This window comes from Phyllobates terribilis, unplaced genomic scaffold, assembly GCF_046119375.1.
Source record: "Phyllobates terribilis strain yellow unplaced genomic scaffold, ASM4611937v1 Scaffold_3__8_contigs__length_932513732, whole genome shotgun sequence".
Taxonomy (NCBI): domain Eukaryota; kingdom Metazoa; phylum Chordata; class Amphibia; order Anura; family Dendrobatidae; genus Phyllobates; species Phyllobates terribilis.
In genome coordinates this window covers 686679225-686823403 of record NW_027362763.1, presented here as the reverse complement: position 1 = coordinate 686823403, position 144179 = coordinate 686679225, and the positions used below count along the sequence as shown (strand labels likewise).

Sequence of the window (144179 nt, the reverse complement as noted above, 5' to 3'; positions counted from 1 at the left end):
AAAGAGTTCGTGACGCCACCTGTGGCTTCTGGTGAGGATCACTAGCGCTGCGCAGTCCACTGAGGCTGATGATAAGGCAGCTTGATGATATTGCTCTCCACAGGTAGAGCTGGGCCTCAGGGCAGTATAGGAACGGGGATGCGGGACAGAGAGACTCCGCCGGGCCAGAGCAAGAACAGGGACGGACACAATAGTCACTTCAGTACCTTTTACTGGTGGAATTGCAGGCACTCCCCAGAGCACTGTAGGGTGAAGGGTGTATGTCCGGATCCTCCACAATGAGCAGGTTTTGGGCCTCCTGGTTCTGGCTTCTGCGTAGTAAGTTTCTGACCTGCCTGGAGCTAGGTCTAACTTTGTCTCTGTCCTGCGCTGGCTGACCTTGTGGTAGGGCCTTCTCTTGGAGTGCACGCTTCCGACTTACGGGGCCTAAGTGTCTCCTGGCTCTGGTACGTATCAGCACTTTAGCGATCCTGGGACCTGTAGTTCTCCAGGGATTCCGGTTTATCTTACTGGGTCGTGGAGATCCCGGCAAGCTTCGGAACCGGTGTCCGGTAACTTCTTCTTAGGGGTGAGCTAGTAAGGCTCCTCTGCCCCCTATGAGCTAACTCTCTACTCGTCGCCTTCGGCCTACTCAGACCCTCAATAGGCTACTCACACAAACGGCAGCGTGCCGCGGTTCACCGATCTTATGGCGCCGGCACACCTACAGCTCACCTCACTGAGCTACACCGAGTCTTGATCTGGATAAGCTCCACTGCAGGGTAGGATGCAGGAGCTGAAACAGGCTTTTGTCCTCTGAGGTAACACGTCTCAGACTGCACTGGACTCACTGCTAAACCAGAATCGACTAGCTCACACAGACTGTAGTCTCAAGACTGGATTTATCAACAGACTGACTGCTGCCTGGCCCCACCTTCCCTTTTATATCTCCCTAAGGAGCTCCCTCTGGTGGTCTGAGGTGGAAGGTGGAGGTGTGTGAATGGTTATGGGGGCCTCTTGTGGAAGAATCCTTCAATACACCCTTCTGGGTCTGTGATGCCAAGCACAGCTGGGTTCACATTCCCCCCTAGTTAAACTCAGCACTCCCGGGCTGAAGTACATTTTATAACAACAAAACATTAGTAAACATAAGCAATACTTGAACATTCTTCCCTTTATGGGAGGCACGAATCTTAAATGTTACTTAACCAAACAATTACGGAGTGTCCTCAGAAACCAAGGCTCCTGTGGTGAGGTTCCCATACAGGATGTCCATCTCACAAGGTAGAGTACTTTGGTGGTTTTGAGGGACCTGTCCTAAACCCTCTATGTAGGCCCTGGGGTGGCTGCAGGGCATGAAGATCCAGAGTTAGACCTCCACACATGCCACTCCAGACAGGTTTTTCTTCTGAGGTCACCTGAAAGGGGCACTCCAGAGAGCGCAATTATATACAATAGAGAGTTTTTGGGCTGCACACAGTCCTCAGCCACGTAGTTCATTGTTCAAATAAAGAAATTAATAGGAAAAAGCACAAATTAATAAGCATGCATAACAATAAACAATTATGCAGTACATTACAATTTAACATACAATACCCCAGGGGTAACTATCCACATTCTCTGAAATTTTGCTACTTTAATCAGTGTACCTAGCAGGAGGTTTACCTCTTGTGCTGCGTACTGATCTGCAAAGTGCTGTGGCTAATGGAGTGTCAGTATCTGTATCCTCAGTTACTCTACCAGTTCTACGTGTAACCATGCTGTAAAACTGCCTTAACCTCTCTCTTGGACTGGCAAGTCTACCATTGGCCGGGCCCACTTGCTCCGCTCCTGCCGGGGATCCTTCATCCGGGGATGCTTCTTGAGCTGGCTCTTCTGCAGCACTTACAGGTACAACTTGCTGTTGAGGGTTCTCTGGCTGTTCATAGAATTGGAGTACTGGAATGATTACTGCACCTCCGATCTGAGGCCAACCCGCTGGGAAGTCTCCAAGGTCAGTGTGTATCACTGTTTCTTTAGGTTCTTCATGGGTTGTGAAAGACACTTCATCTTGGGGTTTCAGTAGATGTGGACACAATTTTAGATGGTCCCTAGACACTGTAGCAGATGTTTTTCCTCCATCACGACTGATGATACAGGTCTTCTTGTTGTCAAATTTTGATGGTAACACAATGTAGGGGTCTTTTTCCCATTGGTCGTCGAGTTTGTGGTTGCGTCTTTTTCTTTTAAGTACTGTTTCACCAGGTGTGAAAGGTTCTGCGGGTGCGTTTTTGTTGTAGTGAATTTCCTGTTTTTCTCTCACCCGAGTAAGACTATCCTTTACACAAGCTTGTACCCTTCTGTACTGCTCTTGTCTGATGGTGTCCCAGTCCTCAGTGGTCATATCAGCTTCAGGCTCCACAACACCGAGCTCCAGATCCATGGGCAGCTTTCCTGGCCTTGCCCGCATGAGATATGCCGGAGTGCAGTTGGTGGAACTGACTGGTATATGATTATACAGATCCACTAAGTCAGGTAGTAGGTCTGGCCACTGGTTTCTCTCTTCAAGTGGTATGGTCTTCAGTAGATCGATGATGATGTTGTTCATCTTTTCACAGAGACCGTTTGTTTGTGGGTGGTACGGTGTAGTTCTTATCTTTTTACACCCGTAGAGATGGCAGAACTCTTTGAACAATTCAGCCTCAAAGGCCGGGCCTTGGTCAGTCAGTACCTGCTCAGAGTATCCATGGGGTCTGCAGAAGTACGCTTGGAACGTCTTTGCTGCTGTCTCTGCTGTCAGATCTTTGACAGGGGCGACCACCAGGAAACGTGAGTAATGATCCACCATAGTCAGAGCATAGGAGTACCCTGACCTGCTGGGGGACAGCTTGACATGGTCCAGGGCCACGATCTCCAGAGGTCGAGTCGTCTTGATGGGTTGCAGGCAGGGTCGGTCTGGGCTGGCGGGATACCGGGAAATTTCCCGGTGGGCCCCACCCCTGCTGCAGAGTAGAGGGGGGAGAAGAGAACAAAAAAAAATCCTGCGGTTTTAAGGGGCACGGGCCCTTTAAAAGCGCAGGCACAGTGTATGCAGGGACGCGCGCACGCAGCGTTCATTACCTGAACCACCGCGGCGCACGTCCCAGTGAAGCAGCTGAAGCTGCGTGTCTCCCTTCGCCGGCCGGCGTATGACGTCATCGTCATGCGCCTGCTGTGAAGGAGGCGCGCAACTCAGGAGAAGGAGGACACCGCACGGGATCGCAGGAAGGTAAGAGGTGTGTGTGTGTGTGTGTGTGTAATGGTCTGGACACACAAGGCGGGGGCCAGCAGGACACACAAGGGGGGGCCCAGCTGGACAGACCCACAAGGGGGGGGCCCAGCTGGACAGACACACAAGGGGGGGCCCAGCTGGACAGACACACAAGGGGGGGCCAAGTTGGACAGACACACAAGGGGGGGGCCCAGCTGGACAGACACACAAGGGGGGGCCCAGCTGGACAGACACACAAGGGGGGGCCCAGCTGGACAGACACACAAGGGGGGGCCAAGTTGGACAGACACACAAGGGGGGGGCCCAGCTGGACAGACACACAAGGGGGGGCCCAGCTGGACAGACACACAAGGGGGGGCCCAGCTGGACAGACACACAAGGGGGGGCCCAGCTGGACAGACACACAAGGGGGGGCCCAGCTGGACAGACACACAAGGGGGGGCCCAGCTGGACAGACACACAAGGGGGGGCCCAGCTGGACAGACACACAAGGGGGGGCCCAGCTGGACGGACACACGAGGGGGGGCCCAGCTGGACGGACACACGAGGGGGGCCCAGCTGGACGGACACACGAGGAGGGGCCCAGCTGGACACACGAGGGGGGGCCCAGCTGGACACACGAGGGGGGGCCCAGCTGGACACACGAGGGGGGGCCAAGCTGGACACACGAGGGGGGAACCCTGGCTGGACACGCAAGGGGGGGAGCCTTGGCTGGACACGCAAGGGGGGAGCCCTGGCTGGACACGCAAGGGAGGGGAGCCCTGGCTGGACACACAAGGGGGAGCCCTGGCAGGACACACAAGGGGGAACCAAGGTGGACCCAGGCAAAGGGGGGTGGGCAGGATGGGTATATGGGGGGCAGGCTGGACACATGGAGGCCAGGATGGATATATGGGGGGGCAGGATGGATATATGGGGGGGCAGGATGGATATATGGGGGGGAAAGATGGATATATGGAGGCCAGGATGGATATATGGGGGGGGCAAGCTGGACTTATGGAGGCCAGGATGGATATATGGGTGGGGGGCAGGCTGAACACATGGAGGCCAGGATGGATATATGGGGGGGGGCTAGGATGAATATGTGGGGGGGCGGGCTCGATACACATGGGCTAGCATAAATATATGGAGGGGCACGCTGGATATATGGGGGGTGTCAGGATGGATATATGCAGGGGGTAAGGGCAGTATGGATATATGAGGGGAGAGGCTGGACACATGGAGGCCAGGATGAATATGTAGAGGGCAGGCTGGACACATGGAGGATATATGGGGGCGCAGGCTGGAAACATGGAGGCAAGGATGGATATGTGGGGGGGCAGACTGGCACATGGGGGGGCTAGGATGGGTATATGGGAGGGGGCAGGCTCGATACACATGTGCTAGGATAAATATATGGAGGGGTCACACTAGACAAATGGTGGCCAGAAGGGACATATGGGGGTGCCTGGCTAGACAAGGGACTTAATTACTGTTTGGGAGCCAGATTGAGGAACATACTTTATTAGTTTATGGTGACCAGTGGGGAACATTATTACTTTAGATTCCAATTATTATTACATTATTACTTCTGTAATATAATTTACTTTTTAGGAAATTGTTTTCCATGGGATGGGACAAAAGAGAGGTCCTGTTACTGTGCAGGACGGCACTATGTTGCTTTTTTTCTTCAACTGGTGTAGTGTAGAGGTCGGGGGGGGGGGGAAGTGGGAATATTCTCTAGAAGAGATAAGTTATTAATAACTGTGTGTTATTTTCTGCAGAGATGATTGATGGCTGTCTGTGCCAGATGAAGAAGAAAAGCGAAGATGAAGGACTTCACCTAGAGACATCACTGGTGAGTCAGTGTATTACATGTACACTTACACTACACACGTGGTCAAAATTGTTGGTACTCCTCGTTTAATGAAAGAAAAACCCACAATGGTCACAGAAATAACTTCAATATGATAAATTACAAATTTTTGAAAATGAAGAGATGAAGGTCAGACATTGATTTTCTGCTTCCACAGAATTTAAAAAAAAATTAACCTCATGAAATCGGCCTGGACAGAAATGATGGTTCTTCTTCTTAACTTAATATTTTGTTGAACCTTTTGAGGCAATCACTGCAATCAAACGATTCCTGTAACTGTCAATGAGACTTCTGCGCCTCTCGACAGGTATTTTGGCCGACTCCTCATGAGCAAACTGCTCCAGTTGTCTCGTGTTTGAAGGTTGCCTTTTCCAGAATGTTTCAGCTCTTTCCAAAGATGCTCCATAGGATTTAGGTCAGGGCTTATAGAAGCCACTTCAGAATAGTCCAATGTTTTCCTCTTAGCCATTCTTGGGTGTTTTTAGCTGTGTGTTTTGGGTCATTATCCTGTTGCTAGACCTGCGACTGAGACCAAGCTTTCTGACACTGGGCAGCACATTTCTCTCTAGAATCCCTTGATAGTCTTGAGATTTCATTGTACCCTGCACAGATTCAAGACACCCTGTGCCAGGTGCAGCAAAGCAGCCCCAGAACATAACAGAGCCTCCACCATGTTTCACAGTAGGGACAGTGTTCTTTTCTTAATATGCTTCATTTTTCCATCTGTGAACATAGAGCTGATGTGCCTTGCCAAAAACTTCAATTTTTGTCTCATCTGTCCATAGTACATTCTCCCAGAAGCTTTGTGGCTTGTCAACATGTAGTTTGGCAAATTCCAGTCTGGCTTTTTTACTATTTTTTTTTTCAACAATGGTGTTCTCCTTGGTCGTCTTACATGAAGTTCACTTTGGATCAAACAACGGTGGATAGTACGATCTGACACTGATGTTCCTTGAGCTTGAAGTTCACCTTTAATCTCTTTAGAAGTTATTCTGGGCTCTTTTGTTACCATTCATATTATCCGTCTCTTTGATTTGTCATCAATTTTCCTCCTGCACCCACGTCCAGGGAGGTTGGCTACAGTCCCATGGATCTTAAATTTCTGAATAATATGTGCACCTGTAGTCACAGAAACATCAAGCTGCTTGGAGATGGTCTTATAACCTTTACCTTTTAACATGCTTTTCTATTATTTTCTTTCTAATCTCCTGAGACAGCTCTTTCCTTTGCTTCTTCTGGTCCATGTTGAGTGTGGTACACACCATGTCACCAAACAACACAGTGAGTATCTGTAGCCCTATATACAAGCACAGTGAGTATCTGTAGCCCTATATACAAGCACAGTGAGTATCTGTAACCCTATATACAGGCACAGTGAATATCTGTAACCCTATATACAGGCACAGTGAGTATCTGTAACTCTATATACAGGCACAGTGAGTATCTGTAACCCTATATACAGGCACAGTGAGTATCTGTAGCCCTATATACAGGCACAGTGAGTATCTGCAGCCCTATATATAGCACAATGAGTATCTGTAGCCCTATATACAGGCCCACTGACTGATTACAAGATTGTAGACACCTGTGATGCTAATTAGTGGACACAACTTTATTTAACATGTCCCTTTTGTCACATTATTTTCAGGGGTACCATCATTTCTGTCCAGGCCGATTTCATGAGTTTAATTTTTTTTTTAAATTCAGTGGAAGCAGAAAAGCAATGTCTGACTTTCATTTGTTCATTTTCATAGATTTTTAATTTATTATTACTTTTGTCAGATTCAAGTTATTTCTGTGACCATTGTGGGTTTTTCTTTCATTAAACGAGGGGTACCAACAATTCTGACCACGTGTGTGTATATAGTATATACAGAACTCCTGTGTATGTCACTGGTGATCACTATATTATGTATACACTATATACAGAGCTTCTGTGTATAATGTCACTTGTGACCACTGTATTACCTGTGCACTATATACAGAGCTCCAGTGTATAATGTCACTGGTGATCACTGTATTACCTGTACACTGACACTATATACAGAGCTCCTGTGTATAATGTCACTGGTGATCCCTGTATTACCTGTACACTATACACTATATACAGAGCTCCTGTGTATAATGTCACTGGTGACCACTGTATTACCTGTACACTATATACAGAGCTCCTGTATATAATGTCACTGGTGACCACTGTATTATCTGTACACTATATACAGAGCTCCTGTGTATAATGTCACTGGTGACCACTGTATTACCTGTGCAATATATACAGAGCTCCTGTGTATAATGTCACTGGTGACCACTGTATTACCTGTACACTATATACAGAGCTCCTGTGTATAATGTCACTGGTGACCACTGTATTATCTGTACACTATATACAGAGCTCCTGTGTATAATGTCACTGGTGACCACTGTATTACCTGTGCACTATACACTATGTACAGAGCTCCTGTGTATAATGTCACTGGTGACCACTGTATTACCTGTACACTATATACAGAGCTCCTGTGTATAATGTCACTGGTGACCACTGTAATACCTGTACACTAAATACAGAGCTCCAGTGTATAATGTCACTGGTGATCACTGTATTACCTGTACACTGACACTCTATACAGAGCTCCTGTGTATAATGTCACTGGTGAACCCTGTATTACCTGTACACTGACACTATATACTGAGCTCCAGTGTATAATGTCACTGGTGGTCACTGTATTACCTGTACACTGTACACTATATACAGAGCTCCTGTGTATAATGTCACTGGTGATCCCTGTATTACCTGTACACTGACACTATATACAGAGCTCCTGTGTATAATGTCACTGGTGATCCCTGTATTACCTGTACACTGACACTATATACAGAGCTCCTGTGTATAATGTCACTGGTGGTAATAACAGTGTTGTTAGTATTGTGGTTTGTATTCATGATCAGTATTGTAGTATTTGGTCACTTTGGGGTGGTAATATGTGGTCTGGTCATGGTGTGGCCGTATTTGTTCCTTGTATGTAGTATTATTCGGTCACTATGTGGTGGTAATATGTGATCTAGTCATGGTGTGGTGATATTTGTCTCTTTTGTATGTGGTATTATTGGTGTTGATATAGTGAACTGTGTTGTGTATGGCAGTCATTTTGTTCTTGCTGATATTAACTAGGAAAAGATTTTTTTCCATTAGGCCACAGCCCCACCATCAGTATTCGGTCAGTATTTTTTCTCAGGAGTAGCTGCCAAAACCAGGAGTGGGTGATAAATACAGAATTGGTGACTTGTTTCTATTATACCTTTTCTCTGATTGTTCCTCACCTGGTTTTGGCTCCCACTCCTGAGAAAAAATACTGACCAAATACTGATAGTAGAGCCGCAGCCTTAGAGATTAAATACTTGGACCAGAGCGGCAGAGATGCACTTACAGGGGTTCTCTGGTGAAAACAAGTAATCACCTCTCCACAGGATCAGTGATGATATTGATTGGTGGGGGTCTGACTGCTGGGACACAATCGGCAGAATGTGGAGCTTTTCTCCCCATTAGACTGGAGCGGCATGTGAGATGCGACCACTCATCCAGTCATTCCCTCAGTGACTGTGAGCGCTGCTCTTTTTTGGAAGCTGCATTTTAAAATGGGGATAAGTGTCCTGTCAGGGATGAAACTTCCCCATTCTTCTGATAGGCGCGTTTTCCAATGTTCGGACCCAAACGATCAATAAGTGATCACCGATCCTGTGGATCCCATGGATCGGTGATAACTTGTTTTAACCAAAGAAGCCCTTTAATGCAAACTACCGTAATTGTACATCCCAGTTATAGTGGTGCACAGTAGATGTGCAGGAGCCGCCAGTCAATGCTCCACTATAACAGGGATAGCGGATAACAGATATTTGCATATGGCTGTAGGTGGGCCCCTAGAGTCAGTTCTCCCTGTGGGCCCCAGACACCCCAGTCCGACCCTGGTTGCAGGGGTGCCTTTTGGCTGCTGAAGTCTTTTCTTCTTAAGGTGCAGGGTCCACAGTCCCGGCACCACCTCTCAATAGAGCTGCGCATTCCTACCCAGTAGAATCGACACTTCAGCAGGGTCTCTAGCTTTTTCCAGCCAAAGTGCCCCGCCTGATCGTAGTAAGCTTCTAATACCATCTGGATGTCTGTCTTAGGGACTACTATCTGCCATACCATCTCATGAGTTCTTGGATTGACGTACCTCCGGCACAGCTTCTCACGGTAGATAAACAGCCGGCTCCTCTCATTCCACAGCTGCTTTGCTTGGAGAGATGCATCTTTCTCCAGGGAGGCACCTTCTTGGGTTATCAGCTGTTTGATGCGGCTTACAACCGGGTCGCTGTCCTGGGTCTCTTTCCAGCTGTGGTGAGGCAGGGGGTTTAACGTCTTTCCACGCTGCTTGTTGGAAACTCTCTGCTCATGGATCATCCCATTCCGGTGAAAGGCAGGTAGCTCAATCTCTTCCAAGTCATCCACCTCTTCCTCCGTGTCTGACTGGTGAGGCATCCTAGACAGGGCATCGGCGTTGGCGTTCTTGCGGCCCGCCCGGTATTTGATTGTAAATTGGTAGTTTGACAGCCGAGCCATCCATCGTTGTTCCAGAGCCCCCAACTTAGCTGTTTCAAGATGGGTCAAGGGGTTGTTATCAGTAAAGGCAGTGAACTTGCTGGAGGCCAGATAGTGCTTGAACCTTTCTGTGATGGCCCAGACCAAGGCCAGGAACTCCAACTTGAAGCTGCTATAGTTCTCTGGGTTCCTCTCAGTCGGGCGGAGCTTCTTGCTTGCATATGCGATGACTTTCTCTTGCCCATTCTGCTTCGGACTCAAGACAGCTTCCAGGCCTTCGTTGCTGGCATCCGTATACAGCAGGAACGGTTGGCTGTAGTCAGGGTAGGCTAAGATCTCGTCACCTGTCAGGATCTCCTTCATCTCCTGAAATGATTCAGCCTGTTCTCTACCCCAGTGAAATGGAGGGTTTTTGCCTTTGGGGGACTGCCCTACCAGGAGGTCTTGCAGAGGAGCTGCATTTTTAGTGTAGTCCTTTACGAACCTCCGGTAGTATCCTACTAGTCCCAAGAACTGACGCACCTCCTTAAGGTTCTTTGGCTCCGGCCACTTCTGGATGGCTGTGACTTTCTCCGGGTCTGGTGCTACCCCTTCCGGACTGACAATGTGCCCCAGGTACTGTACTTTCTTCTTGAGCAGGTGGCACTTTGAGGGTTTTAACTTCATCCCGTACCGGGACAATGACTCAAATACCTCTGCCAGATGTTTCAGGTGGTCCCTCGTACGTTCTGGAGTACACAATTACGTCATCCAGATAAAGTAACACAGTCTCAAAATTGCGGTGTCCCAGGCAACACTCCATCAGTCTTTGGAACGTTCCGGGGGCATTGCAGAGTCCAAACGGCATGCTATTGAACTCGCAGAGTCCCATCGGGGTGGTGAAGGCCGTCTTCTCCCGATCCTCCTCAGCCACAGCGACCTGCCAGTAACCACTAGTGAGGTCAAGGGTAGAAAAGTAATTTGCAGACTTCAAGGCAGCTAGGGACTCCTCTATGCGTGGTAAAGGGTATGCATCCTTATGTGTAATGCGATTTACTTGACGGTAATCTACACACATTCTCATGCTCCCGTCCTTTTTCCTAACCAGCACTAGTGGAGCCGCCCAGGGACTACAACTATCCCTTATTACTCCCGCCTTCCTCATGTCATGCAGCATTTCTTTTGCCTTCTGGTAGTGAGCTGGGGGTATAGGCCTATAACGTTCTTTAATTGGGGAATGGTTGCCTGTGGGGATATGATGTTGAACCCCCTTAATCCTCCCGAAGTCTAGTGGATGTTTACTAAACACCTGCGAGTATTCTTGAACCACCCTGTTTTTGATGGGCAGGAGTGGTGTCTGTCCCAATATGGAGCTGTTGACACCAGTCCTCCACCTGGGTTGCAGGGTCATTATCCTCCACTTCTTCTAGTGAAGTTAAGGACTCCGCCTCATGGATAAAGTTGTTGTTGACAGCATGTAACTTAGCAACAGTGGCATAACGTGGCAGTTTAACCTCATCTTCCCCTATGTTAAGAAGACGGACAGGCACCCTCCCATTTCGTACATCTACCACTCCCCTGGCAGTTAAGAGCGTGGGTCTATGCTCAGAGCAAAGGGGTTCTACTACCGCCTGGTAGCTCTGTCCTCTAAGACCTATGGCAGCTCTACACCAGATGAGCATTTCACTCATTGGGGGAACGACAATGGGGATAGGGTCTGTTACCCTCACGTTACCGATTTCACCATCTGTTAACTTGACTTGCTGTTGATACATCAGGACGCGGATCTCCCTCTGCAGCGCCCTCCTCTGTCTTGGTCTGGCAGTGTCGGCGATCTGTTGGAGTAAGAACACAACCTCTCCCAAACAGTTACCAACAACATTAGTGCCTAGTTCCATATAGGGGTTGCTGTCATCAGGGTTAGTCTCCACTACAATAAGTCCCTGGTCTTTCAGCTCCACTCTCCCCACCGTTACAGTCACATTCTTAACCCCGATTAGGTTAAGGGGGAGTCCATTTGAAGCATATACAGACAGATTTGGAGCTGGCGGACGTAGGTCGTCCATGGACCAGAATCTCTTGTAGAGGACTTCAGGCATGATGGTTACCTGAGATCCTGTGTCCAGCAGGGCATGCGTCGGGATCCCGTCCAGTACAATGGACAGGAAAGGTCTTCCTCCGACGAACCTGTTGTACCAGTCTGATGGGCCTGGTGAATCTACTCCTGGGTGGCGGCCCTCGGACCAAGGGTTTTCTCGTTTAAAGGACACTTCTGGACGAGGTGTCCGGTCTTGCGACAGCGGTAGCAGATAGGTTCCCTTGGTGGACGGCGTTGGTCACTGGTCCTCGGCGAGGGTGGTGTTGGCCTTCTCCTCCTCCGCATCCAGGGGACATCCTCAGGGCTGTCGGCTAGCAGGATTTTCCCTCCTTCCTCAGGCTCCGTCCGCAGCTGCAGAGCACTCAGCACAGTGGTCAGGGTTTTGCTCAGCTGACGCACCTCAGAGCGCAAACTGTCCAGTTCTTTAGGGGACGTTGCTGGAACTTTAGCTTCAGCAGTCACTGGGGAAAAGGTAGGTGTAGCAGGCTCTGGGGTAACCCCACCCTGGTAACGTTGGACGGTATTTGTTTCCAGGGGCTGCAGTCCTTTTATAGCCATGTCGTTGAGATTGTCAAAGGTGGCATCTGGATGATCCAGGGACCACCAACGCACAGTCCTGCTCTCCTCTGGAGACCTCAGTCCCCGGACAAACTGTTCCTTCAGCATTCGGTTCTCATTCTCAAAGCTGGTCGGACTAACCTGGTTCAGAGCCCGCAGGGCCCCTTGGAGACGCCAGGCATAGTCCCGAACATTGTCCTCTGGTTGTTGGGAGCAGCTGTAGAACCTCATCCGGAGGTCCGCCTCAGTAAGGTCCTCAAAGACAGTCTGTAGTTTTTGAAATATCGCGGACACTGTCTCCCGGTCTGCGGCCGACCATGTTTTCACTTCGCGTTCCGCAGCACCGGTCAGTTGTCCTAATACAACGGCAGCTCTTTGTTTGCCGGTCATAGAGTACATGTCTAAGATACCACATATCTTCCGTTTAAATCCAGACAGGGTATCTGGTTTGCCGTTGTACTGGGGGAGCCACTTTGCTCCAGGGATGTAAGGTAAAGTCATAGGAATAACGGGTGTTTACGGCGCTGCTGGTGGAGCGGCGGCTCCGGCCTGCCCATTATCAGGTGCGGGCTGAGCTTCAGGGACGTTGATCGGTAGGCCGGCGTTCTGCTGCTCGACGGATATCTTAGCGCCCCCCCTAGTTAACCGTGGCTTACCTTCTGGTTTTCTTCCGGTAGGCGGCAGCTCCGCTGGTGACGGTTGCCTTCAGGACCTTGCGTCGCTTGCGTCCTACGTCAGAGCGTTCAGCGACGCTCCGTACAGGACCTGGCACTTCCTGAGTTGACGTCAAGGCGTGGGGGCGTGTCCGGGACTTCGCGCTCTTTTGCAGGTACGCCCCTTATTTTCCCGCGGTTGCGCCCTTCTTCTCGCTCAACGGCCCAACAATGGCGGCTATCTTCACCACAACTTTACGTACACAGTTCAAAATAAAGGCGCACAGTACCCGGTGGCAACGGGCAAAACACTTTGTTGATGCAGCGGGCACGCAATCCTGTTCGTGACGCCAGGAAAGAGATGACTGTCTAGCCCAGGGGAATGATGGGGGATGACTCGGTACCCGGGCCTTTAGCCTGGCCTTTAGGGATGTCGCGGTGGTCGGCTCCCGGGCCCGTACCCTGGGCCTCTCTTTTAAAAACGGGTTCATATTTGTATAGTTTATAATAGAAAGAGTTCGTGACGCCACCTGTGGCTTCTGGTGAGGATCACCAGCGCTGTGCAGTCCACTGAGGCTGATGATAAGGCAGCTTGATGGTATTGCTCTCAACAGGTAGAGCTGGGCCTCAGGGCAGTATAGGAACGGGGATGCGGGACAGAGAGACAACGCCGGGCCAGAGCAAGAACAGGGACGGACACAATAGTCACTTCAGTACCTTTTACTGGTGGAATTGCAGGCACTCCCCAGAGCACTGTAGGGTGAAGGGTGTATGTCCGGATCCTCCCCAATGAGCAGGTTTTGGGCCTCCTGGTTCTGGCTTCTGCGTAGTAAGTTTCTGACCTGCCTGGAGCTAGGCCTAACTTTGTCTCTGTCCTGCGCTGGCTGACCTTGTGGTAGGGCCTTCTCTTGGAGTGCACGCTCCCGACTTACGGGGCCTAAGTGTCTCCTGGCTCTGGTACGTATCAGCACTTTAGCGATCCTGGGACCTGTAGTTCTCCAGGGATTCCGGTTTATCTTACTGGGTCGTGGAGATCCCGGCAAGCTTCGGAACCGGTGTCCGGTAACTTCTTCTTAGGGGTGAGCTAGTAAGGCTCCTCTGCCCCCTATGAGCTAACTCTCTACTCGTCGCCTTCGGCCTACTCAGACCCTCAATAGGCTACTCATACAAACGGCAGCGTGCCGCGGTTCACCGATCTTATGGCGCCGGCACACCTACAGCTCACCTCACTGAGCTACACCGAGTCTTGATCTGGATAAGCTACACTGCAGGGTAGGATGCAGGAGCTGAAACAGGCTTTTGTCCTCTGAGGTAACACGTCTCAGACTGCACTGGACTCACTGCTAAACCAGAATCGACTAGCTCACACAGACTGTAGTCTCAAGACTGGATTTATCAACAGACTGACTGCTGCCTGGCCCCACCTTCCCTTTTATATCTCCCTAAGGAGCTCCCTCTGGTGGTCTGAGGTGGAAGGTGGAGGTGTGTGAATGGTTATGGGGGCCTCTTGTGGAGGAATCCTTCAATACACCCTTCTGGGTCTGTGATGCCAAGCACAGCTGGGCTTCACATGAGCAGGTAAGTGCAAATCTGGATGCTGGTGATGCGGCTGATGTGATTTATCTGGATTTTGCAAAGGCATTTGATACTGTACCACATAACAGCCTTATACTGAAGCTACAGAAGCCGGGACTAGGGAAACTATATGCAGATGGGTAAGGATGGAACTTGCTAAAAGTCCGGAAACAAAGAGTCGTCCTAAATGGTACATTCTCTAAATGGGATACAGTCAGCAGAAGAACGATGCCTCAGAGGGGATCTCATTTACCTGTATAAATATATGTGTGGTCAGTACAAAGGCCTAGCACATGACTTATTTCTTCCAAAGACCAAACCAAGGACCAAGGGGCACTCATTATGGGTGGAGGAAAGGCGATTCCGGCAGCTAAAGAGGAAAGGGTTTACAGTCAGACTGTGAAATACCCGACCACAAGAGGTAGTGATGGCCGACACTATAACAGATGTTATTAAAGGTCTGGATGATTTCCTTGATACACATAAAATTGTGGGGTATAGATAATTTAGTGACAAAAAATATATAATTGGTGGAGAAAGGTTTAACTTGATAGACCTAAGTCTTTTTTCAACCTACGTAACTATGCAATAGTGAGTGCAGCTCCGGAATAAAATACAGGATCTGACTCATTCTCAGGACATGATGAGTAATGTTTTTGTGGGTTTTCTCACACAATCCAAAAACATAAAGATAGGGAATTTATATTGTGAGACCCAAGGGGGACAGTGATAATAATGTCTTTAAAAAGCTATGGAATATTATGGCACTATAAAAGAGAGCATAGTAAGTATTAATAAATGAACAAGAAATGCACCCAACTAGATCAGTTGATGTAAATCTTTCGGAATAATGTATCTGTGTAAGATTGGGTCTGGTATTGTGGATTATCTTCAGTGGTGTGAATGGTTTTGAGTTACTGCACACAACTTGTAGGCAGATGTGCTGTTTTTGGAAGAAGAAGACAATTTTTTATAGTTCTAATTTTAATCCGGTACAGCTATTTTATTGCAATCATCTCAGGAAGGTTGCACCAAAATTATGTCCTGTGAATCCATATTCATTCAGGACAGTTCTGATGAGTGTGTGATTACATAAGATCCATGGACAGGTTCATAAGAGGTAAAGCGATAATGATTTACGACTGGCATATTAGATGATCACAAGTGTTTACTCCAAAATTAGGCCCTGAGCACTAAAAGCATAAAAGCGCCAAACAATCCATATGTTAATAGTCATTAAATATTTTGGAAATAGAGAAAAAAAACAGTCTTATCATGTGTAGTCAGTATATTTACTACCAGGTCTCTACAAATACAGGGAAACCTGCCAGCCTGTGGGAAAATGGTGAACTTTCAGAAGAATTTTCAAACAAGTTAAAGCAATTGTAATAGCATCCAAACTTTATTAGTAACATATTAAAATCATAGTGCAACCATAAAGGAAAATATGAAAAATTGAGCCTAAACATTTCATAACACATTTCCATTCCATCATCTCCTGCCTGGACTGCTGCAACATCTTCCTCTGTGGCCATCAAAGTAACAATCTAGTTGTGCATAAATAAGGCCGGTTTCACACGTCCGTATATTTCCGGTACCGGAGAAATCCATGTCCCGTGTGTCCGTGTGTCGCATCAGGAGCACACGTACCGGCGCTTGGGAATCAGCGCTACAGTTAGCGCTGTTCCCATCTGCCGAGTATTGAATGCTGCCCTCATCATTGTCCCCTGTCACCAGCAGGGACAATGAGGAAAGTAGTAGTGTCTACTTCTGCAGTGTCCACCTGTAAAAATAAGAATAAAATAAAAAATCCACCTGTCATAAGTGTCCCCCGCTGTAATCAATGCGACTGATCATTAGAGGAGCCAGGTAGAATGAGCCGCTGCAGTGACGGGGCCTGGAGCTGCGCTCAGTGAGTGCCAGGACACCGCTCCTGAGCTCAACGGAGGTCTTGGGCCCGCTCGCTACAGCGGCTCATTCAACATCGCTCCTCAGCTGATCGGTCACATGGATTACAGCGGTGGACACTTAGGACAGGTGAGTATAAGGACTATTTATTTTATTCTTATTTTTACAGTTGGACATTGCAGGAGCAGACACTACTACCCTCATCATTGTTCCTGCTGATGCTGATCGCAGCTCCGGCAGGGAACCATAATGAGGGCAGCGTTCAGCACCCAGCGCTTGGGAACAGCGCTAACTGTACACTGATTCCCAGGTGCCAGTACGTGTCACACAGATGGAATCTGTGTGCGGTACGTGTTTACACGGACCCATTGACTTGAGTGGATCCATGTGATCCGTGCTGTTGTCCAAAAACAGACATGTCATCGTGTGGAACACACGGACACACGGTCTGTGGAAATACACTGACATGTGCACAGACCCATAGATTTGAATGGGTCTATGTGTGTCAGTGTTTCCAGTACGTGTGGAAACTGTCACCACACATACCGGACACAGGGACGATTGAAAGAGCCCTAACTCTGCTACCCGAATAATCCACCCCTGACCTCACTACTCCTCCACCTCTGCCCTCCACAAATCCCTTCGTTGACTTCTAACTCCCCAATGAATCCATTTCAAACTACTGACAGGGCCGTCCATCATCTGTCTCCTAAATAGATCTCCAAACGAATCTCCCGAAACCTTTGCACACGTAACCTCCGGTCCTCACAAGACCTCCTTCTCTCCTCTGGTCTCGGACATTCCTCATCGAATCACCTCCGAGTTTTTTCCTGAGCATCCCCCATTCTTTGGAATTCAGTGTCTCAAGACGTTCGATTGTCAAGTACATTTGGAACCTTCAAATACAACCTGAAAACTCATTTATTCAGAAATGCCTACAGCCTGTCAACTCATAAACACCTGAGCTACTGCAACCCGCCGACCTTCTATCTTCTTCACCAATACCCTTTTGATTGTAAGTAGAGATGAGCGGTGTTCGACTAGAACTGTTCGCCAATCTCAAATTCGAGCTGTTTTGGGCGGTGTTCGAGTTGTTCGACGAACCCGAACGATTTGCAAAAAATTCGGCTGTTCGAGGTTATGTTCGATAACTGTTCGTGCACCAAAAGCGTGTCCTGCATGTCTGGCGCTATTTAGAGCACCAATCATGCAGGGATTGTCTGCCACTCACTGTAATGCCACAGCTATGGTGGTTGTGGCATTACAGTGATTGCCCAAATCGATGGGAACAGTGCCAACAGTGAAACATGAAAAGCCGGCAATTCAGCAGCGGCATACACCTGTACCCGACAATTTAGAACCGAAAGAATAGAGCTTCACACATAGATTAGATAGATATAAACATGTCAGCCACATATATACGAAGTACAGTGAAAGTGCTGCTTACTGTACTTGTCATTTAGCGTAAAGGATTTATCAAAAAAAATAATAGTGTTTTCGTGCACCGTCTCTTTAAAAAAGCCGGCCGGCAATTCAGCAGCGGTACCCGACAATTTATAACAGACAGAATAGAGCTTCACACATAGATTAGATAGATAGAAACATGTCAGTCACATATATATGAAGTACAGTGATAGTGTTGGTTACTGTACTTGTCATTTAGTATTAAAATAAAGGATTTATTATTAAAAAAATTGGCGTGGGGTTCCCCTTAATTTTAGGCTCTAGCGGAGGTTAAGCAGATGGCTGGGGCAGATGTTTGAAGCCTGGGAAGGGGGTAATACCCACGGAGCTTCCCAGGCTACTAATATCAGCCCCCAGCTGAATACATAGCCTTTACTAGCTATTAAAATGGGGGACCCCCCAAAAAAAATGACGTGGGGTCCCCCCTAATTTTATAGCTAGCAAAGGCTAGGCAGACAGCTGGGGGCTGATATTAATAGCCCAGGAAGGGAGCCATGAATATTGGCCCCCTCCCAGGCTAGAAACACCAGCCGTCAGCCGCCCCAGAAATGGCGCATTCATAGGATGCGCCAATTCTGGCACTTAGCCTCGCTCTTCCACGCTGCCCTGGTGCGGTGGCAGGGGGTAATAGGGTTGGGGTTGATGTCAGCTTATAATGCCAGCTGACATCAAGCCCAGGTTAGTAATGGAGAGGCGTCTATAAGACACCCCCATTACTAACCCCATAGTCAAAGTTAAAAAAAAACACAAACACCCAGAATAAAGTCCTTTAATTGAAATAAAGACACAATCCTTTATTGTTCTAAATTAAACCATACTTACCGTCACGCCCATTCCAGCTGAAGCCAACGATCTCCTGCAATAAAAGAAAAATAATAAAGCAACCTCATCCTTACCTTTCCATGGTTCCCACGACAGCTTCAGCTCTGCTACATCGAGATGACAGGCTGGACGCAGCAGAACGCTGCCATCCAGCCTCTCATCCCGCAGACACTGAGAAGCGCAGGCTTGCTTGCGCTGCTCAGCGTCTCTCTGTGACGACATCCAGATGAGCCGAGTTCATGTCCAATGAACTCGGCTCACCTCATGCACGTCACTGACAGCGTGGGAAAATTCTCACGCTGAAGCGGTGAGTGCAGGAGAATTCTCCCACGCTGTCAGTGACGTGCATAAGGTGAGCTCATGTCCAATGAACTCAGCTCACCTCCTGCACGTCACTGACAGCGTGGGAGAATTCTCCTGCACTCAGCGCTTCAGCGTGAGAATTCTCCCACGCTGAAGCGCTGAGTGCAGGAGAATTTTCCCACGCTGTCAGTGACGTGCATAAGGTGAGCTCATGTCCAATGAACTCAGCTCACCTCCTGCACGTCACTGACAGCGTGGGAGAATTCTCCTGCACTCAGCGCTTCAGTGTGAGAATTCTCCCACGCTGAAGCGCTGAGTGCAGGAGAATTTTCCCACGCTGTCAGTGACGTGCATGAGGTGAGCCGAGTTCATTGGACATTAACTCGGCTCATCTGGATGCCCTCACAGAGAGACACTGTGGAGCGCAAGCAAGCCTGCGCTTCTCAGTGTCTGCGGGATGACAGGCTAGATGGCAGCGTTCTGCTGCGGTCCAGCCTGTCATCTCGATGTAGCAGAGCTGAAGCTGTCATGGGAACCATGGAAAGGTAAGGATGATGTTGCTTTATTATTTTTCTTTTATTTCAGGAGATCGTTGGCTTCAGCTGGAATGGGCGTGATGGTAAGTATGGTTTAATTTAGAACAATAAAGAATTGTGTGTTTATTTCAATTAAAGGACTTTTTTCTGGGTGTTGTGTTTTTTTTAAATACTTTACTAGAAATTCATGGTGGTCATGTCTAATATTGGCGTGACCCCATGAATTTCGGGCTTAGGGCCAGCTGATAATGCCAAGCTGGCCCTAACCCCTTTATTACCCAGTGAGCCACCGCATCAGGGCCCTGGATGAGTTGGGTACAGCGCCAGAAGATGGCGCTTCTATGAACGCGCCATTTTCCGGGGTGGCTGCAGACTGCAATTTGCAGCGGGGGTGGCCCAGAAAGCTTGGGCCTCCCTGCGCTGCGGATTCCAGCCCCCAGCTGCCTAGTTGTACCTGGCTGGACACAAAAACAGGGCGAAGCCCTACGTCAATTTTCTTTAAATTATTTCATGAAATAATTAAGAAAAAAAGGGCTTCCCTATATTGTTGTGTCCGGCCAGGTACAAATAGGCAGCTGGTGGTTGGGGGCAGCCCGTTCCTGCCTGCTGTACCTGGCTGGACACAAATATAGTGCGAAGCCCCACGTCAATTTTTTTTAAATTATTTCATGAATTTCCTGAAATAATTTAAAAAAACTGAAGTGGGGCTTCTCACTATATTTGTGTCCAGCCAGGTACAGCAGGCAGGAACGGGCTGCCCCCATCCACCAGCTGCCTATTTGTACCTGGCCGGACACAACAATATAGGGAAGCCCTTTTTTTCTTAATTATTTCATGAATTTCATGAAATAATTAAAAAAAATTGAAGTGGGGCTTCGCACTATATTTGTGTCCAGCCAGGTACAGCAGGCAGGAACGGGCTGCCCCCATCCACCAGCTGCCTATTTGTACCTGGCCGGACACAACAATATAGGGAAGCCCTTTTTTTCTTAATTATTTCATGAATTTCATGAAATAATTAAAAAAAATTGAAGTGGGGCTTCGCACTATATTTGTGTCCAGCCAGGTACAGCAGGCAGGAACGGGCTGCCCCCAACCACCAGCTGCCTATTTGTACCTGGCCGGACACAACAATATAGGGAAGGCCTTTTTTTCTTAATTATTTCATGAATTTCATGAAATAATTAAAAAAAAAGTACGTGGGGCTTCGCCCTATTTTTGTGTCCAGCCAGGTACAACTAGGCAGCTGGGGGCTGGAATCTGCAGCGCAGGGAGGCCCAAGCTTTCTGGGCCCCCCCCCCGCTACAAATTGCAGTCCGCAGCCACCCCGGAAAATGGCGCGTTCATAGAAGCGCCATCTTCTGGCGCTGTACCCAACTCATCCAGGGCCCTTGTGCGGTGGCTCACTGGGTAATAAAGGGGTTAGGGCCAGCTTGGTATTATCAGCTGGCCCCAAGCCCAAAATTCATGGGGTCACGCCAGTATTAGACATGACCGCCATGAATTTCTAGTAAAGTATTTAAAAAAAACACAACACCCAGAATAAAGTCCTTTAATTGAAATAAAGACACAATTCTTTATTGTTCTAAATTAAACCATACTTACCATCACACCCATTCCAGCTGAAGCCAACGATCTCCTGCAATAAAAGAAAAATAATAAACCAACCTCATCCTTACCTTTCCATGGTTCCCACGACAGCTTCAGCTCTGCTACATCGAGATGACTGGCTGGACCGCAGCAGAACGCTGCCATCCACTCTGTCATCCCGCAGACACTGAGAAGCGCAGGCATGCTTGCGCTCCTCACTGTCTCGCTGTGACGGCATCCAGATGAGCCGAGGTCATGTCCAATGAACTCGGCTCACCTCATGCACGTCACTGACAGCGTGGGAAAATTCTCCTGCAATCAGCGCTTCAGCGTGAGAATTTTCCCACGCTGTCAGTGACGTGCATGAGGTGAGCCAAGTTCATTGGACATGAACTCGGCTCATCTGGATGTCGTCACAGAGAGACGCTGAGCAGCGCAAGCAAGCCTGCGCTTCTCAGTGTCTGCGGGATGACAGGCTGGATGGCAGCGTTCTGCTGCGGTCGAGCCTGTCATCTCGATGTAGCAGAGCTGAAGCTGTCGTGGGAACCATGGAAAGGTAAGGATGAGGTTGCTTTATTATTTTTCTTTTATTGCAGGAGATCGTTGGCTTCAGCTGGAATGGGCGTGATGGTAAGTATGGTTTAATTTAGAACAATAAAGGATTGTGTCTTTATTTCAATTAAAGGACTTTATTCTGGGTGTTTGTGTTTTTTTTAACTTTGACTATGGGGTTAGTAATGGGGGTGTCTTATAGACGCCTCTCCATTACTAACCTGGGCTTGATGTCAGCTGGCATTATAAGCTGACATCAACCCCAACCCTATTACCCCCTGCCACCGCACCAGGGCAGCGTGGAAGAGCGAGGCTAAGTGCCAGAATTGGCGCATCCTATGAATGCGCCATTTCTGGGGCGGCTGACGGCTGATGTTTCTAGCCTGGGAGGGGGCCAATATTCATGGCTCCCTTCCTGGGTTATTAATATCAGCCCCCAGCTGTCTGCCTAGCCTTTGCTAGCTATTAAATTAGGGGGACCCCACGTCATTTTTTTGGGGGGGTCCCCCATTTTAATAGCTAGTAAAGGCTATGTATTCAGCTGGGGGCTGATATTAGTAGCCTGGGAAGCTCCGTGGGTATTACCCCCTTCCCAGGCTTCAAACATCTGCCCCAGCCGTCTGCTTAACCTCCGCTAGAGCCTAAAATTAAGGGGAACCCCACGCCAATTTTTTTAATAATAAATCCTTTATTTTAATACTAAATGACAAGTACAGTAACCAACACTATCACTGTACTTCATATATATGTGACTGACATGTTTCTATCTATCTAATCTATGTGTGATGCTCTATTCTTTCTGTTCTAAATTGTCGGGTACCGCTGCTGAATTGCCGGCCGGCTTTTTTAAAGAGACAGTGCATGAAAACACTATTATTTTTTTAAATAAATCCTTTACACTAAATGACAAGTACAGTAAGCAACACTATCACTGTACTTATTATATATGTGACTGACATGTTTCTATCTATCTAATCTATGTGTGAAGCTCTATTCTTTCTGTTCTAAATTGTCGGGTACAGATGCTGAATTGCCGGCCGGCTTTTTTAAAGAGACGGTGCATGAAAACACTAATATTTTTTTTAATAAATCCTTTACACTAAATGACAAGTGCAGTAACCAACACTGTCACTGTGCTTCTTATATGTGTGACTGACATGTTTCTATCTATCTAATCTATGTGTGATGCTCTATTCCTTCTTGTCTAAATTGTCGGGTACCGGTGTATGCCGCTGCTGAATTTGCCGGCCGGCTTTTTTAAAGAGAGTGTCTTCTGAGCAGTTTGTCAGCTTTTGGACACCTTTGCAGGTGTTTTCTATGTGTTTCTATGTGTTTTTGTTTGCCTGCCATTGGTTTTAACGGTGTTCGACGGTGTTCTAAGGTGTTCGACTAACAGTTCGACGAACAGTTCCTCGAACATCCCGGTGTTCGACGAACCGAACCCGAACACTACGGGGGTGGCTCAACACTAATTGTAAGTCCATGAGGACAGGTTTCTCTCCCCTCTGTACCTGTCTGTCACTATTGATTTGTTCATTGTCATTTAAGGCATTTTGCATGTAAACCCTTTTACCGTATACCGCACCATGGAATCAATAATGCTCTAGCAATAAATCTGCAAATTGCCTCTTCAGACAAAAAGAGGACTTGAACTCTATAGCGCCATCTATTGGAAGCTTCAATCCTACAAGTCACAATCAACCCTTTAACGAGTCGTGCAATATAAGTTAGGATAATGGCCAAATCAGAATCTCAATTTGCAGACACGGTGTTTCAGGCTGTTGGCCCTCATCAGTGCAAAGTATGAGAACAATAAATAATAATTTCTCCTGAGAACTCCCTGCAGAGAAATTAATACTCAGCTTCCAGCCACTAAAAACTGTTCCCAAAGATGTACTTACATTTTATACATTAGAATTATGCATTAACCGATATGTACACAGAAATGTAAACACATCTATTCCTCACCGCACTATTGTCATTCATGTCTCCAGGGTTCAATTACGCATATAACTCTGTATAAATGTTTCCCTATTCATTCCCTATAATCATCTACTACAGTACAGAGAGCTTTATATCATGTCTGGAGTTGCCTCTAAGATCGCCCAAGACAGGGCCAAGGCGGCGGGTCTTGGCTCCCCCAAGAACCCAATAAAATTTGCGAGTCAAGACTTTGAGAAACTGAAAGCAGAGTGCCTGGCATCCAAAACATTATTTGAAGACCCACAATTCCCTGCAGCTCAGTCCTCACTGGGCACAAAACAGTTGGGTCCAGATTCACAAAAAGCAAAAGGGCTTGAGTGGAAGAGACCAAAGGTAAGAATTAGTGATGATCGAGCATGCTCGTTGCTCGAGATTTACGAGTATGCTCGGGCGAGCACCTATTATCTTCAGCGTGCTCGGGCTTTAAGTTTTCGTTGCTCCGTGAACATGATTTGCGACTGTTTGACAGCTTTAACACATGTGAGGAAAGCTGGAAAAACAGGCATTCCTCACAGGTATTAAAGCTGTCAAACAGTCTCAAATCATGTTCACGGAGCAACGAAAACTTAACCCCAGAGCACGCTGAAGATAATAGGTGGTCTCCCGAGCATGCTCGTAAGTCTCGAGCAAAGAGCATGCTCGATCAACACTAGTAAGAATCTGTTCAGTAATATTTGTATGTATATTGTCTGTTTAAAGTGGATGACAAGAAAAAAAGTACCATACCTTCAATATCAAACCTATCTTGTGGTTAGATTCTCAAATAATGGATTTCCTAGTTCTGAATCTTTTTCAGCTCTTTCTCTTGCAAAGTGCTGTACCAGCTAAATCACTTTATTGAGTAGGAGAAGCTATTGAGAAGCTGAGCAGATTGACATATAATTTGCTGGGAAATAATTCTGTATAAATTTAGGAATCTGGGGAAGTGGTTTAACATGTTGGCACCACCCACTCGACTCATTGTAGAAAGCAGGGATTTATATCTATAAATCACAAGGAATAATTGATCTTTCCCCACAAATCTGTATATTCAGATGATTCTGCTCTATAATATACTGCTTAAAGATAAGGCACCATATTCAGTATTAGGCTGTGGTCACACAAGCGATGATTCTCTCATGCGAGTGCAGTCCGGTGTTTCACACTCACCCAAATTCTGGAGCCACTCGCAAGATGCGATTCGGTATCAGAAAAAAATAGATCTGCACTGCCCCATAGTATAACATTAGTCCGAGTGCAATCCGAAAAAAACCGTTGGATAGCACTTGGCCGCGTTACACGATCGTGTGAGCGACGGCTTACAGATCTACTTTAAAGAACCAAGCTGAGCTAAACTCATGTGCAGCGATTCCAATATTTTTATTTTTGTGCATTGTATTCTCTGTGTCATTTTTCCCCTTTTAGGTCCTGTACTAGGTATAAAACAGTGAGTTTGTTTTTTGCTCATAGTGTTCCGTCAATTAGATATTTTCTTTCAAAAACATAATTCTTTAAAAGAATTAGAGTTTATGTTACATTTCTATTATTATGTCTCGTGGGCTGAGTGTGACAACTATTCTATGTTTAGAGAACAATATGAGTTGGTTTATGCTTGTTATTGCTAACAAAATAAATGTTTAAATTTGCAGGAACTAAAGACAAACCCCGTGTTTATTATAGGAGGAGCGGAGCGTGAAGATGTCAATCAGGGGGGATTAGGTGAGTGGATCTGAATTCAGAAAAAAATAGAAAGCTAAAGACATTTAAAGGGAATCTGTCAGCAGGTTTTTGCTATATAATCTGAAAACAGCAGGAGATAGGAGCTGAAACTAAGATTTCAAGGTTGTGTCATATATTAAGCCATGTGCTGTTGTGTACTTACAATGAAGGTTTTATCAATAGTGCCCTGACTAGTTGCCTCGTGCCATGTCGTCGCACCACGTCCCCTCCTCTGATAAGCAGCTCACTGTCAATAGACAATGTACAGTATATTGAAAGCTGTGGTGTGGGCGGGATTAGCTTTCTCAGCTCTGCTTCATGCTACATCTAAGAACTCTGATTGTGTCACAATTGCTGCACCCAGTAAACTAAGGGACACATCATTGGAATCAGGGTCTATTTTCCTACATTATACTGCTCTCAGAGGAGGTAGCAAAAACCTGGTGACAGATTCTCCTTGAAGAGGACCTGTCATCAGGTCAAAAGTGTCTAGTTTATACTGCTCTCCTGAGTATTCTGTTTTTTTTTTTTTTTTTAAATTCATCATCCAGAGATATGGGTCTTCTTATTTAGTGCTAAATGTTATGGTCTTTATCAAGTGGGTGTGGCTCACAGGGTAATTATGCAGAGTGGCCTAAAGACACGCCCTCAAATAATCCTGAAAGATACGCTCCATTAGTAAAGACCATAAAAATTAACACTAAACAAAAAGACCCATATCTCTGGAACTGTATGGTGGATTTAAAAAAATAATAATAATAATATTTAGGGGAGCAGCAGGATTAAAATAAGAGCAATAACGACAAACATTTGTCTCAGTAACAGGTCTTCTTTAAAACTATACACATAAATGAGGCTATAGATCAGTGCTCCTTAACTCCAGTCCTAAAGGACCACAAATAGATCAAGAATTCAAGATTTGCTCAGTATTGCACAGGTGATGGAATTATTACCTGGGCAATACTAAAGAAATCCTGAAAACAGGATCAGTTGGTGTCTACGGTAGGAGGACTGGAGTTGGAGAATACTGCTATAGATACTGCCCACCTTCCCCTGTCACTTTTTGGTATCATAAAAATGTATAATGGTGTTTGACCCACTAGCGGACACAGACAGAAGAGGCCCATGTGCAAGAACAGTATATGGGCACTTTTCAGTTCAATATCTTGTCATAATGCACAATTCCACCTGCTTTGGAGGACGAAGTGGGCCCCTTACCTATTGGATACCTGTGCAGCTGCACAGATTGCACCAGTGATATGCCTGTCCCTGGGTTGACTCATAAAAAAAAACATTTTGCACCTAAACACAAAATAGGTGATAAATGTTGTTCGGAAGTGCAATGTTCCTGTGTCCTATGGCTAAAAAGAGAAATGGCCAAGCGTGTGCACTACTGATCTTTTTAAAGTGGTTATCCCACACACAAAGTACACTTTAAAAAAATAGATCCTGGTATAACAATAACTTCAGTAATTTAATGGGGAACTGTTAAAAAATGCTCCTGTGCTGAGATAATATTATAAGTAGGCCCCTGCTATGTACTGTGTAATGGATGTGTCCGACCATGTAGGAATAGGGTCTGAATATACCACAGCTCTGGGGCAGGGGAGGAAGCATAACACTATACAGACAAGACAGCATGCCATCACAACTGATTCTTTCTGTGAAGGAAAACATTTCCCTGCCTGTTTTATCACAGGAGTGAGTGTTTCCTGTGAAATCCATCTCCTTTCTAAAAACCATAAACATTTGCACTAAATAACATGATCCATATCTCTAGAACTGTGTGGTGGATTTAAAACTTCCAAGGGGAGCAGCAGAAATAAAATAAGGGCAAAAACTGGACACTTTTGAACTGATGATAGGTCCTCTATAAAGTTGAAAACAGTTGTTAATGCTATAGGTTTAACTCCTGAGCCCAAATCATTGACATGTCATTTATGGCAAATTTCGAGACCAGTTTCCTGTCATGGGAAAGTAGGTGTTATATGCATTAGAAATTTCTCACATGACTATTTCTTCACACAGGCGATTGTTGGTTCCTCGGCTCCATCGCATGCCTCACAACAAATAAAAATTGCTTGTTCCGCGTAATTCCACAAGACCAAAGTTTTGAGAAAGACTATGCCGGAATCTTCCGTTTTAAGGTAAATTATTTATGGAACAAAAGTAAAGCTCCTGAGACACAATGCAAAGATTGTAACAGCGCCCCAACCTACTATGTGCCACTTTTTTTTTTATAATGGAGTCTTTCTTGTGGAGCAGGAGGACATTAGGGCATGGGTGTGACTCTGCAGTCCCTATGGCTACGCTCAGAATCCAATTGATTCCTAATCAGGCAATTGCTCAACATTTTTTGCCCATACATGATTCTGTAGTTGTAGCTTTAATATGCAGTGTGGCACATATTGAATTTTCCTAACCCATATAAATAATCTTAAAAGGCAAATAAAAAAAATACTTCAACCCTAAAATAGGCAGCCATATAACAGCCTCAAGTGAGCCTTTTGTTTCTGCATATAAGCTTATACAGTTTATATGTGGAATTTTAAATGCTTCTTTTTCACAAAAATGGTATCTGATGTGATATACATAAGTTTACAAAAGTGCTAAAAAGAGCAAAACTATATACAAAAAGCAAGGGACAAAATTTACTCCTTTTAAACCCTAACCCTTATATCCCAGTCCAGAGCTGCTCACCCAGTGAAATCAGATCTCATTCTTTGCACTGACAAGGGGCAATACCTGTGCAATACTTAGTTTCTGAAAATTGAGATTCTGTTTTGGCTTTTGTCCTAACTCATATTGCAAGGCTTCTGGAGGGGTCGATATTCACTTTTAGGATCACCGCTTCCAATCGATGATATTAAAGTTCTAGTCCTCTTCCTCTCTGAAGATATAATTTGCATATTTAATTTCCCAGAGGAGCATGCATGGCTTTTAAGTCTCCTCACTCTGACATGCCAGGCTTGACATGTCACTCTGCACCAGGAGAAACGTTATCCCTTAGACCCCAAACTTTAGACTCAAGATGCTTGCAGCACTAAGGAGATTAACCACTTTACATAAGACAAATGGACATCACAATGGAAATCCATCGCTTGGGTTGTCAGTCCATTAGCCAGAAAGAAAAGGATTTCTAAATGTAAAATCCCTGGCTAATTCCAATTTCCTGGGTTTGGACCATGAAAGAACCCAATTGTTAAAGAAGTTGTCCAGTACTTTATATTACCCCTCCAATATATCCCCCGGGGCCCCTAAGACTTTTTGTAAATACCTTATGTTGCTGTTTCTGCCTGTGGGCGGCGCTATCTGTGGCCGCTCACAGGCATCACGTGACCCCGCACTGACGTCACAACAAGTGAGGCGTGACTCAGCGCTGGGGTCCCCGCATCGCACGCTTTCCCAATGAATGGGGAGAGGCAGAGCACACGGTGGATGCCGGGTGTGACGTGGGGGGTAACCCCACCCACAACCTGGCATCCACCATGGAACGCAGAAGACAAAGGCCGCAGCCGGGGGTCACGCGATGCCTGTGAGCGGCCAGTGATAGCGCCACCCACAGGCAGTATCTTTAACGGAATGTATTTACAAGAAGTCTTAGGGGCCCCAGGGGGATATATGGGGGGGGGTAATATAAAGTACTGGACAACCCCTTTAACACTACCAGAACAAAATCAATGTAAATGTTCCACTATAAAGTTCTGTTTTCTTGCAGTTTTGGCAGTACGGACAATGGGTGGAAGTCGTTGTTGATGACAGGCTGCCTACCAAGAATAACAAGCTCATTTTTGTAAAGTCCAAAACTTCTGAAGAATTTTGGAGCGCCCTCCTGGAAAAAGCCTATGCTAAGTAAGTGCAATAAAAATAAATATCAAAAATCTGGAAAATTGTGCAGTAGGTGTTTCATGTAATATTTGAAAAGTTGAATCAGGATTCTAAGATGGTCCAGAATGTGAAGAGCAGAGTAGAACCAAGCCAGGAAACGGATTTGTGGTCCAAAAATGAAAAATATTTAACTCAATCCCCACAAAACCATTGAAGGACCTACAAGAAAATATCATTTTTTCAAAAAAAAAAATGTAGATGGCACACCTTATACAGCAATCTCTATTACTATGACAGGGATTTGAAGATCTTCAATGAGTTTCTTTCCACAGTGCAAGCAATAAAATGTTAATGAAATATAAGTGAAAAAGGTGAAACAAATCTAAAGAGAATATACTGTATTACAAAGGTTTTCCATTTTCTGGCTAAATAACCAAATCCATTAAGAACCAAGGATAAGGCATATTTTTAGGATGTACAGGGTATTGACAACTGTGACCCCTAAAAATCAAGAGAACATGTCTTATATGGGAATAGAGTGATATTGCTACTACCTGACCACCACCCCATTCACATTTATTGGTCTGATGTTTGTTCTGACTCAAAGTCAGATTGCGGGATCACCAGTGGGGCCAAGTTGTGGGACTCGGTCCTCTCAGTATCGAGCGCTAGGAGAAAAGAAATGCATACCATTGTGAGCATAAAAAATTCTGTTTATTAACCATGTGAGCAAGATTCTTATACTATTTACAGACAAATTAAGTTTCCATTGGAATCTTCCATCATCAGTATAGCGTACAAACTTATTTTAGTGATATTATGTCTTTTCTCAATGAACTACCCATAGCAAACACAGTTTCTCAAAACATTATATATGAAATAGGAAAATATTAGACCAAATCTGAAACCTTAAGAAACATAATAAAAGACTATGAGAATAGTTAATACTAAAAAATATAGAATATACAGGAAGATATTAACCCTTCTATATCAATTTCCTCCTTTTGTAAATGGTATAAACTTTACCACAGGTTGAGCATGAGTGATTACCATTCCCATAATGTAGTGGTGGCCATGAATAAGAGATACTGCTCCATTCACACAGGGAACACAGGACCCCTTGTAAACTCATTTAAAATACATTTATCACTCATACTGTGGATAGGTGATAATCCCTTTAAATGAAACAGAGAGAGGATTTCTACTGCTAATGTCAAGCTGTCCCACAAGAGGGCCCCAGGTGTGAGATAATAGGCCTCTATGGTCCAGCAAAAGTCAGCCCCATTTGGAGCAAATTATTTGCACCTTGGGTATACTTATGGTGGGATGATTAACAAACCTGATCATGCGGTAACATCTCTTTTACCTTGTAGAATGCAGTGCTAAGCAAAGCTCTATTCTCAACAGGATCAATGGATCGTATGAAGGTCTTGTTGCAGGTCATGTTTTGGAATCATTGCAGGATTTCACCGGTGGGGTAGGGGAATTATACAGAACAAAGTCTGCTCCAAATGATTTGTTTGAGAAAATCCAAAGAAGACTATTGGAAAAATCCCTAGTTGGCTGTACCTCAGTAAGTTAAGAGTGTTAATTTGCAATAGTGTTTAATAAAATCATTGCATTATGTGACTAGAGCTGACTTGCAAAGCCAAACTTAACCTGTGGACAAAATTCTCAGTTTCTTGAAAAAATAAAAGTAGATTCCAGAGCTAAGTGAATCGCTTAAATTAACATCACATTTGTCTCAAATTTTTAGGAACTTGCTGAACCCAGAGAATTTGAACAATTTGTGAAACATACAAAATATCTGTTGCCACTTTACACATTGCAGAAGGTTGCATCCACTAGAGAAGGATCATATGACTTCGGGCGGGTTTCCTCATAATGCCTTGCCGCTAACACATCACATCAAAACCTACAAAAGTGACTTCAATAGTGTTTAATATTATAACTTTATTAATTCAAATAATATGACAAAAATAGCAAAAACTGAATTGTGAAAGAGTGGTATCACCATGGAAACATGCATACCAAAGAAGACGAGACGTAAATAGGTAAAATACAAAAGGGAGTCAGATAACAGTCAAGAATCAAATAAAATCAGGCATATGATGAGGGTCTGCAATATGTAATGTAACTGGAAAAAATAAAATGCATATAAAGATGAAATGCTATCAAAAACTAGTTGATGGTGTAGATACAAAAGTATCCAATAACCTAGGGCTTTAGTATATTTAAGATGAGAAGTACAACCTGAGAACTACAATGAAGATTGCCAGAGTGATGAGATAATTATAATTTAAATATTGAGTAATTTCGTAACACAATACTGTGGGGTTACCATAAATTCATAAAAAATGCATAGCGCATAAATTGTACTATTAAGTTACCATGGACAATTAATCCAGTAGTATAAATCAGAATACAGGATAGCTGCAGACTCAAACTGCATGCATAGTAGATGCCAAAGTGCAAAACTGCTATAAACTCATGCATAGTACATGTTGTATATTTACCTAAAATATCATCCCGACACACATTTCATCGTGGTTTCTTCCAAGAGGCTATAAGAAGCTGTGCAGCGTTTTGATTGTAATCTTCTAATCAGCTCAAATTGGCCCATTGGCTTGCCACCAACAATTGTAGGTTATATCTAACCCATCACATGTAGCACAGCCTATCAGTAGGGACTATTATAGCCTGTATAAAAGCAGAGTCAGGGAATGCAGCAGCCATTGTTTGCTGAATCTGCATAGTGAGAGGATGTCACAACTCACAGCTTAGCAATAGAGCTAGGGAATGAAAGATATACAGTAAAACATTGAATAAACTTCACTGATTATGGTGACAGCACAACAGTGAATAAAATTAGTGTGTCAAACAAAGACAATAATATCATACACATTTTTCAGGGCTTTTGGAGGCTTTGGGGTAGTTTTGATTTGCCTCAAATCAAATTGCCATCTATCAATTTCCCTAGAAAAATTTGAATCTCAAAAGAATTACTTGTCTCTACAGTTCCTTTTTCTAATTTTTCTAATCTAATGAACCCTTTATCATCTTCAGATCTGGATGATCAAATAGTTGGAAAAGTTGCTCATGCAAATACTGGACCATTGATTTGGAGGTTTACTGGCATTGTATTCAGCTCTACTGTACTCACGAAGATCAACACTGCTCAATCTTTTTAATTTTTCTTTGCAGTTCGGTGATTCCAATGCAAAATCTTTAAGTGAGAGTATCGTCAGAGGTCATATATACTCGATAACCAGAGAAGAGGAGGTGAGGAAACTCCAACACATATTTGACTTGAGCAGCATTGAAAGGTCTTTATGTTCACAAATACATGGTGCTCTGTATTCTGAAGGTCACTTCTGGTGAAAATAAAGTACAGCTCATCAGAGTGTGGAATCCCTGGGGTTACAGTGAATGGACCGGAGCCTGGAGTGATAAGTATGGTCTACATTTCTTGAAATATCATTTGTAATACATATCCTTATTACAGCTTGCAGTAGACATTGAAAATTCATGGACCAATTGACTCCCGCATGTTCAGATGTGGGCAGAACTGTGAGATTAAAGTTGGAATCATATGGGCAGACTGACCAGCTCTCGAATAAGGAATGCAAATGTAGTCAATTGATTTGCACTGGTGGCTTTTTCACAGTGAATTATGATGACGACAACTATGATTCATAAACAATCCAACTGACAAATGTTCTTCTTTTTCTTTTTCCGATGCATTCTTATGAATATCAGCCTAATTAAAGAGACTTTAACATCTTCCCGACATAGGACAAACATGCCTTACCCATGCGGGCCAGGTGCCATCTGTGTTTTTTAGCCGGGTCCTGCCTCTAGTTGGGATTGCTTCTGTCAATCTCTGACTGCGGCATTTAATTGGTTCCGATGTGCATGAGCAAATGTTCCAGCACTCATCAGTACCCACACAACATGATCGGGTAGGGAGGACAAAAGATTACCAAGACCGCTGAGGCTTATTGATTGCCTGAGATACCATCATCTTTGCACCTTTATGTTGTCCAGCTACCTACAGTATAATACAAAAATGAAATACTGCAGTATATAATATTAGTGGTTCAAGTTCTCAAGGTGGACTAAAAACGAAAAAGTACTACAAGTTTTTAAGAATATGAACGTAAAATATAAAACAAGCATTAAAGTTTATATCCCCCACATCTTTCCCAATATAAAAATATATATAATAAAGTGTTGCATATAGTCATGTCTGTAAATGTACGATCTATAAAAATATAAAATTAAGCAACTGATATGGTAAACCGTGTAAAAAATCAAATCTAAATTCCAAAAAACACTATCTTTGATCACCCCAACTACCTCCACAATTGCAATTTACAATAAAAAGATCAAAACATCATGTGTTCCCCAAAATTGTATCAATGAAATTGACAGCTTGCCATGAAAAAAAACAAGTCTCTATACAGCGCCATCGATGGGAAAATGAAAAAATAAGTCTTAAAATAATGACAAAAACCTATTTTTTTTACAAAGTCTTGCTGTTTTTTGTTTACATTAACTAAAGTTTTTAGTGCTACCATTTTGGGGTACATAACATTTTGGATTACTTTTAAGGCTTTGTTTGTTATCCTTTGCTCTATGCTGAAAACTTATTACAAGGTTTCCATCTAAATCTCCATAATAAGTTACATAGTTACTATACATAGGTTGAAAAAAAAACTTAGGTCCATCAAGTTCAACCTTTCTCCCCCAATTTTACATTTTGTTACCAAATTATCTATAACCTACAATGTTATATGTATCAAGGAAGTCATCCAGCCCCTGTATAAAAACTGTTATAGTGTCGGCCATTACTACCTCGTTGGCATTCCACAGTCTGACCACTCTGACTGTAAAGAACCCTTTCCTGTTTAGCTGCCGGAATCGCCTTTCTTCCACCCATAATGAGTGTCCCCTGGTCCTTAGTATGGTCTTTGGAAGGAATAAGTCATGTGCTAGGCCTTTGTACTGACCACACATATATTTATACATATAAATGAGATCCCCTCTGAAACGCCTTTTTTCTAAGCTAAACAAGCTCAACTTTTCCAACCCCTCATCATATGAGAGGCCTCCATCCTGTGTAATATAAGAGAGGCCTCCATCCCTTGTAATAATCTAGTTGCCGCCTTTGAACTGACTCTAACTTCTGAATATCCTTTTTAAAATGTGGAGCCCAAAACTGGACCCCATGTTCTAGATGTGGCCTCACCAGTGATTTACAGAGGGGTAACAATAAGTTTGGATCACAGGATTTTATCTCTTTTTTTATACACCCTAATAACTTGTTTGCTTTTGCAGCTGCTGCTTGACATTGAGTACTGCTGCTCAGCTTACTTGTAACCAGAATACCCAAATCTTTCTCCTATTCTGTAGTCCCGAGTATACTCCCATTTAATGTACCCCAGAGCTGCACTCACTATTCTGCTGGTGCAGTCACTGTGTACACACATTATATGACTTTTCCTATACTGATCCTGATTACATCCTGTATTATACTCCAGAGCTGCACTCACTATTTTGCTGGTGCAGTTATAGCGGTGTCTGAACGACACCGCCGGGCAGGACTCAAATATGGTACAGTAGATGAGGGGGCAGAAACCAAACACTGGCTTTATTGAAAGACAGAGGATTATATGCCGGAAAATAAGACTAACAGTTATTGTAACGGTAATAGCAATAATACAGTTGAAACCAGAAGTTTACATACACTATATAAAAAGATACATATCCATGTTTTTCTCAATATCTGACATGAAATCAGAATAAACCTTTCCTGTTTTAGGTCAATTAGGATTACCATAATTTTTAATATTTGCCAAATTCCAGCATCATGAGAGAGAGAGAGAGATTTTTTTAAGGCATTTTTACTACTTACTGCAAAGTCAAAAGTTTACATACACTAAGATTACTATGCCTTTAAGCAATTCTGGACAGCCCATATGATGATGTCATGTGATTGGAAGGTTCTGATAGGTTTTTGGCAACATCTGAGTTAATTAGAGACACACCTGTGGATGTATTTTAATGCACACGTGAAACAAACTGCTTCTTTGTGTAGCATCATGAGAAAGTCTAAAGAAATCAGCCAAGATATCAGGAAGAGAATGGTGGACTTGCACAAGTCTGGCTCATCCAGTTTACATACAAATGATCCAGGTTTGTAGGTGGCCTTGCTCGCACCTGCCTTTTCAGCTTTGCCCATAAATTTTCAATAGGATTGAGATCAGGGCTTTGTGATGGCCACTCAAAAACCTTGACTTTGTTATCCTTAAGCCACTTTGTTACCATTTTGGCAGTATGCTTCGGGTCATTGTCCATTTGGAAGACCCATTTCCACTCAAGCTTTAACTTCCCAGCTGATGTCTTGAGATGTTGCTTCAGTATTGCCACAGAATCTTCTTTTCTCATGATGTCATCTATTTCGTAAAGTGCACCAGTCCCTGATGCAGCAAAACAACCCCACAACATGATGCTGTCACCCCCATGTTTCACAGTTGGGATGGTGTTTTTAGGCTTCCAAGCTTCTCCCTTTTTCCTCCAAACGTAACAATGGTCATTATGCCCAAAAAGTTCAATTTTAGTTTCATTAGACCACACGACATGTCTCCGAAAGTTAAGGTCTTTGTTCCTGTGTGCATTTGCAGCCATTTATCTGGCTTTTTTATGTTTCTTTTGGAGTAATGGCTTCTTCCTGGCAGAGTGGCCTTTCAGCCTATGTTGATACAGTACTCGTGTCACTGTGGATATTGATACAATCTTACCAGCTTCCACCATCATCTTCACAAGGTCTTTTTCTTTTGTCCTTGGGTTGATATGCACTTGTTGGAGCAAAGCAGTTCATCTCTGGGACACAGAACCTGTCTCCTTCCTGAGCGGTATGATGGCTGAACATTCCCATCTTGTTTGTACTTGAATATAATTGTTTGTACAGATAAACGAGGCACCTTCAGGTATCTTGAAATTGTACCCAAGGATGAGCCAGACTTATGCAAGTCCAAAATTCTGGCCCTGATATCTTGGCTGATTTCTTTAGACTTTCTCGATGCTACATAAAGAAGCAGTGTGTTTTAGGTGTGCATTAAAGTACATCAACAGGTGTGTCTCTAATTAACTCAGATGTTGCCAAAAAACTATCAGAAGCTTCCAAACACATCACATCATCATATGGGCAGTCCAGAATTGTTTAAAGGCATAGTAATCTTAGTGTATGTAAACTTTTGACTTTGCTGTAAGTAGTAAAAATGGCTTAAAAAAATCTCTCTCTCTCTCTCTCATTATGCAGGAATTTGGCAAATATTAAAAATTATGGTAATACTAATTGACCTAAAACAGGAAAGGTTTATTCTGATTTCATGTCAGATATTGAGAAAAACATGCATGTGTGTCTTTTTTAGTGTTGAGCGAGCACTAAAATGCTCGGGTGCTCGAAGCTCGGGCCGAGCTCACCGTGATACTCGGGTGCTCGACCCGAGCAACCAGCCCAATGTTAGTCTATGGGAGACCCGAGCATTTTTGCAGCAGCACCCCCGGCAGTCTGTAGAAAGTAATGTTGAGCCACCCCCGTAGTGTTCGAGTTCGGTTCGGTTCGTCGAACACCCGTGTGTTCGCCGAACTGTTCGTCGAACTGTTCGTCGAACACCTTCGAACACCGTTAAAACCAATGGCAGGCAAACAAAAACACATAGAAACACATAGAAAACACCTTCAAAGGTGTCCAAAAGCTGACAAACTGCTCAGAAGACACAACTAACACATGGAAAAGTGACAAGTACATATAGTCATGCGAAAAGAAAAGAGGTGGAGGAGTAAAAGGAGGGGGAGACACAGATATAGGCATGTCATGCCCTTCTAAAATCCAAAAAGTGAGAAGCCGACACGTTCAGTCCGCTCCTGCCCGTGCCACCTCCGTGTCGCCGGGTTTGTGCCAGAGCCGCAGTGAACCCTGACGGCCAGCCCCCCTCTCCCAATACTGGTGCCTGTCCGCTGGTGGGTCGAGCGAGCCCCCCTGTGGTGGAGGCAGCTCTAAGCTTTTTAATTTAAATTGTCTCTCTAATTTGAATGAATACACTTTAAATCCATTTACAAGGATCTATTGGAGGGTAAGTCTCATGCCAGCAGCCGCGTAATTCCAGCTCCAGTAGCGTCCACTAAAGCTGCTGCAGTTAAAAAGCTTTTATAAGGATCGAGCTCGGCTGTCCACCGCAAGGCATCCTACTGCCAGTCCCAGCCCCTATGCCTTGGGGTGCCTCCTGAAGCTCTTCACTGAGTATCCCGTGGTCCCGAAGCATTTCCTTTGAAAAAATTAAGTGTCCAAACTACAGGTGGTGTAGCTTGCTTAACAGCCGGGATAATCCGCTGACTAGCAGACACTGCTACTAGGCACAAAGTATTTCCTGGGCTAGATGCAGTTAAAAATTTGTAATTAGATACTCTCGTTGGATGCTGAGAAAGCATTCCATAGAGTCTCCTGGCACGCCATATATGATTCTCTTAAAAAGCTTGGGGTAGGGGTTTAGGGGTCCCTTTTTATAGCCAAAATCACGGCCCTGTATCGCAATACGTCACCTAGGCTGAAGATAAATGGAACTGTAGCACCCTGAGGGCTCGGTTGCTACAGAGGTATTGCACCTCACCCAGAGGTGTGATATCTCACTCTCAGGTAAGGATGGAGTGTGGATCAGGACCCGACACCTGCATGCATTACACCACATTGCCGTGGGGCAGGGCGACCAATATGCCTCTGAGATGGGCACGACAGTCCCTGTCCCTGGCTGGAGTGGGGGGAGGGAACACTGAGGAAGGGGAACCCTGTAGTGCAGGAGCAGGGAGGAAGCAGTTCCTGGGTGCATTGAGAAGGGAGTATAAAAGGTGGGCACCATCTTAGTTCAGTGCAGAGAAGTCTGAGCAGAAGTGGCAGGGAGCAGGGGCCCTGCATGAGCTCTGCTCCGGAGGCGGGCCTAGTAACAGAGGCCCAGGCCTGGAAGAGGGAGAAGGAAGGAAGAGGAGCGGAGAAGGCTCCAGGAATGAGGAACGAAGGGATCCCAGGGGTGCGGACGGGCGAGTCGCCACCGCACGCCCGAATCCACATGCATGGAGGGGTCAGGCCAAAGGGGGAGACCGGTCCCCGAAACTAGTGGAGGCAGGAAACGACCCTCAGCTAGAAACCGGAGGCTGTGACATTTTATGTGGCGCAGCCCCTCGCTACACCCGCTAGGAGGGCAGCACATAGGGTCAGGGAAACTGGCGCCAAGTTTACCAAGAGGAGGCCCGAGGCAGCCGGACAGAAGGGTTGGTAAGAAAGGCCAGACAAAGGACACACAAAGGGGGTCCTGTGAAGCGCTCCAAAGTTATCTGGGAGTTGTCTGAGCCCCTCAACTGGTGAGCACAGTATGATGTGGGCAGCCGTTACCTGCAGACGTGGTCTGGATAATAAGAACTGTGAGTAAAGGCCCTGGACTGCATCACTGACTCCGTGTCGTTACTGCTGCTGCCCTGCACCATCACCCCCATCCTCCGCATACACTGCCCTGAGGCTATACTCCTCCCGTGGGGAGTTATGCTACGCTCTGCTGCACCCACAACACCAGCCTCAGCGGTCTGCCCTGCAGCGGCGGTTCAGTCTGACCGCAATCCACGGGTGGCGTAGTCGGACATTTAAACATCAAAACCACATAAATAGTTCCGCCACTGGTTTGACCACCCTGAGCCACGGAACCGGGTCGCCGCCACGAAGACTACAACCACCAGCATCCACCAAAAAGGGTCCGGCTCCGGGTGTCCCAAGGCCCAGGGGGTGCATCAGAACATTTTCATCACCTTTCACAATCACCAATGGGACAAGGCAGGGATGTCCTCTGTCCCCTCTCTTATACATCCTAGTGATGGAGCACCTGCTCTCATCAATTCGCCATAACCCCAATATTAGGTGGATTGAGGTGGGAGGCACCGAGTACAAGTGCTCTCTATTTGCTGATGATGTACTAGTATATATCACTCAATCACATATATTCTTCCATGCTGTTTTGACTGAAATAGATCACTTTGTTACATGGTCAAATTTTAAAATCAATGCAGCGAAGTCTGAGGCCCTCGATGTCTCCCTCCCCAAATCCATATAGGATTCCATCCAGTCCAACTTTCCCTTTGCCTGGCTCTCACAGGGTATCAAATACTTAGGAATTCCTATTCATAGAGACCTCTCCCATCTATGTTATCTTAATTTTGGGCCCTTTATTGAACAACTCCATACAGACCACGGTTGGCAAGTTAGAACTGTAAGATTCACTACGTGAACCACTGGTGTTTTGTGGAAAAGCACATGTACACTGTGTTCCAAATTATTATGCAAAAAGTGTTTAGGAGTGATAAGGGAAGAATTTGTTTGTTTGTCAGTTAAACTCATTGATGGTGATGTGTGTCAGGGCTCTTTATATCACTGTAAGCAATTGCAGACACCTGTGCTAAATAGTTTGGCAGGTGTGTCCAATGAAAGGCAAGACTACTTAAGAAGGCTGTCTCACATTATTAAGCAGCCTACATTTTCTGCCAAAATGGGAAAGAAAAAGGATGTGTCGGCTGCTGAGAAGCAACAAATTGTGGAGTGTTTAGGTCAAGGCATGACTACAGTCAACATTGTGCGATGATCAGGATGAAGTGTCTTGGCAATCAAGAAGTATGTAGCTGATTCACAGTACACACGTATGCGTGCTGATAAGGGCAAATTGAGGACTCTTTCCTAGAGGCAATTACGTCAGGTTAAAAGAGCAGCGCAAAAAAGCCTTGTCATAGCAGCAGACAAGTTTTTGAAGCTGCTGGTGCCTCCAACGTCCCCGGAACAACAAGATGCAGGGTCCTTCAGAGGTTTGCAGCTGTGCATATGCCATCCTGTCGACCTCCTCTATCCACTTCACACAAGCAGAAACGGCTCCAGTGGGCCAAACATTACATGAAGACTGATTTCAAAACTGTTTTGTTCACGGATGAGTGCCGTGCAGCGCTGGATGGTCCAGATGGATGGAGTGGAGAGTGGCTGGTTGATGGACACCCCACGCAAACACCGCTACAGCGCCAACAAGGAGGAGGTGGAGTAATGTTTTGGGCTGGAATCATGGGGAGAGAGATTGTCGGCCCCTTTAGGATCCCTGAAGGCACTAAAGATGAACTCCATAATGTATGTGGATTTTCTCAAACAGCACTTCCTGCCATGGTTCAAGAAGAAGAACCATGTATTTCACAGCAAGATCATTTTTTTGCATGATAATGCACCATCTCATGCTGCACATAAAACATCTGCATCTCTGGCTGATATGGGCATAAAAGGGGACAAACTTATGGTGTGACCCCCATGCTCCCCTGACCTCTACCCCATTCAGAACCTCTGGAGCATCATCAAAAGGAGTGTCTATGATGGCGGGAGGCAGTTCACATCTAAGCAACAGCTCTGGGAGGGTATTCTGTCCTCATGCAAAACAATTGAAGCAGAAACCATCCAAAACCTGACAAATTCAATGGACGAGAGAGTTCAGAAGCTCCTTTCGAACAAGGGGTCCTATGTGAAAATGTAACATCACCGAGAATAAAGTTTTGAGTTGAAAACTGTTTGATTTCAGTTTCTAATAACCTGCTAATGCTTATAATTTCAAAAATGACCATTTTTTTGGTCTTTATTAAAATGAAAAGGTTGATCGAAAAGTTTGGGGGATCTAAGAGTGTGGCAACCCAGTAGTCATGATTATTTCTAATTCTCACAATTCGAGGGTCATATTGCAGGTAGTGCAGCAAGAAGGCACTCATGTGTGTTGCGCATCCAGGAGCACCAAGTCCCTGTTGTGTTGGTGGCGAGGTAACAATCATGCTTCCTTCCTCTGTCCTCTCCCCCCAACCTCGCACAACAGAAATGTGATCAAGGTCTCCCTCATCTGATGAGTCTTCCATCAGTTCGTCCTCCACTTCTTCCTGGGCTCCTGCACCCTTCCTCACTAGTTTGGCTGCTACCATGCGCCCTGGTAAAACCATCTCCCCCACCCTCACATGCCTGCCGCCTTGGTGCTGCCGACCGTCTGGACCTTGCAGATGTTAGCCCTTCCACATACAACTCCTCCTCCTCTACTTCCGCCACCTCCTCTTGTGCCACCACCTGACTCCGAATTCTGTGTAACATGTGCTCCAGCATGTAAATCACCGGAATAGTCATGCTGATAATGGCATCGTCAGCACTAAACAGCTTCGTCGCCATTTCAAAACTGTGCAGAAGGGTGCATAGGTCCCTGATCTGAGACCACTCCTCCAGCGTGATTTGCCCCACCTCTGGATCTCGTTGGCCCAGGCTATACGTCAGAACGTATTGCACCAGGGCTTGTCGGTGCTGCCACAGTCGCTGCAACATGTGCAGAGTTGAATTCCACCGGGTAGGCACATCGCATTTTAGCCGGTGAAGTGGCAGGCCCAACGACTTCTGTAGAGATGTAAGTCGCTGAGCTGTGGGATGCGAACGGCGGAAGTGAGCACACAGCGACCGTGCCCTCTGCAGAAGGCCATCTAGTCTGGGATAGTGGGATAAAAATTGCTGGACAACCAGGTTCAACACGTGAGCCATACAAGGCACGTGTGTGACATTGCCCCGGCGAAGGGCCGCACCCAGGTTTGCAGCATTGTCGCACACGGCCTTCCCTGGTTTCAGGTCCAATGGAGACAACCATTCATGAAATTGGTTCTCCAGAGCTGACCACAACTCCTCAGCTGTGTGACTCACATTTCCCAGACATTTCAAAGTAAAAACCGCCTGATGACGTTGAGCCCTACTGCCAGCATAGTAAGGAGGTGTGCAGCATCCCTTCTGCGCAGTTAGAAAGCTTGTAGCATGACCAGACAGGCTTTGGGTGCAGGTGGAAGACCGAGAGGAGGTTGAGGAGGCAGAAGCAGTGGAGGAACTTTGACATAAAGAGGATTGACGCACAACTCGTGGGGACGGCAAGACTTGGACAGCAGCCCCTTGTCCTGCTGTCACCATAGTTACCCAGTGCACAGTCAGCGACATGTAACGCCCCTGTCCATGCCTACTCATGCAAGTGTCTGTGGTGAAATGCACCCTGTCACACACAGAGTTTCTCAAAGAAGCGGTGATGTTGTGTGCGACATGCTGGTGGAGCGCAGGCACACCTTTCTTTGAGAAGTAGTGCCGACTGGGCATCTGGTACTGGGGCACTGCGACGGACATAAGGTCTCGAAAATCCTCTGTGTCCACCAGGCGGAAAGGCAGCATTTCTGTAGCCAAGAGCTTGCAGATGGTGAAATTCAACCTCTTAGCTTTCTCATGGCTAGGAGGAAATGGTCTTTTACTTGTCCACATCTGAGGGACCGAGGGCTGGCTATTGTGCTTTGACGGGGTTGATAAGGGTGTCCCCGGCAAACTGCCGGTCTGTGAGGAAGATGCAGGCGGACATGTTAGGTTGCCTTGATCCAAAGGTGGTGCTATCGATGTCGGACAGCGCTCAACACCAGCTGGTTTTACCACCTCCAAAGAAAATGATGACCTGCCAATCACGCTGGCTGTTGCGGGTAAAGAGGTGGCAGGTCTGCGCCCCAAAACAGGTGTGACTGCTGTCCCCCCAGTCACAGAGGATGAAGAGGCCGCGGATGCACAAGATATGGCAGACGGTGGTTGGCCCGGCCGGCTAGGCCGCATTGTAGCACACTGAGCTTCCCACTGCAACTTATGCTTCATGTCCATGTGCCGGTTCATGCATGAAGTACTCAAACTATGTATTTTTTGGCCTCTACTTAGCTTTTGCTGACAAATGTTACAGATAACACGAGTTGGGTCATCTTTATCGATCTGAAAAAATGCCCAGGCTATGCAAGGCTTAGCACCCATGCGACCTGAAGAGCCACCACGACTTGTGGTGAGAGGCAGAGTTGTGTTTGAGGATGCAGTTGTTAACGTGCTTCCAGTACTACGTCTCTGTCCAGGAAGGCGCAACCTGACCTCGTCGTCTCTAGCATCTTCCTCCACCTCCTCTGCTGACCTCATCTCTTGGCTGACTGTGGGTTGACAGTAAGTGGGATCTCCAACCTCATCATCATCACCCTGTGCGTTATCACACCCGTCGTCCTCAGAGCCAACCTGTTCCTGCCCTGACAAAAAACTAAAGTTGTCGCTCCAATCAGGTATTTGAGTCTCATCATCGTCTTCCTCATTGTCTCCACCAACAGGAGTTACAGTTTGGGAATGAGGGTCTACATTATGGTCAGAACCTTCTGCGTCTGGTCCTGGATCCGACTCATAAAGATTCTGGGCATCCGTGCAGATCATTTCCTTGTCTGGATTCACAGAAGCGCTGGAGTCGACCTCTGATTCCCAGGCTATAGTATGAGTAAACAGCTCTGCAGACTCAACAATCTGTTCTACCTCATACTCAGACGGGCAGCTGGAGATTTGGGAGCTGTGAGGAAGCAAGTGCGATTGGGGTGACACCTTTGAGGACTGGAGTATTTGTGATGTTGAAGTTGATGTGGAGGAGAGCCCACTTAAAGGAGCACTTGATATCCGTTGAAGCACCTGCTGTTTTTGTGCCTCATCTGGAATTTGTAGCGATTGGCGTGGCCGTAAGAAAGGGATCTTATCACATTGTCCGCTAAAAGAAGTAGACATTTTAGTTTGGCTGGAAGATGGTCTTTCTTCTGCAGATGTTACTGTTGCTTTAACACCTACCCCACGGACACAACCTTTTTTCCCCTTCCCAACATGCTTATTCCCCTTTCCACCAGCAGCAGGCCTTTTTCCACTCATTTTGGTGGTTAACTAATTCACAACTCTGGAGTTGTTTGCACAAAAAAACAATGGATGGGAACCGAGCAGAGCTGAGTGGCCAAACTGTGGTATTAGGCCAAAACTATTGGCTGGGTTAGATGCAGAAAAAAATTATATTCAATTTGCAACCTGATGGAGGTCAGTATAGATGGACTAATAGAACAAGTCCCACACACAGCTAGAAGCCCAAATATTTTTTCAGAGGTAGATGCAGATAAAAATTATTTTGAATTTGCAGCGTGATGGAGGTCAGTATAGATGGACTAATAGAACAAGTCCCACACACTGCTAGAATGCCAAATATTTTTTCAGAGCTAGATGCAGAAAAAAATTATATTCAGTTTGCAACCTGATGGAGGTCAGTATAGATGGACTAATAGAACAAGTCCCACACACAGCTAGAAGCCCAAATATTTTTTCAGAGGTAGATGCAGAAAAAAAATATATTCAGTTTGCAACCTGATGGAGGTCAGTATAGATGGACTAATAGAGAAAGTCCCACACACTGCTAGAAGGCCAAATATTTTTTCAGAGCTAGATGCAGAAAAAAATTATATTCAGTTTGCAACCTGATGGAGGTCAGTATAGATGGACTAATAGAACAAGTCCCACACACAGCTAGAAGCCCAAATATTTTTTCAGACCTAGATGCAGAAAAAAATTATATTCAGTTTGCAACCTTATGGAGGTCAGTATAGATGGACTAATAGAACAAGTCCCACACACAGCTAGAAGCCCAAATATTTTTTCAGAGCTAGATGCAGAAAAAAATTATATTCAGTTTGCAACCTTATGGAGGTCAGTATAGATGGACTAATAGAACAAGTCCCACACACAGCTAGAAGCCCAAATATTTTTTCAGAGCTAGATGCAGACAAAAATTATTTTTAATTTGCAACCTGATGGAGGTCAGTATAGATGGACTAATAGAGAAAGTCCCACACACTGCTAGAAGGCCAAATATTTTTTCAGAGCTAGATGCAGATAAAAATTATTTTTGATTTGCAACCTGATGGAGGTCAGTATAGATGGACTAATAGATAAAGTCCCACACACTGCTAGAAGGCCAAATATTTTTTCAGAGCTAGATGCAGAAAAAAATTATATTCAGTTTGCAACCTGATGGAGGTCAGTATAGATGGACTAATAGAACAAGTCCCACACACAGCTAGAAGCCCAAATATTTTTTCAGAGGTAGATGCAGATAAAAATTATTTTTAATTTGCAACCTGATGGAGGTCAGTATAGATGGACTAATAGAGAAAGTCCCACACACTGCTAGAAGGCCAAATATTTTTTCAGAGCTAGATGCAGATAAAAATTATTTTTAATTTGCAACCTGATGGAGGTCAGTATAGATGGACTAATAGAGAAAGTCCCACACACTGCTAGAAGGCCAAATATTTTTTCAGAGCTAGATGCAGAAAAAAATTATATTCAGTTTGCAACCTGATGGAGGTCAGTATAGATGGACTAATAGAACAAGTCCCACACACAGCTAGAAGCCCAAATATTTTTTCAGAGGTAGATGCAGATAAAAATTATTTTTAATTTGCAACCTGATGGAGGTCAGTATAGATGGACTAATAGAGAAAGTCCCACACACTGCTAGAAGGCCAAATATTTTTTCAGAGCTAGATGCAAACAAAAAATTATTTTGAATTTGCAGCGTGATGGAGGTCAGTATAGATGGACTAATAGAACAAGTCCCACACACTGCTAGAAGCCCAAATATTTTTTCAGAGCTAGATGCAGAAAAAAAATTATATTCAATTTGCAACCAGATGGAGGTCAGTATAGATGGACTAATAGAATGATGCTATGCCCAAAAGATTTTACTTCACTAGGTGCAGTAAAAAAATTGGTATTCTATACACAGGTGGTATATCTTGCAACACAGATAGGCTACTCCACTGACTAACACACTCTGCAATAGGCCAAAAAGGATTAGCTTTGCTAGATTCAGCCAAATGCTGTGAAAAAAACTTGCACAGCACTGGCACAGACCTGCCTGGCAAAAACTGATAGGAACTGATGTAACCTAGTCCTGAAAAGGACTGCAATTACAATTAGTCTTTACTCCCACAATCTATCTATTTAAGAGCACAGACCTGCCTGATAAAAGTCGTAGGAAATGCTGTAACCTAGTCCTTAAAAGGACTGCAATCACAACTATTCCCTACTCCCAAGCTATCTGTAGATTTGTGCGAAAATTGGCTTGAAATTAACAAGGTATAGCGCACACAGCAACAGCGGTGCCGTCTAACACGCAGCTGCAGCAGTGAGAAAATGGTGGCGACGGGAAAAATGGCTTGGTCTTATAGGGCAAGGACATATGACATACACTGCCAATGACACATGCCCTTGCTTGTGTGAAAAAAAGCACTTCGCTCCGTGTGTGCGCTGCTGATAGGCTGACAGATTGCACCTCCCCACTGTAAATGCGGGAAAGAGAAAAAAAAATGGAGATCTTCATTGTTCCTGCAGAGATCCATCCCCTGCCCCTCCCCCCACCCCGCTGTACACTCAAACTGCGTATTAACATTAATTTTCATCATTACTGAGAAAAAATCCAGTTATGATTTTGGTGCACGAACAGTTATCGAACATAACCTCGAACAGCCGAATTTTTCTCAAATCGTTCGTGTTCGCCGAACGGCTCGAACACCGCCCAAAACAGCTCGAATTTGAGATTGGCGAACAGTTCGAGTAGAACAACACTCATCTCTAGTAGAAAGCCTAAAAAGTGCCCAAAACTATAGTGACAGTGCTCAAATGACATGGGGACAGCATGGGGATCGCCCCAGGAAGCATTTCTGACCCACAGGTCACTGCTGTCAACAACATGGTCAGAGGTATTAAGCCACTTTTACGGGCTCACAATAAAATGTTCAAAAATGAAACTGAAACTGCCTTCCTGTGTATTATGATAAGGAACATACTTTCCAGGGTAAAGACTTGTGTATAAGGTAAAATAAATAACCAAAAACAAAAATACTCCTCCAAACCTTGGGCTATGTTCAAAAGTAGCATTTTTTATGTGTTTTTGCACTTTTGTATTGCCTTCAACCGTGACAAATGCATTCACCGGGAAATGTCATTTTAACATTTTACAACCTTATCTGGCCATGTGCTGTGTGACACATGCATACAGTGCTGAAAATACATGGGAACAGCATGGGGAAGACCCCTGGAAGCATCTGACACCCAGGTCACTGCCTAAAAGTGTGCCCATCAGAAGTGATCCTTGCCGCATCAGAAGATGCAGACTTGCAACTATCCCAGTGCAAGTCCTTGTCCCAGGGCTGTGTTCAATTGTACCTCCCCCATTCCTTGTAATGCAAGCCCAAGTATGCAGCCTAACATCCACCCACCCCCAGGCTGCAATACCATACTGCTTGCTTGCGCTTGAAATTGGGCCTTTTAGGCATGTGGAGGAATCTGGCCACCACATCATGGCTGCATCGGCGGCCTGGTACCCATACTCAGACCCCAGCCGCCCGGCGGCCAGGTGCCCACACATGGTCCCCAGCCACCTGGGGGCGGCTGGGTGTCCATAAACGGTCCCCAGCCGCCCCTATTTGTCCCGGTGCGCCTTATACACAAGCGCGCATGCCAATACATTACCTGTGCCCTCCCCAGTGCATTTAGTGGGAAGGACAGCCTAACCACAAACACGAGGACAAGTGAATGTGGCCAGGGATGGTCCATCTCACTGACTCTTTCACACTGGGTTAATATTGTGGAAGCCGGGACACAGTTGGACACTGGGATGCAACACGTCCTCCAGACATAGAGGATTGTGGGTCCTGGGTCAATCAGGCTTCAACACAAAGTTCAGAAGGTAGACAGCAGCAGTGGTCGGCCTCCTACACAACGAGTAAATTATTCATGATCATGAGGCCATCCATCTCCTTAGCTTTCTGTTCCTTGGAATGCAAGCGCATGTATGTAGTAGCGGCTAGGCATGAGGTGGTCAGCGTTTTGGCGCATATCCTACCTCCTCCGAGGATTCCTGGATGTTTTCCTGCTACTATCCCAGTTCTATGACTCCCGTTAAAACAAAGCTTCAGGTGATGAATGATGGATGAGGTGGTGGCAAAGGAGAAAGAGCAGGAGGAAAAGGGACCATTCACATCAATATCAGGCCAGTCAACCACACATGTCTTGTAGGATATGTTTCTGTACCAAGAGTGGTTCGGCTACACAGTTATAGGGCATACAGTGAGTGCAATACCTACCAAAAATTTTGAGGTACTCCAATGCCCCTTGGAAGCGACATGGATGTCAGAAGGCCTTAACTAAACCGTTATTTCAATTTATAGCAACTGGGTCTCCTGTACACTGTTGGCCTAAGCAGTGAATGGAAGGCTTTCCAAAAATTATGAGGAACTGGAATGCCCCTTGAAACAGATGTGGATTACAGCATACTAAAACCCTTCTACCCATTATTGGGGAGTGGGTCCCCCTTAGTGTTCGCTTATGCATTGAAAAGCAAAAGCTGACTAAAATTAGGAGGAAATGCAATGTCCGTTGGAAGAGTCGTGGAGGTTAGAGTGGTTTAACAAGACGGTTTTAATGCCCCTTGGAAGAGACGTGGAAGTCACAGCAGCTTAACAAGACGGTTTTAATGCCCCTTGGAAGAGACGTGGAGGTCAGAGTGGTTTAGCAAGACAGTTTTAATGCCCCTTGGAAGAGACGTGGAGGTAACAGTAGCTTAACAAGACGGTTTTAATGCCCCTTGGAAGAGACGTGGAGTTCAGAGTGGTTTTACAAGATGGTTTTAATGCCCCTTGGAGGAGACGTGGGGGTCACAGTAGCTTAACAAGACGGTTTTAATGCCCCTTGGAAGAGACGTTGAGGTCAGAGTGGTTTAACAAGACGGTTTTAATGCCCCTTGGAAGAGACGTGGAGTTCAGAGTGGTTTAACAAGATGGTTTTAATGCCCCTTGGAAGAGACTTGGAGTTCAGAGTGGATTAAAAAGACGGTTTTAATGCCACTTGGAAGAGACGTGGCGTTCAGAGTGGTTTAACAAGACGGTTTTAATGCCCCTTGGAAGACACGTGGAGGTCACAGAGTGGTTTAACAACATGGTTTTAATGCCCCTTGGAAGAGACATGGAGGTCACAGTAGCTTAAGAAGATGGTTTTAATGCCCCTTGGAAGAGACGTGGAGTTCAGAGTGGTTTAACAAGACGGTTTTAATGCCCCTTGGAAGAGACATGGAGTTCAGAGTGGTTTAACAAGACGGTTTAATGCCCCTTGGAAGAGACCTGGAGTTCAGAGTGGTTTAACAAGACGGTTTTAATGGCCCTTGGAAGAGACGTGGAGGTCACAGAGTGGTTTAACAAGACGGTTTTAATGCCCCTTGGAAGAAACGTGAGGTCAGAGTGTTTTAACAAGATGGTTTTAATGCCCCTTCGAAGAGACGTGGAGGTCACAGTAGCTTAACAAGACGGTTTTAATGCCCCTTGGAAGAGACGTGGAAGTCACAGTAGCATAACAAGACGGTTTTAATGCCCCTTGGGAGAGACGTGGAGGTCCCAGTGGAATAAAAAGACAATATCAATGCCCCTTGGAAGAGTGGTGGAGGTTACAGTGGAATAAAAAGACAATATCAAAGACCCTTGTAAGACTGGTGGAGGTTACAGTGGAATAAAAAGACAATATCAATGCCCCTTGGAAAAGACGTGGAGGTCACAGTAGCTTAGCAAGATGATTTTAATGCCCCTTACAAGAGCCATGCAGTACAGCATAATAAAAACATTATTACCATTATTGGGGAGTGGTTCTCCCATATTCTTTGCCTATGCCTTCCAAGCAAAAGCTGCCAAAAATTAGGACGGAGGAACTTGCAATGCCCCTTACAAGAGCCATGTAGTACAGCATATTAAAAGCTTTATTCCCATTATTGGGCAGTGTTTTTCTCCCATAGTCTTTGCCTATGCCTTCCAAGCAAAAGCTGCCAAAAAATTAGGACGGAGGAATTTGCAATGCTGGCAACACGGACCACAGTCACCCTGGTGGTATAGTGGTGGTGGAGGCTGAGGATAAGGAGAAGAGCAAAAAACAGCCAAAATGAGGAAATGTATACCCATATGTGGGTGTGAAGCGGTGCATGGGAATACACTTCCCGAAATAACACAGTGGATTTGACTTTATGTTACTCTGCTGTCATTTGGTGGTGATGAGAAGTCTGGCCCAATCCAGCCCTTGTTCATTTTGATAAGGGTCAGCTTGTCAGCATTGTCAGTTGACAGGCGAGTGCACTTATCATTTATACTTCCCCCAGCGGCACTGAAAACACGTTCCGATAACATGCTAGTGGCAGGGCAGGCCAGGACCTCCAAGACGTACAGAGCGAGTTCATTCCAAGTGTCCAGCTTGGATACCCAATAATTAAAAGGCACAGAGGAATCACGGAGGACGCTGGTATGGTCGGCAAGGTACTCCCTCACCATCTTTTGAAACTTTCCACTCCTTGTGAGAGTACTCCACGCCTCAGGGCTTGTAAGCTGGGCGGGTCTCAGAAAACTGTCCCAGAACTTTGACAGTGTTCCCCTGCCTCTGCTGGATTGGAGTTGCATCTCTCTCGCCTGTACGCCTTGGTTGGGCAATGAACTGTGAACTCTGCCGCTGGCGTTTTCAGATGGGAATTTTTTTAATAGTTCTGCAGCAAGGGTCTTCTGGTACTGCCCCATTTTTGTAGACCTCTCCACCTCAGGAATAAGAGAGTGAAAGTTCTCCTTGTAGCAGGGGTCTAAAAGTGTCACCAACCAGTAATGACTGTCATCCAACAATTTGACAATGCGATGGTCACGGTTAAGGCAGCGTAACATAAAGTCAGCCATGCGTGCCAGACTGGTAACGGGCAAGACTTCCATGTCGTCACCAAGATGACGACTGACTATGCTCTCCTCCTCCTCCTCCTCCCCCCTGTCCTCAGGCCACCCACGCTGAACCGACGGTATGACAGTTGTACAGGTACTACCGTCTACAGTGCATGATACCAGCTCCTGTTCTTCCTCCTTCTCCTCCTCTCCCTCATTGTCCCCCAATGCACGTTGGGATGAGATGAGGCTGGGCTGTATGAAATCGCCCGCTACGGCTTCTTGATCCATCTCATCATACTCTGGCTGCAATGCCTCCTCTTTAATTCTCCACAGAGAGCGTTGCAAAAGACAGACAAGTGGGATGCTGACGCTAATGATGGTGTCATTGCCACTCACCATCTTGGTAGACTCCTCAAAGTTTGTCAAGATGGTACATATGTCAGACATCCAGGTCCACTCCTGTGGAGTCTGACCTGAATATCGACTTCCTTGTTGCAGCTGGTACTCCACAACTGCTCTCTTCTGCTCACATATCCTTTGCAACATGTGGAGGGTAGAGTTCCAACGTGTGGGGACATCACACACCAGTCGGTGTGCCAGAAGCTGAAAACGCTGCTGCAACACAGCAGGGGCGGAGGAAGCTGTAGCCGACTTGCGAAAATGAGCTGACAGGCGGCGTACTTTGACGAGCAGATCTGGCAACTCGGGGTACGATTTAAGAAACTGTTGAACCACGAGGTTAAGCACATGAGCCATGGTACATGTGTGATCTCACCTCGCCTCAGAGCCGCCACCAGGTTACGGCCATTGTCACACATGACCATGCCTGAATGTAGGTTCAGCAGTCTCAGCCACAGATCTGCCTGTTCTTTCACAGCTGTCCACAACTCACAGGCAGTGTGAGGTTTATCACCTAAGCTTATGAGTTTCAGCACAGCCTGTTGCCACTTGGCTGAGGCAGTACTGCAGTGCTTCCAGCTTGTAACTGATGTGGTGATATCTGAGATGGAGGCTGAACATGAGGAGGAGGAGGAGGCTGATGCGCAGGAGCTGTACACTGTGGGGGTAACTCTGACTAACATAGGGCCCGCAATCCTTGGAGTGGGGAGGATGTGTTCCGTCCCAAGGTCCGACTGGGTCCCGGCATCCACTATGTTTACCCAGTGTGCCGTCAGGGAGATGTACTGTCCCTGACCACAAGCACTTGTCCATGTGTCCGTTGTCAGGTGGACTCTCCCAGTAACTGCGTTGTTGAGGGCACGGCAGATGTTTTGGGACACGTGCTTGTGTAGTACGGGAATGGCACACCGGGCAAAATAGTGTCGGCTGGGGACCGAGTACCGAGGGACGGCCACCGCCATAGACTCCACCAGCCTAAAAGGCAGCATTTCCAATGCAAGCAGTCGTGAAATGTGCGAATTTAGGACTGTGGCCTGTGAAGCATTGGCTGCGAATTTGCACTTTCATTCAAAGGTCTGGGATATGGACAATTGAACGCTGCGGTAGGATGTGGACGTTAATGCTGTTTCTTGAGAAACTGCCATAATAAGTGAAGACTGAGAGGAGGGGGCATCTTTGCATGCAGTATGGACAGGGGATTACCTAGCACGCACAACAGGGGGTTCTCTTACATGCACAACAGCGGAAGAAGCAGTGGTGACACCCGCTGACACTGGTCGTGGACCCTGGGGTTCGCCCCACAAAGTCGGGTGCTTTGCTAACATGTGCCTGATCATGCTGGTGGTGGTCAGGCTGGTAGTTTTGTCACTCCTGCTGATGCTCTCCCGGCAGGTGGTACAAATGGCCTTTTTGGGGTTATCAGCAGAGTCTTTAAAAAATTCCAGATTCTGGAAGACCTACCGGTTGTACTGGCAACGTCCCTCGTGTTAGTGTTATGGAGAACGGTTGCCCGCCTTCTGTCTGCGGCCACCACACTGCTTCTTCCTGCCTGTTGGGGTACTCTGCCTCCCTCCAGCTGTGTGCTGCTGGCCTCGCTCTGTGTGTCCTCCTGCCACGTTGGGTCAGTTACTAGATCATCCACCACCTCCTCCTCTTCCACTTCTGCACCACAGTCCTCCTCCTCACTTCCTGGCAATTGTGTCTCGTCATCGTCCACCTCTTGTGACAAATTGCTAGCGTCGACTTCTTGTGGCCGTGGCTGTTCAAATATTTGGCCATCGCTACATGGGATCTTCTCTTCCACCACTTCAAGCGGAGCAGGCGAGGGGCCCAAATATGGAAATGGACCAGTGAACAGCTCTTCAGAGTGTCCAAGTGTGGGATCAGTTGCTGTCTGATGACACTTGGCATGGTGGGAGGAAGGAGCATCAGGGTGAGGAGGAGTATGCAGTCGAGACTCACGGCTACTAACACTTGACCGTGTGGAAGACAGACCGGAGGTGGTTGTGCCCAGGTGAGTGGAAGTATTATCTGCTATCCAATTAATAACCTGTTCACACTGATCAGTTGGCAATAGTGGTGCTGTTGTGTGCTTCCCTAGTAATTCGGTCAAGAACTGGGAGCAAGAAGATGTGGCTGTTGGTTGTGGCACATTTTCACCTTGGCCACGGCCTCGTCCTCTGCACGCACCATCATCATAACGTCCAGTTCCACATCCCTTGCCACGCGCCTTTCCCATTGTAAATGAAGTAAAATAGCTTACACTCGCACTATCAATGGCAAAAGGGTAATAAAAAGGAGATTAGAACCGTGGAAGAGGAAAACCACAGTTCTAGTTATCTGGCCTACACCAGAATCTTTTAAACAGATATATTTGTGTCTGAACAGTCAGCGAGACACTCAAAATGTTTTTTTTATGCAAAAAGGTGGATTGTACCCAGATTTGAACCATGGAAGAGGAAAACCACAGTTCTAGTTATCTGGCCTACACCAGACTCTTTTAAACAGATATATTTGTGTCCGAACAGTCAGCAAGACACTCAAAATGTTTTTTTTTATTCAAAAAAGTGAATAATATAGAGATTTGAACTGTGGAACTGCAAAACCACAGTTCTAGTTATCTGGCCTACACCAGAATCTTTTAAACAGATATATTTGTGTCTGAACAGTCAGGGAGACACTCAAAATGTTTTTTTTTATTGAAAAAAAGGCAAAAAAGTGGATAATACAGAGATTTCAACCGTGGAACTGTAAAACCACTGTTCTAGTAATCTGGCCTACACCAGACTCTTTTAAACAGATATATTTGTGTCTGAACAGTCAGCGAGAGACTCAAAATGTTTTTTTTTATGCAAAAAGGTGGATTTGAACAGTGGAACTGCAAAACCACAGTTCTACAGTGTGTGCCGAATTATTAGGCAAGTTGTATTTTAGAGGATTATTTTTATTATTGATCAACAACTATGTTCTCAATCAACCCAAAAGACTCATAAATATCCAAGCTTAATATTTTTGGAAGTTTGAGTGGTTTTTTTTTAGATTTGGCTATCTTAGGAGGATATCTGTTTGTGCAGGTAACTATTACTATCCCGAATTATTAGGCAACTTAATAAAAAACAAATATAATCCAATCTCACTTGTTTATTTTCACCAGGTAAACCAATATCAGTGCACAAAATTTATAAATAAACATTTCTGACATGCAAAAACCAAAACCTAAATAATTAGTGATCAATATAGCCACCTTTCTTTATGATGACACTCAACAGCCTTCCATCCATAGACTGTCAGTTGCTTGATCTGTTTTCGATCAACATTGCGTGCAGCAGCCACCACAGCCTCCCAGACACTGTTCCGAGAGGTGTACTGTTTTCCCTCCCTGTAGATCTCACATTTTATGATGGACCATAGGTTCTCTATGGGGTTCAGATCAGGTGAACAAGGGGCTCATGTCATTAATTTTTCTTCTTTTAGACCTTTACTGGCGAGCCACGCTGTGGAGTAGTTGGATGCATGTGATGGCGCATTGTCCTGCATGAAAATCATGTTTTTCTTAAACGATACGGACTTCTTCCTGTATCACTGCTTGAAGAAGTTGTCTTGCAGAAACTGGCAGTAGGTCTGGGAGTTGAGCTTCACTCCATCCTCAACCCGAAAAGGTCCCACAAGTTCATCTTTGATGATACCAGCTCATACCAGTACCCCACCTCCACCTTGCTGGCTTCTGAGTCGGAGTGGAGCTCTCTGCCCTTTACTGATCCAGCCTCTGGCACATCACGAGTCACTCTCATTTCATCAGTCCATAAAACCTTTGAAAAATCAGTCTTAAGATATTTCTTGAACCATTCTTGAAGTTTTATCTTATGTTTCTTGTTCAAAGGTGGTCGTTTTTCAGCCTTCCTTACCTTGGCCATGTCCCTGAGTATTGCACACCTTGTGCTTTTTGATACTCCAGTAACGTTGCAGCTCTGAAATATGGCAAAACTGGTGGCGAATGGCATCTTGGCAGCTTCACGCTTGATTTTCCTCAATTCATGGGCAGTTACTTTGTGCCTTTTTTGGCCAACACGCTTCTTGCGACCTTGTTGGCTATTTTCCATGAAACGCTTGATTGTTCAGTGATCACGCTTCAAAAGTTTGGAAATTTCAAGACTGCTGCATCCCTCTGCAAGACATCTCACAATTTTGGACTTTTCAGAGCCCGTCAAAACTCTCTTCTGACCCATGTTGCCAAAGGAAAGGAAGTTGCCTAATAATTAAGCACACCTTATATAGGGTGTTGATGTCATTAGTCAACACCCCTCCTCATTACAGAGATGCACATCACCAGATTTACTTAATTGGTAGATGGAGCTCAAGCCTATGCAGCTTGGAGTAGGACAACATGTATAAAAAGTATAATGTGATCAAAATACTCATTTGCCTAATAATTCAGAACACAGTGTAGTTATGTGGCCTACACCAGACTCTTTAAAACAGATATATTTGTGTCTGAACACTCACAGACACACTCAATTTTTTTTTTTGGAGGGGAATACCAAAAGGTTAATAAGACGGGTATTTGTACAGTCTGACTGAGAAAAAAAAGAGGATTTAGAAGAAAAAAAAAGGATTTTTCCTGGTCCTTGAGACGTGGGGCTAAGTCTAGCAATTTGAAAAGCAGCACACAGGACTGTAATGCAGTGTTTGTTGGTATAACCACTGCGTCTCCTATACAGCCTGCCTGCCTGCCTGATATCTGGGATGGATATTAGTCTTGAGAAGGACTGTTTGTTTGATTTTGCAGGCTTTAGAGACCCTACACTACCTATTTCGCAGTATAAATCTCTCCCTACCTCAGCAGCACTCTCCCTACACCGTCTGATCCTGAGCGACTGTGTCCAAGATGGTGGCGCCTGGTTTTAAATTCTCGAGGTGACGTTGTGTGGCCAGCCAATCACTGTAATGCCCACAACCAACATGGCTGCAGCATTACAGTGACTGGCTGGCAATCCCTGCATGTTCATTGGCTCTGTAAAGAACGCCAAACATGCAGGGCGGAGACCCGAGGTCCCGCCCAAGTAACCCGGAAATGCTCGCCGAACATCCCGAGTAGTGAGATGCTCGGGCGAGTACCGAGCAGTGTCGAGCATGCTTGCTCAACACTAGTCTTTTTATATAGTGTATGTAAACTTCTGGTTTCAACTGTATATACAGTGGGTATGGAAAGTATTCAGACTGCCTTTAAATTTTTCACTCTTTGTTTCATTGCAGCCATTTGGTCAATTCTAAAATGTTCATTTTTTTCTCATTAAAGTACACTCTGCACCCCATCTTGACTGAAAAAAAAAAAAGCAGAAATGTAGACATTTTTGCAAATTTATTAAAAAGGAAAAACTGAAATATCACATGGTCATAAGTATTCAGACCCTTTGCTCAGTGTTGAGTAGAAGCACTTTTTTGAGCTAGTACAGCCATGAGTCTTCTTGGGAATGATGCAACAAGTTTTTCACACCTGGATTTGGGGATCCTCTTCCATAATTCCTTGCATATCCTCTCCAGTTCCGTCAGGTTGGATGGTGAACATTGGTGGACAGCCATTTTCAGGTCTCTCCAGTGATGCTCAATTGGGTTTAGGTCAGGGTTCTGGCTGGGCTAGTCAAGAATGATCACAGAGTTGTTTGTTCTGAAGACACTCCTTTGCTATTTTAGCTGTGTGCTTATGGTCATTATCTTGTTGGAAGGTGAACCTTTGGCCAAGTCTGAGATCCAGAGCACTCTGGAGGAGGTTTTCATCCAGGATATCTCTGTACTTGGCCACATTTATGTTTCTTTCAATTGCAACCAGTCATCCTCTCCCTGCAGCTGAAAAACACCCCCATAGCATGATGCTTCCACCACCGTGTTTCACTGTTGGGATTGTATTGGGCAGGTGATGAGCAATGCCTGGTTTTCTCCACAGATACCGCTTAGAATTATCACCAAAAAGTTCTATCTTTGTCTCAAGTATTTTTGAGCAAACTCTATTCGGGCTTTCATATGTCTTTCACTGAGGAGAGACTTCTGTCGGGCCACTCTGCCATAAAAGCCCGACTGGTGGAGGGCTGCAGTGATAGTTGACTTTGTGGAACTTTCTCCCATCTCCCTACTGTATCTCTGGAGCTCAGCCACAGTGATCTTGGGGTTCTTCTTTACCTCTCTCACCATTGCTCTTCTCCCACGACTGCTCAGTTTGGCTGGACGACACGGTCTAGGAAGACTTCTGGTGGTCCCAAACTTCTTCCATTTAAGGATTATGGAGGCCACTGTGCTCTTAGAAACCTTGAGTAATACAGAAATTCTTTTGTAATCTTGGCCAGATCTGTGCCTTCCCACAATTCTGTCTCTGAGCTCCTTGGGCAGTTGCTTTGAGCTCATGATACTCATTTGATCTGACATGCACTGTGAGCTGTGAGGTCTTATATAGACAGATGTGTGCCTTTCAAAATCAGTTTAATTAAACACAGCTGGAATCCAATGAAGGAGTAGAACAATCTCAAGGAGGATCGCAAGGAAATGGACAGCAAGTGACTTAAATATGTGTCTGACCAAAGGGTCTGAAAACTTATGACCAGGGTCGGACTGGGGTGTCTGGGGCCCACAGGGAGAATTGACTCTAGGGGCCCACCTACAGCAATATGCAAATATCTGTTATCCGCTATCCCGGTTATAGTGGAGCATTGACTGGCGGCTCCTGCACATCTACTGTGCACCACCATAACTGGGATGTAGAATTACGGTAGTTTGCATTAAAGGGGTTCTTTGGTTAATACAAGTTATCACCGATCCATGGGCTCCACAGGATAAGTGATAACTTATTTATAGTTTGGGTCCGAACATTGGAAAATGCACTGATTGGAAGAATGGGAAAGTTTTATCTCCGACAGGACACTTATCCCCATTTTAAAATGGTGGGACATCTGACCGCAGCTCCATTCATTCTCTTGGGGGATTCCAAAAAAGAGCAGCGCTCACAGCCACTGAAGGAATGAATGGATCAGTGGTCGCATCTCACATGCAGCTCCAGTCTAATGGGGAGAAAAGCTCCACATTCTGCCGATTGTTTCCCAGCAGTCAGACCCCTACTAATCAATATTATCACTGATCCTGTGGAGAGGTGATTACTTGTTTTCACCAGAGACCTTTGTAAGTGCATCTGACGCGCCCCCTGGGCCGCGCGTGTGTGGGGATACCCGGAACCAGACCCGTTGCGGATGCTGGGGGTTGTAGTCCTCGTGTGGCGGGGACCCGGTTCCGTGGCTCAGGGTGGTCAACTCAAATGGCAGTCTATTTGTGTGGTTTTGTGATATTAAAATGTCCAACTACGCCACCCATGGATTGCGGTCAGGATGAACCGCCGCTGCAGGGCAAACCGCTGAGGCTGGTGTTGTGGGTGCAGCTGAGTGTAGTACAACTCCCCACGGGAGGAGTGTAGCCTCAGGGCAGTGATGGGGGTGATGGTGCAGGAGAAGCAGTAACGACACAGAGTCAGTGATGGAGTCCAGGGTCTTTACTCATAGTTCTTATTATCCAGACCACTTCTGCAGGTAACGGCTGCATATGTTGTACTGTGCTCACCAGGTAAGGGGCTAGGCCGACTCCCAGGTATCTCCGGAGTGTTTCACAGGACCCCCTTTGTGTGTCCTTTCTCTGGCCTGTCATACCCTGCCAGTGACCTCGCTTCTGTCTGGCTGCCTCGGGCCTTCTCTTGGTAAACTTGGCGCCAGTTTCCCTGACCCTATATGGTGCCTTCCTAGCGGGTGTAGCGAGGGGCTGCGCCACGTGAAATGTCACAGCCTCCGGTTTCTAGCTGAGGGTAGTTCCCCGCCTCCACTAGTTTCGGGGACCGGTCTCCCTCTTTGGCCTGACCCCCCTACGCAGTTAGATTCGGGCGTGTGGTGGCGACTCGCCGGTCCACACCCCTGGGGTCCCTTCTTTCCTGGTTCCTGGAGCCTCCTCCGCTCCTCTTCCTTCCTTCTTCTTCCTTCTGCTTTCTCCAGGCTCCGGCCTCTCTATTAGGCCTGCCTGCGGAGCAGAGCCCATGTAGAGCCTCTGCTCCCACCTCCTGCTCCCTCTTCTTCTGTCTGTACTGACCTAACTTCCTGATCTAAGATGGTGCCCACCTTTTATACCTCCCTCTAAGTGCACCTGACTCGCCCAGGGGAATGGGGATGACTCGGTACCCGGGTCTTTAGCCTGGCCTTGGGATGTCGCGGTGGTCGGCTCCCGGGCCCGTACCCTGGGGTCTCTCCTTAAAAGGGTGGATGGTTGTTTATTTTATTAAAGAGTTCGTGACCCCACCTGTGGCTTCTGGTGAGGATCACCAGCGCTGCGCAGTCCTCTGAGGCCGATGATAAGGCAGCTCGATGGTATAGCTCCCCACAGGTGCAGCTAGGCCTCAGGGCAGTGTATGATGGGGCATGCAGGACAGACGAGGCCCAGCCAGGTAAGAGCAAGAATGGGGACAGACAATATAGTCACTTCAGTACCTTTTACTGATGGAAATTCAGGCACGTCCCGGAGCACTGTAGGGTGAAGGGTGCATATCAGGATCCTCCCCAATGAGCAGGTTTTGGGCCTCCAGTTACTTGCCTCTGCGTAGTAAGTTTCTGACCTGCCTGCAGCTAGGCCTAACTTTGTCTCTGTCCTGCGCTGGCTGACCTTGTGGTAGGGCCTTGTCTTGGAGTTCACGCTCCCAGTATGCGGGGCCTAAGCATCTCCTGGTTCTGTTACATATCAGCACCTTAGCGTTCCTGGGACTTGTGGTTATGCAGGGATTCTGGTAATGCCTTACTGGGTCCTAGAGATTCCGGTAAGCTCAGATCCGGTGTCCGGTAAATGCTTCGGGGTGAGCTGGTTAAGCTCCTCTGCCCCCTATGTACTAACTCTCCACTCGCCTTCAGCCTACTCGGGCCCTCACTAGGCTATACACACTAACGGCAGCTTGCCGCGCTTCACCGATCTTATGGTGCCGGCACACCTTAAGCTCTAACTGGGCTCCCTGAATCTAGCTAGCAGGAGCCTCGTGCTCCACTGCTGAACTATTAACTGAGTTCTCTAGACTAGACTGAGCTCCACTGCAGACTGACCTCTCTTAGGCTTCTCTACTGCAGGAACTCTTTAGAGGAACTGAACTGCCTAGCTCCACCTTCCCTATTTATATCCCTAACGGGCTCCCTCTGCTGGTCTGAGGTGGAAGGTGGAGATGTGTGAATATTTATGGGGGCCTCTTGTGGAGGATTCCATCAATGCAGTCTTCTAGGATCTGTGACACCAAGCGCAGATGGGCGTCACAGATGCTATTGATGACGAGGTTAGGTTGCGCCTTCCTGGACAGAGACGGAGTACTGGAAGCACGTCAACAACTGCATCCTCAACCACAACTCTGCCTCTGACCACAAGTCGTAGTGGCTCTTCAGGTCGCATGGGCTCTAAGCCTTGCATAGCCTGGGCATTTTTTCAGATCGATAAGGATGACCCAACTCGTGTTATCTGTAATATTTGTCACTAAAAGCTAAGTAGAGGCCAAAAAATCCACAGTTTGAGTACTTCATGCATGAACCGTCACATGGATATGAAGCACTCATGAGCACTGTAGGGTGAAGGGTGCATATCAGGATCCTCCCCAATGAGCGGGTTTTGGGCCTCCAGTTACTTGCCTCTGCGTAGTAAGTTTCTGACCTGCCTGCAGCTAGGCCTAACTTTGTCTCTGTCCTGCGCTGGCTGACCTTGTGGTAGGGCCTTGTCTTGGAGTACAGGCTCCTCAGCTTGCAGGGCCTATGTGTCTCCTGGCTCTGTTACGTATCAGCACTTTAGCGATCCTGGGACTTGTTGTTCCCCAGGGATTCCGGTTTGCCTTACTGGGTCATAGAGATCCCGGTAAACGTCAGACCCGGTGTCCGGTAAAGGATTCTGGGTGAGCTAGGTAAGCTCCTCTGCCCCCTATGTACTAACTCTCCACTCGCCTTCGGCCTACGCGGGCCCTCACTAGGCTACTCGCACTAATGGCAGTTTGCCGCTCTTCACCGATCTTATGGCGCCGGCACACCTAAAGCTCACTTCTCTGAGCTACAACTGAGTCTGGACTGTGCTCCACTGCAGACTGACCTCTTTCTGTGTCTCACTCTGCAGGAACTCTCTCAACAGGTTTGCTCTCTGTCGTCTCCAGTCTAGACTCGACTGACTGCTGCCTGGCTCCACCTTCCCTGTTTATCTATCCGTAACGGGCTCCCTCTGGTGGTCTGAGGTGGAAGGTAGAAATGTGTGAATGGTTATGGGGGCCTCTTGTGGAGGAATCCATCAATACACCCTTCTAGGATCTGTGATACCAAGCGCAGCTGGGCGTCACATTCCCCCCTAGTTAAACTCAGCACTCCCGAGCTGAAGTACATTTTATAATAACATTAGGAAACATAAGCAATACAAGAACAATCTTCCCTTTATGGGAGGCACGAATCTTAAACGTTGCATAACAATAACAAAGACAGAGTGTCCTCAGAGTTCAAGTCTCCTATGGTGAGGTTCCCATACGAGATATCCATCTCACAGGGTAGAGTACTTGGTGGTTTTGAGGAACCTGTCCTAATCCCTCTACGTAGGCCCTGGGGTAGCTGCAGGGCATGAAGATCCCAAGTTGGACCTCCAAAAGAGCCACTCCAGACAGGTTTTTCTTCTGAGGTCACCTAGAAAGGCACTCCAAGGAGTGCAATTATATACACAAGCAGTTTTTGGGCTGCACACAGTCCTCAGCCACGAAGTTCTTAGATAAATAAGGAAGGAATTAATGAGGTAAAGCTCAAATTAATGAAGGCATACATATGCATTGAAAATACACAATTATACAATACATTTCAAGTTAATACACAATACCCCAGGGGGAACTATCTACATTTTCAGCAATTTGACTGCTTACTGAGTGTACCTAGCAGGGGGTTTACCTCTCGTGCTACGTGTTGATCTGCGTAGTGCGGTGGTCTGTGGGGTATCAGTGTCTGCATTCTCAGTTACTCTACCAGTTCTACGTGTGACCATGTTGTAAAACTGCCTTAACCTCTCTCTTGGGCTGGCAAGTCTACCATTGGCTGGGCCCTCTTGCTCTGCTCCTATCGGGAATCCTTCATCCGGGGACGCTTCTTGAGCTGGCTCTTCTGCAGCACTTAAAGGTTCAACTTGCTGTGGAGGGTTCTCTGGCTGTTCATAGAATTGGAGTACTGGGATGATTACTGCACCTCCTATTTGAGGCCAATCTGCTGGGAAGTCAGTGTGGATCACTGTTTCTTCAGGTTCTTCCGGGATTGTGAGAGGCACTTCTTCTTGGGGTTTCAGTAAATCTGGACACCATTTTAGGTGGTCCCTGGACACTGTTGTAGACGCTTTTCCTCCATCTCGACTGATTATGCATGTCTTCTTGTTGTCAAACCTCGACGGTAACACAGTGTAGGGGTCTTTTTCCCACTGGTCATCAAGTTTGTGATTGCGTCTTTTCCTTTTTAATACTGTTTCACCAGGTGTGAAAGGTTGTGCAGGTGCGTGTTTGTTGTATTAACTCTCCTGCTTTTCTCTCACCCGAGTAAGACTGTCCTTGACACAAGCTTGTACTCTTTTGTACTGCTCTTGTCTGGTCTTGTCCCAGTCTTCAGTGGTCATATCAGCTTCAGGCTCAACAACACCAAGCTCCAGATCCATGGGCAGTTTTCCTGGCCTTGTCCGCATGAGATATGCCGGAGTGTAGTTGGTGGAACTTACTGGTATATGATTATACAGATCCACTAGGTCTGGTAGTAGGTCTGGCCACTGGTTTCTCTCCTCAAGTGGTATGGTCTTTAGCAGGTCGATGATGATGTTGTTCATCTTTTCGCAAAGCCCGTTTGTTTGTGGGTGGTAAGGTGTAGTTCTTCTCTTTTGACAACCGTACAAATGGCAGAACTCCTTGAATAATTCAGCCTCAAAGGCCGGGCCCTGGTCCATCAGTACCTGCTCAGGATATCCATGGGGTCTACAGAAATATGCTTGGAATGTCTTTGCTGCTGTCTCTGCCATCAGGTCTTTGACGGGGGCGACCACCAGGAAACGTGAGTAGTGATCCACCATGGTCAGAGCATAAGAGTATCCTGACCTGCTGGGGGACAAGTTGACATGGTCCAGGGCCACGATCTCCAGGGGTCAAGTCGTCTTGATGGGTTGCAGGGGTGCCTTCTGGCTGCTGAAGTCTTTTCTTCTTAGGCCACAGGGTCCACAGTCCCGGCACCACCTCTCAATGGAGCTGCACATTCCTACCCAGTAGAATCGACATTTCAGCAGGGTCTCTAGCTTTTTCCAGCCAAAGTGCCCCGCCTGATGGTGGTAAGCTTCTAATACCATCTGGATGTCTGTCTTCGGGACCACTATCTGCCATACCATCTCATGGGTTCTGGGATTGACATACCTCTGGTACAGCTTCTCACGGTAGATAAACAGCCGGCTTCTCTCGTTCCACAGCTGCTTTGCTTGCAGAGACGCGTCTTTTTCCAGGGAGGAACCTTCTTGGGTTATCAGCTCCTTGATGCGGCTGACAACCGGGTCGCTGTCCTTGGTCTCTTTCCAGCTGTGGTGAGGCAGGGGGTTTAACGTCTTTCCAAGCTGCTTCCTGGAGGCTCGTTGCTCGTGGATCATCCCATTCCGGTGAAAGGCAGGTAGCTCTATCTTTTCCAAGTCATCCACTTCTTCTTCTGTGTCTGACTGGTGAGGCATCCTAGACAGGGCATCGGCGTTGGCGTTCTTGCGGCCCGCCCGGTATTTAATTGTAAATTGGTAGTTTGACAGCCGAGCCATCCATCATTGTTCCAGTGCCCCCAACTTAGCTGTTTCAAGATGGGTCAAGGGGTTATTGTCAGTGTAGGCAGTGAACTTGCTGGAGGCCAAGTAGTGCTTAAATCTTTCGGTGATGGCCCAGACCAAGGCCAGGAACTCCAACTTGAAGCTGCTATAGTTCTCTGGGTTCCTCTCAGCCGGGCGGAGCTTCCTGCTTGTGACGCGCCCCCTGGGCCATATTCTTTAGGGGGAATATCCGGAGCCGGATCAGATGGGGGTTGTAGTCTTCCGAGTGGCTGTGACCCGGTCCGTGCCCAGGGTGTCAAACTCAGTTGTATGTGGCAGTCCTACAGATGTTACTAAGTTCTTAATGTCGACTACGCCACCCGTTGTGTTGCGGTCACTGTGGCCGCCGCTGCAGCAGGGCCCGCTGAGGCTGGTGGTGTAGGTGCAGCTTTGGTGATATAACCCCCAACGGGTGGGGTATAGCCTCAGGGGGATCAGGTGCAGAGGATGGGAGTTGTGGTGATGCAGTGTAGACGGCAATCAGAGACAGAGTCGGGTTATGCAGTTTAGGATGTTTACTCACTGCTGATGTTCTGGTCACTCCAGCTTCGAGTGACCTCCCGAGCCGTGCTGCGTCCACCAGGTTCTGGATCCAGCCAACTCCCAAATAAGTCCGGAGCGTGACCCTGAGCTCTCCTTCTGTCCTTTCTCTGGCCGTCCCCACTATTGATCCACCCAGGTCCAGCTCCCTCGGGCCTTCTGTTGGGAGACCCTTGGCCTTGGGTTCCCTGACCCTCCTCGTGGTATGCCTTCGTGGTGGATGTGGTGGGTGACCGTGACAAACGCTGCCCACGGTCTCCGGTCTCTGGCTGGGGAGTGTTTTTGCCCCCACCAGCTTGGGTTCCGGTACCCTGTGCCGACTCTTCACCCGGGGATTTAGTTTGGGGTCTTGGAGTCCTTTTCTTCTGTTTCCCCCCCTGGGTCTCTCTTTCTCCTCTCTCACTCTGGGTCTCTCTTCTCCTCTGCTCGCTGACTTTCTCTCTGCAACTGACCCTGTTCTTAGTTGGTGCCCACCTTATATATCCCTCTATGTGTGAGCTCAGGTGACCAGCACCCAATGAGCTCCTATCTTTACCCAGGCTGCTCCCCCTATCTGCCCCTACACTACTTGGGATGTACCATCCCCCTCCCACTCCAGCCAGGAACAGACTCGGTCGTACCTGCACATTTCTAAGTGGGAGTACCGTCGGTCTGCTCCTCGGAAATGGGATGTGTGTAGTGCATGCAGCCTACCGAGCTCAGTTCCACACTCCTTCCCTACCCGGGAGTGGAATATCACACCTCTGGGTTGAGGTGCAATACCCCTGTAGCAGCCGAATCCTCAGGGTGCTACATTCCCCCCTGGTAAATCACAGCACGTCCTCGGGCTGTAAGACAAAAACATCACATAACATGCAAAATTTTTCATAAACATATAAAATATATAAAACATTATATATATAAAACTTTCTCGTCGCCTCTGGCTCCTCCTCCGGTCACTGTGCAACGTGTGACCGGGTACAGTGCGACAGTCTTTCTAGAAAAATGGTTTTCCTATAAAACCGGTAGGGGGCGCTTTAGGACGCGCAACTATATACAGGGATATGGCCGCTCTCAGTCCTCGGCCAGTTAAGGAGGGAAAGGGAATGGCTGCTCACAGTCCTCAGCCTGTGGGATAAAGGGTAAACGGGTGAACAGTTCACTCAGCTGGTCCCAACGGGGACTATATTAGCAATAACAGTTTCTTTGTACCCCGATCGGGTAACTATTTACAGCACCTGCTCCGCTGTACTCAACAACGTCTTCCTCCTGCTCCTTCTTTGGGGATCTCAGCTTCAGACCCGTCCGGATCCTCTTGCTCTTCCTCCTCACATCGCAGCTCCTCCTCTGTCAGGCGATGCACATGGAGGGCGTAAGGTCCTTTGGCACACTTGTGCCGGGTAAAGGTGACCTCGTCCCCGATATAAAGGTCACGACCTCTGTGCCCCTCCGGCAGATGGGACTCCACATCTCTGCGCGTGACAAAGACGTCGCCGGGGGTGTTGTGGTCTCTGATGAAGCCCCACCCGTGCTGCATGTTGAACTTGATTACAGTCCCGGTGGTGCGGGGACTGTGCTCTGCACGGGGGTCCCTCCTGGTCCGGCTCTTCTGCTCGGCGCTCCTTATTTGGGCCTGTTGTTCCCGGACCCGCCTCTCTCTCCGCTCCTTCGCAAACTCCTCGAGCTGCTGTCGGCAGCACTCAGCACGCTCCGCTGCAGCTGTCCGGGTTTCTTGAGTGAACCCCATTAGATCTTCTCCGGTGGGGTCCCACTCAAATTGGGTCTCTTCAAGCGGGGGCGAGATCCTTATCACGGGCTTCGGAGCCGGAATCAGGGGTGCACACATGGCCCCAACCCTCCTCTGGTGCTCCAGTCCATAATATTCCTGGGGCCAGATGAAAGGCTGCCCGTCCGGCCACGTGTGCTGGGCAAACAAGTCCTCTCCCAGACGCGGCACCCTTGGTTTTACGGGCGCGGGCGCGGTGGTGGTGGCGCCCGGGTTGCCCAGGCCTTGCGGCCAGGCCTGGGGCACCTGGAAGGTGAAGGGCACCGTTAGGACGGCGGCGCCCTGGGCTACCTGGCCTTGCGGCCAGGCCGGAGGCTCCGCGGAGGTAGGGGGCGCTGTTGGTGATGCGACGCCCGGGAATTCTAGGCCCTGCGACCAGGCTGGTGTTGCTTCCTGTTTTGCCACGCTCGGGGTCGTTGCGCATGGCGTCACAGGGGTCGCGGCGGCGGCTTCCGGTTGGGGCCTAGTCTGCGTCGGTGACATGGCGTTTTCGGGCACAGCAGGGGGACTTTCGGGCTCTGCGACGGGGAGCTGGGGCAGGTACGCGGTTTCCCGGTTTGGGGTATAGACGTCCCCTTTACCTGCCTCCATGCGTTCGGCTCCCTTCTCGGCGCCGTCTCCGGCCTTGGGTCCTCCCGCGCCATCCTCAGAGGCGGTCTGTCTCCTCATCTTGGCTGGCGTGCTCCGGGTCTTGGTTTGCTGGGCCATCTCTCGGCTCCACTCCGCCAATGTCTCTCGCTGTACCCGGGCCATCCTCCGTGCGAGGCCCTCCAGGGCAGTCTGTGCACACTCCCGGTCTCGGGGGAGCTGTGCGAGGACCTCCACTAGGCCTAGTGGGGTCGTGGTTTCCAGCAGGCTCCTGACCAACGGGTCGGTGCTGCTCTGCTCTTCTTCCAGCAGGCTCCTGGCCAGCGGGCCGGTGCTGCTCTGCTCTCCCTCCTCGGTTTCTAGCAGGCTCCTGGCCAACGGGCCGGTGCTGCTCTGCTTTCTCGCCATCTCCGGGTAAGCTCCTCCGATATTCTTCTCCAGGCTTCTTGCCTCCGGGTGCGCTCGCTCTAGACTGCTCCAAGCGACACCCATCTTTGCTCTCTTCTCTCGTCTCCTCCCACTTCGAGGGCGGTCCCGGGGCAACTTGGTGATTGTCAGCTCCAGGGGCAGTTCTTTCACGCTGACAGACACCTCTAGCATCACAGTCTCTGTTGGTGGGGGCGGTTTCCACTTTTGGCGCCATTTTCGGTCCTGGCCCACGATGGGAGGTGGCCTCTCGCCACCCTCTGGCACGCCCATAATGGCGTCCGCTCTTCCAAGGCGGGAAACCTTTGGAAATGGCGGGAATCGCTTCCCAGTGGCGGGAAACTCTGCAGATGGCGGGAAAACGCTGTTAATGGCGGACAACCGGCTGGAATCGACTGGTGATGGGGTCCGATGGCGGGGACCCTCCGGAACCGGCAGGAGACTTCTTTTTGAGGTAAATGCGATCTTTTCTTCAGGCACGCAGTACCCGGGTGTTGCGGGCACGTAATCCTGCCGACTACGCCAAAGTTGACGCGCCCCCTGGGCCATATTCTTTAGGGGAATATCCGGAGCCGGATCAGATGGGGGGTTGTAGTCTTCCGAGTGGCTGTGACCCGGTCCGTGCCCAGGGTGTCAAACTCAGTTGTATGTGGCAGTCCTACAGATGTTACTAAGTTCTTAATGTCGACTACGCCACCCGTTGTGTTGCGGTCACTGTGGCCGCCGCTGCAGCAGGGCCCGCTGAGGCTGGTGGTGTAGGTGCAGCTTTGGTGATATAACCCCCAACGGGTGGGGTATAGCCTCAGGGGGATCAGGTGCAGAGGATGGGAGTTGTGGTGATGCAGTGTAGACGGCAATCAGAGACAGAGTCGGGTTATGCAGTTTAGGATGTTTACTCACTGCTGATGTTCTGGTCACTCCAGCTTCGAGTGACCTCCCGAGCCGTGCTGCGTCCACCAGGTTCTGGATCCAGCCAACTCCCAAATAAGTCCGGAGCGTGACCCTGAGCTCTCCTTCTGTCCTTTCTCTGGCCGTCCCCACTATTGATCCACCCAGGTCCAGCTCCCTCGGGCCTTCTGTTGGGAGACCCTTGGCCTTGGGTTCCCTGACCCTCCTCGTGGTATGCCTTCGTGGTGGATGTGGTGGGTGACCGTGACAAACGCTGCCCACGGTCTCCGGTCTCTGGCTGGGGAGTGTTTTTGCCCCCACCAGCTTGGGTTCCGGTACCCTGTGCCGACTCTTCACCCGGGGATTTAGTTTGGGGTCTTGGAGTCCTTTTCTTCTGTTTCCCCCCCTGGGTCTCTCTTTCTCCTCTCTCACTCTGGGTCTCTCTTCTCCTCTGCTCGCTGACTTTCTCTCTGCAACTGACCCTGTTCTTAGTTGGTGCCCACCTTATATATCCCTCTATGTGTGAGCTCAGGTGACCAGCACCCAATGAGCTCCTATCTTTACCCAGGCTGCTCCCCCTATCTGCCCCTACACTACTTGGGATGTACCACCCCCCTCCCACTCCAGCCAGGAACAGACTCGGTCGTACCTGCACATTTCTAAGTGGGAGTACCGTCGGTCTGCTCCTCGGAAATGGGATGTGTGTAGTGCATGCAGCCTACCGAGCTCAGTTCCACACTCCTTCCCTACCCGGGAGTGGAATATCACACCTCTGGGTTGAGGTGCAATACCCCTGTAGCAGCCGAATCCTCAGGGTGCTACACTTGCATATGCGATCACCTTCTCTTGGCCATTCTGCTTCTGACTTAGGACAGCACCCAACCCTTCGTTGCTGGCATCTGTATACAGCAGGATCGGTTGGCTGTAGTAAGGGTAGGCTAGGATCTCATCACCCATCAGGATCTTCTTCATCTCCTGAAACGACTCGGCTTGCTACTTACCCCAGTGGAATGGAAGATTTCTGCCTTTGGGGGACTGCCCTACCAGGGGGTCTTGCAGAGGAGCTGCTTTCTTAGTGTAGTCCTTTACAAACCTCCGGTAGTATCCGACTAGTCCCAAAAACTGACACACCTCCTTGAGGTTCTTTGGCTTTGGCCACTTCTGGATGGCTGTGACCTTCTCCGGGTCTGGTGCTACCCCTTCCAGACTGACAATGTGCCCCAGGTACTGTACCTTTCTCTTGGGCAGGTGGCACTTTGAGGGCTTCAACTTCATCCCGTACTGGGACAGTGACTCAAATACCTCTGCCAGGTGTTTCAAGTGGTCCTCGTACGTTCTGGAGTACACTATTACATCGTTCAGGTAAAGTAACACAGTCTCGAAGTTGCGGTGTCCCAGGCAGTACTCCATCAATCTCTGGAATGTTCCAGGAGCATTGCAGAGTCCAAACGGCATACTGTTGAACTCACAGAGTCCCATCGGGATGATGAAGGCCGTCTTCTCCCGATCCTCCTCAGCCACAGCTACTTGCCAGTACCCACTAGTGAGGTCAAGGGTGGAAAAGTAATTTGCAGACTTTAAGGCAGCTAGGGACTCCTCTATGCGTGGTAAGGGGTATGCATCCTTATGTGTAATGCGATTTACTTGTCGGTAATCTACACACATTCTCATGCTCCCGTCCTTTTTCCTAACTAGCACTAGGGGAGCTGCCCAGGGACTACAACTATCCCTTATTACTCCTGCCTTCCTCATGTCATGCAGCATTTCCTTTGCCTTCTGGTAGTGAGCTGGTGGTATAGGCCTATAACGTTCTTTGATTGGGGAATAGTTGCCCGTGGGGATATGATGTTGAACCCCCTTAACCCTCCCGAAGTCAAGTGGATGTTTACTGAACACCTGCGAGTATTCTTGAACCACCCGGTGTACACCCTGTTTTTGATGGGCAGGAGTGGTGTCTAGCCCAACATGGAGCTGTTGACACCAGTCCTCCACCTGGGTGGCAGAGTCATTATCCTCCACTTCGTCTGGTGAAGTTAAGGACTCCGCCTCGTTAATGCAATTGTTATTTACAGCATGTAATTTGGCAACAGTGGCATAACGTGGCAGTCTGACCTCATCTTCCCCTAAGTTGAGAAGATGGACGGGCACCCTCCCATTGCGTACATCTACCACTCCCCTGGTGGTTAAGAGCGTGGGTCTATGCTCGGAGCAAAGGGGTTCTACTACTGCCTGGTAACTCTGTCCTCTAAGACCTATGGCAGCTCTACACCAGATGAGCATTTCACTCATTGGGGGGATGACAATGGGTATGGGGTCTGTTACCCGCACGTTACCGATTTCACCGTCTGTTAACCTCACTTGCTGTTAATACATCAGGACTCGGATTTCCTTCTGCAGCGCCCTCCTCTGTCCTGGTTTGGCAGTGTCAGCTATCTGTTGGAGCAAGAACACAACCTCTCCCAAACAGTTACCAACAATGTTAGTGCCAAGTACCATATACGGATTAGTGTCATCGGGATTAGTCTCTACTACAATTAGCCCCTGGTCCTTCAGCTCCACTCTCCCCACCTTCACAGTCACATTCTTAACCCTGAGGAGGTTAAGGGGGAGTCCATTTGAGGCATATACAGTCAAATTTGGAGCTGGCGGACGTAGGTCGTCCATGGACCAGAACCTCTTGTAGAGGACATCAGGCATGATGGTTACCTGAGATCCTGTGTCCAGCAGGACGTGCGTCGGGATCCTGTCCAGTACAATGGACAGGAAAGGTCTTCCTCCAACGAACCTGTTGTACCAGTCTGATGGCCCTGGTGAGTTCACTCCTGGGTGTCGGCCCTCGGACCCAGGGTTTTCTCGTTTAAAGGACACTTCTGGGCGAGGTGTCCGGTCTTATGGCAGCGGTAGCAGGTTGGGTCCCTTGGTGGACGGCGTTGGTCACTGGTCCTCGAAGAGGGTGGTGTTGGCCTCCTCCTCCTTTGCATCCAGGGGACATCCTCAGGGCTATCGGCTAGCAGGATCTTCCCTCCTTCCTCAGGCTCCGTCCGCAGCTGCAGAGCACTCAGCACAGTGGTCAGGGTTTTGCTCAACTGACGCACCTCAGAGCGCAGAAAATCCAGTTCTTTAGGGGACGTTGCGGGAACTTTGGCTTCAGCAGGCACTGGGGAGAAGGTGGGTGTTGCAGGCTCTGCGGTAGCCCCACCCTGGTAACTTTGGATGGCATTTGTCTCCAGGGGCTGCAGTCCTTTTATAGCCATGTCCTTAAGATTGTCAAAGGTGGCATCTGGATGATCCAGGGACCACCAACGCACAGTCCTGCTTTCCTCAGGAGACCTTAGCCCCCGGACAAACTGTTCCTTCAGCATCTTGTTCTCATTCTCAACACCGGTTGGACTAACCTGGTTCAGAGCCCGCAGGGCCCCTTGAAGATGCCAGGCATAGTCCTGAACATTGTCCTCTGGTTGTTGGGAGCAGCTGTAGAACATCATCCGGAGGTCCGCCTCAGTAAGGACCTCAAAGACAGTCTGTAGTTTTTGAAAGATTGGGGAGACTGACTCCTGGTCTGCGGCCGACCATGTTTCCACTTCCCGTTCCGAAGCACCAGTCAGTTGTCCTAATTAGTGTTGAGCCACCCCCGTAGTGTTCGAGTTCGGTTCGGTTCGTCGAACACCCGTGTGTTCGCCGAACTGTTCGTCGAACTGTTCGTCGAACACCTTCGAACACCGTTAAAACCAATGGCAGGCAAACAAAAACACATAGAAACACATAGAAAACACCTTCAAAGGTGTCCAAAAGCTGACAAACTGCTCAGAAGACACAACTAACACATGGAAAAGTGACAAGTACATATAGTCATGCGAAAAGAAAAGAGGTGGAGGAGTAAAAGGAGGGGGAGACACAGATATAGGCATGTCATGCCCTTCGAAAATCCAAAAAGTGAGAAGCCGAGACGGCCAGTCCGCTCCTGCCCGTGCCACCTCCGTGTCACCGGGTTTGTGCCAGAGCCGTGGTGAACCCTGACGGCCAGCCCCCCTCTCCCAATACTGGTGCCTGTCCGCTGGTGGGTCGAGAGAGCCCCCCTGTGGTGGAGGCAGCTCTAAGCTTTTTAATTTAAATTGTCCCTCTAATTTGAATGAATACACTTTAAATCCATTTACAAGGATCTATTGGAGGGCAAGTCTCATGCCAGCAGCCGCGTAATTCCAGCTCCAGTAGCGTCCACTAAAGCTGCTGCAGTTAAAAAGCTTTTATAAGGATCGAGCTCGGCTGTCCACCGCAAGGCATCCTAGTGCCAGTCCCAGCCCCTATGCCTTGGGGTGCCTCCTGATGCTCTTCACTAAGTATCCCGTGGTCCCGAAGCATTTCCTTTGAAAAAATTAAGTGTCCAAACTACAGGTGGTGTAGCTTGCTTAACAGCCGGGATAATCCGCTGACTAGCAGACACTGCTACTAGGCACAAAGTATTTCCTGGGCTAGATGCAGTTAAAAATTTGTAAGTAGATACTCTCGTTGGATGCTGAGAAAGCATTCCATAGAGTCTCCTGGCACGCCATATATGATTCTCTTAAAAAGCTTGGGGTAGGGGTCTAGGGGTCCCTTTTATAGCCAAAATCACGGCCCTGTATCACAATACGTCACCTAGGCTGAAGATAAATGGAACTGTAGCACCGAGGGCTCGGTTGCTACAGACGTATTGCACCTCACCCAGAGGTGTGATATCTCACTCTCAGATAAGGATGGAGTGTGGATCAGGACCCGACACCTGCATGCATTACACCACATTGCCGTGGGGCAGGGCGACCAATATGCACCTGAGATGGGCACGACAGTCCCTGTCCCTGGCTGGAGTGGGGGGAGGGAACACTGAGGAAGGGGAACCCTGCAGTGCAGGAGCAGGGAGGAAGCAGTTCCTGGGTGCATTGAGAAGGGAGTATAAAAGGTGGGCACCATCTTGGTTCAGTGCAGAGAAGTCTGAGCAGAAGTGGCAGGGAGCAGGGGCTCTGCATGAGCTCTGCTCCGGAGGCGGGCCTAGTAACAGAGGCCCAGGCCTGCAAGAGGGAGAAGGAAGGAAGAGGAGCAGAGAAGGCTCCAGGAACGAGGAATGAAGGGATCCCAGGGGTGCGGACGGGCGAGTCGCCACCGCACGCCCGAATCCACCTGCGTGGAGGGGTCAGGCCAAAGGGGGAGACCGGTCCCCGAACTAGTGGAGGCAGGAAACGACCCTCAGCTAGAAACCGGAGGCTCTGACATTTTATGTGGCGCAGCCCCTTGCTCCACACGCTAGGAAGGCACCACATAGGGTCAGGGAAACTGGCGCCAAGTTTACCAAGAGGAGGCCCGAGGCAGCCGGACAGAAGTGTTGGTAAGAAAGGCCAGACAAAGGACACACAAAGGGGGTCCTGTGAAGCGCTCCAAAGTTATCTGGGAGTTGTCTGAGCCCCTCACCTGGTGAGCACAGTACGACGTGGGCAGCCGTTACCTGCAGACGTGGTCTGGATAATAAGAACTGTGAGTAAAGGCCCTGAACTGCATCACTGACTCCGTGTCGTTACTGCTGCTGCCCTGCACCATCACCCCCATCCTCCGCATACACTGCCTGAGGCTATACTCCTCCCGTGGGGAGTTATGCTACGCTCTGCTGCACCCACAACACCAGCCTTAGCGGTCTGCCCTGTAGCGGCGGTTCACTCTGACCGCAATCCACGGGTGGCATAGTCGGACATTTAAACATCAAAACCACATAAATAGTTCCGCCACTGGTTTGACCGCCCTGAGCCACGGAACAGGATCACCGCCACGAAGACTACAACCACCAGCATCCACCAAAAAGGGTCCGGCTCCGGGTGTCCCAAGGCCCAGGGGGTGCGTCAGAACATTTTCATCACCTTTCACAATCACCAATGGGACAAGGCAGGGATGTCCTCTGTCCCCTCTCTTATACATCCTAGTGACGGAGCACCTGCTCTCATCAATTCGCCATAACCCCAATATTAGGTGGATTGAGGTGGGAGGCACCGAGTACAAGTGCTCTCTATTTGCTGATGATGTCCTAGTATATATCACTCAATCACATATATCCATCCCTGCTGTTATGGCTGAAATAGATCACTTTGTTACATGGTAAAATTTTAAAATCAATGCAGCGAAGTCTGAGGCCCTCGATGTCTCCCTCCCTAAATCCATATAGGATTCCATCCAGTCCAACTTTCCCTTTGCCTGGCCCTCACAGGGTATCAAATACTTAGGAATTCCTATTCATAGAGACCTCTCCCATCTATGTTATCTTAATTTTGGGCCCTTTATTGAACAATTCCATACAGACCACGGTTGGCAAGTTAGAACTGTAAGATTCACTACGTGAACCACTGGTGTTTTGTGGAAAAGCACATGTACACCGCATTCCAAATTATTATGCAAAAAGTGTTTAGGAGTGATAAGGGAAGAATTTGTTTGTTTGTCAGTTAAACTCATTGATGGTGATGTGTGTCAGGGCTCTTTATATCACTGTAAGCAATTGCAGACACCTGTGCTAATTAGTTTGGCAGGTGTGTCCAATGAAAGGCAAGACTACTTAAGAAGGCTCTCTCACATTATTAAGCAGCCTACATTTTCTGCCAAAATGGGAAAGAAAAAGGATGTGTCGGCTGCTGAGAAGCAACAAATTGTGGAGTGTTTAGGTCAAGGCATGACTACAATCAACATTGTGCGATGATCAGGATGAAGTGTCTTGGCAATCAAGAAGTATGTAGCTGATTCACAGTACACACGTGTGCGTGCTGATAAGGGCAAATTGAGGACTCTTTCCTACAGGCAATTACGTCAGGTTGAAAGAGCAGCGGCAAAAAAGCCTTGTCATAGCAGCAGACAAGTTTTTGAAGCTGCTTGTGCCTCCAACGTCCCCCGAACAACAAGATGCAGGGTCCTTCAGAGGTTTGCAGCTGTGCATATGCCATCCTGTCGACCTCCTCTATCCACTTCACACAAGCAGAAACGGCTCCAGTGGGCCAAACATTACATGAAGACTGATTTCAAAACTGTTTTGTTCACGGATGAGTGCCGTGCAGCGCTCGATGGTCCAGATGAATGGAGTGGAGGATGGCTGGTTGATGGACACCCCACGCAAACACGGCTACAGCGCCAACAAGGAGGAGGTGGAGTAATGTTTTGGGCTGGAATCATGGGGAGAGAGATTGTCGGCCCCTTTAGGATCCCTGAAGGCGCTAAAGATGAACTCCATAATGTATGTGGATTTTCTCAAACAGCACTTCCTGCCATGGTTCAAGAAGAAGAACCGTGTATTTCACAGCAAGATCATTTTTCTGCATGATAATGCACCATCTCATGCTGCACATAAAACATCTGCATCTCTGGCTGATATGGGCATAAAAGGGGACAAACTTATGGTGTGACCCCCATGCTCCCCTGACCTCTACCCCATTCAGAACCTTTGGAGCATCATTAAAAGGAGTGTCTATGATGGCGGGAGGCAGTTCACATCTAAGCAACAGCTCTGGGAGGGTATTCTGTCCTCATGCAAAACAATTGAAGCAGAAACCATCCAAAACCTGACAAATTCAATGGACGAGTGAGTTCAGAAGCTCCTTTCGAACAAGGGGTCCTATGTGAAAATGTAACATCACCTAGAATAAAGTTTGGAGTTGAAAACTGTTTGATTTCAGTTTCTAACAACCTGCTAATGCTTATAATTTCAAAAATGACCATTTTTTTGGTCTTTATTAAAATGAAAAGGTTGATCGAAAAGTTTGGGGGATCTAAGAGTGTGGCAACCCAGTAGTCATGATTACTTCGAATTCTGACAATATGAGGGTCATGCTGCAGGTAGTGCAGCAAAAAGGCACTTATGTGTCTTGCGCATCTCGGAGCCCCAAAATTATTTTCCGGGCTAGATGCAGCTAAAAATTATTTTTAATTTTAAATCTGGTGAAGCTTATTATAGATGGCCTAATAGGATCAGTGCTGCACACTGCTACAAAGCCCAAATTATTTTCCAGTCAAGATACAGATAAACATGATTAGTAATTTGAAAGCTTAAAACGGTTGGTAGGGTGATTTTAACCAATCATCAAGCTTTTACTCTCCCCAGGATGACACAGGGGTAGAAAAGTCGTTTCGGATCCATGATTTGTTCATCTTTATGAACGTGAGTCTGTCTACATTATCAGTGGAGAGCCGCGTGCGCTTATCTGTCAGCACACCACCAGCAGCGCTGAACACACGTTCAGACAGAACGCTGGCTGCGGGGCATGACAAGATCTCCAAGGCGTAAGTGGCTAGCTCCGGCCATTTATCCAGATTGGAAGCCCAAAAAGAGCAAGGGTCCAGTGACACAGTCGTGGCTTCAATGTTTACTTGGAGATACTCCTGTACCATCGTCTCTAGGCGTTGACTATGTGTCAGACTTCTTGTCTCCTGTGGCCTTGCAAAGGATGGGCTAAAAAAGTGGTGAAATGATTCCGCAAAATTGATGTTACCAGCAGATACTGTGGTTCTGTTACGGTTTGAGTGCTGAACACTTGACGGTCCCACGGTTGGCAAGTTGGAACTGTGAGATTCACTACGTGCACCACTGGTATTTTGTGGAAAAGCACATGTAAGATTCTGCAACAGTCTCTGCTGATACTCCTGCATGCGTGCATCCCTTTCTATGGCAGGAATAATTTCTGCAAATTTACTTTTGTACCGGGGATCTAACAGTGTGGCAACCCAGTAGTCAGGATTATTTCTAATTCTCACAATTCGAGGGTCATGTTGCAGGTAGTGCAACAAGAAGGCACTCATGTGTGTTGCGCATCCAGGAGCACCAAGTCCCTGTTGTGTTGGTGGCGAGGTAACAATCATGCTTCCTTCCTCTGTCCTCTCCCCCCAACCTCGCACAACAGAAATGTGATCAAGGTCTCCCTCATCTGATGAGTCTTCCATCAGTTCGTCCTCCACTTCTTCCTGGGCTCCTGCACCTTCCTCACTAGTTTGGCTGCTACCATGCACCCTGGTAAAATCATCTCCCCCACCCTCACATGCCTGCCGCCCTGGTGCTGCCGACCGTCTGGACCTTGCAGATGTTAGCCCTTCCGCATACAACTCCTCCTCCTCTACTTCCTCCACCTCCTCTTGTGCCACCACCTGACTCCGAATTCTGTTTAACATGTGCTCCAGCATGTAAATCACCGGAATAGTCATGCTGATAATGGCATCGTCAGCACTAAACATCTTCGTCGCCATTTCAAAACTGTGCAGAAGGGTGCATAGGTCCCTGATCTGAGACCACTCCTCCAGCGTGATTTGCCCCACCTCTGAATCTCGTTGGCCCAGGCTATACGTCAGAACGTATTGCACCAGGGCTTGTCGTTGCTGCCACAGTCGCTGCAACATGTGCAGAGTTGAATTCCACCGGGTAGGCACATCGCATTTTAGCCGGTGAAGTGGCAGGCCCAACGACTTCTGTAGAGATGTAAGTCGCTGAGCTGCGGGATGCGAACGGCGGAAGTGAGCACACAGCGACCGTGCCCTCTGCAGAAGGCCATCTAGTCTGGGATAGTGGGCTAAAAATTGCTGGACAACCAGGTTCAACACGTGAGCCATACAAGGCACGTGTGTGACATTGCCCCGGCGAAGGGCCGCACCCAGGTTTGCAGCATTGTCGCACACGGCCTTCCCTGGTTTCAGGTCCAGTGGAGACAACCATTCATGAAATTGGTTCTCCAGAGCTGACCACAACTCCTCAGCTGTGTGACTCACATTTCCCAGACATTTCAATGTAAAAACCGCCTGATGACGTTGAGCCCTACTGCCAGCATAGTAAGGAGGTGTGCAGGATCCCTTCTGCGCAGTTAGAAAGCTTGTGGCATGACCAGACAGGCTTTGTGTGCAGGTGGAAGACCGAGAGGAGGTTGAGGAGGCAGAAGCAGTGGAGGAAAAATGACATAAAGAGGATTGACGCACAACTCGTGGGGACGGCAAGACTTGGACAGCAGCCCCTTGTCCTGCTGTCACCATAGTTACCCAGTGCCCAGTCAGCGACATGTAACGCCCCTGTCCATGCCTACTCGTCCAAGTGTCTGTGGTGAAATGCACCCTGTCACACACAGAGTTTCTCAAAGAAGCGGTGATGTTGTGTGCGACATGCTGGTGGAGCGCAGGCACACCTTTCTTTGAGAAGTAGTGCCGACTGGGCATCTGGTACTGGGGCACTGCGACGGACATAAGGTCTCGAAAATCCTCTGTGTCCACCAGGCGGAAAGGCAGCATTTCTGTAGCCAAGAGCTTGCAGATGGTGAAATTCAACCTCTTAGCTTTCTCATGGCTAGGAGGAAATGGTCTTTTACTTGTCCACATCTGAGGGACCGAGGGCTGGCTATTGTGCTTAGACGGGGTTGATAAGGGTGTCCCCGGCAAACTGCCGGTCTGTGAGGAAGATGCAGGCGGACATGTTAGGTTGCCTTGATCCAAAGTTGGTGCTATCGATGTCGGACAGCGCTCAAGACCAGCTGGTGTTACCACCTCCAAAGAAAATGATGACCTGCCAATCACGCTGGCTGTTGCGGGTAAAGAGGTGGCAGGTCTGCGCCCCAAAACAGGTGTGACTGCTGTCCCCCCAGTCACAGAGGATGAAGAGGCCGCGGATGCACAAGATATGGCAGACGGTGGTTGGCCCGGCCGGCTAGACCGCATTGTAGCACACTGAGCTTCCCACTGCAACTTATGCTTCATGTCCATGTGCCGGTTCATGCATGAAGTACTCAAACTATGTATTTTTTGGCCTCTACTTAGCTTTTGCTGACAAATGTTACAGATAACACGAGTTGGGTCATCTTTATCGATCTGAAAAAATGCCCAGGCTATGCAAGGCTTAGCACCCATGCGACCTGAAGAGCCACCACGACTTGTGGTGAGAGGCAGAGTTGTGTTTGAGGATGCAGTTGTTGACGTGCTTCCAGTACTACGTCTCTGTCCAGGAAGGCGCAACCTGACCTCGTCGTCACTAGCATCTTCCTCCACCTCCTCTGCTGACCTCATCTCTTGGCTGACTGTGGGTTGACAGTAAGTGGGATCTCCGACCTCATCATCATCACCCTGTGCGTTATCACACCCGTCGTCCTCAGAGCCAACCTGTTCCTGCCCTGACAAAAAACTAAAGTTGTCGCTCCAATCAGGTATTTGAGTCTTATCATCGTCTTCCTCATTGTCTCCACCAACAGGAGTTACAGTTTGGGAATGAGGGTCTACATTATGGTCAGAACCTTCTGCGTCTGGTCCTGGATCCGACTCATAAAGATTCTGGGCATCAGTGCAGATCATTTCCTCGTCTGGATTCACAGAAGCGCTGGAGTCGACCTCTGATTCCCAGGCTATAGTATGAGTAAACAGCTCTGCAGACTCAACCATCTGTTCTACCTCATACTCAGACGGGCAGCTGGAGATTTGGGAGCTGTGAGGAAGCAAGTGCGATTTGGGTGACACCTTTGAGGACTGGAGTATTTGTGATGTTGAAGTTGATGTGGAGGAGAGCCCACTTAAAGGAGCACTTGATATCCGTTGAAGCACCTGCTGTTTTTGTGCCTCATCTGGAATTTGTAGCGATTGGCGTGGCCGTAAGAAAGGGATCTTATCACATTGTCCGCTAAAAGAAGTAGACATTTTAGTTTGGCTGGAAGATGGTCTTTCTTCTGCACCTACCCCACGGACACAACCTTTTTTCCCCTTCCCAACACGCCTATTCCCCTTTCCACCAGCAGCAGGCCTTTTTCCACTCATTTTGGTGGTTAACTAATTCACAACTCTGGAGTTGTTTGCACAAAAAAACAATGGATGGTAACCGAGCAGAGCTGAGTGGCCAAACTGTGGTATTAGGCCAAAACTATTGGCTGGGTTAGATGCAGAAAAAAATTATTTTTAATTTGCAACCTGATGGAGGTCAGTATAGATGGACTAATAGACCACGTCCCACACACCGCTAGAAGCCCAAATATTTTTTCAGAGCTAGATGCAGAAAATTTTTTTATTCAATTTGCAACCTGATGGAGGTCAGTATAGATGGACTAATAGACCAAGTCCCACACACTGCTAGAAGCCCAAATATTTTTTCAGAGCTAGATGCAGAAAAAAATTATTTTTAATTTGCAACCTGATGGAGGTCAGTATAGATGGACTAATAGACCAAGTCCCACACACCGCTAGAAGCCCAAATATTTTTTCAGAGCTAGATGCAGAAAAAAATTATATTCAATTTGCAACCTGCTGGACGTCAGTATAGAAGGACTAATAGAACAAGTCCCACACACTGCTAGAAGCCCAAATATTTTTTCAGAGCTAAATGAAGAAAAAAATTATTTTTAATTTGCAACCTGATGGAGGTCAGTATAGATGGACTAATAGACCAAGTCCCACACACTGCTAGAAGCCCAAATATTTTTTCAGAGCTAGATGCAGAAAAAAATTATTTTTAATTTGCAACCTGATGGAGGTCAGTATAGATGGACTAATAGACCAAGTCCCACACACCGCTAGAAGCCCAAATATTTTTTCAGAGCTAGATGCAGAAAATTTTTTTATTCAATTTGCAACCTGATGGAGGTCAGTATAGATGGACTAATAGACCAAGTCCCACACACTGCTAGAAGCCCAAATATTTTTTCAGAGCTAGATGCAGAAAAAAATTATTTTTAATTTGCAACCTGATGGAGGTCAGTATAGATGGACTAATAGAACAAGTCCCACACGCTGCTAGAAGCCCAAATATTTTTTCAGAGATAAATGAAGAAAAAAATTATTTTTAATTTGCAACCTGATGGAGGTCAGTATAGATGGACTAATAGACCAAGTCCCACACACTGCTAGAAGCCCAAATATTTTTTCAGAGCTAGATGCAGAAAAAAATTATTTTTAATTTGCAACCTGATGGAGGTCAGTATAGATGGACTAATAGACCAAGTCCCACACACCGCTAGAAGCCCAAATATTTTTTCAGAGCTAGATGCAGAAAAAAATTATATTCAATTTGCAACCTGCTGGAGGTCAGTATAGAAGGACTAATAGAACAAGTCCCACACACTGCTAGAAGCCCAAATATTTTTTCAGAGCTAAATGAAGAAAAAAATTATTTTTAATTTGCAACCTGATGGAGGTCAGTATAGATGGACTAATAGACCAAGTCCCACACACTGCTAGAAGCCCAAATATTTTTTCAGAGCTAGATGCAGAAAAAAATTATATTCAGTTTGCAACCTGATGGAGGTCAGTATAGATGGACTAATAGAATGATGCTATGCCCAAAAGATTTTACTTCACTAGGTGCAGTAAAAAAATTGGTATTCTATACACAGGTGGTATATCTTGCAACACAGATAGGCTACTCCACTGACTAACACACTCTGCAATAGGCCAAAAAGGATTAGCTTTGCTAGATTCAGCCAAATGCTGTGAAAAAAACTTGCACAGCACTGGCACAGACCTGCCTGGCAAAAACTGATAGGAACTGATGTAACCTAGTCCTGAAAAGGACTCCAATTACAATTAGTCTTTACTCCCACAATCTATCTATTTAAGAGCACAGACCTGCCTGATAAAAGTCGTAGGAAATGCTGTAACCTAGTCCTTAAAAGGACTGCAATCACAACTATTCCCTACTCCCAAGCTATCTGTATATTTGTGCGAAAATTGGCTTGAAATTAACAAGGTATAGCGCACACAGCAACAGCGGTGCCGTCTAACACGCAGCTGCAGCAGTGAGAAAATGGTGGCGACGGGGAAAATGGCTTGGTCTTATAGGGCAAGGACATGTGACATACACTGCCAATCACACATGCCCTTGCTTGTGTGAAAAAAAGCACTTCGCTCCGTGTGTGCGCTGCTGATAGGCTGACAGATTGCACCTCCCCACTGCAAATGCGGGAAAGAGAAAAAAAAAATGGAGATCTTCATTGTTCCTGCAGAGATCCATCCCCTGCCCCTCCCCCCGCCCCGCTGTACACTCAAACTGCGTATTAACATTAATTTTCATCATTACTGAGAAAAAATCCAGTTATGATTTTGGTGCACGAACAGTTATCGAACATAACCTCGAACAGCCGAATTTTTCTCAAATTGTTCGTGTTCGCCGACCGGCTCGAACACCGCCCAAAACAGCTCGAATTTGAGATTGGCGAACAGTTCGAGTAGAACAACGCTCATCTCTAGTCCTAATACAACGGCGGCTCTTTGTTTGCCGATCATAGAGTACATGTCCAAGATACCACATATCTTCCGCTTGAATCCAGACAGGGTATCTGGTTTGCCATTGTACTGGGGGAGCCACTTTGCTCCAAGAATGTACGGTAAAGTCATAGGAATGACAGGTGTTACAGGCGCTGCTGGTGGAGCGGCGGCTTCGGCCTGCTCATCATCGGGCGCGGGTTGAACCTCAGGAACGTTGACCGGCAGGTCGGCGTTCTGCTGTTCATCGGACATCTTGGCGCCCCCCTAGTTAACCGTCGCCTACCTTCTGGTTTTTCTTCCGGCAGGCTGCAGCTCCGCAGGTGATGGTTGTCTTCAGGACCCTGCGTCGCCTGCGTCCTACGTCAGAGCGTTCAGCGACATTCCTTACAGGACCTGACGCTTCTTGGTTTGACGTCAAAGCATGGGGCGTATCCGGGAATTCGCGCTCTTTTGCAGGTATGCCCCTAATTTTCCCGCGGTTACGCCCTTCTTCTCGCTCAGCGGACCAACAATGGCGGCAACCTTCACCACAACTTTACGCACACAGTTCAGAATAAAGGCGCACAGTACCCGGTGGCAACGGGCATAACACTTCGTCGTTGCAGCGGGCACGTAATCCTGTTCGTGACGCCAGTTGGAGATGACTCGCCCAGGGGAATGGGGATGACTCGGTACCCGGGCCTTTAGCCTGGCCTTGGTATGCAGCTAGGCCTAACTTTGTCTCTGTCCTGCGCTGGCTGACCTTGTGGTAGGGCCTTGTCTTGGAGTACACGCTCCTCAGCTTGCGGGGCCTATGTGTCTCCTGGCTCTGTTACGTATCAGCACTTTAGCGATCCTGGGACTTGTAGTTCCCCAGGGATTCCGGTTTGCCTTACTGGGTCATGGAGATCCCGGTAAACGTCGGACCCGGTGTCCGGTAAAGGATTCGGGGTGAGCTAGGTAAGCTCCTCTGCCCCCTATGTACTAACTCTCCACTCGCCTTCGGCCTACGCGGGCCCTCACTAGGCTACTCGCACTAATGGCAGCTTGCCGCGCTTCACCGATCTTATGGCGCCGGCACACCTAAAGCTCACTTCTCTGAGCTACAACTGAGTCTGGACTGTGCTCCACTGCAGACTGACCTCTTTCTGTGTCTCACTCTGCAGGAACTCTCTCAACAGGTTTGCTCTCTGTCGTCTCCAGTCTAGACTCGACTGACTGCTGCCTGGCTCCACCTTCCCTATTTATCTATCCCTAACGGGCTCCCTCTGGTGGTCTGAGGTGGAAGTTGGAGATGTGTGAATGGTTATGGCGGCCTCTTGTGGAGGAATCCATCAATACACCCTTCTAGGATCTGTGATACCAAGCGCAGCTGGGCGTCACACACTCAGGAACTGCCCTCTCCCTCCTATGCACTACAGGGTTCCCCCTTCCTCGGTGATCCCCCCCCCCACTCCACCCAGGGACAGGGTCTGTCGTGCTCTACTTGGAGCATATCGGTCGCCCTGCCCCCCGGAAATGTGGTGTAATGCATGCAGGTGTCGGGGTCCTGATCCTCACTCCATCCTTACCTGAGAGTGAGATATCGCACATCTGGTTGAGATGCAATACCTCTGTAGCAACCGAGCCCTCGGGGTGCTATATTCCCCCCTGGTAAATCACAGCACGTCTGCAGGCTGGAACAGAGCAAAAGACAATGACAATTAGGGCATTCAAAAATTTTTTTTTTTTTTTTTTTTGAACTGTCAACTACATATCACTTCCCTTTATGTATGGGAAACATTTTCTCTTTTCAACATTATAAGTGCACTTTTAATATCACGGGAACTCTTTTATCAAATATCATGTAAAGCATCATATAAAGCATTTCGGTATATAAAACTTTTCATATAAAACATTTTCAAGTGGACTCTCTTGTACTGGCCGCGGTGCAACTTGTGACCAGGTGTCCATTTTTCAATAAGGTGCAAACTTGGCAAAACTTTTGAACATGAGGGACCCGTTCGTAAACCCTCAACGAAGGCCCTGGGGTGGCTGCATGGCTGATCCAGATGCTGGACCTCGTCTTCGGCCACCTCTAACGGGTTTTTGTTCTGAGGTCAGCTGTTGTAGTTCCTTATAAAACCAGTAGGGGGCACTTTAAGAAGTGCAATTATTTACAAAGTTGACCGCTCCCAGTCCTCGGCCGGATAGTTCACAAAAGTTGGCTGCTCCCAGTCCTCAGCCGGCTATTTTACACAAAGTTGGCTGCTCCCAGTCCTCAGCCGGCTACTACTCACAGACCCTTTTCGGGTAACTCTAATAAAAACACAAACGTTCACAACAACTCTTAACCAGGTAAACTTTTCTGTAATCCGGCAACCTTCTCATACTCCGGAAGACGGCATGTCTTTTAACTTTTTCACCCAAGCGAGTAACTATTCACAATAGGTTGTCGCCCTTTAATAGCGATGTCCTTGTTGACTCTCCTCCTCCTCGCCATACTCTTCAGACCCTTCCGGGTACTCTGGGTAGTAGTGCTCACGGTAGTACTCTTCCTCCACCCTCTGGACATTGAGGGCGTACCACCCTTTTAGGCCTCGATGCCGGGTATATGTTACCCGATCTCCCGGGACCAACTCCCGCTTCGGGTGTACTTTTGGCAGATGACCCTCCACATCCCTCCTGTCAACATAGAGGTCTGTGGCTGTGGTAGAGTCCCGGATAAACCCCCACCCTTTCTCTTGGTGGAACTTTACCACGGTCCCAGCAATTTTAGGACCGCGTGCAGCTTGGGGGTTTTGACGGATTCGTGTCTTCTCCTCCGCGCTCCGGGCCTGCAGCTGCTCCCTTTTCTGGCGCCACGCCCGCTCCTCCTTCTCAAGCTGCCTGATTTCCCGCTCACAGAACTCCTGCCTGCGGGCTGCGGCTGCCCGCTGCTCCTGCGCAAATCCCATCAGATCCTCCCCGGTCTGGTCCCACTCGATCTAGACCTCTTCCTCCGGGAGCTGGGGGATGGCGACTGGCTGTGGCATGGGCAGGAGCGGAACAAGCGGAGCCTCGGCCTCTGCGGACAGGTTCTTCCACTGACTAGGATGAACCCATCCCTCTGGCACAGGGACCGGCTCTCCATCGGGTCCGGCGAGCTGGCTGTACAGGTCGGTCCCTAGGGGTGGTGGCTTCGGGACCTGGTGCGCACGCAGTTCGGAGGCGCCTGGGGAGGTCAGGCCTTGCAACCGGGCCTGGAGCGGGCCGCTTCCGACCGCACCCGGGGTCAGGGGGCACGGCCTGGGGCTTGATCCGGCGACGGGGCTCACAGCTTGGGGCCTGCGTGCTAGCGGCGGGAGCGGGGGAGGCGCAGCGACGCCCGGGATGTCTGGCTCCGCGACAGGGTCCAGAGGCAGGTTTGTGGCAGGGGTGTCCCCCTTATCTGCTTCCAGGGCTGCGCTGCTCTCTGCTTCCGGTCTCCGCTCCTCTTCCTCAGGGGCTGGCTCGCTGGCCGGTGCTGGCGGCGTCCTGTGCTGCTGGACCGCGACCCGCCGGGCCATCTCCTCTCTCCACTCTGTTACAGCTTCTCACTGTGCCTGGACCATCCTCTGGTCCAAATCCTCCAACGCCGTTCGGAGGAACTCCGGGTCTTCTCCAGGGAGCTGTGCCATCAGCTTCCTGAGGCTGTACGGGGCCGCGATGGCCTGCAGCAAGCCACCCGTCAGGGTGCTGGAGTCGGTGCTGTTCGCCATCTCCGGGTGTGGTCTGCCGAGACTGATCCAAACCACACCCTGCTCCCCGGTTTTCTTCTCTTTCCGCCCCTGTTGGGGGAGGTCCTGGGGCAATCTTCTGACAATCACTCTCAGGGGCAGCCCCCCCACGTGGATGGACATCTTTACAGCCGCACTCATGGCTGTTGGGGGTGGGCTCCGTCATTGGCGCCATTCTGGGACCTCACCCATGATGGGAGGTGGCTTCTTGTTGTCTTTTGGCGAGCACATTATGGTGTCCATTCTGCTGGGGCGGGCGCCATACTTAATACAGTGAAACAGTCTCTTTTCAGGCACGCAGTACCCGGTGGTTGTGGGCACGAAATCCTGCCGACTACGCCAAAAGTTGACGCGCCCCCTGGGCCGCGCATGTGTGGGGATACCCGGAACCGGACCCGTTGCAGATGCTGGGGGTCGTAGTCCTCGTGTGGCGGGGACCCGGTCCCATGGCTCAGCGTGGTCAACTCAAATGGCAGTCTATTTGTGTGGTTTTGTGATATTAAAATGTCCGACTACGCCACCCGTGGATTGCGGTCAGGATGAACCGCCGCTGCAGGGCAGACCGCTGAGGCTGGTGTTGTGGGTGCAGCTGAGTATAGTACAACTCCCCACTGGAGGATTGTAGCCTCAGGGCAGTGTATGGGGAGGATGGGGGTGATGGTGCAGGAGTAGCAGTGACGACACAGAGTCAGTGATGCAGTCCAGGGTCTTTACTCACAGTTCTTATTATCCAGACCACTTCTGCAGGTAACGGCTGCTCATGTCGTACTGTGCTCACCAGGTGAGGGGCTCGGCCGACTCCCAGGTATCACTGGAGTGTTTCACAAGACCCCCTTTGTGTGTCCTTTCTCTGGCCTGTCATACCCCACCAGTGACCTCTCTTCTGTCCGGCTGCCTCGGGCCTTCTCTTCGTAAACTTTGCGCCAGTTTCCCTGACCCTATATGGTGCCTTCGTAGCGGGTGTAGTTAGGGGCTGCGCCACGTAAAATGTCACAGCCTCCAGTTTCTAGCTGAGGGTAGTTCCCCGCCTCCACTAGTTTCGTGGACTGGTCTCCCCCTTTGGCCTGACCCCCCTGCGCAGTTAGATTTGGGTGTGTGGTGGCGACTCGCCGGTCCACACCCCTGGGTTCCCTCCTTTCCTGGTTCCTGGAGCCTCCTCCGCTCCTCTTCCTTCCTTCTCCTTCCTTCTGCTTCCTCCAGGCTCTGGCCTCTCTCTTAGGCCTGCCTGCGGAGCAGAGCCCATGCAGAGCCTCTGCTCCCACCTTCTGCTCCCTCTTCTTCTGTCAGTACTGAACTAACTCCCTGATCTCAGATGGTGCCCACCTTTTATACCTCCTTCTAGGTGCACCCAGGAACTGCCCTCTCCCTCCTATACACTACAGGGTTCCCCCTTCCTCGGTGTTCCCTCCCCCCACTCCTGCCAGGGACAGGGACTGTCATGCTCTACTTGGAGCATATCGGTCGCCCTGCCCCCCCGGAAACGTGGTGTAATGCATGCAGGTGTCGGGGTCCTGATCCTCACTCCATCCTCACCTGAGAGTGAGATATCACACATCTGGTTGAGATGCAATACCTCTGTAGCAACCGAGCCCTCGGGGTGCTACACATCTCTGCCGCTCTTGTCCAAGTATTTAATCTCTAAGGCCACAGCCCCACTATCAGTATTTGGTCAGTATTCGGTCAGTATTTTTTCTCAGGAGTGGGAGCCAAAACCAGGTGAGGAACAATCAGTGAAAAGGTATAATAGAAACAAGTCACCAATTCTGCATTTATCACCCACTCCTCATTTTGGCTCCCACTCCTGAAAAAAAAACTGACCAAATACTGATAGTGGGGCCGTGGCCTAAGGGAAAAAAATCTTTTCCTAGTTAATATCAGCGAGAACAAATGACCACATACAAAAGGGACAAATATCGCCACACCATGACCAGATCACTTATTATCACCACATAGTGACCAAATAATACCACATACAAGGAACAAATACTGCCACACCATGACCAGACCACATATTACCAGCATATAGCGACCAAATAATACCACATACAAGGAACAAATACCGCCACACCATGACCAAATCACATATTACCACCACAGTGACCGAATAATACCACATACAAGGGACAAATACGGCCCCACCATGACCAGACCACATATTACCACCAAATAGTGACCGAATAATACCATATACAAGAAACAAATACCACCACACCATGACCAGCTCACATATTACCACCACAGTGACTGAATAATGGCACATACAAGGAACAAATACGGCCACACCATGACCAGACCACATATTACCACCACAAAGTGACCGAATAATACCACATACAAGGAACAAATACCGCCACACCATGACCAGATCATATATTACCACCACAAAGTGACTGAATAATACCATATACAAGAAACAAATACCGCCACACAATGACAAGATCACATATTATCACCACAGTGACCAAATACTACAACACTGATCATGAATACAAATACTAACAAAACTGTTATTACCAGCAGCGACGTTATACACAGGAGCTCTGTGTATAGTGTCAGTGTAAAGGTAACACAGTGATCACCAGTGACATTATACACAGGAGCCCTGTATATAGTGTCAGTGTACAGGTAATACATGGATCACCAGTGACATTATACACAGGAGCTCTTTATATAGTGTACAGGTAATACAGTGATCACCGGTGACATTATACACAGGAGCTCTGTATATAGTGTACAGGTAATACAGTGATCACCAGTTACATTATACACAGGAGCTCTGTATATAGTGTCAATGTACAGGTAATACAGTGATCACCAGTGACATTATAAATAGGATATCTGTATATAGTGTACAGGTAATACAGTGATCACTGGTGACATACACAAGAGCTCTGTATATACTATATAATGTAAGTGTTCATGTAATACACTGACTCACCAGTGACGTCTCTAGGTGAAGTGTTCATGTAATACACTGACTCACCAGTGACGTCTCTAGGTGAAGTCTTTCATCTTTGCTTTTCTTCTTCATCTGGCACAGACCGCCATCACTTCTTCCAGCCAGGACTCGTCTCTGCAGAAAATAACACAGTCATCAATAACTGATCTCTTCTAGAACACATTCCCACTTATTTCCCCCAACTTCTACATTACACCAGTTGAAGAAAAAAAGCGACATAGTGCCACCCTGCACAGTAACAGGACCCCCCTTCCCCCCTTTTATCGCCTCCCATGGAAAACCGTTTCTTAAAAAGTAAATTATATTACAGAAGTAATATTGTCCCTAATTGGACTAAAATAATAATGTTCCCCACTTGCCACCATAAACTAATAAAGTATGTTCCTCAATCTTGCCCCTAAACAGTAATTAAGTCCCTTGTCCAGCGTGGCCCCCCCATATATCCATCCTGCCCCCCCTGCATATATCCATCCTGACACCCCCCCCATATATTCCTTCTGGCCCCTCCATATATTTATCCTAGCCCTCGTGTATCAAGCCTGCCCCCCATATATACATCCTAGCCCCCATGTGTCCTGCCTGTCCCCCCATATATCTATCCTAGCCCCCCATGTGTCCAGCCTGCCCCCTCCCATATATCCATTCTAGCTCCCCATGTGTCCATCCTGCCCCCCATATATCCATCCTGGCCTCCATGTATCCAGCCTGCCCCCCATATATCCATCCTGGTCTCCATGTATCCAGCGTGCCCCCCTATATATCCATCCTGACCTCCATGTGTCCAGCCTGCCCCCCATATATCCGTCCTGGCCTCCATGTGTCCAGTCTTCTCCCCCATATATCCGTCCTGGCCTCCGAGTGCCCAGCCTGTCCCCCCATATATCCGTCCTGGCCTCCATGTGTCCAACCTGCCCCCCATATATTCATCCTGACCTCCATATGTCCAGCCTGCCCCCCATATATCCATTCTGGCCTCCATGTGTCCAGCCTGCCTCCCATATACCCATCCTGCCCCCCTTCCCATGTGTCCAGCCAGCCCCCCGTTATGTGTCCAGCCAGGCTCCCCCCTTATGAGTCCAGGCAGGCTCCCTCTTGTGTGTCCAGCCAGGCTCCCCCGTGTGTGTCCAGCCAGGCCCTCCCTTGTGTGTTCAGCCAGGCTCCCCCTTGTGTGTCAAGCCAGGCCCCCCTTGTGTGTCAAGCCAGGTCCCCCCTTGTGTGTCCAGCCAGGTCCTCATCCCATTCTGCATCCACTCATATATATACACACACACAGATTCCTCTTACCTTCATTCTCCTCCGGCGGATGAGTTGCGCGCCTTCTTCACAGCAGGAGCATGATGATGACGTCATACGCCGGCCGGCGAAGAGAGATGCGCAGCTTCAGCTGCTTCACTGGGACGTGCGCCACGGCGGTTCAGGTAATAAACGCGTGCGTCCCTGCATACACTGTGCCTGCGCTTTTAAAGGGCCCCTGCCCCTTAAAACTGCAAGTGTTTTATTTTCTCCTCCCTCTCCTCTGCAGCAGGGGGCGGGGCCCACCGGGAAAATCCCTGGTACCCCGCCAGCCCAGTCCGACCCTGCTTATGACCATGTGATATTTCAGTTTTTCCTTTTTAATAAATTTGCAAACATTTCTACACTTCTGCTTTTTTTCAGTCAAGATGGGGTGCAGAATGAACTTTTTAGAATTTACCAAATGGCTGCAATGAAACAAAGAGTGAAAAATTTAAAGGGGTCTGAATTAGTGATGAGCGAGCATGCTCGCTACTGCTCGGTGCTTGCCCGAGCATCTCACTGCTTGAGATGCTCGGTGCTCGCCGAGTATTTCCGGGTTGCTCGGGCGGGAACTCTGGTCCCCTCCCTGCATGTTTGGCGCTCTTTAGAGAGCCAATGAGCATGCAGGGATTGCCTGCCATGCACTGTCATGCCGTAGCCATGTTGGTTGTGGGCATTACAGTGATTGGCTGGCCGCACAGCGTCATCAGGTCTATATCAGACCTGGCGCCGACATGCTCGTCACAGTCACTCCAGATCAGACAGTGTAGGGAGAGCTTCTGCTGCGTCAGAGAGAGATTTGCTTGTGTATTAGGTAGTGTAGGGAGAAAAACCGTACATTACACATATCCATCTTAACAAACAGTCCTTCTGAGTTCTAATCCATCTGCAGAGATATCAGGCAGGCAGGGTGTATAGGGAGGCAGTGTATATAGCAGACTGCAGTGCATATAGCACAAGAGGCTCCATTCCAATTCTGCCTTCTGCTGCTGTTAGATATTTCTATACAAAGGCCCAGGTCTCAGGGGCCAGGAATACTTTTCTTTGGATCTTAATCCTCATTATTTGCTTAAAAAACAAACTTTTTTCTTAAAGTAATGATGGCCACTCATTTTTCTTTACTTAGCTGCTTTTTTCTTGCCATAATACAAATTCTAACAGTCTATTCAGTAGGACTATCAACTGTGTATCCACCAGACTTCTGCACAACACAACTGATGGTCCCAACCCCATTTATAAGGCAAGAAATCCCACTTATTAAACCTGACAGGGGACACCTGTGAAGTGAAAACCATTTCCGGTGACTACCACTTGAAGCTCATCAAGAGAATGCCAAGAGTGTGCAAAGCAGTCATCACAGCAAAAGGTGGCTACTTGGAAGAACCTAGAATATAAGACATATTTTCAGTTGTTTCACACTTTTTTGTTAAGTATATAATTCCACATGTGTTAATTCATAGTTTTGATGCCTTCAGTGTGAATGTACAATTTTCATAGTCATGAAAATACAGAAAAATCTTTAAATGAGAAGGTGTGTCCAAACTTTTAGTCTGTACTGTAAGTTCGCTGCAAACTTAGTCATTTGCAGTGAGCATGGAAGATACTGTCCTCCATTTAAAATGGGCAAGGCACGTGGCAAGGGACGGGGAACTGGACGTGATGGTAATGGTGCATGCAGAGGCCGAAGACAAGGCCATGGGCAAGCCGAAATTGTGCCACAACAAACACCCACATCTTCTCACCTGACCTTCCTGTCCCAATTTCTAGGGGACCGCAGCACACCACTATTGAACTCAGAGCAGTGTCAAAAGGTTGTTGGTTGGATAGCGGATAATGCTTCCAGTCACTTAGCCATCACAACCACCACCCTGTCTTCCACACGGTCAAGTCTCAGTAGCCATGAGTCTTGACCGTATATTCCTAACCCTGATCCTCCTTCCTCCCACCATGCCAAGTACCCAGAGACAACTGATCCCACACTTGGACACTGAAGAGCTGTTCACTTTTCCATTTATGTATTTGGGCTTCTCACCCGGTCCACTTGAAGCGGGGCAAGAGGAGATCGCGTGTAGCGATGCCCAAATATTTGAGCAGCCACGGTCACATGAAGGCGACGGTGGGAAAGTGTCACAAGAGGTGGACGATGATGAGACACAATTGCCAGAAAGTCAGGAGGAGGACCAGGGTGTGCAAGTGGAAGACGGGGTGGTGGATGATATAGTAACTGACCCAACCTGGCAGGAGGACATGCAGAGCGAGGACAGCAGCACACAGGGGGAGGGAGGCAGAGCACCCCAACAGGCAGGGAAAAGCAGTGTGGTGGCCGCAGGCAGAAGGCAGGCAACTGTTCAACGTAACACCAACACGAAGGAAGTTGCCAGTACAACTGTTAGGTATTCCCGAATCTGGTTGTTTTTTAAAGACTGTGCCGATAACCTCAAAAAGGCCATTTGCACCACCTGCCAGGCCATCATCAGCAGGGGTGGCGAAACGACCAGCCTGACCACCACCAGCATGATCAGGCACATGGCAGCAAAGCACCCGACTTTGTAGGCTGAACCCCAGGGTCCAGGAACAGTGTCTGTGGGTGGCACTATTGCTTCTTCCGCTGTTGTGCATGCAAGCCAATCCCCTGTCCATGGTGCATTCGAAGATGCCTCCTGCCCTGCACCTGTCGTTGCACACTTTCAAGTAGCAGCACCAGAAAGAACGTCCATGTCCTTGTCCCAGCACAGCGTTCAGTTGTCCATACCCCAGTCCTTGGAATGCAAGCGCAAATATGCAGCCAACGCTCCACAGGCCGCACTACTAAATTCTCACATTTCACGACTGCTTGCGCTCGAAATGTTGCTTTTTAGACTCGTTTAGACAGAAGCATTCTTCAACCTGATGGCGGCGGCCGTCCCTCGGTACTCGGTCCCCAGCCGCCACTATTTCTCCTGGTGTGCCGTCCCTGCATTACACAAGCAAGTGTCCCAAAACATTTGCCGTTCTCTCAACAACGCAGTTACCGGGAAAGTCCACTTAACCACGGACACGTGTACAAGTGCTTATGGGCAGGGACGGTACATATCGCTGACGGCACACTGGGTTAACATAGTGGAAGCCGGGACCAAGTCAGACCTTGGGACGGAACATGTCCTCCCGACGCCAAGGATTGTGGGCCCTAGGTCAATCAGGGTTGCCCCCACAGTCTACAGCTCCTGCACCTCATCCTCCTCAGCCTCCTCCTCCTCTTCAGCCTCCATCTCCGAAATGACCACATCAGTGACAAGCTGGAAGCACTGCAGCACTGCCTCAGCCAAGCGGAAACAGGCTGTGCTGAAGCTAATATGCTTAGTTGAAAAACTGCACAATGCTGAAGAGTTGTGGACAGCTCTGAAAGAGCAGGCAGATCTGTGGCTGACACCGCTGAACCTATAGCCAGGCATGGTCATGTGTGACAATGGCCGGAACCTGATGGCGGCTCTGAGGCGAGGCGAGCTCACACACGTACCATGCCTGGCCCATGTGCTTTACCTCATGGTTCAGCGGTTTCTCAAATCCTACCCAGAGCTGCCGGATCTGCTTGTTAAAGTACGCCGCCTGTGTGCCCATTTTAGAAAGTCAGTTACAGCTTCCGCTGCCCTTGCAGTGTTTCCGCAGCATTTGCAGCTTCCGGCTCACAGACTGGTGTGTGATGTCCCCACGCGTTGGAACTCTACACTGCAGATGTTGGGAAGGATTTGTGAGCAGAAGAGGGCAGTTGTTGAGTACCAGCATCAACAAGGCCGTCGGTATTCAGTTCAAACTCCACACATAAGACCTCAGGAGTGGACATGGATGTCAGACATATGTACCATCCTCCAAAACTTTGAGGACTCCACCAAGATGGTGAGCGGCGATCATGCCATAATTAGCATCACCATCCCGCTTCTCTGTCTTCTGAAACGCTCTCTGCTCACAATCAAAGAGGATGCATTGCAGGCGGAGCACGATGAGATGGAGCAAGGAACCATACAGGGTGATTACACACAGCCAAGCCTCATCTCATCCCAACGTGGATTGGGTGACAATGAGGAAGAGGAGGAGGAGGAAGGACAGGAGCTAGTTTCATGCACTATATGTATTACCTGCACAGCTGTCATACCGTCTGTTCAGCGTGGATGGCCAGAGGACAGAGAGGAGGAGGAGGAGAGCATGGTCAGTCATGCTCTTGGTGAGGACACGGAAGTCTTGCCTGTTAGTAGTCTGGCACGCATGGTTGAGTTTATGTTACGCTGCCTTTCCCATGACCCTCATGTTCTCCAAATTTTGGGTGACAGTCATTACTGGTTGGTGACACTTCTAGACCCATGCTACAAGGAGAACCTTATATCTCTTATTCCTGAGGCGGACAGGTCTACAAAAATGGGGCAGTACCAGAAGTCCCTTGTTGCGGAACTATTAACAAAATTCCCATCTGAAAACGCTGGCGGCAGAGGGCACACTTCGTTGGACAATCAAGGAGTACAGGCGAGAGAGAAACAACTGCAATCCAGCAGAGGCAGGGGAACACTGTCAAAGTTCTGGGAGAGTTTAGTTTTCTCAGACCCTACCATTGCACAGGCCCTGAGGCGTGGGGTACTCTCACAAGGAGTGCAAAGTTTGGGAAGATGCTGAGGGAGTACCTTGCCGACCGTACCAACATCCTCCGTGATTCCGCTGTGCCTTATAATTATTGGGTATCCAAGCTGGATACGTGGAATGAACTGGCTCTCTATGCCTTGGAGGTCCTGGCCTGCCCTGCCGCCAGTGTTTTATCAGTGCGGGTTTTTAGTGCTGCTGGTGGAATTATAACTGATAAGCGCATCCGCCTGTCAACTGAAAATGCTGACAGGCTGACTCTTATAAAAATGAACAAGGGCTGGATTGGGCCAGACTTCTCAACACCACCGAATTATAGCAGCGTAACATAAACTCAAATCCAGTGTCTTTTCTTTGTAGGTGTATTCCCATGCACCTTTTCACACCCACACATGGATATACGCTTTGTAACGGGTCTGGGAGGTGGAACCTCTGGGCTACAATACAAAGGGGCAGTCCTTGTAAGGAAGCGGGTGGCTCCCAGGGAAGGTGGGCAGGTAGTCACGGCAAGTGACAGGGACAGTCTCTGGGTAGAAGGGCAGGAGGATACGGCAAGTGACAGGGACAGTCTCTGGGTAGAAGGGCAGGAGGATACGGCAAGTGACAGGGACAGTCTCTAGACAGACGGGTGGTCACGGTAAGTGACGGCAGAGCCTCCAGGTAGGCTAGCAGGCAGGTAGCAGATGTGCGCTCCCAGGTGAGCGGGCAGACAGGTCCATAGACAGACTGGCAGGGCTGGTAGGCAGAGTCTCTGGACAGGCAGGTGGTCACAGCACGTGACGGCGGAGCCTCCAGGTAGGCTAGCAGGCAGGTAGCAGATGTGCGCTCCCAGGTGAGCGGGCAAGAGTCTCTGGACAGGCAGGTAGTCACAGCACGTGACGGCGGAGCCTCCAGGTAGGCTAGCAGGCAGGTAACAGGTGAGCGCTCCCAGGAGAGCGGGCAAGAGTCTCTGGACAGGCAGGTAGTCACAGCACGTGACGGCGGAGCCTCCAGGTAGGCTAGCAGGCAGGTAGCAGGTGAGCGCTCCCAGGTGAGCGGGCAGACAGGTCCATAGACAGACTGGCAGGGCTGGTAGGCAGACTGTCGGACCACAGGGAAGTCAGCAGCAAGACACGTATCAGGCAGGAATCAAGCAGGAAACTGGCAGGTAGCTGGCAGGTAACTGGCAGGTAACTGGCAACGGGACCTGAGGGCTGAAGCAGAGTGATGAACTATGCTACAACATAGCTCGGGCACCTCCATCTTGGAGGAGGTGCCTTATATATGGAGAGGTCCTCCGGCCATTGGCCGGGGACTCCTTAGGGCGGCGCGCGCCCTAAGCACAGTGACCGGGGAGGAGCACGCGCTGCAAGCAGAGCGGGAGGAAGACGCCGGGCACGGCGCAGAGAGGTGAGGGGAACAGCGTCTCTGCCTAGCAGGAGGCAGGGACGCCGACGCTACAGTACCCCCCCCTTTAGGCACCCCTTTTTTAGGCCAGACAGAAATTTACCAAGGATGAGAGGGGCATGGATGTTCTCCCGGGGCTCCCACGTTCTCTCCTCAGGAACAAACCCCTTCCAATCTACTAGAAAAAAGGTCTTTCCTCTTACCCTTTTGGTGGCCAGAATGTTCTCTACCTCAAACTCGTCTTCAGCAGAAACCGGAGCAGGAGGCGTACCTGTAGACTTGGAAAAAGAGTTAAGTACCACGGGTTTGAGGAGAGATACATGGAAGGAGTTAGGGATCCGCAAGTTGGCCGGGAGTTTCAATTTATAGGCCACCGGGTTGATCTGTTTGATAACCTCCAGTGGGCCGATGAACCGAGGCCCTAACTTGTAGGAAGGAATCTTGAGCCGGACATACTTGGACGAGAGCCAGACTTTATCTCCAGGATGAAATTGTGGAGGATCCAAGCGTTTTTTGTCAGCGTGTCTTTTCATCCGCTCGGACGACTGAAGGAGTGCGGATCGGGTACTCTCCCAAATGGAGGAAAATTTGCTAACGAGAGATTCCGCAGCCGGATTGTCCACCGAGGTGGAGACGGGAAATGGGATCCGAGCATGCTGACTGAAGACTACAAAAAACGGGGATTTGGAGGAAGATTCGCTCTCGTGATTATTGTAAGAGAATTCGGCCCATGGTAGGAGATCCACCCAGTCTGAATGGTGGGCATTAACGAAATGCCAGAGGTAACTGGTCAGGATTTGATTGATCTGCTCCACTTGACCATTGGACTGTGGGTGGTAAGCGGAGGAGAAGTCCAGGGTGGCGTCTAGCAGCTTACATGTGGCTCTCCAGAAGCGTGAGGTGAACTGAACCCCACGATCCGACACGATGTGGAGAGGCAGGCCATGGAGACGAAAGATGTGGCGGATAAAGTCCCTAGCCAGCTCGGGTGCAGACGGGAGACCTGGCAGGGGAATGAAATGAGCCAGTTTGGAAAAGCGGTCAGCGACCACCCAAATGACCGTACAACCGGCAGAGACAGGGAGATCTGTTATGAAGTCCAGAGCTATATGCTGCCAGGGGGCAGCAGGTACTGGCAGAGGAAGGAGGCGACCGGCTGGCAGGTGTCTCGGAACCTTGTTGCGGGCGCAGGACACACAGGCAGAAACAAAGTCTATTACGTCATTGTGCAGGGTAGGCCACCAGTAGTGCCGGGTAATAAGCTGGAGGGTCTTTTTCTGACCGGCGTGGCCAGCTAGCTTAGACGAGTGACCCCAGTGTAGGATCTTCTCCCGATCAGGCACCGTTACGAACGTCTTACCGGGAGGGAGACGATTTAGACTCACGGGGCTACCTGCATTACTCTGGCGGGATCGATGATGTGTTTAGGCTCCTCCTCAAGATCAGACACCAGAAAGGATCGGGACAAGGCGTCAGCTTTGATGTTTTTGTCAGCCGGGCGAAAATGAAGAATGAAATCAAAGCGGGCAAAAAACAAGGACCACCGGGCTTGGCGCGGGTTAAGTCTCTGGGCCCTCTGGAGATAGGCCAAGTTCTTGTGGTCTGTGTAAATTATTACCGGGTGATGAGCCCCCTCGAGCAGGTAACGCCACTCCTCCAGTGCCATCTTAATGGCCAATAATTCTCGGTCTCCTATAGAATAGTTGCGCTCAGAAGAGGAGAAGAGTTTGGAGAAAAAGCCGCAGGTTACCATTCTTCCGGAAGATGACTTTTGGGTAAGTACCGCCCCGGCTCCGGAGGAGGAAGCGTCAACTTCTAGGAAGAATTGTTTGTTGCCGTCCGGACAATGCAGCACCGGGGCGGAGGAGAAAGCCTGTTTTAAGGAAAGAAAGGCCTCCTCTGCTTCGGGCGGCCATGCTCTGGGATTAGTACCTTTACGGGTGAGCGCCGAGATAGGGGCAGTCCGGGAAGAGAAGTGCGGTATGAAGAGGCGGTAATAGTTGGTGAAGCCCAGGAACCGCTGAATAGCCTTCAACCCCTCTGGTCGGGGCCACTTCTGGATGGCAGACAGTTTCTCAGGATCCATTTGTAGGCCGGTCTGAGAGATTATGTAGCCCAGAAATGGAAGAGAGGTCTGCTCAAAGATGCACTTCTCATATTTAGAGGTGGTTCTGCCTGAGCCTGAGCAGGACCTGACGAACGTCCTTCCGATGAGTAGGAAGATCCGGAGAGAAGACTAAGATGTCGTCCAGGTACACCACCACGCAGGAGAAGATCACGGAAGATGTCATTGACCAACTCTTGAAAGACGGCAGGAGCGTTACAGAAACCGAAGGGCATTACAAGGTACTCATAGTGGCCGTCCCGGGTGTTGAATGCCGTCTTCCACTCATCCCCCTGACGGATACGGACCAGGTTATATGCCCCACGGAGATCCAGTTTGGTGAAGATTCTAGCCCCCCTCAGACGGTCAAATAATTCAGGAATGAGCGGAAGGGGGTATTTATTCTTCACTGTAATCTGGTTTAGGCCTCTATAGTCTATACATGGACGGAGTGAGCCATCCTTCTTTTTGATGAAGAAGAAGCCTGCTCCCGCCGGGGAGGTAGATTTCCGGATAAATCCCCGGGCCAGATTCTCCTCAATATATTCAGACATGGACCGGGTCTCTGCAGCGGACAAAGGGTAGATACGCCCATGGGGAGGAGTAGAGCCGGGTATCAGGTCGATTGGGCAGTCGTATGGTCTATGAGGGGGTAATGTCTCTGCTTCTTTTTTATTGAAGACATCCGCATAAGACCAATAGGGAACCGGTAGACCGGGCAGATTGGCTGGGGAAGGAGAAGGAAGAGCAGGATGAACGGGAACTAGACAAGTCTTATGGCAGTCCTGTCCCCAGCGAAGGACTTCTCCGGTCTGCCAGTCAAGCACGGGTGCATGTTTCTGGAGCCAAGGTAGGCCTAGCAAGAGTGCGTGAGAGAGTCCAGGCAGGACATGAAAGGAGATGCTCTCAGAATGCAGCATTCCCACCTGTAGAGTTAGAGATTCGGTGATGAGTTGGATGGGATGTGGTAAGAGGCCCCCATCCACGGCGGCGACAGATAAAGGTACGGCCAGAGGTTTGGTGGGAATGCGGTATTTTTCTACCAGGGATTGAGAGATGAGATTTCCAGCAGCTCCTGAGTCAAGTTGAGCCAGTTCAAAATAGCGGTTCTCTCCGCAGATGATAGAGACTGACAGCATCAGGGATGGAGAGGGTTTACTTTTGTCTAGGGCGACCTCTCTGAGCGATCCTAGACACAGGAGTTTCCCGACCTCTCTGGGCAGGAACGGATCCGGTGCTCCTTATTGCCACAGTAGAAACAGCTCCCCTCGGCACGGCGTAAGTCTTGACGGGTTTTGACCATCTTGGTCTGGTCGACCTGCATAGGCTCAGGTGAGTGTGCCTGGGGAGTAACGGAGGGAGTGACAGGTTTCTGGAAGGTAGGGGCTAGACGTGGAAACCTCCTCTCACAGGTGACCTCTTTGGCGCGCTCCTGGAACCGGATGTCAATCCGGGTGGCAAGTGTTATTAAGTTGTCGAGAGTGGTAGGAATGTCCCGACCGGCGAGTTCTGTTATGATCTGCTACCGGAACTAAGGAAAGACAGGAGATCTGTCCCTACAATATAACTAAACTCGATCCCTACGATGTAACGGGGAACCTGATCCTGCGATTAGACCCGCTAAAGTCCTCGGCTAGTCTGAACGAAGACCTATAGATGTGAGAAAGGGATCCCTACAAGAACTAGGGACTGGGAAAAGTTGGACACCTCCTAGCAGAAATAGTAGCAGTCACAGACAAACACGCAACAAAAGCAGGGAGGTCAGAAGACCTAGCAAAACTAACAGAGAACGGTAACAGAGCACCAAGCTAGCTCAAGAGTAGTAAATACAATGAAGCCCAGCAAGACCAGGAGGGCGAAGCCGGATTAAATAGGCAAAAATGGTCATGTGACCAGCAAACTAAAAAAAACCTAACAGGAGAGTTCTAACAGTACCCCCTCTTCTAAGAGGATCCTCCGATCCCCTAGGCCCAGGCTTATCAGAAAACCTCCTGTGAAACGCTCTGACAAGTCTGGAAGCGGAAACATCATCCGCCCTCACCCATGAGTTATCCTCAGGTCCGAAATCCTTCCAAGCGATGAGATACTGCAAACTCCCTCTATACCGTCTAGAATTTAGGATGCGGGAAATTTCATATTCCCCATCCTCCACCACCGGAGGAACAGTGGCAGAGGCGTCACCATCCGAGACGTCAGCTCTTTTCAACAGAGAAACATGAAACACCGGGTTAATCTTCCAGGAGGTAGGAACCTCCAACCTAACAGCAGATTGGTTAACTATCTGAAGCACCTTAAAGGGCCCTACGAACTTGGGACCCAATTTTTTAGAAGGAATCCTCAATCGCAGATTCTTAGAGGACAACCAAACCATGTCACCAACAGCAAACAAAACCTCTTGCCGTTTCCTATCAAAGTACCTCTTAGATTTTTTGCTAGCCTCCTGAAGATTACCACGTACATCCGTCCAAACTCTCTCCAAATCACCGGAAAAACTCTCCTCCTCAGGCACAGCCGATACCAATTTGGAGAATGACCCAAAAGACGGATGTCTCCCAGAACAACAAAAAAAAGGCGAACACCCAGCAGAAGAGGATGTATGGTTGTTAAGAGCAAATTCAGCAAGTGGCAGAAACTCAGACCACCCCCCTCTTGATTGTCTGCCACAAAACAACGCAAGAACTGCTCAACATCCTGGTTCTTCCTTTCTGTTTGGCCATTAGACTCAGGATGATATCCGGATGAAAACGACAAATGAACTCCCAACCTGTCACAAAAGGCACGCCAAAAACGAGCCACGAACTGAGGTCCCCTATCAGAAACAATGTCAGTAGGAACACCATGTAGTCTGACAATTTCCTTGACAAAGGCCTTAGCGAGTGTCTTAGCACAAGGCAGTTTGATGAAGGGAACCAAGTGACACATCTTGCTAAAACGGTCCACGACCACCCAGATGACCGTGAAACCTTCAGAGGGGGAAGGTCCGTAATAAAGTCCATAGCCAGATGTGTCCAAGGTGCACTAGGAACCTCCAGAGGGCAAAGCAACACCGCAGCCGGAGCATGCAAAGACTTGGATCTAGCACACACAGTACATTGACGCACCCACTTAATGACTTCCTTCTGCCATCCAGGCCACCAAAAACTGCGACCCACAAGTCTCTTGGTCTCAGAAATTCCTGGATGACCTGCCAACCGAGACTCATGACACTCAACAAACAAATCTCTCCTAAAGGTCCTAGGCACAAACAACCTCCCATGGGGAGTGTTAGATGGGGCATTCTCCTGAGCTTTAAGAATCTCATCCTCCAAAATGGAGTCCAAAGCAGCAATCACAACAACTTCTTGTAAAATGCTCTCCTCTTCCTCCTCAGCACCGACCATGGGAGAACAGCTGCGAGACAAAGCATCCGCTTTAACATTCTTGGTACCCGGGATGTAAGTAACGGAAAAATTAAACCGCGAGAAAAACAGTGCCCACCTAGCCTGACGGGCATTCAAGCGCTTGGCAGCATCAAGATAGATCAGATTTTTATGATCAGTGAAAACCTGAATGGGAAATTCAGCACCTTCCAAGAGGTGACGCCAGTGTTCAAATGCGAGTTTAATAGCCAGCAATTCCCGATTACCAATATCGTAATTAAGTTCAGTCTCAGAAAATTTTTTTGAAAAAAAGGCACAGGGATGTATTCCATCCTTATTTTCCTGAGACAACACCGCACCGACCCCCACAGAGGAAGCATCAACCTCAACCAAAAACGGCTTAGTCACATCAGGCTGCATAAGGATGGGAGCAGAGGTGAACCTCTCCTTAAGAAGCACAAAAGCCTCAATGGCCTCAGAAGTCCACTGAACCGCATTAGCACCTTTCCTGGTGAGATCGGTCAGCGGTTTGACAATAATAGAAACATTTTTTATGAATTTTCTGTAATAATTGGCGAAACCCAAAAACCTCTGTATCGATTTCAAACCAATAGGCCTAGGCCATTCCTGCACAGCTTGAACTTTAACCGGGTCCATATCAAAACCTTCACTGGAGATAATGTAACTCAAAAAACTAATTCTCTGTACAGCGAACTCACATTTCTCTAGCTTAGCAAAAAGCGAATTGTCCATTAATAACTGTAAAACCTTACGTACGCTCTGCCAATGAGACTCCAGATCAGGCGAATAAATCAAAATGTCATCCAAATACACAACCACATTTTTGCCGATTAAAGGTCTAAGGATGTCATTAATAAGATTCTGAAAAAATGCTGGAGCATTGGTAAGACCAAAAGGCATAACCAGATTCTCAAAATGACCCACAGGAGTGTTAAAAGCAGTCTTCCATTCATCACCCTCCTTCATGCGCAACAAATTGTATGCCCCCCGGAGATCAATTTTAGAGAACTATTTGGCCCCCACTAACTGGTTAAATAAATCAGGAATCAATGGCAGTGGGTAAGGATTGAGTACAGTAATTTTATTAATCTCACGAAAGTCCAGACAAGGACGTAACCCGCCATCTTTTTTTTTTACAAAAAAAAAATCCAACAGTCACAGGAGACTTGGAAGGCCTAATGTGACCAGCGGCCAAGCTTGTCTGTATGTATTCCTCCAAAGCCTTTCTCTCAGGAATAGTAAGATTAAATAAACGACTTTTAGGAAGAGTCGCTCCAGGGACAAATTCAATGGTACAATCATAGTCTCTATGGGGAGGCAAAATTTGTGATTCCTCCTCAGAAAAAACTCTCCAAAAATCCTGAATAGGTACAGGTAATTCCCCTTTATCCACAGCAGCAATGCGCCCGTTACAACACTTGTCATAACACTTAGGGCTCCAGGACTTAATTTCATTGGTAGACCAATCTAGTACAGGATTGTGCAATTTTAACCAGGGCAACCCCAATATTACTGGAGAAGGCAAATTATTTAATACTACCAAATCCAAATTCTCTTGATGAATACCATTAATAGTGAGGGGAAATTCACAGACCTTATGAGTAACACTCTTCAAGGGAGAGCCATCAACAGAAATCACAGTAATAGGGGATGACAAAGTTTTAGGTTTTAATTTAAGTTGTTCCAAGAATCCCCCATCAATCACATTCAGAGTAGAACCGCAATCCACAAAAACCCGAAATTCAATTAATTCATCCTGAGCAGCAGTAGTCGCAGATAGGAATACACCCTTAGAATTTAAACAGGCTATACTTGCATGACTGACCTTTTTTTTTTCTTTCTTCATACGAAGCACACAGTTCTTAATAAAATGACCAGAATTTCCACAATAGAAATACAAACCTTCAGAAAGTCTGCGGTCTTTTTCCTGAGAGCGGGGTGCCATCGCCCCAATCTCCATGGGCTCTCCTTTGTCAGCACAGACCGTCTCAGAAGTCGCTGCTGACATATCAGAGGATTTGCTCTCATTAACCCTTGCACGCAGTCTCCTGTCCACCCGTATAGCTAATTGCATTGCCTCCTGCAAGTTTCCAGGTGTGGGATAAGCAATCAGTAAATCCTTAACCCTTTCTCCTAGCTCTGCAAGAAACAAGCTTTTCAAAGCTGAATCGTTCCACCCCACCTGGGCAGACCACCGACGGAAGTCAGAACAATATTTTTCCACATTACCTGATCCCTGCCTCAGATGTCTCAATTCAGACTCAGCAGATGAGACACGATCAGGATCATCATACAACAGACCCAAAGCAGAAAAAAAACTATCCACTGATCTAAAGCACGGATCACTAGGTTGGAGAGAGAAGGCCCATCCCTGAGGATCTTTGCGCAAAAGTGACATTATGAACCCTATGCGCTGTGATTTATCACCAGAGGATCCGGGTCTCAAACGAAAATACAATAAACAAGCATTTTTAAAAGAAAAAAAATCTTGTTGTTCGCCAAAAAATAGATCAGGCAGACGTACCTTTGGTTCCACAAAATGTGCTCCAGAACAGCTACTCACGTGTTGTTGGAGCTTGGCCACCTCCAGAGAGAGTCCCTGCAAGCGTTGAGCCAAATCTTGAACCGAGACCATGATGGAAAACTGGAGGTTTTTTCCTTAGAGAAAACATTTTTTTTTTCTTTTTTTTTTTTTTCTTTTGGCTGGACTTACTGTTATGATCTGCTACCGAAACTAAGGAAAGACAGGAGATCTGTCCCTACAATATATCTAAACTCGATCCCTACGATGTAACGGGGAACCTGATCCTGCGATCAGACCCGCTAAAGTCCTCGGCTAGTCTGAACGAAGACCTATAGATGTGAGGAAGGGATCCCTACAAGAACTAGGGACTGGGAAAAGTTGGACACCTCCTAGCAGAAATAGTAGCAGTCACAGACAAACACACAACAAAAGCAGGGAGGTCAGAAGACTTAGCAAAACTAACAGAGAACGGTAACAGAGCACCAAGCTAGCTCAAGAGTAGAAAATACAATGAAGTCCAGCAAGGCCAGGAGGGCGGAGCCGGATTAAAAAGGCAAAAATGGTCATGTGACCAGCAAACTAAAAAAAAACTAACAGGAGAGTTCTAACAAGTTCATCTTTAATACGGCCGGACAGACCCTCCCAGAAGACAGACACCAGGGCGTCGTTATCCCAGGCCAGCTCCAAAGCAAGGGTGCGGAACCATATGGCATATTGGCCCACGGTGAGACTTCCTTGGCGGAGGCGTAGCAGTGATGAGGCGGATGAGGTCCTCCATCCTGGTTCATCGAAAACCTTCCGGAAAGAAGTGAGAAAGGCTGGCAGGTCGGACACCAGGGGATCTCCTCTCTCCCATAGAGGATTTAGCCAAGCCAGTGCCTCCCCCGTGAGATGGGACATGATGAAGGCTACTTTGGCCCGGTCGGAGTTAAACTGGTGGGACAGGAGTTCAAAGTGCAGGGTGCACTGGTTGATGAAGTCCCGAGCCTAAGTGGAGTCGCCTCCGAAGCGAGGAGGTGCAGAAAGCCGGGGTCCGGAGCAGGATACCATGGTATTGGTGGGCAGCGGCGCTGCCGGGTTGCGAGTCATGACACTAGCGGTGGTTGCTGGTGGAGCAGTCAGAGTGTCCAGTCGAGAATTGACATTCCGCAGGTGACTCAGGATGGACTCCTGTTGGGACCTCTGACGGGACAGTTCATGACATAGGTCCGAGAGCGAGGGAGCTTGGGTGCCACCGGGTTCCATGGCCCGAGCAAACTGTAACGGGTCTGGGAGGTGGAACCTCTGGGCTACAAAACAAAGGGGCAGTCCTTGTAAGGAAGCGGGTGGCTCCCAGGGAAGGTGGGCAGGTAGTCACGGCAAGTGACAGGGACAGTCTCTGGGTAGAAGGGCAGGAGGATACGGCAAGTGACAGGGACAGTCTCTGGGTAGAAGGGCAGGAGGATACGGCAAGTGACAGGGACAGTCTCTAGACAGACGGGTGGTCACGGTAAGTGACGGCAGAGCCTCCAGGTAGGCTAGCAGGCAGGTAGCAGATGTGCGCTCCCAGGTGAGCGGGCAAGAGTCTCTGGACAGGCAGGTGGTCACAGCACGTGACAGCGGAGCCTCCAGGTAGGCTAGCAGGCAGGTAGCAGATGTGCGCTCCCAGGTGAGCGGGCAAGAGTCTCTGGACAGGCAGGTAGTCACAGCACGTGACGGCGGAGCCTCCAGGTAGGCTAGCAGGCAGGTAACAGGTGAGCGCTCCCAGGTGAGCGGGCAAGAGTCTCTGGACAGGCAGGTAGTCACAGCACGTGACGGCGGAGCCTCCAGGTAGGCTAGCAGGCAGGTAGCAGGTGAGCGCTCCCAGGTGAGCGGGCAGACAGGTCCATAGACAGACTGGCAGGGCTGGTAGGCAGACTGTCGGACCACAGGGAAGTCAGCAGCAAGACACGTATCAGGCAGGAATCAAGCAGGAAACTGGCAGGTAGCTGGCAGGAAACTGGCAACGGGACCTGAGGGCTGAAGCAGAGTGATGAACTATGCTACAACATTGCTCGGGTACCTCCATCTTGGAGGAGGTGCCTTATATATGGAGAGGTCCTCCGGCCATTGGCCGGGGACTCCTTAGGGCGGCGCGCGCGGCCCCTTTAAGAGAGGGGGAGCGCGCGCGCCCTAAGCACAGTGACCGGGGAGGAGCGCACGCTGCAAGCAGAGCGGGAGGAAGACGTCGGGCACGGAGCAGAGAGGTGAGGGGAACAGCGTCCCTGCCTAGCAGGAGGCAGGGACGCCGACGCTACACGCTTCCTGATTTTGTCTGTTTGCTCTTGTCCTCCTCCTTCTCCTCATCCTCCACCACCATATCACCAGGGTGAAAGTGGTCCGTGATGCAACACCCACATAATTTTTTTAAAGGGTTTTTATGATAACAGTAAAAAAAAAATTTTATACAGTATGTTCATGTATACCCCCCAGGGGTAAATGTTTGTCAGCCTATACACTTAGTGCATGGGCATTACAAGCATAGGAGGCCCGCTCCTTTCTAATGGGAACATTTTTTTATGAGGCCCTCCTCCACGTCTCTTCCAAGGGGCATTGAAGTGCCTCCAAATTTTTGGCAGCCCTTGCATTCACTGCATAGTCCAACATTATGGGAGACTCTCTCCTTTCTAATGGGAATTTGTCGTTACTGTGGCCCTGCTCTATGTGTCTTTAAATTCTTAGTGGGGTTTTTCCTAAAATTGGTCAGCCGTTGGACTCACTGCATACCCTATAACTGTATAGCAGACCTTCTCCTTTCTAATGGGAACATGTCGTACCTTGTTACTGTGGCCCTGCTCTATGTGTCTTTAAATTCTTAGTGGGGTTTTTCCCAAATTTTGGCAGCCCTTGCAGTCACAGCATGGGCATTACCACTTTAGAAGACCCGCTCCTTTATAATAGGAACAGTTTTTTTTACTGAGACCCTCCTCTATGTCTCTTCAAAGGGTTATCGGGTTGCATCAAAATTTTTGGCAGCCCTTGCAGTCACTGCATACGCAATAACAGTATAGGAGACCCACTTGTTAATAATGGGAACAACAAAGCATAGTCGGCTGATAGCTCTCTAGCAATAGCTAGGGCCAACTGCTGTCCTTTTAAGAATAGTAAGGGCCGTCTGATGTCCCTATAAAAATAGGTTTTATGACTTTCAGAGTCCCTCCATCATAAATAAAACAGGATGTGTCTGATGATGTGTCACACACCACATTGCCAGCTAAGGTTGTAAAATGTTAAAAAGACATTTCCCGGTGAATGCATTTGTCTTAAAAAATAATGTAAAAAAAACAAAACAATAGGATCTTTCTTTAGTATAAAAAACAGTGTCACCAATTTAACCTCAATCTAATCACATTGTTCAGCTCATGCACGTCCTCCTCCATCTCCAAAATTACCACATCAGTTACAAGCTGACAGCACTGCAGCACTGCCTTGGCCAAGCGGCAACAGGCTGTGCTGAAGATAACATGCTTAATGCTTAATTGACAACCCGCCCAGCGCTGCAGAGTTGTTGAAAGCTGTAACACAGCAGCCTGATCTGTGGCTCTCACCGCTGAACATACAGCCAGGCATGGTCGTGTGTGACAATGGGCGGAACCTAGTGATGGAGAAATGACAGCCGGGGTAGATACGGTTTCCCTCTATGCTAGTCCTTTCACTGAGCTAAAGAATATGGCTGTGGGGAAATACAACTTCCACTGAGAAGCTGTTTCAGACTGAAAAACATTGTGCCCACCAGAGGATTTGATTCTGAGGGCTAAACTTTCTCCCCCACTCAAGAGCCCCATAGCAGCTGCAAAATTAGCGCTATCATGAACTCTCCTGAGGTAGAAGCCAAGGCACACCAGAGGATTCTCTGGTGGGACTATCCAACCATACCGAGAAGCAGTCCTGGCTCCGCTCATCGCTGCAGAGCTGTTGAAAGCTGTAACACAGCAGCCTGATCTGTGGCTCTCACCGCTGAACATACAGCCAGGCATGGTCGTGTGTGACAATGGGCGGAACCTAGTGATGGAGAAATGACATCCGGGGTAGATCCGGTTTCCCTCTATGCTAGTCCTTTCACGGAGCTAAAGAATATGGCTGTGAGGAAATACAACTTCCACTGAGAAGCTGTTTCAGACTGAAAAACATTGTGCCCACCAGAGGATTTGATTCTGAGGGCTAAACTTTCTCCCCCATTCAAGAGCCCCATAGCAGCTGCAAAATTAGCGCTATCATGAACTCTCCTGAGGTAGAAGCCAAGACACACCAGAGGATTCTCTGGTGGGACTATCCAACCGTGCCGAGAAGCAGTCCTGGCTCAGAAAAGTGTGTAGGAAGGTTCCCGGACACTCTATGGTTGCTTTTTTACTGAGGAGGAAATACACGCAAACACAGGGAGATCATACAAAGTCCTTGCAGATGTTGTACTTGCTGGGATTTGAACACAGGATCCCAGCGCTGCAAGGCTTCAGTTCTAACCACTGATCCAATGTGCTGCCGTTCACCCTCTAATATCTAACAGGCTGGAGAAACTTGCACCTACTACCACTCTATCTTCAGTTCCTTTATGAGAAAATGTATTTGGGCAGTCACTCAGGCTACCAAATAAAATTCCTGAGAAGGAAATTGGGATGGCTTCGCTACTGGTACTGGGGGAAGTGCTAATACCATGGCATCGTACCAAAGTTTGCTGGAAATATTCCAGGCTGGTAGGAGGCAAGCAAATTCCCACAGAAAAGTACCAGCAGTATTGTTCAGGGATCCGAGCTTGTAGAAGACAGAGACAACACCAGGAGAAATAGTGACAGCGGGGGGACCGAGTATGGACACGAGGCATGAGGCATGTGGTTGTGAAAAGCTTCCGCCTCCACGAGCTTAAAAGGCCATATTTCAAGTGCAAGCAGCTGCCCAGAAATCTGGCAGTTTAGTGTTGCGCCCTGTGGGTGGGCGGGTGGCTGGCTGCATACTTGCACTTGCATTCCAAGTAACAGAAAACTAAGCAGATGGTGGCCTCTATCATCATCATGGCCTCACCTCGGCACTATGAACTCTCCTGAAGGAGAAGCCAGGGCCCGCCGGAGGAGTCTCCGGTTCTCTGGTGGGCCCGTCCAACCCTGCCGAGAAGCAGCCCTGGCTAAGAAAAGTGTGGCGGAAGGTTTCCGGACACTCTATGGCTTCTTTTTTAATGTGTATCGGCCATGCTTATGCATGTTATTTCTCAAACCGCATTACAGATCAGGCCATTGTCCAACTCTGTATTCAAAAAATTAAATGCGCAAAGAAAGATGTGTGTGTCAAAGCACCACCGACAAGTGCGAGTTGATGTTGGATGGGCCGCCATTGCTTCTGCAACGAGCTGCAGTAGAGGACTTCCTGGGAGAAATGACACGCAGGGTAGATACGGTTTCCCTCTATGCCAGTCCTTTCACCGAGTTAAATACAACTCTCAGCAAAAAAAGTTGTGGACTGGCTCCGTACCGTCCCTGGCCACATTCTCCTGTTCATGTGTTTGTGGTTAGGCGGTCCTTCCCAGTAAGTGCACTGGGGAGGGCACGGGTAATGTTATGGGACCTGTGCTTGTGGAAGGCGGAGGGGACACCGGGAGAAACAGTGGCGGCTGGGGACCGAGTATGGACACCCGGCCACCGCCGGCATGAGGTTATGAAAAGCTTCCGCCTCCACGAGCCTAAAAGGCCACATTTCAAGTGCAAGCAGCTGTCAAAAATTTGGCAGTATAGTATTGCAACCTGTGGGTGGGTGGGTGGGTGGCTGCCTGCATACTTGCGCTTGCATTCCAAGGAATGGGGTAGGGACAACTGAACGCTGCAGTGGGACAAGGACGTGGACGGTGATTGTTGCAAGTCTGCAACGACATGTGCATGGCCGGAGGCATCTTCGCATGCGCCAAGGATCACTTATGATGGGCACACTTTAAGGCAGTGATCTGGGAGTCAGAGATGCTTCCAGAGGTCTTCCCCATGCTGTTCCCATGTCTTTTCAGCACTGTATGCATATATCTGATGATGTGTCACACACCACATGGCCAGATAAGGTTGTAAAATGTTAAAATGACATTTCCTGGTGAATGCATTTGTCTTGGTTGAAAGCAATGCAAAAGTGCAAAAACGCATCAAAAACGCTACGTGTGAACATAGCCCAAGGTGTGGAGGAGTATTTTGGTTTTTGGTTATTTATTTTGCTTTATATACAAGTCATTACCCTGGAAAGGATGTTCCTTAATATATTTCCCAGGAAAATCCATTTTGGTTTCGTTTTGGTATGTTTTATTGTGAGTCCGTAAAAGTGGCATAATACCTCTGACAACGTTGCTGACAGCAGTGATCTGGGAGTCAGAGATGCTTCCAGGGGTCTTCCCCATGCAGTTCCAATGTCATTTGAGCACTGTTCCCATCGATTTGGGCAATTTTTAGGCCCTCTGCAGATCGCCGGGGGGAGCCGCCTGAAAAATGCTCAAGTTTCCCATAGACTTACATTGGGGTCGAGCACCCGAGTATTCCAATGTGCTCGACCCGAGCAACGAGTACCCTTGCATTTTAGTGCTCGCTCATCACTAGTCTGAATACTTTCCGTACCCACTGTATACATCTCTAACATCACTGTTAGGATGAGAAAAAAAAAACACAGCTCTGTGTTGTTCAGGTGTCCATGCTTTTCATGTACCTTGTGTCAGTGCACACAAAGACATATCTGTTCCAAAAGAACGAATGAAAGGGGCGGATACAAGAACAGCACACGGATGCCATCTGTGTGCTATCTGCTTGCTGTCAGTGTATAACATTGCAAAGGAGAAGCTTATTCATTTATTTATTTAAACATCCGTGAAAAATACCGATGACACACTGATGGTTAAACAGCCAAACTGAAGACACCAGTACCATTTTTCACATATGTGTTTACATGTGACTTAGGCATCACTCTATGTTTTAAGCCATTGATTATTATGCCATCATGCTGCTCTCCTGTACAGTCGACTCCTCTTTAAGGGACTGGTAGTGGTCTGTCTCTATGTGACTTCAGCTTGCATTGATTGCATTGACCTTGTTCTCTGAATAGTTGGACAACATATTGTTTGCGGTCTTCCACTTAATAATTTTATTGGTGCCATGAAAGGAAGGATTAGTTAGGGGAAACTCCTATGAATAATATACCTTACAAATATAAAGAGAACTGGAGCCAAACATCCCACGATGTAAAAAGGCATTGTCAAAGTTGTTCAATTAAAAAATATATTTTTATTGATACATAAACATTAAAAATCTTCATCAAAATTCAAAAAGTAATACATACCATGAATTGTACGATAATGACACAAGAAAAAGTGTATGACAATTACAGGCGAAACATATATATTTCCAAATGGAAAAATTGGGTGGCATTTGAATGGATATGGTGATCACTATTATAAGTATCTCTCCCCTAATAGACTATATAGGGCATTGTCCTGTGACCACCATATTCCCTGTTTCATGGTATAGAATACAAACTGGAGAAACAAAGTTGTTGCCTCCTATGTTAAAAATGGCAAATGCATGTGTATATATGCATAGATCGGCTAATAAGAATGAACCATCAATAGAGCTAAAAGCCGAACCATGAAATCAAGACATGCTTACCCATAGAATGGTAAATTCTTCCTGTATGTCAGACTGCCCCGATGCGCATTTCGCATACCTTGCTTCCTCAATGGACCTGTATATGGTCTACCTGTCTTTCAGTTCAGAACCCACACAAGATTCACCTCCTAACTTCGAGCTTCCCCAAAAAATGCTCAAAAAAAGCTTCACCATTAGTCTCCTGAACTTTGGTTCCACCTCTCCATGCTGCACACTGCAGATCCGTAGCCCTCTACCATGACAGGCTGTTCATGTATTTTGAGTGCAGCCCCTGTGGGATATTATATTTTATGTGGGAGAGGGATCATTGCCCACCACACCAATCCAGTCTGCTGAGAAGTCAAAGGAAGCCATTCTGTGTGTGCCGAAAGTTAGACATTTTCTGATTTTTTTTTTTCATTCTCTCAAGTTCTGATGAGTGGAACAATGTGGATCCCAAGACAAGAGAAGAACTTAACATTAAGAAAGATGAAGGAGAATTTTGGTGAGTAGTCAGTTTGTCCCCATAAATCATGCCTATCTCTTGCCACTTTGTCCAATATCTTGAAAGGTGCATTATTAAACTATTGCCTACTGAAACAATGTCTGCTATATAAGTCCAGTTGCCCCTAAAGAAATGTATCTATTTTGACAATTCCAATTTGATAGGTACTTGCCAGAAGCGCCTGATTCAATAAGAGGAGTACATCTCTTTTTAGAATCAGGAGTGTCTGATTCCAGCAAGCCTTCTCATGAATAACTCTTAATGAGGGTATACGCTCACACTTGCATATCAAAAAATCGGTCCAGTTCTCATACAGAAAAGTGGTATGATTTTTTTCCTCACTTGTCATCTGTGTGCCGTCCATATGCAATCCTTTTTTTTACCCAGCAACTATTAATCATTTACAGAACCATTTGCAGTTTCCTTTGCTACAGAATTGTAATGTATTCATAAAAATTGGATGCCATATTGATGATCCATATGGCATTCGATTTTTTTTCTCACACTCATCAGATTTCGGAGTGAGATTGCAGCATGCCGAATTTTAGCTGAGAAAAAATATGCAGATCTGCACTGCCTCATTATAACATTGGTCCGAGAGCAATTTGATTTTTTTCTCTCGCATTGCACTCCTACGATTTATACCCTAGTGTGAGAGAACCCTTACTCAGGAGCATCTAACATGTAGCGTGCACCTCCGTGTGTGTGCCTCACCACAAATCTTACTACAGTTGGAGACTCCACTGCTCATCATGAATCTGACGAGCAGTGTTCTCCACACCCTCGTTCCTCTACAGGCTTGCCCACATTGTTGGAGCTGGCCGAAAATTTTAACACAGCCTTATGTTGTGATCTTTCAAAGATTTGTCAGAGCTTTTTACCCCAGAATTCTACCATAAAAGCTTTGATGAATCAGGCCATATGTGTTCATTTTTCCAACAGCTTCACCTTAGGAGAAATGAAGATTTTCACAATGTCTAATTTAATTAATGGCTTGTCTGAGTAGTAGTGGACCGTGTAGGTCCAACAGCAAGAGAAACGCACTTTGTAACCACTCTGTTCTTTAGCCAAGAGATGAGGATTCGGAACAGCAGACCCTCTCAACTAATTTAAAGTGGTTCTCAGTTCTACAAACTGGAGAACGCCTTTTTAATGTGCCCTGCCATGTACTCCTTATTGAATAATGACGCATTCCTGCCTATTTATATAGTTTCTATCCAAAAAGTGGTGTTGAAAAATTAAAAGTTTTGAAAATCTGTAAAAATATAGTTTTGATACTTTGCAGGATGGCTTTCCATGACTTTCTGAAAGAATATCACAGAGTGGAGATATGTAACATCAACTTGAGTGAGGTGTGCTGTGGTGACGACTTTAAGTGGTGCCTGACGGAATTCAATGGAAGCTGGAAAAATGGAAGCACAGCTGGAGGGAATAAAGACTTGGGTAAAAGCAGTTATACTGCCAAACTTTTCCCTTCACCATTAAACATTCATACGTAAGGAAGTGAGTGGCAAGAGTTGCTCTTGTGAGGCCACTTCTCTATTCTCAGGGTCTTACGTGGGAAGAACAAATTACAGACTAAAAATAATTATAAAAAATCTTATGAATTAAAGTCTGTTTTGTACAGCTCCTGTGTAGGCATTAAATGGGTTGTCTCAACATCTTTAATGGGTATAATTGCAAAATTCTTGTAAAAGAATAATTTAGAAATTTACCTCTTATTAAAAATCTTCCCAGCAATCATGGTATTTTTAAATTTATAATTTTATTCTCATTGCCAAGATTACTGGCCACTTCTGCAGTTTATCAGGATGGACTGTTTCCATGTATGCAAGCTGTTTGCTATACAGCTGGTAATGTGCAGCTCTGAACCTGGCCAGATCACTGGATCCAGCCCACTGCAGTGCCCCTGGGCTGGGCCAATACTGCAGACGCAAAGCTGCCTCTCTTTAGAGAATGGGAGAACGCACAGATAAGGAGCGCACTGCTCCCTGGCAAGCAGGATGCCGGGAGGCAAAGTAGGGGTGTGCTGCTGAAGAGAAAAGATTAGGCAGGAGGATGCAAATGGGAGCAATACATCCAGGATTAGACAACATACTGGGTATATTTGTAGTCTGTAAACATAGAGGCATATAGGTTGGCAATGGCATGCTTATGCACAAACAGCTGTTTGCAAAAATGTTAATTTTTTTTATTTTTGTATGCATCATAGCTACAGTAGTGTTCAAAATAATAGCAGTGTGTTCAAAAGCATGAGTTAAGCACAAAATCTTTATACCAGTTTTTATTTTCATGCATCCGGAACATTGCACACTATTTCCTAATTAAAATCATGAAGAGAAATGTATATAATTTTTAACTACCATACAGAAAATAACAACAAATAAGCATTGGGCTGTTCTAAAAAATAGCAGTGTCTGCATTTGTCTTCACAAACTCACAATATGTATTCTTTTTTTTGAGGATTTAGCATTCCCGTGAATCACTAAACTAATATTTAGTTGTATACTCACAGTTTTTTAGAACTACTTCACATCTATGTTGCATAGAGTCAACCAACTTTTGGCACCTGTCATCTGTTATTCCAACCCAGGATGCTTTGACAACATCCCACAATTTTTTGCCATTTCTTGGCTTTGCCTCAGAAACGGCATTTTTGATGTCACCCCACAAGTGTTCTATCAGATTAAGGTCCGGGGATTGGGCTGGCTGCTCCATAACCTCAATTTTGTTGGACTGGAATTTTTTGCTTGTTAACTGGTGTGTTTAGGGTCGTTGTCTTGTTGAAACACCCATTTCAAGGGTATATCCTCTTCAGCATAAGGCAACATGATCTCTTGAGGTATTTTAATATATGCAAACTGGTCCATGGTCCATGATCTCTGGTATGCGGTAAATAGGTCTGGCACCATAATAAGAGAAACATGCCCACATCATGATGCTTGCACCACCATGCTTCACTGTCTTCAGAATGCACTGTGGCTTCAATGCAGAGTTTGGGAGTCGTCTGACGAACTGTCTGCGGCCCTTGGACCCAAAAAGAACAATTTTACTTTCATCAGTCCACAAAATATTTCTCCATTTCTCTTTAGGCCAGTTGATATGTTCTTTGGCAAATTGTATAAGCTTCGGTACATTTCGGTTTGCTTCGGTTCTTTTTTTTTTAAAGTGCGACTTTGCGGGGATTTCTTGCAACACACAGGCGTCTTCTAACTGTCTCAGTACTCACCAGTAACTTGAGACTGTCTTTGATCATCCTGGAGCTGATCATTGGCTGAGCCTTTGCTATTCTGGCTATTCTTCGATCCATTCGAATGGCAGTCTTCCATTTTCTTCCACGTCTCTCTGGTTTTGCTTTCCATTTTAAAGTTTTAGAGATCATTTTAACTGAACAGCCTATCATTGTCTGCACTTCTTTATAAGTTTTACCCTCTCCAATCAACTTTTTAATCAAAGTAAGCTGTTCTTCTAAACAATGTCTCAAATGACCCATATTTCTCAGGCTTTCAAGGAGAAATGCATGTACAACATGTGCTGGCTTCACCCTTATATAAGGGCGACCTGATTCACACTTGTTTCTTCACAGAATGATTGAACTCACTAATTGAACTCCACACTGCTATTATTTTGAACACACCGCCTTTCAATTAATTATTCAAATACACAGACTCAAAAACATGCGGATCATGAATGTGGAGTCTGTTGGTTTTCTTAGAATCTACTGCACCAACTGGTAAATTCTTTGACATGTGGTAATATAATTTATATCAAAAACAGGGATTCATCTGGTTAGTCATATTGGACTGCTATTATTTTGAACACTACTGTATAATCTGCTTTTTTAGGTTGGAATTTTCTAATAAACTTGGATTACTCTTTTACAGACACATTTTGTATCAATCCTCAGTATCGGATCACCCTGGAAGCTCCGGATGGTGATACCAGCAAAAAGTGTCCGATCATTGTGTCTCTCACACAGAAAGATCGAAGGAAAATAAAATATGAGTGTGCTGCATTCCTCTACTTGGGCATTTATATATTTAAGGTATTTATCTTTTTTTATGAGTATTAGAATTTTATTCATACTTCCTAACTTTTATGGTTGCACTTCTGGAATGAGACAGAGCAAGGTATCCGAAAAACATGTCAACTACATTTTTTCCACACAGAGTTCACACTTTATCAGTCCGCAGCCCTTCCACATCACCTTCGAGTATTTTCGTTGACCATGAATGTGTCCGTAAAAAAAAAAAATCCTTCAAAAGTGCAGCTTTTTGGAAGGTTTTGGAAGGCTTCATTAGGTCTCAACTTTTTCCAGGGGCTTTGAGAGATGTCTAGTATTTTATTAATGTTATTAATTGCATACCTCCCAACCAGCCCAGATCTACCTGGAGATTCCCAGATTTGGGATTTTGGAGTTATGCTCATTTTTAACTGCACATGTATCCTCAGGATGTAGATACAGTTGAAGACAGTAGTGGAGCAGAGAGCAGCTCCCTGCTCCAACAAGCAACTTGTATCTTTCCTCTTTGCTGTATAAGGCTGAGTGCAGCAGGCGCTATCATCTTACTAGATCGCACCCGCTGTCCTGAGCCATTCAGGGCACAGGCTGAAGCAGACCTGGAGAGGCACCATAATTTGGTGGGGCAACTTTGGGCATTATATTGAGTAAAAGCGGGAACGGTTGGAGCATTATAAGGCGTGAGGAGGACATCTTGAGTTATTATACTGTATGAGTATTATACTGTGTATGGGGCACATACAATGGGGTCACTTTGGGGCACTGTTGGGGTATAATCTATGCAAGTCAGAATGAGGTAATTATTATATATGAAGGGCACTGTTAGGGCCTCATACTGTGGGAGTGAATGCATTGTGAGGGCATTGTACTGTGTGTGGGGAGAGTTCTGTGGGGGCATCATACTTCAAATTTGGGAGGCACGTTAGATTACCTTTCTTAACGGGAGAGTGTGCAAAATGTATTCATCGTGTTATGCGTCATGGAAAGACTCCAAAGAAAGGTTCAGTTTTTCAGGTTTACCTGGAGGGTTGTTATAATTTTCTACGATAAAAAGTGAAATAGGAACCCAATATGTAACTCATGTTAGCCTCCTGACTTCTACTTATGACAGAGCCATGACAGACATACCGGATCCGAAAACAAAGTCAGACTCCATTGACACTAATAGAATCCATCATAGTTCCATCCAGGTATCAGTATAATTGCAAGACAAGCAATGGACTCTATACCATTCTTGCCTTAACATTCAGCAGTTTACAGCAATTTATTGAAATGGCCACATCTAATGCTATATTTCAATTGGCCACTGCTGCGTAAATGTAAAGTCAGGCACAACTTCCATCAAGAAAAATCAGCTGGATTGATGACAGTAAAATGATCGCTGCTGCCACTCTTAAATAAAGGAGTTCTCTGCCATGAGTCAAAGTGTTTAAAACAAGATAGGTTGGTTGGACACCATTACATTTTGGAGACATTGTAGAATTACTTAGAAATATTAAAAAATTCTATCATTCTTTATCCCCTTCCATGCCATAGATACAACTCTTTGCTTCTATATTTTTACTATGTGGCCTATATATAACAGCTTAATCCTTCAGATAAAATTCCTCTGGTAAAGGAGTTCTTCAAGGACAATGACTATGTGGCTTTCAGTGAATTTGATTTCATGCGTGATATATCGAAAAAATTTGAGCTTCTTCCGGGGGATTATGTCATTGTATCAGCGACCTATAATGCATCAGATGAAGCTGATTTTTACCTCCGTATCTTCACTGAAAAACCAACCAAAGCAAAGTGAGTATGCTAAAATACTTCCACTATTTGGGGACAACTCCTGTAAATTAAAGTTTTGTCGATCCTTATATTGGCATCGTAATTTAAAGGGGATTTTGAACGCAAAAGATTATTCTGGCCATACTATAGTAAATCAGATGTTAAACTAGCAGTCAACATTTGGAAAAAATATCTATTTTCTTTTTAGATATGGAGGATTTGTGGATACCTCCCTGTCTGCCGATTATTGAAGACATCAAATTCTCAAGAATTTATTAAACATGCCTTTTTTCTTCAACGCGTTTTGAAGTGACAGGCACTTCTTCCTCAGGAAACAACCACATATCTATGAATATGAACTCATATAGAAAGGAGTACACAAGAACCAAAATCTAAAATAAAATGATATTTTATTAAATACACAAATCACGTTAAAAGTTACAGTGGGAAACCACAATATGGCAGCACAAACCCATGGTATCAAGTATAGAAAAACACAAAATGCTAACGTTGCATATGTGACCAGGGACACGAATCATAAATGGAAACCTAGTTTCTAATATGTCATGCAGGACAATCTGCTGTCCCTACACATATATATATACTAATTAATCAAGAAAATAAGTATACAGTACCTAGGAATGAGTAGTGCCACCGGCCCCTACGCACGTTTCGGCATGATCTATGCTTGATACCATGGGTTTGTGCTGCCATCTTGTGGTTTCCCACTGCAACTTTTAATGTGATTTGTTTATTTTTATTGATCATGCCTATTTAATAAAATATCATTTTATTTTATATTTTGGTTCTTGTGTACTCCTTTCTATATGATTTCAGCTTTTCTTGTACTGAGCCTCTCATTTCTTCCGTGGTGGTTTGGGATACCCAGTAATAGTTGCGGAGTCTCCGCACAGATACACTTTTTATACGGGTATAACATTTCTTTGATTCAACTTCTCTGTATTATATCTATAAATATATACAGGAAATAAATATATTTAAATATATGGTTGTTTCCTGGAGGTAGAAGTGCCTGTCACTTCAAAACGCGTTGATGAAAAAAGGCATGTTCAGTATAATCTTGAGAATTGAAGTCTTCAATAATCTGCATCCAAAAATTCTCCATATATTTTCATTTTCATTGGTTTTGACAACTCATGGATCCACAGCAGCTGAGCAACGATCCAAAAATGCATTCATTTATTGATCAGGATAGCCTAATCTGATAAACAAAATGTCTTGTTTGCCGGAAAAAAACCCTATTTGAGCTTGTTTCTCCCTAGTGTTTTATCTATTTTCTTTTTTAGAAATATTGCCTTATTTTTTAGTGAGCTGTAGCCTCCATATTGGTAAAATTGCCAACAAGAAATATAGCCATATTAGTTGCCATCTTTGCATTGTCTTCTCAGGAAAGCAATTACTTTATTATTGACAGTTTCTAAGACACTAATTCAGGGGTGACACCTAACATGGTTGTGCTTCCTATTAGCCCCCCTAGTTTCTGACTTAATATGATATAGTTGGCAAGAAATGTTTAGTAGGAGAGGAACATGATCACATTTGCTTTTTATGAATGACTCTCATGATCTACATATACTTTTGCTTTATTCTAGGGAAGCAGATGGCGATATGCAGGCAAATATATGGCAGGTAATACGGTTATATCTTTACGGTATGGGTCTAATACAGTGCCTTAAAATAGTATTCATACCCCGTGAACTTTTCCTCTTTTTTCACTTTACAACCACAAACAAATTTATTTTATTGGGATTTTATGTGATATACCAAAACAAAGTAGCAAGTATTTGTGAAAGTGTAAAGGAGACACATGGTTTTCTAATTATTTTAAAACCTGAATCTGAAAATTGTGACATGTATTTGTATTCAGCCCCCTGTAGTTTGATACTCCTAAATAAAATCCTGCCTCCAGATGGCACATATTTAGTACATTGTGCCAACCTGTGTGTAATTTATTTTCAGTATAACTACAGCTGTTCTGTGAAGGCCTCAGAGGTTTGTTTGAGAACATTAGGGATCAGTCAGCATCATGAAAACCAAGGAACGCACTAGACAGATCAATGATAAAGTTGTGGAGAAGAAAAAAAAGCAGGGTTAGGTTATAATAAAATAGCCCAAGCTCTGAACATCTAAAGAAGCCCTGTCCATTCCATCATCCAAAAATGGAAATAGGATGGCACAGCTGTAAACCTACCAAGACATGGCCATCCACCTAAACTGACATTCCAGTCAAGGAGAGCACTAGAGTGGGCACTCAGGAGGAGCTGCAGGGATCCACAGCACAGGTGGGAGAATCTGTCCAGAGGACAACTATTAGTTGCACACGCCACAAATCTGGCAATTTTTTAAAGCAAGTCATAAAGTCATAAGAAGTTCTGTAGTGCAGTTTGCAAAAAGCCAAGTAGGGGACACAGCAAGCATGTGGAAGAAGATGCAGTGGTCAGATGAGACCAAAGTAGAACTTTTTGGACTAAATGCAAAATGCTATGTATGGTGGAAAACTAACACTGTGCATCGCTCTTAAAACACCATCCCCACAGTCGAATGTGGTGGCAGCATCATGCTGTGGAGATGATTTTCTTTACCAAGGACAGGGGAGCTGGTCTGAGTTGATAGGAAGATTGATGAAGGTAAATACAAGGCAACCCTGGAGGAAAACCTGTTAGAGGCTGCGAACGATTTGAGACTGAGGCGTAGGTTCACATTCCAGCATCACAACGACCCCAAACATCCTGCCAGAACTGCAATGGAATGGCTTAGATCAAAGCATATTCATGTGTGTGAATGGACCAGTCAAAGTTCAAACCTAAATCCCATTGAGTATCTGTGACAAGAATTGAAAATTGCTGTTCACAGATCCCTACATCCAATCTCACTGAGGTAAAGCTAGACTGAAAAGAAGAATTGGCAAATGTAACATCTGTCTGAGGCCACTGGCTCAAAAGGCATCCTCAGACAGACTTGGGACAGGCCACTCCGTCACAGCATGGATTAAATCATAGAGATAGGTGGACAGCAGTATAACACTTCTGAGCTCAGTATGCTTGGTATCTCCAGTATTAGATTAGGGAGACAGCTAGATTAGATTAGATTAGCTGGACACTTTTGTCTCCAATATTAGATCAGATAAACAGGGTGGACAGCAGTGTGATCAACTTACATCATTTGATTTGTGTGACATATACGGTATGTGTGTGCGTCACGGAAAAAATATATACCTAACAATACCTGGTCACAATATCAATATACTGTAGGATGCAGACATGCCCCCATAATAAAAGATGAATGTAGCTGATAGGCAAAATACCTGATGAACACTCACACATCTACCATCCATAAGGGCTGTGGCTGCTTAGTGTTATACATGGACATGGACAAGGCTTGTATAGGGTGCCCGTCACACTGTTATGTGTAGTGTATTATGCCGTCTTATATCCATACTGTTAGATCAGAGACGCTGTTCAGCACTACATAAGTGCACCCTACAAGAGCAAGAATTGCAAAATATTGATGAACAGTCACTTACACACTGACCAATCATGGAGAAGGGGTTGATAAATTATATAATAATATCCTTCAGTAAAATTAGATTCTAGTATTGGTAAATATGGCCTGTTTTCTCTGAGGTTTTTGGGATTTATTGTCTTTTAATGTCAGTGAATATATATATATATATATATATATATATATATATATATATATATATATATATATACATACAGTGGGTACCGAAAGTATTCAGACCCCTTTAAATGTTTCACTCTTTGTTTCATTGCAGCCATTTGGTAAATTCTAAAAAGTTCATTTTTTCCTCATTAAAATACACTCTGCACCACATCTTGACTGAAAAAACCCCCAGAAATGTAGAAGTTTTTGCAAATTTATTAAAGAAAAACTGAAATATCACATGGTCATAAGTATTCAGACTCTTTGCTCAGTATTGAGTAGAAGCACCTTTTGAGCTAGTACAGCCATGAGTCTTCTTGGGAATGATGCAACTAGTTCTTCACACCTCGATTTGGGGATCCTCTGCCATTCTTCCTCGCAGATCCTCTCCAGTTCCGTCAGGTTGGATGGTGAACGTTGGTGGACAGCCATTATCAGGTCTTTCCAGAGATGCTCAATTGGGTTTAGGTCAGGGCTCTGGCTGGGCCTGGGCCAGTCGAGAATGGTCACAGAGTTGTTCTGAAGCCACTCCTTTGTTATTTTGACTGTGTGCTTAGGGTCATTGTCTTGTTGGAAGGTGAACCTTCGGCCAAGTCTGAGGTCCAGAGCACTCTGGAAGAGGTTTTCATCCAGGATATCTCTGTACTTGGCCGCATTCATGTTTCCTTCAATTGCAACCAGTCGTCCTGTCCCTGCAGCTGAAAAACACCCCCATAGCATGATGCTGCCACCACCATGTTTCACTGTTGGGATTGTATTGGGCAGGTGATGAGCAGTGCCTGGTTTTCTCCACACATACCACTTAGAATTATCACAAAAAAGTTCTATCTTCATCTCATCAGACCAGAGAATCTTATTTCTCATAGTCTGGGAGTCCTTCATGTGTTTTTGAGCAAACTTTATGCGGGTTTTCATATGTCTTGCACTGAGGAGAGGCTTCCGTCGGGCCACTCTGCCATAAAGGCCCGACTGGTGGAGGGCTGCAGTGATAGTTGACTTTGTGGAACTTTCCCCCATCTCCCTACTTCATCTCTGGAGCTCAGCTACAGTGATCTCGGGGTTCTTCTTTACCTCTCTCACTAAGGCTCTTCTCCCACGATTGCTCAGTTTGGCTGGACGGCCAGGTCTAGGAAGACTTCTGGTGGTCCCAAACTTCTTCCATTTAAGGATTATGGAGGCCACTGTGCTCTTAGGAACCTTGAGTAATGCAGAAATTATTTTGTAACCTTGGCCAGATCTGTGCCTTTCCACAATTCTGTCTCTGAGCTCCTTGGGCAGTGCCTTTGGGCTCATGATTCTCATTTGGTCTGACATGCACTGTGAGCTGTGATGTCTTATATAGACAGGTGTGTGCCTTTTCAAATCAAGTCCTGTCAGTTTAATTAAACACAGCTAGACTCCAATGAAGGAGTAGAGCCATCTCAAGGAGGATCACAAGGAAATGGACAGCATGTGACTTAAATATGAGTGTCTGAGCAAAGGGTCTGAATACTTATGACCATGTGATATTTCAGTTTTTCTTTTTAATAAATTTGCGAAAATTTCTACATTTCTGTCTTTTTTTAGTCAAGATGGGGTGCAGAGTGTACATTAATGAGAGAAAAAATGAACTTTTTAGAATTTACCAAATGGCTGCAATGAAACAAAGAGTGAAACATTTAAAGGGGTCTGAATACTTTCCGTACCCACTGTATATATATGTGTGTGTGACTGAATATATGTGTGTGACAGTTTGTGGACAGAGTTGCAGAATATGCTGATACTAAATATGTTTTGGGAAATAAAAATGGATTCTTTTCTAATGAATTTCCAGCCTGTCCTTACTCCAGAGACGGATTCTGAGTTTGACATTGTGAAAGATGAGGTATCTATCTATCTATCTATCTATCTATCTATCTATCTATCTATCTATCTATCTATCTATCTATCTATATCATAAAATAACATATTTATCACAAATCTATCTATTGGATATCTATCTACCTTCTATATATCTATGTCTGTATTAAAGGGATTTTCCCACAAACAAAATCCATTGCAATTAATAGATTTTGGAATAATAAAAATTTCCACAATTGGATGTTTAAAAAATTTGTTCCTGTGCTGAGATAATCTTATATATGTGCCCCTGTTGTGTACTGTGTAATGGACGTGTCTGACCGTACAGGATCATAGTCTGATCATACCACAGCTCCAGGGCAGCGGGAGGAAGCAAAATAATATACAGATAGGACAGCAGGGGATCACAGCTGGTTCTTTTCATGAGGCAAAACATTTCACTTCCTGTTTTTAAGCAATGTTTTACCTCAAAGAATAAGCTGTGATCCCCTGCTGTAATGTCTGTATACTCTTTTGCTTCCTCCCCTGCCCAGGAGATGTGGTATTGTAGCGCCCCGAGGGTTCGGCCGCTAAAGGGGTATTGCACCTCTGCCAGAGGTGTGATATTCCACTCCCAGGTAAGGATGGAGTGTGGACCAGGGCTCAGTTAGCTGCATACAGCACACACACCCCATTTCCGAGGGACAGCTCAACGGTGCTCCCACTAGACAGAAGTGCAGGCACGACCGACTATGTCCCTGCTGGAGTGGGGAGGGGGGGTGGAACACCCAGTGCTGTAGGAGCAGGAGGGGACGGTTCCTGAGCGTAGGAAGGAGCCCATTGGTTGCTGGTCACCTGGGCTCATGGCTAGAGTGAAGTATAAAAGGGAGGAGCCATCTTAGATCTGGGTTCAGTCTGTGAGGAGAAGTTGAGAGGAGAGCTGACAGGGAGCAGCAGCTCAGGCTGAGTGCTGCTCCAGAGGCAGGCCTAGAGAAGAGGCCGGGGCCTGAGAAGAGAAGGAACAGGAGGAGAAGAAGGAACAGGAGAAGAAGGAACAAGAAAGGAGGAGGAGAGATAGAGAAACAGAAGGGCTCAGGAACAAGAAGGTGGAAGGGACCCTAAGAACCCACGAGAATACAGGGTGAAGGGTCAGGCAGATTAAGGGTACCGGATCCCAAGTTGGTGGAGGAAAAACAACCCTCAGCCAAAGACCGGAGGTCGTGATCATTTATTGGTGCGACACCTCATCAAACCTGCTAGGAAGGCACCATAAAGGACAGCGGGGAACGGGGCCCACGTTTACCCGCATAAGTCCGCGGCAGCTGAACAAAAGTGGGTCACTGGTGAGGCAGGCCAGAGAAAGGAAAGAAGGGGGTCCTGTGCCATATTCCTGAACTGCCTGGGAGTTGACCGAGCCCCACACCTGGTGGACGCAGCACGGCTCGGGCAGTCATCGCCAGCTGAAGTGAATTGGATATTAACCGTGAGTAAAGACCCTGGACTGCAGTACGTTGTCTGTGTACTTTTTCGCTCCTCCGGCACTACCGGTACTGGGACTCTCACCACCATCACTCCCACCATCCACTACACTGCCCTGGGGCCGCACTCTTCCCGTGGGGAGTCACACTACCCCAGCTGCACACCTCATCAGCCCCAGCGGTCTGCATGCAGCGGCGGTTCCTAATAACCGCAATCCACGGGTGGCGTAGTCGGACATTATCTAAAGTACAGTAGCAGACTACCATTGGTCTGACCACCCTGAGCCGCGGGACCGGGCCGCCACTACTACTCCCAACGTCTCCCTATTGCCCGGTTCCGCGTGCCCCACGGCCCAGGGGGCGAGTCAGCTTTGGCGTAGTCGGCAGGATTACGTGCCCGCTAAAAATGGGTACTGCGCGCCTGAAGAGAAAGAGACTGTTTTATTGAAAATTGACTGTGCTGAAAATGGCGCCCACCCCAGAAGAATGAGCGCCATAATGTGCGCGCCAAAAGAACACAGGAGGCCGCCTCCTATCGTGGGCCAGGTCCCAGAATGGCGCCAAAGAAGGAGCCCACCCCCAACAGCCATGAGAGCGGCTGTGGAGATGTCCGTCAACGTGGGGGGGCTGCCCCTGAGAGTGATTGTCAGCAGAATGCCCCAGGACCACCCCCTCTGGGGGCGGAAAGAGAAGAAAACTGTGGGGCAGGGCGCGGTCTGGATCAGTCTGGCCAGGCCGCACCCAAAGATAGAGACAGGAACCAGCTCCAGCGCCCTGGCGCGTGGCCTGCTGCAGGCCGAATCCCCATGCAGCTTCACGGAGCTGCTAGCACACCTCCCCAAGGAAGACCCCGAGTATGTGTGGGCTGCGCTGGAGGAGCTGGACCGGAGGATGGTCCGGGCGCGGCGGGACGTGATTGCCGGGTGGAAAGAAGAAATGGCCAGGCGGGCCGTGATCCTGCAGCAGGAGGCGCCGTCGACATCCAGCGGCACACCAGCCACCGAGGGCAGTGAAAGCAGAGCGGATGCCGAGGACGACGCCGCGGAGAAGGCCGCGACAGCAGAGGCAGGTAACGGAGATGCCCCTACCCCGAACTCTGGGGCTGCCGACCTGCCCCTGCACCCTGTTGCGGAGCCCAACGTACCTGAACCCGCCATCGACACCGTGCCTCCACCGCTACCAACCGGTTCCCAGGCCATCGACACCACCAGCGAGCCCCGCCCCACGCCGTGCCCTCTGACCCCGGGCGTGATCAGCAGACCACAATCGCAGGCCCGGTCGCAAGGCCTAGCGCCCCCGGACACCGCCTGTCGACGGGAGTACTGCCGCCAACAGCTGGAGGTGTTCGAGAGGGAGCAGCGGGAGCGGCGCATGAAACAGGAGAAGCTGCAGGCCCAAAGTGCGGAGCAGAAGATGAAGGCCCGGTGAGATCCCCGAACTGCCCGCAGTCCCCGAGTCACCGGGACTGTCGTAAAATTTCACATGGAACATGGCTGGGGTTTCATTAAAGATCCTGAGACCATCAGCAATGTGTTCGTGACTAGGAGGGATGTAGAGAGCCACCTGCCAGAAGGTCATCGAGGGCGGGATCTATATCCAGGAGACGTGGTGTCCTACACCCGACACCAAGGCGTGAAGGGATGGTACGCCCTGCACGTTCACAGAGTGGTAGAAGAGGAGGAGCAGTACCAATTGGACTCTGAGTACCAAGAGGGCAAGGACGGGCCTGAAGATCATCACCAGGAGGAGCAAGGCGCATATGGAGGACGACTGTAGAAAGTAAGAAAAAGCGCCAATGTACATAGTTACCCATCGGGGTACAAAGGACTTTCGTGAAACTGTTTAACGTTACCCCCTACATCCCCTATTTGGCTGAGGACTGAGAGCAGCCATCCCTCTTCCCTTTACCAGGCTGAGGACTGTGAGCAGCCATTCCCCCTTTTCAACCGGCCGAGGACTGGGAACGGCCAATCCCTTGTATATAGTTGCGCTTCCTAAAGCGCCCCCTACTGGTTTTATAAAAAAAAAGGCTGCAACGTCTACCTCAAGATAAATTGTTGCACCTTTAAGAGGGAAGAACACCTGGTCGCAAGTTGCACCGCGGCCATGATCCAAGAATACAAGAATGTGTCTTGCCTAAAAATGTTTTACATGAGAAAGTTTTATATGCTGCTAGGTGATAATGCAAATGTTTTACGAGATGTTTTATACAAAAGAGTTCCGGAAGTATTGAAAGTGTTTTCATAATGTCTAGTGACAAGAAAAGTGTGTCCCATAAAGGAAATTGAACAATGTCGTCCGTTTCTAAATGTAAAAAGTTTTAAAAAGTTTTGCATGTCCTGTAATCAACTGTTTTTGCTCTTTTCCAGCCCGAGGACGTGCTGTGCTTTACCAGGGGGGAATGTAGCGCCCCGAGGGTTCGGCCGCTACAGGGGTATTGCACCTCTGCCAGAGGTGTGATATTCCACTCCCAGGTAAGGATGGAGTGTGGACCAAGACTCAGTTAGCTGCATACAGCACACACACCCCATTTCCGAGGGACAGCTCAACGGTGCTCCCACTAGACAGAAGTGCAGGCACGACCGACTATGTCCCTGACTGGAGTGGGGAGGGGGGGTGGAACACCCAGTGCTGTAGGAGCAGGAGGGGACGGTTCCTGAGCTTAAGAAGGAGCCCATTGGTTGCTGGTCACCTGGGCTCATGGCTAGAGGGAAGTATAAAAGGGAGGAGCCATCTTAGATCTGGGTTCAGTCTGTGAGGAGAAGTTGAGAGGAGAGCTGACAGGGAGCAGCAGCTCAGGCTGAGTGCTGCTCCAGAGGCAGGCCTAGAGAAGAGGCCGGAGCCTGAGAGGAGAAGGAGAAGTGGGCCTAGAGAAGAGGCCGAGGAAGGAGGAGAAGTGGGAACAGGAGGAGAAGGAACAAGAAAGGAAGAGAGAGAGGAACAGAGGGGCTCAGGAACAAGAAGGTGGAAGGGACCCTAAGAACCCACGAGAATACAGGGTGAAGGGTCAGGCAGATTAAGGGTACCGGATCCCAAGTTGGTGGAGGAGAAACAACCCTCAGCCAAAGACCGGAGGTCGTGATCATTTATTGGTGCGACACCTCATCAAACCTGCTAGGAAGGCACCATAAAGGACAGCGGGGAACGGGGCCCACGTTTACCTGCGCAGGTCCGCGGCAGCTGGACAAAAGTGGGTCACTGGTGAGGCAGGCCAGAGAAAGGAAAGAAGGGGGTCCTGTGCCATATTCCTGAACTGCCTGGGAGTTGACCGAGCCCCACACCTGGTGGACGCAGCACAGCTCGGGCAGTCATTGCCAGCTGAAGTGACTTGGATATTAACTGTGAGTAAAGACCCTGGACTGCAGTACGTTGTCTGTGTGCTTTTTCGCTCCTCCGGCACTACCGGTACTGGGACTCTCACCACCATCACTCCCACCATCCACTACACTGCCCTGGGGCCGCACTCTTCCCGTGGGGAGTCACACTACCCCAGCTGCACACCTCATCAGCCCCAGCGGTCTGCATGCAGCGGCGGTTCCTAATAACCGCAATCCACGGGTGGCGCAGTCGGACATTATCTAAAGTACAGTAGCAGACTACCATTGGTCTGACCACCCTGAGGCGCGGGACTGGGCCGCCACTACTACTCCCAACGTCTCCCTATTGCCCGGTTCCGCGTGCCCCACGGCCCAGGGGGCGAGTCAGCTTGATCAGACCATGTTCCTGCAGGGTCAGACACAGCCATTACACAGTACACAGCAGGGGCACATTTATAGGATTATCTCAGCACAGGAACATTTTATTTAAACACATCCAATTGTGGAAGTTATTATTATGCAAAGATCTATTGATTCAAATGTTGATTACAATTAACTTTTCTAATGGAAAAAATCCCTTTAAGTCATTGTATTCTATGTATTTTGTAGTTACAGAAAGGTGAATTCAATGAGAATAAAGTGAAGGACATGCTGGACAAGATGTTAGCAAAATGTAAGTGATATCGGAGGATTCTATCATATTCAAAGTGAGTAAATAATAGTGATACAATAATATATATCACTCTTATCATATACACGCACACATAGTGACAGGCATACAAACACACACAGACACACACAAGTATAAACACACACAGACAGACACATACAGTATACGGACACACACAGACATGCGCACACATGCAGACACACAAACGGACACAGACAGACATACAAACACAAACAGACGCGCACACAGACATACACATGTAGACAAGCAAGCAAATACACACTCGGAAAAACACACACACACATGCTGACAGAATACACAAAGACTCACACTTGCAGTCACACACATGTAGACAAACATGCAGGCACACACACATAAATACACATCCACAGACACGCACATATGCACACACAGAGACACACATACAGACACATGTGCATGCACACACCTTTGTATTACATTTAATTGTACCACATGGACATAATTAGAAGTATATTTTTTATGTCAGGTTACAGATTTATCTAATATAATGTATCAAGATTAACAGTTAAGGACAGGGGTGAAAAGATACAGCCATAAAGCAATAAACAGTTTTAGATAAAATGTATAGAAATGATATTTCTCTTTATGCAGATCCTGAGCTCCAGTCTGTGGGATTCGCTAGAAAAACCATCCGAGATCTGATCAAACTCATGGACGTATCCTTTTTCACAAACTCTGTAGCAGTTTCAGATTATTTGAAGCACCCTCACACTATGTGATGACCTAAAAGGGATAAAACGCCTGCTACAATATTGTGGCAAAGCAAGAAGAATTCTTTTTGTATTTCACAGGAGATACCAATATTTAGTGAGCGAATCAATTCATAACAAATCCAATTTGTTCTGAATTATCTCAAAATTATTACTCACCAGAATCTGACATGTTTTGGAATTCAATTCACACAAATCCATAAAAAAGTTTGACAACTAGCCACGAAAGGGTAAAAAAGATAATAGAAGATCATACTTACCTAGCCTAGGCCTGTCCCACTCCTGTCCTGCCACAGCAAATTGGCTCACTTCAGATTGGTCTTTGGATCAGCCTTTAGTCCAGATTGGTTCCCAATAGGCTACAAGCGGTCATGTGAAGGATCGAGGTGAATGAAGTGTGTCATGCCCCCCTAGTTAGCATTGGAAAGAAGTTCCGAACCGAAGACTGATCCTTGGTGTGGGATGTGCAGTGGAAGGATGGGGGAGAGGCGAATCTAAGACAGGTGAGTATATTTTATAATTTCTTAAACTCTTCCCAATCCTTCAATTATTATGCTTTGGATTAGAGCATATTAAATCTCTTCTGAAGACAAATTATTTCAGACCTAATTGAATCTGCCAGCTGATTAGAGTGACTCTACCTGAAACTAATTGTAATATGCCTTGCTGGGTAGTCTCGCACTTGGAGGGTACAGTCTTTAGAAAAAAAACAGGACATGTGCAGCATTTTATCACAATCTTTGGTTGAGGCCTATTGATTAGTCTGCTCCTAAGTGGCTGATGGCGCTTTCATGATCCTATATCTCACTATGGTCCTTATTTTATTCAGACTATGTGATAATTTTTGTGGCTAGAACAGCCACATTTCTGCTAAGGGCTCACCTAGTGAAGTGGATTATCTAAGCCATAGATCAGAGTAAGAATCACAGACCAGAGGTGATGATGCAGTGGAAATGGACAGCCAGGAAGACAGGACAACAGAGCGAGCAGAATAGATGTCAAATGAAGCAGGAAGCAGTAGATGTAACTTCAGAGCAATAATATACAGGGCCAGATAAGAATTCTATACAATTAGGAACTTTCAGAAGGGATATAGTTAACCACAGGATTTTCAAAGATGCATATGCAATTGAGTACTTGCAGGAAGGACATGGTTAACCAAAACATTAGTAGAGACATATTTACAATCATGTTCTTATAGGAGGAATAAAGTTAGCCAATGGATTACCAGAGATGTTTATGCAATCAGAAAGTTGCAATAGGGATATGGTAACTATATGATTAGGAGAGACGTATATGCTAAAATACCTTGATAACAGAAAGGAGTTTGTAAGTTACAGCCAGATTTAGCAGAGTTGAGAGAGCAAAAGCAACAACATTCACTGAACTCAATTAGTATGAGAAGTTGAATGCTCTAAAGAATATATTTAGCCAGCTGTCTGGAGCAAAGTCTGGAGGAAGAATAGGTTAGTTCTTGCACAAGAACTTGGTAGAAAGGTGCTAGACTTTCCAGAATACTCTGGCAATTCATGACTGCCTGAGCTGGCCTTAAAAGGCACTGGGGTTCATCAGCTGATCAGCCGAGTGAACTTACTACCATGGGAGCTTTCTTGAGAATGTTCCCACGGGGAGGTAACGTGAGCATGAGCTGAGCGGTCACGTGACCGATCAGCTGATCGCTGATTTCACCACAGGTCCTGGCAGCTCAGTACACAGCTTGGGAGCAAGCCCGATCATCGCAGTATACTGCCGGCCACCGGGAGCAGCACATTGCCGCTGGGGACCAGGAGGACACCGGTGGGCGCTGGACAGGTGAGTATAAGATTTTTTTTTGTTTTTTACTTTTTTTTTTTTCTTTAACTGCTGGTTGTTCCTAGCTCTGCTGAGGAGAACTACTGCTCCCCTCAGCAGTGCCGCTCTCACTGTTATTAGTGGGAGCAACGGTTGGATGAGAGGAGTTGTAGTCCTCCTCTTCCGACCCGGGTACCACCCGAACGACGTTTCTGGAGCGTTTTCACTCATTGGCTTTAATTGAAACGCAGCAAATCCGCAGGTATAAATTAACAATTGACAATTAAAATCAATGGGTGGGAAATGCTCTGGAAACGCTTGGCATAATGGTCTTGCTGCGGCTTTTTGCGCAATGCTAATCCTAAGCAGAAATTTCCGCATCATTTACACAGCACATCAGGATTAGCATTGCTATAGCTGGCTTGACCTATTAACAAGCGTTTTAGCAGCGTTTCCGCGGCGGAAAAACCTCCGCAAAAAATGCATCAAAAACGCTTTGTGTGCATATAGCTTTATTCCCCTGCCTTAAAAAATTTCAATTTTTCACCACAGAAAAAAAAACCTTAACTTCAGCGTTTCCAGGTGGACAATACTATGACACTGAGCACAAACGAATTCAAGAAGACCTGGCTGAAGGTGGAGAACTACTGGGTAATGTTACTTATTCCTTTCTATATGTGCATAATCATTATTTATTAGGGGATGAGAATTATTCACAGGTTTAATGAGACAATATGTATTGGAGAATATGATTCTTTCTCCTTACCCTTTTAGAACATTTTCAAGTGTTCAGATTCTGACAAAAGCGGAACCCTTTGTGCTGCTGATTTGCGAACAGCGTTGATAAAAGCAGGTACACAGCACTAGACAAAAAAGTTTTCATTACATTGATCATGATTTACCAAGGCCTGTCATATACTAAAGACAGATCATGAATATAGAGATTCTGGAAAATCTCTTCAAGGTGCAACTTACTTGATGAGAAGAGTCTAAGGTACCAGATAATTTAAGCCTACTGGAATCTCAGTATTTTCTGCAGTTATAATGAAACTTTATGGTGGTACCAGAGTTTTAGCAAATGCAATTTATTCATTTTATAATAAACAGTAATATAATGTTTTTTTATATTTACTTTATAGTTTTGAAGATTTCTACTTGCTGTCAATAGGAACTTTCTACATTACGGGTTACTACTAGTGTTGAGCGATACCTTCCGATATCAGGAAATATAGGATCGGATTGGATCGGGCCGATACCCAAAAAGTATCGGATATCGCCGATTCCGATACCGGAAACCAATGCAAGTCAATGGGACACAAATATCGGAATGAAAATAAACCCTTTCTTTCCTTGTAGGTTAATTCTACATGAAGGAAAACAACTAACAATAATGTAGAATGTATTGAGGGAGGTGGTTGCCCAAATCGATGGAACAGTGCTCACAGTGAAACATGAAAAGCCGGCAATTCAGCAGTGGCATACACCGGTACCCGACAATTTAGAACAGAAAGAATAGAGCTTCACACATAGATTAGATAGATAGAAACATGTCAGTCACATATATATGAAGTACAGTGATAGTGTTGCTTACTGTACTTGTCATTTAGTGTAAAGGATTTATTTAAAAAAATATTAGTGTTTTCATGCACCGTCTCTTTAAAAAAGCCGGTCGGCAATTCAGCAGCGGTACCCGACAATTTATAACAGAAAGATAGAGCATCACACATAGATTAGATACATAGAAACATGTCAGTCACATATATAAGAAGTACAGTGACAGTGTTGCTTACTGTACTTGTCATTTATTGTAAAGGATTTATTTAAAAAAATATTAGTGTTTTCATGCACCGTCTCTTTAAAAAAGCCGGCCGGCAATTCAGCATCGGTACCCGACAATTTACAACAGAAATAATAGAGCATCACACATAGATTAGATAGATAGAAACATGTCAGTCACATATATAATAAGTACAGTGATAGTGTTGGTTACTGTACTTGTCATTTAGTGTTAAAATAAAGGATTTATTAAAAAAAAAATTGGCGTGGGGTTCCCCCTAATTTTAGTCTCTAGCGGAGGTTAAGCAGACGGCTGGGGCAGATGTTTGAAGCCTGGGAAGGGGGTAATACCCACGGAGCTTCCCAGGCTACTAATTTCAGCCCCCAGCTGAATACCTAGCCTTTACTAGCTATTAAAATGGGGGACCCCCCCAAAAAAATTACGTGAGGTCCCCCCTATTTTAATAGCTAGCAAAGGCTAGGCAGACAGCTGGGGGCTGATATTAATAGCCCAGGAAGGGTGCCATGAATATTGGCCCCCTCCCAGGCTAGAAACACCAGCCGTCAGCCACACCAGAAATGGCGCATCCATAGGATGCGCCAATTCTGGCACTTAGCCTCGCTCTTCCCACTGCCCTGTTGCTGTGGCAGTGGGGTAATAGGGTTGGGGTTGATGTCAGCTTATAATGCCAGCTGACATCAAGCCCAGGTTAGTAATGGAGAGGCATCTATAAGACACCCCCATTACTAACCCCATAGTCAAAGTTAAAAAAAAACACAAACACCCAGAATAAAGTCCTTTAATTGAAATAAAGACACAATTCTTTATTGTTCTAAATTAAAACATACTTACCATCACGCCCATTCCAGCTGAAGCCAACGATCTCCTGCAATAAAAGAAAAATAATAAAGCAACATCATCCTTACCTTTCCATGGTTCCCAGGACAGCTCCAGCTCAGCTACATCAAAATGACAGGCTGGACCGCAGCAGAAAGCTGCCATCCAGCCTGTCATCCCGCGGACACTGAGAAGCGCAGGCGTGCTTGCGCTCCTCAGTGTCTGGCTGTGATGGCATCCAGATGAGCTGACAATGAACTCAGCTCACCTCATGCACGTCACTGACAGCGTGGGAGAATTCTCCTGCGCATGCGGTGAGCATGAGAGACTCGGCTCATCGGGATGCCGTCACAGCCTGACACTGAGGAGCGCAAGCATGCCTGCGCTTCTCAGTGTCCGCGGGATGACAGGCTGGATGGCAGCTTTTGGCTGCGATCCAGCCTGTCATCTTGATGTAGCAGAGCTGGAGCTGTCCTGGGAACCATCGAAAGGTAAGAATGATGTTGCTTTATTATTTTTCTTTTATTGCAGGAGATCGTTGGCTTCAGCTGGAATGGGCGTGATGGTAAGTATCGTTTAATTTAGAACAATAAAGAATTGTGTCTTTATTTCAATTAAAGGACTTTATTCTGGGTGTTGTGTTTTTTTTAAAATACTTTACTTGAAATTCATGGCGGTCATGTATAATATTGGCGTGACCCCATGAATTTCGGGCTTAGGGCCAGCTGATAATGTCAAGCTGGCCCTAACCCCTTTATTACCCAGTGAGCCACCGCACCAGGGCCCGGGATGAGTTGGGTACAGCGCCAGAAGATGGCGCTTCTATGAACGCGCCATTTTCCAGGGTGGCTGCGGACTGCAATTTGCAGCGGGTGGGGCCCAGAAAGCTTGGGCCTCCCTGCGCTGCAGATTCCAGCCCCCAGCTGCCTAGTTGTACCTGGCTGGACACAAAAATAGGGCGAAGCCCCACGTATTTTTTTTTTTAATTATTTCATGAAATTCATGAAATAATAAAGAAAAAAAGGGCTTCCCTATATTGTTGTGTTTGGCCAGGTACAAATAGGCAGCTGGTGGTTGGGGGCAGCCCGTTCCTGGATGCTGTACCTGGCTGGCATACAAAAATATGGCAAAGCCCACGTCAAAATTTTTGGGAAAAATGAATTAAAAAATAAATAATAATTTAGGGACTGCATCTTTATTAACCCCTCAAGTGTCATTTAGTGTTAAAATAAAGGATTTATTTTAAAAAAAATTGGCGTGGGATCCCCCATAATTTTAGTCTCTAGCGGAGGTTAAGCAGACCCACGGAGCTTCCCAGGCTACTAATATCAGCCCCCAGCTGAATACCTAGCCTTTACTAGCTATTAAAATGGGAGACCCCCCAAAAAAATGACGTGGGGTCCCCCCTACTTTAATAGCTAGCAAAGGTTAGGCAGACAGCTGGGGGCTGATATTAATAGCCCAGGAAGGGTGCCATGAATATTGGCCCCCTCCCAGGCTAGAAACACCAGCCGTCAGCCGCCCCAGAAATGGCGCATCCATAGGATGCGCCAATTCTGGCACTTAGCCTCGCTCTTCCACGCTGACCTGGTGCGGTGGCAGGGGGTAATAGGGTTGGGGTTCATGTCAGCGCCAGCTACCATGAAGCCCAGGTTAGTAATGATGGGCATCTATAAGACACCCCTATTACTAACCTACAAAGTGTTAAAAAGAAAAAACGCACACTACACCCAGAAAAAAATAATTTATTTGAAATAAAACACACCATTTTATTTAATTCTTAGTTTACTAAAAAAAATAGTTACCTGTCCACGTTCCTGCGCTGATCTCCCATGCACAGCTGTCACATCTGGAGATGGTGATGGTGACAACTGTGCATGGCTGCTGTAAGCTCACACTGCCGGGAACACGTCCGCTCCCGGCAGCGTGAGCCCCTGACTGAGGTCACCGGAATGCATTCAGTCAGCGCAGCTCCGGAGACCTCCTTTACGGCACTGCTGTACCGTGGGAATTTCTCACGGTACAGCAGGGCCGTAAAGGAGCTTACCGGAGCAGCACTGCCTGAACTCCGGCGAACCCGCTTATGCAATGACGGGGCTGCTTTACGGCCCCGTCATTCTAGCGGCGGCAGCGGTTCAGAGCGGTCACATTCTATGTGGCTGCTCTAAACTGGAGATCTTCGTGGGACACTCGTGGACTACTATGGAGGGGTAAGGATAAGGTTGTGGTTTATTATTTTATATTTTATTACAGGAGATCGATGGCTTCGGGGAATTAGGTGTCTAGGTGAGTATAGGTGTAGTTTTTTATTTTTTACTTTATTTTAGGTGGCGATCGGCGGGGACAGGTAATGTATAAACTAATTTATTTTAGGTAACCACTGGCCACCAATGAAATGTATTTAAAATTTATTGGGGACCAAAAACAAAAAAAAAATATGGGGGCCTAAAAAAACACGTATAGGGCAAAAATAACACATGGGGCAGTTTAAATAGCAGGATCAGGCTGATAGGAACTACTGCTCCCATCGAGCTGATCCTGCTGGCACGAGTGGACGGGGGACAGACATAGGCCGATGGGAGTAGTAGTGTCACATCGGCCTATGTCTGCCTGCACGCACACACCTGCAGACATCAATCATGACGGGTCTGATGGTCTGCGAGGTGTGGCTGACCTGTGCGGCCGTGGGAAAGTTCATGTGAGTTCATGCAATGCAGTCAAGCATGAACTCGCATGAACCCTCTGAGGGCACCGCGGCGACTTCAAATGAACAGCTGATCAGCATCACCTGATACCTCAGCTGTTCATTTGAAATAACCGGCGGGAAAGCGCAGCACAGAACGGGAAAGCCGGCGGTGAAGTCTTTTCACTGCCGGCTTCCCCGCCCGGGTCCTTCGCTCCCTGCTCCTTGGTGCTGTGCTCCCCGCCCGGTCCTAACTTACGATCGGGATGGGAGGTGTCGAGGGGAGCGGAGGATCGGGGTGGGAGGCTGCGGGGAAGCAGTATGGGGCTGTGTGATTGTTTAAAAGCCGGCGGCTTTTTACCGCCCGCCGGTTTTTTACCGCCTGCCGGCTTTTAAACAATCAGCCCGCTGGGATGGCATTCTGATGACAGGCTGGATCGCAGCTGAGCACTGCCATCCAGCTTGTCATCCTTCAGAGACACTGCAGAGCGCAGGCATTATAGGAACTTCCTATTCCGTTATTCGATATTGTAAAAATATTGGAACTCAGTATCGGAACTCCGATACCGCGAATATCGGCCGATACCCGATATTACAGTATCGGAATGCTCAACACTAGTTACTACTTTGATAACTTGTGCTGTTACAGGTGTTACATCATGTTGTAGTCCTTGTTTGTTCATCCTTGGCATGTTACATGAAATTGAATTTTTAACATTTTTTTTTTTTTTTTCTATTTTGCAGGTTTTAACTGTAATATCACATTTCTAAATGCCGTAGTCGACAAACTTGCTCATGACAACCTTAACATGGACTTCAATACATTTGTTTCCACAGCTGCAAATCTGGAAACCCTGCTCAGTAAGTGGTATAATAACATTACACACAAATGTGTGTATGTATATATACAGTTGAAGCCAGAAGTTTACATACCCTATATAAAAAGACACATATCCATGTTTTTTCTCAATATCTGACATGAAATCAGAATAAACCCATTTTAGGTCAATTAGGATTGCCATAATTTTTAATATTTGCCAAATGCCAGAATAATGAGACAGGGAATGTTTTAATGCATTTTTATTACTGCAAAGTCAAAAGTTTACATACATTCCGTTAATATTTGGTACCATTGCCCTTAAACTGAATGACTTGGGTCAAACATTTGGGATATCCTTCCACAAGCTTCTCACAATAGTTGGTCGGAATTTGGGCCCATTCCTCCTGACAAAACTGGTGTGACTGATCCAGGTTTGTAGGTCGCCTTGCTCGCACCTGCCTTTTCAGCTTTGCCCATAAATTTTCAATAGGATTGAGATCAGGGCTTTGTGATGGCCACTCCAAAACATTGACTTTGTTATCCTTAAGCCACTTTGTTACCATTTTGTCAGTATGCTTCGGGTTATTGTCGATTTGGAAAACCCATTTCTACCCAAGCTTTATCTTCCTGGCTAATGTGTTGAGATGTTGCTTCAGTATTGCCACATAATCTTCTTTTCTCATGATGCCATCTATTTTGTGAAGTGCACCAGTCTCTCCTGCAGCCAAATGACCCCACAACATGATGCTGCCACCCCCCTGTTTCACAGTTGGGATTGTGTTTTTAGGTTTCCAAGCTTCTCCCTTTTTCCTCCAAACGTAACGATGGTCATTATGCCCAAGAAGATCAATTTTAGTTTCATCAGAACACAGTACATGTCTCTAAAAATTAAGGTCTTTGTTCCTGTGTGCATTTGCAAACATTAGTACCCAAGGATGAGCCAGAATGGTACAAGTCCACAATTCTCTTCCTGATATCTTGGCTGATTTCTTTAGACTTTCCTATTATGCTACACAAAGAAGCAGTGTTTCAGGTGTGCATTAAAATACATCCGCAGTAACTCAGATGTTGCCAAAAAAACTTCCAGAAGCTTCCAAACACATGACATCATTATATGGGCAATCCAGAATTGTTTAAAGGCATAGTAATCTTAGTGTATGTAAACTTTTGACTTTGCATTAAGCAATAAAAATGCCTTAAAACATATCTGTCTCATTATTCTGGCATCTGGCAAATGTTAAAAATTATGGTAATCCTAATTGACGTAAAACAGGAAAGGGTCATTCTGATTTCATGTCAGATATTGAGAAAAACATGTGTATGTGTCTTTTTATATAGTGTATGTAAACTTCTGGTTTCAACTGTGCATATATTTATGTATATATATATATATATATATATATATATATATATATTATAGTGTTAAGCATAAATGAGTACACGCCCTTTCAAAAGTAAGATTGTAATAAATATCTCACTGAATACAAGAGCAATTTCCAAAATTCTGACAAGACAGAGTTTCATATAACATTTTTTATCCTATAACATGAAGGTGAGCTAAATAATATAACTTCCATTCTAAAATCTTCAGTATTACTCATATTAGTTGATACAAAAATGAATACTTCCCACATCCAAAACTACTACATCTAGTACTTTGTATGACCTCCATGATTTTTAAGGACAACACCAAGTCTTCAAGGCATAAAATAAACAAGTTGGCGACATATTGCAAATCTATATTTTCCATTCTTCAAGAGTAAACTCTTTTAGAGCTGAAATGCAGGAAGGATTGTGATTCTCAACTTGTTTCTTCAGCATTCCCTATAGGTGTTAGATTGGGCTATGATCAGGAGACATTTGGCCACTGAATCACCTTTTGCCTTGTTCTTCTTCAGAAACAACAGATATGTGTTTTGTATCATTGTCATGTTGGAAAAGTGAATTTTTTATTCTTATTTCCAAATGCATGGTGCCTACAGTGAAACATGGTGGTGGCAGTGTCCTCATATGAATCTGCATGAGCGATGCTAGTGTCGGTGGGCTACATTTCATTGATGGTATCATGAATGTACTGCTCTATAGTGAAAGAGTAGATGCTACCATCAGTCTGTGCTCTTGGTAGATGTGCATTTTTCCAACATGTCAATGAGCCAAAACACACATATGTTGCACTTTTGAAGGAGAACAGAGTGACAGTGACTCACTGGCCAATTGTCTCCTGATCTGACCCATCGAACAGCTATGGAAAACTCTTAAGACCCAAGTTGAGCATCACTCCCCATCCAGCATCAAGGCTTCAATGAACAATTTAACTATTTACTGAGAATGATTTTACAATCTGTGGAGTATTGTGAAAAATGTATTATATTGCAAAATATTATACACTAAAAAAAATGTAATACCTCATGCATCAGATGCACATTGGCATAAAAGTGTCCACTTGACATACCTGAAACCTTGAAGGGTCCTAAGTCCTTCCCTGTGCTGTTGATTGATGTGGTATGTTTGACCTCCGTTATGTAGGCCACATTGAAGCTGCACCCCACTAGTTGCATCAATTAATAAAAGAGGGAAGAGATTAGGGCAACTTTATAGTCAGGACACTTCTTCATTGTACACTGCACATGGTAATATTAAGACATGTATGTAGCTCTGTCACATGTTCGGTCGGGCAAACTCTCCTGGCAAATTATGGTGCCCCAATACAGTATGATGCCCCAACTGTGATCCCCATACAGGCCTCCACAAAATATAATGGGCCCCACATAGTCCCCCATTCAAAATAATGGCCCACATAGTCCTCCATATGGCTTACTGGGCCAAATATAATCATCCTGAGGGCCAGATTTTGCCTACGAGCCAGAGTTTGACATGTATGTTGTAGAGGAAGAGTTGGTAGGTCACATATCATATCAGTCTGATACATATATATTACTTTTTCCCTACAGACATGTTTAACATTTTGAAACCAGATGAAGGTGGATTGGTCAGTCTTTCCTTAGATGAGGTGAGTAGAACAGATTTTGATACTAATGTTATACATTTTATGAAAAGCAGTATTAGAAATAGTTAACATTCGTAAGAGTTCAGACTTTGAGAAAATAGGTTACTAGAAGAATGTACCCATTCCTTAAGTAAATTATATTAGAGGCTGTCGGTTAACCAGTACAACTACAATCCTTATTATGATTTAAAATGTCATACAATAAATTCAAAAAGTTCAAACAAGGATGGGAGAGGACTCACTACTTAATCCAAAGCCACTTTGGACTGGCTTGGATTCAAAGTAGTGGCACATAACTGTCCATAACTGAGTCTCTGGAGATTGGAGTACTAGTCACGGCACACAAAATTAACTGACTATTGTGGGCAAAGGGTGCTTAGAAAGCTCGAAGATGAATTACTACAGCTCTACAGAAAAATAGTCACATGCTGCTTTAAGAATGTAGTCCAAAAACACAGACTTCACTCTGAGTCAATATATAGAAGAGATCCATAATAAAAACATGAATTTATTTCAATAGATTAAAAGCTAATAAAAAGCAGAATGTCCAAACAGGAGACACTGTGGTGATTACAATATAATGTAAACAACCATGAAGAGTATGAATAGTATAACTACAGTACTACACATGTCATGATAATATAGTAATAATATTACAAGGCTGACAGTCCGATATAATAATCAATAATCATCTTTGCATATAACTCCTCTGCTCATACTTGACAATAAGCCTAGTAAATATAAAATAATACACAAGTCCACTATAATAACAAATGCAAAGCAGTGGTGCTAGTAATAAGGAACAGTGTCCATGTATCTGATAAATGAGACCTATGCTGTCAAGGTAAGTGGTGGAAGATGCAGGGAGATGATAAGTATCAATCAGTCATGTGAAGGAAAACAATTACCTGTGTATATGGCGTATATATAGATAGCGTATAGAAAAGTGGATGGTCCCCTCACCCCGACACGCGTTTCACCGCCAGCTTCTTCCTGGGGCGTTTACTCTAAAATTAGGCCTGGTGGCAAGTGTGAAAATTGCAAGATTTCAGAATTTTGTTTAAATACAAATTGTTATATGATAGATAAAAAGAAACATTCCCAAAAATTAAAAAAAAACACACTCATTCCCTTTAATACATTTTAAGCTGGCATAGATTTGTGCTATAAATTAGCCAATATTGTACAAAAAAAACTGTAAATCTGTTGGGGCTGCCTACAGATCTTTATAAATTCCTTCAAAGTATTTTGAAAATGTAAAAACATTTCACAATAAAATGACTAAATGACCTCAGAAAATTCTTTAGGACCTGTTGTAAATCAGGTTCTGAATTGTGCATACTGGTGGATTGAGCTAGGTGATTACTGGCATGGGTCAAGTGGTGATCCAGTCTACACCTCTAATGCAATGTTTTATATTAATTTAACTTGTTTTTTTCAACAGTGGCTCCTGACAAAATTGGCCTGAGAATGGATCGACAGGCGCAATGATGAGAATAGAGGAAGAAGCTTCATCTAAACCTTCAATCAGCATGCTCAATAGATTCCTATTTAGGCATAAAAATTGATTATTTTTAATTAATAGCAGAATATTCTTTTGTGAATGTCCAATAACTTGGGTAGAATGATTAGGATAGTTTTATTGACTAGAATATGTCTAACAAAATAACTCAAAAACAACTAAAACTACGAGGAGAAAAGATTTATTTTAGTGTGGCCAAGGCAGATTTCCTTTTTGGCCTCCTCATTGGTACCAAGAGGAATGTGTTCTGCAAACCACCTTTAAAGAGGACTATTGGCAGGTAAAAAGTGGTCAATTTTTGCTCTTATTTTATTCCTGCTGCTCCCATGAGTTAGTGTTTTTTGCTTTTTTTATGTAAAATCCACCATATGGTTCCAGAGATAGGGACCTTTTTACTTCATACTAATTTATATGATATGTAGCAAGGGGTGAGGCTCACAGGATTCTCTGGGGTGTGTCTTTAGGCTACTCTGCATTATTTCCCTGTGAGCCACGCCCCATTAGTGTCAATTTTTACAGTCTTTACTAACTAAAAAGACCCATGTCTCGGGAACCATTTGTTGGATAAAAAAAAACTGGAAAACTGAATGGAGCAGCAGGAATATGAGTAAAAAAAAATGGACATTTATGCTACACTTCTATCTGAAATGATACCGCAAAGTTATTACAGATCACTAGACCATACGTTTTAGAGTCTTTAAAGATTCCCCTTATATCTGAAGACTGAAGAAGAGTTAATTACATCTCTGAACCCCCGCTACTTCAGTAGTCTCCACCAGGACTGGAAGTGTGGACGTCTCATCCATCAGTCACATGACCCTGCAGCAAATCAGTGGCCTCAGCTGTCAGGTGAACAAATGGATCAGATATCCTAACTTTCAGTCCCAATGGAGACCAAGGAGCAATGGAAGTTCAAGTATCTATGTTACAACAATCCCTACGCTTTGGCTACTGAAGAACGAGTGAAACCCCCCTTACAACTGAATATGTAATCTAGAATATTTGTATCTTTACAACATTTCTGACTGTACATTTTCTGGCGTTATAAAAATATTTTACATAGTCCCCTGCGAAAGGAAAATTGGAAATTACTGTCAAACACCCAAGTTGTCTAAATATGTAGAATGAGTGCATTTCTATTTTTACATCATTAATGGGTTGTTCTGGTTTTCAAAAATACTGCCACCCATTCCTACTGCTCTCTGTTTATATACACTGCTCAAAAAAATAAAGGGAACACTTAAACAGCAGAATATAACTCCAAGTAAATCAAACTTCTGTGAAATCAAACTGTCCACTTAGGAAGCAACACTGATTGACAATCAATTTCACATGCTATTGTGCAAATGCAATAGACAATAGATGGAAATTATTGGCAATTATGAAGACACTCTCAATAAAGGAGTGGTTCTGCAGGTGGGGACCACAGACCACATCTCAGTACCAATGCTTTCTGGCTGATGTTTTGGTCACTTTTGAATGTTGGTTGTGCTTTCACACTCGTGGTAGCATGAGACGGACTCTACAATCCACAGAAGTCGCTCAGGTAGTGCAGCTCATCCAGGATGGCACATCAATGCGAGTTGT

At 46.7% G+C, this 144179-nt stretch overlaps 1 protein-coding gene across 3 annotated transcripts; it reads left to right on the top strand.

Annotated features, from left to right (window-relative positions):
* Nucleotides 1-23738: 23738 nt before the first annotated feature.
* LOC141257387 (calpain-8-like) lies at nucleotides 23739-143833 on the top strand. Of its 3 annotated transcripts, none has more exons than XM_073671881.1 (20): nucleotides 23739-24011; nucleotides 25307-25376; nucleotides 27405-27523; nucleotides 29095-29228; nucleotides 30612-30777; nucleotides 32409-32486; nucleotides 32572-32657; nucleotides 112568-112642; nucleotides 113928-114085; nucleotides 116527-116687; nucleotides 118249-118457; nucleotides 120050-120086; nucleotides 127786-127890; nucleotides 129343-129406; nucleotides 130037-130101; nucleotides 132529-132597; nucleotides 132721-132799; nucleotides 137988-138104; nucleotides 141015-141073; nucleotides 142515-143833. In XM_073671881.1, the coding sequence occupies exons 1-20, from the start codon at nucleotides 23775-23777 to the stop codon at nucleotides 142536-142538; spliced, it is 2112 nt and encodes a 703-aa protein (XP_073527982.1). In that variant the 5' UTR covers nucleotides 23739-23774; the 3' UTR covers nucleotides 142539-143833. The 3 variants fall into 3 exon arrangements, 2 of the variants coding, with proteins under 2 accessions (XP_073527982.1, XP_073527983.1); XM_073671882.1 differs by lacking the exon at nucleotides 127786-127890 and adding an exon at nucleotides 123934-123984 and having other exon boundaries at nucleotides 142515-143832; XR_012318057.1 differs by lacking the exons at nucleotides 132721-132799; nucleotides 142515-143833.
* The last annotated feature ends 346 nt before the right edge of the window (nucleotides 143834-144179 follow it).

Excerpts from the sequence above, each read along its gene's own strand:
- LOC141257387 (XM_073671881.1), top strand. The coding sequence starts at position 23,775 with ATGTCTGGAGTTGCCTCTAAGATCGCCCAAGACAGGGCCAAGGCGGCG. Across the intron at positions 112,643-113,927 it reads AAAGATGAAGGAGAATTTTG|GATGGCTTTCCATGACTTTC; the intron begins GTGAGTAGTCAG and ends GATACTTTGCAG. Across the intron at positions 138,105-141,014 it reads AAATCTGGAAACCCTGCTCA|ACATGTTTAACATTTTGAAA; the intron begins GTAAGTGGTATA and ends TTTTCCCTACAG.